The sequence below is a fragment of the Leptonotus elevatus genome, chromosome 6 (genome assembly GCF_054856555.1).
Source record: "Leptonotus elevatus isolate MCC_2025b chromosome 6, RoL_Lele_1.0, whole genome shotgun sequence".
Lineage (NCBI taxonomy): Eukaryota > Metazoa > Chordata > Actinopteri > Syngnathiformes > Syngnathidae > Leptonotus > Leptonotus elevatus.
The window spans coordinates 9935895-10077915 of record NC_141244.1 but is presented as its reverse complement, the minus strand read 5'-3'; the positions used below and the strand labels follow the sequence as shown (position 1 = coordinate 10077915).

The 142021-nt window shown below is 39.0% G+C and overlaps 7 protein-coding genes across 10 annotated transcripts in view; 4 read left to right on the top strand and 3 right to left on the bottom strand.

The window, feature by feature from the left end:
- Positions 1-25131: 25131 nt before the first annotated feature.
- lyplal1 (lysophospholipase like 1) lies at positions 25132-36131 on the top strand. Its single transcript, XM_086078731.1, has 7 exons — positions 25132-25222; positions 25611-25710; positions 25938-25947; positions 27047-27206; positions 32175-32290; positions 33631-33890; positions 35808-36131. Exons 1-6 carry the CDS (start codon positions 25138-25140, stop codon positions 33865-33867), a joined length of 708 nt encoding a protein of 235 aa, XP_085934857.1. The 5' UTR covers positions 25132-25137; the 3' UTR covers positions 33868-33890; positions 35808-36131.
- A 21400-nt stretch (positions 36132-57531) lies between these two features.
- preb (prolactin regulatory element binding) lies at positions 57532-63983 on the bottom strand. Its single transcript, XM_086079480.1, has 10 exons — positions 63819-63983; positions 62286-62475; positions 62016-62211; positions 61637-61881; positions 61482-61562; positions 61262-61389; positions 60996-61169; positions 58653-58725; positions 58412-58571; positions 57532-58306 (listed from the first exon to the last, which is right to left on the bottom strand). The coding sequence occupies exons 2-10, from the start codon at positions 62418-62420 to the stop codon at positions 58212-58214; spliced, it is 1287 nt and encodes a 428-aa protein (XP_085935606.1). The 5' UTR covers positions 62421-62475; positions 63819-63983; the 3' UTR covers positions 57532-58211.
- A 3580-nt stretch (positions 63984-67563) lies between these two features.
- adcy3a (adenylate cyclase 3a) lies at positions 67564-98820 on the top strand. Of its 2 annotated transcripts, none has more exons than XM_086078352.1 (21): positions 67564-67762; positions 68344-69506; positions 74845-74994; positions 76889-77019; positions 78420-78531; positions 79630-79757; positions 80025-80183; positions 81963-82128; positions 82411-82530; positions 83140-83282; positions 85836-85997; positions 86121-86208; positions 88914-89030; positions 89144-89427; positions 89554-89635; positions 90913-91071; positions 91203-91349; positions 91458-91571; positions 91672-91795; positions 93757-93881; positions 95474-98820. In XM_086078352.1, exons 2-21 carry the CDS (start codon positions 68829-68831, stop codon positions 95651-95653), a joined length of 3369 nt encoding a protein of 1122 aa, XP_085934478.1. In that variant the 5' UTR covers positions 67564-67762; positions 68344-68828; the 3' UTR covers positions 95654-98820. The 2 variants fall into 2 exon arrangements, with proteins under 2 accessions (XP_085934478.1, XP_085934477.1); XM_086078351.1 differs by having other exon boundaries at positions 91669-91795.
- Positions 98821-101222: 2402 nt separating this feature from the next.
- On the top strand, positions 101223-116245 carry wdr26a (WD repeat domain 26a). The gene is made up of 14 exons (XM_086078349.1): positions 101223-101910; positions 103980-104079; positions 104158-104214; positions 104729-104865; positions 107393-107490; positions 107738-107894; positions 108660-108798; positions 108886-109026; positions 111299-111418; positions 112566-112711; positions 112809-112887; positions 112967-113096; positions 113854-114048; positions 114116-116245. The coding sequence occupies exons 1-14, from the start codon at positions 101612-101614 to the stop codon at positions 114136-114138; spliced, it is 1821 nt and encodes a 606-aa protein (XP_085934475.1). The 5' UTR covers positions 101223-101611; the 3' UTR covers positions 114139-116245.
- Positions 116246-116306: 61 nt separating this feature from the next.
- On the bottom strand, positions 116307-118293 carry cnih4 (cornichon family member 4). Its single transcript, XM_086078350.1, has 5 exons — positions 118164-118293; positions 117709-117777; positions 117493-117605; positions 117207-117347; positions 116307-117115 (listed from the first exon to the last, which is right to left on the bottom strand). Exons 1-5 carry the CDS (start codon positions 118230-118232, stop codon positions 117088-117090), a joined length of 420 nt encoding a protein of 139 aa, XP_085934476.1. The 5' UTR covers positions 118233-118293; the 3' UTR covers positions 116307-117087.
- Positions 118294-121289: 2996 nt separating this feature from the next.
- Positions 121290-132784, top strand: gprc6a (G protein-coupled receptor, class C, group 6, member A). Its single transcript, XM_086079253.1, has 6 exons — positions 121290-121557; positions 123448-123742; positions 125867-126652; positions 127527-127742; positions 127844-127967; positions 129384-132784. The coding sequence occupies exons 1-6, from the start codon at positions 121358-121360 to the stop codon at positions 130460-130462; spliced, it is 2700 nt and encodes an 899-aa protein (XP_085935379.1). The 5' UTR covers positions 121290-121357; the 3' UTR covers positions 130463-132784.
- Positions 132785-139601: 6817 nt separating this feature from the next.
- Positions 139602-142021, bottom strand: part of kpna5 (karyopherin alpha 5 (importin alpha 6)) — a 12945-nt gene continuing 10525 nt past the window's right edge. For all 3 annotated transcript variants that reach the window (XM_086079574.1, XM_086079573.1, XM_086079575.1), the window contains exon 14: positions 139602-141480. In XM_086079574.1, coding sequence (XP_085935700.1) covers positions 141293-141480 — 188 coding nt within the window. In that variant the 3' untranslated portion in view covers positions 139602-141292. The remainder of the gene's footprint in view (positions 141481-142021) is intronic.

Here is a 142021-nt window from a genome sequence, read left to right as displayed (position 1 = left end):
AAAAGTCCCAATCAAAATATGTGGTTGTACAACTTATTTTTAATGAATACAGCGAAGTGCAAAGAATTCAATTCAATACAATAGGGCTTCAAGTAATTTAGTACTATCTACCATGTTAAGAATTCCTCAAGCTGTTTAGTGTGTGACGTTTAATTAGATCTTGTTTTGAAATCCATGCTTTTAATTTGGAAGGCTGCTCTGTATTTTCGTTTCCTGTTTCGTCATTCATATCTTTTAGTATACATAAAACCCAAAGGGAAACAAAAAAGCCACATTACAAATATAATGTAGTATGTATAAGAGCTATAATTAGCGTCTGCGATGGCTGCAAACGACACCGTTCTACAGGCAATTAAATATAAACATTATATGACACACATTGAACCACAGATATAGGTGATATTACTCACAACAGGAGTACTTACTTATTCTCAGTAACGCACGCCGAAATGGCGCTGCCGGAAGTAATGAAATGAACAAGTCTTACCTCATAAGGAGACACACGGGAAACGAACGATTGGTCACGTTTCCCATAACAAGGTAGTGACGTGCATATTTTGTATCGTGACAAGAGCCAATTTAAGTACCGAGAATATTTAGACATCCATAATTATCTTTTTTTTCCTCAACGTCACATTTTGTCACTGCACCTACAAATACAAGTTAAAACACTACTATGCATAGCAAAAAAAACATATATCAACATATTTCAAATTGTTTTTATGGACACAAACACATATATCCACACACAAGTACACACACACCAATTTGAGGGGGAAAAATGTGCTTAGGAAAACAAAATTCCCGTTGTACTCTTCCAACTGGTTGTAAATGGTTGACTCATATTGGGTTCCAACGCATGGTTAAAAAAGTAGCATTACAAAGAAGTTCACTGGGTGATAATTATCAACAAAGCAGCGGTTGGTACGTTTTTCGGCCTGATAGGCTGAGGCTATTTTGCTTCGTTGTCAAACTAAACACTACGCAAACCAGACAAACAAGACAAAGATGGAAAGTATTTATCCCTTAAGTCCTTGTTCTACCGCAAATGAAATGCAAAGCAAATAATATAAATGTGTTTTGAGCATTCCAAAGGCTTGGCAGGCATTAACCCAAGTGAGAATTATATTCTTGACCATGTAATGATAAATGTAATGACATGCTGCCACAGACAATTGAGAAATAGAGAGAACAGAAAACCGCTCGAACTTTAGCTTATCATGGGCCCGTCAATTCACTGCCACTGCCTACCGTTTAAGGAAACTAACGATAATATTTAAGCGCACGGCCTCAAAATTCAAAATTATAAAACATAATTCTGAACAGAACTACTGTAGTTGCAAACGACCGGGCATGACTTAAAAACCTTAACAATATGCCTTTACTTGTTCTCTTCCCATCTTGTTAAATGTTAGCTCAGCTTCTATTAGCATGTTAGCATTCTAAATATCTCAGGATTTCCACTGAGGCTCCAGGAATGACACAATGAGTCTACGCCGGGTGTTAGAATTCTTGCTAAGGTTAAAATTGATCTTACCAGACCAACTCCAGATACATCTTTCACAAATGCAGGGTGATCATTTAAAATGTTCACAGGAATGTTTGTAGTTAGCTTACTGTGTTTACTTATTGTGTTATGCTTTACCACCATACATATAGAGTCAATGTTGTCCATTAGTTCACTATTGTTCTTTTTATCCAGTCCGTCTCTATCTCTCCTATACCCTGCTTTCCTCCAGCCCTTCCGTTCTTTCTTTATCCCGCTTTTGCTGATAAACAGGCAAAACAGCGGAAAGCTTACAGGTCAGGAAACCATTGTGGCTCAGCGAGGGGACCTTTTCCTACTTGAGGCAGGAAATTCTTGTTAATGTAAGTGTCTTTATGAGCATTTTAAGAGTAAGACAATAATATACATTGTTGTCTTGTTTTGACCCCTGGCAACTCTTAAAGGGGGACCTGAAAAAAAATGTTTTTAAGAGCATGCAACTCAAATTCCAGTTTAGAACGACCACCATAATCCATCCAGCTCTCAGGTCAGGTGTATCAGCTGAAGATGATTATTAGACACACAACGGGGGATTAACGTTACATGTTGGTCATATCCATGAATCCATTCATCATCAATAATATACATGCCCAATGCTTCTCTGTTGGAAAGCAGCGTGCAACCTAATGATTTGCTTAATGCAGCAGTGACCAATTAGTTGGGAATGTTCTTGATGGTTGCCTGCGAAGGGAACTCAAATCATTTGTACAAGGCTGGCCTGCTGCCAAAATACTAGGGAGCATTCAGGAGGAAGTCCATAAAGAAGCCACTGTTTGCTCGAGTTGATTGAGCTTTTCCTGCCGACAGCTCCTTCAGTTCACCCTTCAGGTGTTTGCATAGGATCATTTCAATTAATTTGGAATTTCTTGCTCTCAAGTGGGCAATGACAGAACATCGGGGCACGCAGCCTTTACATACGACAACCGTTTTTGCCATCTTCATTCTGTCAAACCTGGAGGTGGACTGCCTTTGACTTTCTCCTGAGGATAAATGTTGGACACATTTTGGGCGGGTTGGAAGTCTTTGAAATATGTTTTGGTCTGGAAGAGGCAGGACTACCTCGTAGAAATGAAAGGCTTTAAAGAGAGAGAGAGAGAGAGATTGAGTTGAACCTAGTGTTGTTATCTGAGACCAAGACTTGCCCAAGACCAGAACTCATCAAGACCAAGGCAAAACCAAGAATGCTGGGAGTCGAGACAGGGCCATGACCATAAAAAAAAGTTGGGCATTACGTCAGTACTGACGGACTGTCTGTCAGTCACCAGTGTCGGGAACGTTACTCTAAAAAAATATATATAGTTAGTTATAGTTACTCATTACTTACTTTTAAAAAGTAACTGAGTTCGTAATTGAATTACTTCATGATAAAAGTAACTCGTTACCAGGCAAAGTAACTATTTTCACTACTTAATTTTTTTTTTTATAGTAAAACACTTTTTTCATTATTATTATTATTATTATTATTATTATTATTATTATTATTATTATTATTATGTACAGAAACGTATTGCATTCACGTGAAAAAAAACCCTTGTTTTTCTGATCAATTTTTCGGGGGAGCTTTGGTTTTTTGAGGGGTGGGGGGGGGGTCTGAATATTGTTTTCTGTTTGACTGAATATTTTTTTTCTGTCAAAAAAATATTCCGAAAAACAGGCTGAAAAAAATTATTCAGAAAAACAGGGAAAAAATTATTCCATAAAACAGAAAAGAGATTGTTCCAAAAAACAGGAAAATAAAATTTCCCGAAAAACAGAGCTGGTGTTGTTTTTCAGAGTAATTTTTTTTTAACGTCTGAACTCCAAGTGACTTGTTGAAGGCTTGCTAATAGCGGAAGCAGACACTTTCTCGCATACCTCCATATGCAATGAGATGGTCATGTTTACTTACTGGCTCTCAATAAAGGAATGAATGTGTATACTGTATTGTGGTTTGTTCTCTGATATCTGAAGGGAAACCCCTTTGGAAAAAAAAATCAGAAAAACTGAAAAAGTATTATTCTATAAAACAGGGAAAAATGACTCCGAAAAACAGAAAAAAAAAATCTGGAAAACAGAGGAATATATATATATTTTTTTTAAACGGGGGAAAAAAACCCTCAAAAAAACAAAGCTCCCCCCCAAAATTAGTCAGAAAAACAGGACTTTTTTTTTTCAAGTGAATGCAATACGCTTCCGTAATTATGGATTTTTTTCCCCCAGCATCTTGATATGCCACACCTGTGAGGCAGATAGAGTATATTGGCTCATTAACACAGATACATACAGATTTGTGTACAATATTTGAGAGAAATGGGCCTTTTGGGCACACATAAAAAGTCCTAAATCTTTAGCTCATGAAAAATGGGAGCAAAGAGTAGTCTTAACTCTGTTTATATTGTCAGTAAATACCTTTAAGCTGCACCCCATCACACTAGCACTATATCAACTTTCTTGTAAATGTATATTCATGTGCCTTCCTCTGTCAGGTTGCAGCTCTCAGCTACAGCTAAGCTTGTCACACTGATGGACAAGGACAGTTGGGTTTCCTGGCAGCAAATCAAAGCCGTCTTGAGGGACAATGCTCCATTCAATAAGGGGGGGTTCAGCCTTCAGGTCACGTAGCCTTGCCCAAACAAACCACAATCGAATAGCAAGTCAACAAACATTTGGCAGCGCTACAAAGATAATTGGATCACAAATCATCTTGCTAAATTAGATGAGGATTCTTGAAGGAAACACAGTAAATATGCTGGGTTGAGATATTATGCCATGCATGTGCTCAATTCCGGGGGTTTATTTTGACAGCGCAATTGTCTGCTTTCATGCATGCGTAATTTCGGCGCTACTGTCATATAACACCAATATGACATCAAACTTTCAACTTCCAAAAACGTTTCACGCAGAGATTGTTGCATGGATTGAAATGAACAAAAATAGACAAAGGATTGTCGCAGCAGTTAAAAATAAAAAAAAAGGGGCAAAAAGCAGCACAGAAGGCTTTTACTAATGAGAAGGGTGTTTTAAATCGTACATGAGCCCCCCAAGCAAAAGACACTGGCAGCTTGTCTTGGCTGGCAGTACATAGTTGACTCTTTCTCCTTCTTTCAATAGACAGAACCTCGGGGTCATATCTAGAACATCCTTTAAATTGAGATCTGGGGGCATAAGTGTAGGGATTTTTTCTCTCTCACTCAGACATAGCCAAAATGTCGATATTCATGTGTAATGTACAAAAAAAAACACAGGTAGAGTATAGATATGTGATTATTAATTAAACGTTTGCCGCTGTGGTTAAACTCTATAGTGAAAATCAACTTTTTTTGTGCCATGCACCACATTCACATAAATACAATTTTTGACAAATCAACATACGAACAAATAATAACAAATACAACTTATTATGCTGAACGCTTTTGTAATTAATGCTGACCCTGCGCTTGTTTCTCTTCAATGGCCGTGTTATTATATCCATACTCAGTCTTGGCCTGGTAGCTGTCATTGCATAAAACTTTACTTTTCGCAATGATATGTTGGCAATAGAAACAAGTAATGAATTGTTTTTGGGCAATCACTGTGTAACTTGCCTTGAATCGAATCCAGAACACAACTCCATGCGCCAAAGCACTTTTGAAGGCTTCATTGCATCATTTGAGAGCCTGTTCCAAAATATGACACTGAGCAGGCTTGGTGCATGATAATCATAGAATACAGTAGAATAATGCCATTTATTGTCACTATACACACGTACAATGAGAATGAAGCAGCTTCTTGTGCAACTATGTATGAAAAATAAAACAAACAAACAAACAAAAACACATTTACAGCAGAAGATACATAATGTAAGAAGTACTACACATTTTAGTCCAAGATTCACTTTTGTTTAGAAAGAAACGGGGGAAAGATGAGGCTCTAAAATGATGATTTGGATAATGGCACAAACCACCAGTAATGAGACAGGACCCTTACATAGTCTTACATAGATGGCATCGTTCACAACTCTCTCAAACGAAGGCATCAAAGTTCACGAGGCGGAATTTGCATTTTACACCTCATCAAAACACAATGAATAGCAAAACTGAGAATCAACCAGCAAGAGGGTCCCAAAAAAGTTTGCTGGGCTCATGTCAACAACGAGAAGATACTCGGAGGTCGAGGGAAGTTCGGTGCTACTTACGCCGCAGCAGCTAGCTAGCAACGAGCTTCGGTTGCCTACTAGAGTGCGCCTAAGCAGGTTGCGGACTCACTCCGAAGTCAGGAATCATCGCCTCCATGGCGGGGAATAAATTTCATTCATAAATTTCATTCTCACAAAAAGATGATGAAAAAAAGTCATAGAAGCCATACTAATTGCTAAGCTAAACTAAGATTGACACGGCTAGTGCATTTAACACCGAAATGAAGTGCTTGGGTGATCGAGTTCGCTTGACTTTTCGCAGATGTCTGGCTGGAACAGTGTTGAAGGTAAATTAATAAAAAGTGTCTCGACTCTGGAGAGAAAATCATAAACTGAATCGGAAGCAGGAGTGAATTAACGTCCATAACAATATACGTCAGCCAGGAGTGACCTATAAGGTTAAAAGTGTAATATCGGTAATTTATAAGTTATTTGTTTACTTAAATTCAATCCTGAGTTTTTGACTTCTACGCAATAAATGTTTTCAAAATTATATTACCGTAGAATGTATCTTCTTTTTTCTTTTTTTTATCAAATACATTTATCTTTGCTTCTAGACAAGAAAATCCAATTTGCTGCTATACACAATGTCAAGGTTAAACGTCGATTTAAAAGCCTTTAAAAATTATTTCATTCATGTTACATTCCATTTCCCATTGAAAAATATCTGCCCTGTGACCTGAATAAAACGAAGACGGTTTCCTACCACAGAACGTCAATAAGGTACGACGAGAGGAGTTAGTTGTGCGTGTGTTCGAAACATTCTGGTGGAAAGTTGAAGGATTGTGGTCAGAGTGGTGGATAGATTTACTGCTAAATGTAGACGACCATCTACAATTCCAACTCAAATAAGATTTGACTTCACCTACATCAGCCAAACGGTCTTAAGTGTCGTCTGATACTGTCAGTTGCGACCAAAAGTGGCATACAAGTTACTGCCTGTGGGAAATGACAGTACTAACACACAAAACATTGATTAAAATCAAAAAGTCACACATTTGAGAAGAAGAAAAAAAAAGCGATAGAGTGCGAATTAAAACAGATGGGGAAAACATTCACAATGATAACGCAGGCTTGGGCAGTAAACCAACACAGAGGCACAAAAACAGAACAAATCTCACAAAGTACTATACGTTCTTTGGTATTGAGAAACAGCCAATGAGAGGAAAGGCAGGAACAGGACACATCACATGACACCATCGAGGGGTCTTGCACAGGCCATTCAAGCTAGCAGCACCGCTGGTTGTCCCTGATGTGTCTATTGATATTATTTTGTATTTTGTTCACGTAAGGTTGCCCCTATAAGTTGCCTTGTTGAGTTGAGAACATTGCATCACCTAGTAGTATACAAAAAACATGACGGATTGTCACCAAAATGTATTTGCATTATAAATATCTTAATCATAGTCTGAAAATATTACAACTCTACTCACAATATTTGGGATTATGTTAACATTGTAAGCGTCAATATGCATATGAATGTGGCAACGACAACCAAATTAAAGTTTGAGTAGCAGCATATTATTGTGCCATTTCGAGGTACTATTGTGAATGCAACACATAAATTCCACTCTCTGTCATTAGCCACGGTGGGATTTCTGTTCCTTCCAATTTTGCTCTTACTCCTCCACGTTGAGTCCTCTCAGTTGAGGTGGCTCGGGCATCTGGTTCGGATGCCTCCAGGACGCCTCCCTGGAGAGGTGTTCCGGGCATGTCTCACCAGCGGGAAACCCCGGGGACGACGCAGGACACACTGGAGAGACTATGTCTCTCGGCTGACCTGGGGATCCCGCTGGAGGAGCTGGTTGAAGTGACTGGGGAGAGGGAAGCCGGCGCTTCCCTGCTAAAGCTTGTGCCCCGACCCCGGATAAGCGGTAGATGATGGATGGATGGATGGATGTTTTTGTAATAAATCTCCTTTTGAGTCCTTGTTTTGTGTCTACGTTTTTTATAGGGTTGGGAATCTTTGAATGTCTCACGATTCGATCTGATTCCGATTTTTGGGCCTGTGATTCGATTCAGAATCGATTTTCGATTAGGGGCGATTTTTAATGAAAAATGATTCGATTGCCAATGATTTTTGCTTCAATCTATAGATGTGCAAGAAATTGTAATGATCTACTCCAGTCTGACTCGCTAATGCTAATTAGCGCGCTACTCACGGCACTTTTATCACGCAAAAGAACGGCTCCACGCTGCATAAAAACTACTTTTATTGGAATAACTTGATCGGGACTTTTTCCTTCTACTCTCTAATGTAGCTACAACTTAACAGTGTATTAGACCGCGTGGAAACACACTGCCCCTAAGTGGCCAAATCGGGTACAACATGAACAGCGCTCCAAATAAAGGCACACACAGACAAAGGCAAGACAGTATAAAATAATTTAAATAAAATCGATTTGGGGACATTTAAAATCGATTCTAAATCGTACTAAATGAGAATCGCGATTCTTATGAGCATCGATTTTTTGACACCCCCCTAGTTTTTTGTGACCCTCTTACTCCCAGTACACAACAAATATAGCAGCCAATTACTATTCACAAGTTGAACTCAATTCTACTTACTTGCTCAAAGTGCATTCAAATGATTACTTGTTCTTTCTAGAACTATAAATTGCTCTGCCTGCTCAGTTCAAAATCAGCTTTTTAGCAATAGATGTGTGGGCCAGCATACCATGATGTCAATACCAGATCTTTGTCAAATGTTATGAGCCCCCCATGCAGAGCATAATCCTCCTCAACATTATTCCAAGCTCTCCACACACCTCAGGGCACCAATGACGATCTCCAGCTCTGTTTTAGCCCAGATTTCCTCCTAATTACTGTCCGTTATTATCTTTAGTGAGATTTTAAACACACAGAGCTGAGGTTGCACAGGGTCAGCAACCCTACGTAGAATGGTGGTTACTTAATCTCCATGTTCTCATCCCTGAACTCTTGCACATGTAGTTTATAGTCGATTTAGCCTGCGGTTGAAGCACTGCCCCATGGCCCACCCACACCACTTCCACACGGTACTCCATGTTACACATTGGCTCGGTAGGAAAATAGAAATATAAACTGTAAAGCAGAATCTACTCTGCACTGTACTTCCCACGCTTCAAAAATAAAAGGCAGCTGTCGATACTCAAGGGTGTTTGACTTTCTTTCATTTCTAGGAATTTCTACAAATAGCCCCGTTGACTAATATTAAGCCTAATAATACGGTGTGCCGAATGGTCCAAAAAATATGGTGGTTTAAAAACACGTGATTGGTTTGGGCTGAGTACAGCCATGGACGGGCGGTACTGGATAGCCAAGCAGGGAGAAAAGAATCGGTTGAATGTCCACATTGCTTTTTTAAAAGACAACAACAACAACAACCGCGGTACACAACCACTCAGGTCCACGGCAAATTGGCACAACAAAACAAAGCGGCGCCACCATGTGGCGCGGTGCCATACTACGGATTGTTACAAGTTGTGGTGTATCGTGTCATGGTGGTAGTCACAAACGACATCCTGAAGCGCTAGTCGAATTGCAACACTAAAAGCAGCATTTTCCCATTTAATTATGAATTTACTTTTACAGAAACGAGAGCCAATGGTGTCCTTCACTCCCCAAAATCCTCCCAGATATTATTAAAGTCCCAGCTGTTTCACTCTAATCTTGTTTTACATTACAAGCCCCTAGTTCACTAAAGCTGAGGTCAATGTAATGAGAGAGTGGAAAAAGTGACTTGTATCTCTTTCCCTCATTCTTTCTCTCATTTTGACTGTGATGAACATAACATGTTGAAAACCATGAAATCCAACCGAACATGGAAAGCCTGCCCACAGCTCACCAGACTTTCCAGGTTTTTTAACTCACTTTAGTAATTTTCCCATAGTGTTTGATAGGCAACCATGGGTGATAAGTCCCGTTTCATTTGATTCTGCAACCCGATAACCGTGGCCACTCTACTATGCTTCTGAAATGTCCATTTCCTGTCAAAATCAGCCTCGTTTCCCACCAATAATGAAAGTATATTCCCCAATCTGGAGCTGTCAAGCACTTTCCCATATTGTGGTGATTATAAGCATCCATTTTCAGTCATAGTAAATCAAGACACCACAACACGTGAGCTTGTTGCTTATGTACGGTGTGATGGAAATTCGCTCGGTTTGTTGGCATTAATGCGATCCATTTCTGTTTCCAACTAAGGAAAAGTTGATGGTTGTTTGACAGCTAATGTTCTTAGTAATTACAGGTGCTCCCAGTCTAATACTGTAATATATTGTATGCTACTGTAAAAAACTCATAAAATAATCTGTTTATTAATTTGACAAATTGCTGCTCTTGCTCTTTGCTCTTTTTTAAAAACCGTTTGCAAAGAATACATTGCAAAAATACTGACATTCATCAAGAAATTGTAATATTTAAAATAAAATGATTAAATACAGAGGATAAAGGGTTGAGGTTAAAATACCTGTAGCGGCTTAAAGATTCACCCGCAGTAAAAACGTTTTGTTTTCATTTCATTATGATAGTAAGAGTACAGATACTTGAATATAATGTTAGTCAAATACAAGTAGCTGAGTACTGTCCACTTTTGGTTATAGGTTTAGGTCATCTTGTAAAACATTCAATAGGGTTCTGTAGCTCTATAGTAATTTTCACATCTAAGCACAAAGCAGCAGTTTATGAGTTTTTTATTTTATTAATTTTTTTACAGGTACAAGCTATTGATCGTATGTTTACACTGGTAGGCTTCAAATCTTGAAATAAAAATCGTGACTTCAATGTGTTCAGTTTTCGTGACAATTAACAACATGAGATGAGCTAGCTAGCACCGGATTACAAGCTATGATCGTACAATAAATCTTACCTTCATACTAAAACTTCTTTCTTTCTGCCCACTTTGAGTGCTCTGCACGTCAACCAACGTTTAAGCTGTTCCACACGGTGTTTGTATATTGAACCGCGTTGAAATTTTCCCGCCTGGGACGTCCTCTTCTTCCAAAATGACGCGTAAACTGGTGTGGCTACTCTGTTTGTATGGAATTTCGGATTTGTGCATATTAATGATAAAAACGTGGCGTCATTTGAGTTCAACTCAACCAATGAGGTTGAGTTTTAGCCCGCCCAAATCCTCCAGAGCCCGCCCTCTTCTTCTACGAGTACAAATCACGGTGCTCTACAAGTACGAATCAGTTTTGCACCATTTGTAGCGAGATATTTGGTGCAAAACTCACGTGACTGGACAGCAGCAGAAAAAACACTTGTGACTCCTAGTGGCGACTTCTTTGACTACAAGTTGTCATTTCTACAGGTAGCAATCACAACTTTTACAGATACAAATTTACACTTTTTTGTACAGGTACAAATTTGTTTTTACAGATACAATTTTTTTTTACACATACAAAAAAATAATTGACAGGTACACATTTTTTTTACAGGTACAAATCACGACTTTTACAGATACAAATCACGACTTTTTTCTAAAGGTACAATTTTTTTTTACAAGTTAATTTTGCACCATATTTACCTCCATAGACAAGGTATTTGTGTTGTTTTATTTCTTTTATTGTGATTTTTAATGGCGTGAATTACTTCACAATATAATCCGTGGTTGGAACCATAGCATTATAAATCCAAAATGTTTCTATAGTCAGGAACCCGGCTGCTGCCAGCGGGATCGAGCGGATTCGCCTCCGATGGGCACTAGGGGTTGATATTCGGATTCACGGCATGCCAGTGGGTTAATTCTGTGGGTGCTGTCCCCCCCTGGCTGGGCGTGGGCGGGTCTGCTCCTCTGTTGGCTGCTGGGCGGCCAAAAATATATATATATTTTTTTTTTTGTGTGTGTGGGTGAGTATGTGTATGTGCGTGCGTGCGTGCGTGCGTGCGTGCGTGCGTGCGTGTATTTGTTAGCTCACCAGAAAACCTATTAGAAAAAATCTCATACCGTTCACCTAAACCGAACACCAGGAGACCCGAGGGGACCGAAGAAAACCAAGGAAGGTGAAATCCAGCACCGATCAGACACCCCCCACCAGAACTCCTCCCCAGCCCAAGAAACATCCAGACCCCAACAAATCCAAAAAACATAAAATCAGGGAGGCCTCAAGAGACCAAAGGAGAGACCGAGAAAAGGAAGGAAGGACAGACGAAGCCACGTGAGATCCGCAGACACCAGCCTCCACCGATTCAATAACCTGAGGAGGAAACAGATTGTGTCTGAGTTTCGGTAGATGCTGGTGTGGTGGATCTGGCATGCATGAAAATCTCCACCAAAGAGGGGAGCCGTCGACCCCCGCCGGAACAGAGCAAGCGCAACACCTCAGGGCCCCCCAGGCCGCGGCAGCGCCAAAGGACGACCCCCGGGCCCCGCCAGGGCCACCGGCCGGAGAGCAAACCCAGGAGCAGGAGCGCCCCCCGCCCCAACACGGCCCGCGCCCCCGGCCCAACGCAGCAGGACGGGGCACTGCAGGCCCACCAGGCACCCCACCGGCCCCCAACCCCTGCCCCCCACCACCCCCCGCCCCCCATCCACCCCCGCCACCCACCCCAACCCAGCCCCAGCCGCCCCCAATCCCCCAGACACCCCCCACCCCCAGCACCCCCCCACCCCGCAACCCCCACCACCGCCCCCCCCCCAACAAAGCCGCCCCCCCCCCCCGACCCCACCCCGACCAACCGGCAGCCCCCCAACCCCCAGCCCCCGGGGACCACCCGCACCCAGGCACCGGCGCCGAAGAGGGGCCGGACAGCGGAGCGGAGAGGGCAGCCGCGCCCACCCCACCCCCCGCCGTGTGGAAGGACGGAACACCAGGGGCAGAAGGGGGAGATGGGGGCACCGGAGGGCGGCCGACACCCCCGAACCCCAGGCCCAGCGGGGGAAGGCCCCGGTCGTCACCCCAGCGTTCTTTGTGAAAATTAACCCCTCTTACTGAGTCCGCCAGCTCGCGGACTGGCGAACTCTACCCCTAAACCGTGAATGTGACCCCACCCAGTGTATATACAAGTGTGTGTGTGTGGTGCATTAAAATTAGGAGCAGGTGAACCGGAGCCGATGGAAATGATATTCCCACGCTCCGATCCACCCGCCACCCAAGCATGTTGCTGAGTGTATGTGGTGCATTAAAAAAAATAGATAGGGCGGGGGGGGGGGGGGGTGGCGACACGGACAGGGGACCGCAGCACTGCTCTATACTGCGGCCCCCAACCGATGGCACCCCCACAAGCCCCCCCCCCCCCACAAGTTGTGTGGTGTATTAAAATTGGAGGGGAGTTGTAGGGTGAAGACGGTGTTTCCACCCTACCCCACCCCCCAAAGTGTGTTATGTGCCCTATATGTCTATAAAAGTGTATTGTGCAAACCTAGTGTAGTGAGTTAAGAGGAGTGACCAGCGGGGCCCTCCCCAACCGGGCGGGGACAGGAGGCGCACCGGCCCACCAAGCCCCCACCCACCCCACCAGGACCCCGGCGGGCATATGGGACCCGTCCGGCGGGGCGATAGGGCTCGCCCCCCGGATACTGGGTCCCGCCCGAGGTGTCAGGACGCCCACCGGAGCGGGGCGGGCACGACACCAAACCCCAGCCACCCCCGCCGGCCCCCATAGCACCGAGACCCGGGCCATGGATGGAGCCCCCGGCCCAGGGGAGGGGAAGGAAGGCGTACCGGGGAAGGGGAAGGGAGGAGGGAAGGGGACGACAAGAAGGGCAGGGGGCAGCGGCAGGGACGCAAGGAGAGGGGGAGAGGAGGAGGAAGGGTGACGAGGGAGAGGGGACAGGGAGGCGGAGGACGGGCGGGGAGAGGCGAGGAGGGAGAGGCAGCAAGGGGGAGGAAGGGGGAGGGGAGAGGGAACCACCGGGCACCCCGGCGGCCCACAGGCCCCGAACCGCGTCGCCGGGCCCAGAGCGACGGACCGCGCCGGAACGGCGCCGCCCCCGACACCAGGGAAAGCCCCGCAACGCAGCACCCCCCAAGAGACCCAGGGAACGGCCAAGACGCAGCCGCCACCCAGCAGCCAACAGAGGGGCAGACCCGCCCACTCCCCGCCAGGGGGGGACAGCACCCACAGAATTAACCCACTGGCATGCTGTGAATCCGAATATCAACCCCTGGTGCCCATCGGAGGTGAATCCGCTCGATCCCGCTGGCAGCAGCCGGGTTCCTGACTATAAAAACACACAACCATTAGTTACAAATTGCCAAATACAGAAACATCAATGCAAGTTATAACGCTGCTGTGGCTCTCGCTAACAGGCAGAATTAAAATCCAAGTTTAGGTTAAAAAATTCTATATACGTAGACCATGTTTCTTTAAATTTTGACATTTGGTTTTTATTTGAGGCAGATATTTTTTCCATTAAAATATGATTTATGAGGAGGTTAGACCATTGGTCGATATTCAAAGTTTGTTTATTTTTCCAGTTAACAAGAATTTTTTTTTTTGCGATAGTAAGGGCTACAAGTATAGATTGAAATTGTTTATGTGGTAAGTCAATTGTTGTTAAGTCACCTAGCAAACACAAGTTTGGAGAGAACGGTATCCTACAGTCCAAGACAGCGGAAAGTTTTTCTAAGACTTTAGTTCAGAAACACATAACCGGAGTACATAACCATAAAGCATGAAAATAAGTGTCTGTAGTGTTTTGTAAACACTGGAGACAAATGTCGGAGTCTGAGAGTCCCATTTTCTTCATCATATATTGAGTAATGTATGTTCTGTGAATAATTTTATATTGGATAAGTTGTAAATTTGTGTGTTTTGTCATTTTAAAAACATTTTCACAAACTTGAATCCAAAAGACAGATTCCGGAGCTATAGACAAGTCTGTTTCCCATTTTGAGATGGGTAAAGACGTTTTATCAGTATATGAAAGTAACTTATATATTTTTGAGAGTTTTTTTGTTGTTGTCGGAGAAAGCTTGGTAATATCTTTAGCTAAAAAAAAAACAAAAAAAAAAAACATCCTGTATCTACGCAGACTCAAATTTTAATACTTTCATGTGGTGAAGACTTGAACTTAGTTAGTGGTCATAGTTGAAATGCCCTCCTTCCTGGTATTGACACTCCAAATTTGATGTTGGAAGACCAAAGCAATCGCATAAAGTGGAGGCTTGTTGATAAACAGAGAGAGGGCTGCTATGTTGGTCAGGTGCACACAAACATGCCAGTCAGCCACGAGAGTACCACCTATTTAATTACGCATTATACCGTCTGTTTAGGAATGTGTGGATGATGTCAATGAATAAATCAATTATATTAACTCTGAGAGTGGCTGGAAAAATAAACTCATCGCCAGCACTGTGTGTTGTTTCTGGATTTCTACTTGTGTCAATGAAAATAAAGAAGTTAAATGAATTGTGTTGAAACATTTTGAGAAGCTGCATAGTCTTGGCTATCACAAAAAAACAAACATGAAATCAATTGAATAACAATTAATTAGGATGATTGGAAAATAACACGTTTGTTATTGCTAAAGCATGCTTGTGGTCCAAGAACATTTGTGATTTAAGGATAAGATCTTTTTTAACAGACAAGGACATCATGACATCAGTGTTCCCGTTTGCACAGTTCAACCTATCTATCTATCTATCTATCTATCTATCTATCTATCTATCTATCTATCTATCTATCTATCTATCTATCTATCTATCTATCTATCTATCTATCTATCTATCTATCTATCTATCTATCTATCTATCTATCTATCTATCTATCTATCTATCTATCTATCTATCTATCTAAAAGAAAAGTACCGTAGGTGGTTTTCACATTTGTGACGAATATAAAGAACTCCTTGAACACTGATGCATTATTCCAATTTTGACACAGTTTTGTTTCGGTTTTTGTACTGCCAATTTACGTTGATAACCGTTAAAAACGGGTATTTTAGGTCACCATCTCTCATCACATTTGCAATTTTCCCTGATGTGTTATGCTCTCACTTATTTTCATTGATTGCTTGTTTTCTTTGTTATTATTTTTGTGCACTGTCCTTGAGTGTCATGAGCCATGTTTTCGTAAATTTTGTTTCATTTTTTGTCATGTCTTGTTTTCATGTGTCCCGATCATGTCTTTCTAATCCCCTTATATTGTTTTTATCCCCAGCTGTTGTGGTTCTCTTACTGAATATGTCCTTAAACTGACCCTACGGTGACAAAGTGAAGCAGCATTCTGCTTCGATGCTCCTCAAATGAGAGTAAATCTGACCTGAAAAAATTGTTGTTAGACAAACACAATATATCGCCCACAGACATCCTACGTGTCATGTTGGTACCATTTACCAATAGTAATATTCTGTAAAACCAAGGTTGGTGGTATGACACTAATTTCCACTTTTTCCAAGGATAAAGGAAGGTAACTATAACTATAACATATCTGGGTTACGTCATGCAATATAACAATATTTAGTTTTATTCTGGCCATTATGTTCTACATCCCTGGGCCAGTTCACATTTTATAGACTGAACGTTCTTCAGGAACAACATGTGGTAGGAAGTGATCTAATGGCTGAATGGCAGAAATGAGAGGACAACCAGTTATAGAGAGTTACATCACAATGCTATTCAAAAGATGTTTTTGTCAGTAAAAAAAAAAAAAAGATCATGTTTCTCAATACAAAAAAAAAAATCCTAAGAGTTTGACTACTGTATGTCATAACGCTCACAAATCTCTGTGCACAAAGCAAAACAAAATGTCTGATAACCTCCATAAATCCAGTATGTGGATACAGTTCAGCTTGACCTTCACAAATGCTGATAAAACCTACCGTGGATATAAATAGTCTACACGCCGCTGTTCAAATATTCTCGTTTGCGAACAACAATGAAAATGGCAGCATGTTCGATCACTGACTTGTTGAGGAAGGACAATAGCATGGCAGTACGTTGAGTAAAGCTGCTCCCCCTACTGACACTGGTTGCTGATTGGTCGTTGGCAAAGATTCACGAGGGAGTGACAGACTCTGAAAATCCATTTCTGCTTCCAGCCGACAATTGTAACCAGTGAATATTCTGCCAGGTGGTAGATGTACTCTTGTCCTAGAAGAGTGCCCATTCATACAGTTTTTACTCTCTCTTTTTTCCCATCGACATAAATAGGCTAAGACAGAGTCTTAGCACTAAAATTTACAACTGTATCAATCATTCTTACATCACTTTAGCCTTAAATCATGTTTTGGCAACATACTTTTGGTAATTGAGCCCTTTGGTCATGGTGCTTGTGTGAAAATGTTCGGACAGAGCAAACATCATTTTCTCCAACAGGTCTCAGGAAGTGCCATGCAAGTCATTTAAATTTATAGCACAATGGGCAGAAACCAGAGGCAATTACGCATTCACCAGCTGCCTCAAACCCGGAAAACTCGTCACGGTGCTCCTTGAAAATGTGATTTCACTTTTAACAGGTGCTGTCGGAGGGTGGAAAGAGTTGTAAATAGTTTGCCTCCTGACTCGAAGGCTTAATAGTTATTCTACTTTTCAAGTTGTAAGACATAGCAGTGGTCACTCTGTTGTAGCAATCTAGTATGAGAGGTTCATTTCTGACATCCGCACAAGATGATCAATCACCTCATTATGCCTTTTGCTGACACAATCAAGTATTGCTGAAATCGACCATCCTCTCAGAAACAGGACGGAAAAGGTGTCGTTACTTTTTGAGAATTTTTATAATACAGTATTATGTATAGCAAAAGAATTATAGAATGAATAAAGCAAAAGCAACAACACGCTGTCAAATGTAGGCTAACAACTGTACAATCAGTTCAAAAGAAAATCTTTTCTTACGTCAGGACAACATTCATGCTTCACCAGCCATAATTATCAAAAAGCAAAATAAGTAATTTTTTTAATATACATTAAAAAAAAAACATAAAATATTTATTCTTTATTATTATTTAGTATCGTCTATAATTTTACTATTACCTAGAATTTAGGACGTAACATTTATCATGGAAAGCTTTCTACAATGGTTGTATCATATATATATATATATATATATATATATATATATATATATATATATATATATATATATATATATATATATATATATATATATATATATTAGGGGTGTTAGAAAAAATCGATTCGGCACTATATTGCGATATTACAGCGCGCAATTCTCGAATCGATTCAATATGCGGCCAAATCGATTTTCAAACATCCATTTTTTATGGAAATATTCAACAAAACGTCTTACTTGGGGTTAGGATTCACACATTAAGCATGGAAAAATTTTCTATTAATGGAACATTGTGCCTTAATATTTTATTTCAGCGCTGTTCAAACATTAAACATACTGCAACCTGTTTGCTAAATGCAGTGGCTCATTTATGAGTCAGAATTTTCAGATAAATAAATAAATAAATGTTCATACAAATCTTACAGTGTACATGAACAAGTTTACTGATTAGTATTTTCTAAATTTGAGTTTAAAAAAAATAGCAATAATCAATTTATAGATTCGTATCGGGATTAATCGATTTATGAATCGTGATACGAATCGAATCTCCAGGTACTAGGCAATTCACACCCCTAATATATATATATATATATATATATAAAATCACTTGCTAAAATCTGCTAGCTGCTCCAAATGTGTTCTTGACGATGATACAAACTGTATTGTATTTCAAAATAAAAATTCCAAATATTTTTTTTTCTTTTTGGTCGCATAATAATTCATAAAAGGGCCATCATCGGACAAACTTATACCTCAAATGACCCATAGAATGTGGGTTATAGTCCGAATTGTTTGACCTCTGTATGATTCGAATTCAGTCACCCTGCATCACTCATGCTGTTATTGACTGCTTAATATGTGCCTTAAATGTCTGACCTATCGCACTGTTTATTGAGTGTACCAAAAAATGGAGTCTCCTCCGAAGCCGTCTAATAGGCATCGGGCCCACAGATCCCCCTCCCAAGCCCCTCCAAGGATCATGTTCAAGCTTATATGACTCTGGAATTGAACCAGTGTCTGTTTATTCACTTACCACACACATTTTCCACGGAGCTGGAATGTCTTCAAAACATTTTCAGATGGAAAATAGTAAAGGATTCATCGGACTGCCGTGTTCACACCAGATTATTCATGACCTTGTTTTTCTTTCTGTGCCAAATCTGATTCTCCCCTGGGAGTGTTATGAGAGTGGGATGCGTGACTGTCGGCCTTATGGTGTCCATTAATCAGCATGTCCACCTATGCCAATGCTATCTTTCCTCTGTCTTTTCCCTTGATAAAATGGTCAACTCCCACACATTCCCGACGGTTAGAACCTTCCCTCTGTGATTCTCACCTGGACATGGGACATTAACATAAGATGAATTTGTCTTGCAATGTAAACACACTACATCTAAACACCGCTTGCGTCCACACACTGGAGTCTCCTTTAAGGACAGCCTTTTTGCTCAGAACAATAGTCCTTGAAATCAGGGCAAGGGTCACAGATTGTTGAACAGTCTATTTGAATCATTGAAGCAGCCCCTGAATCATTCGTGCTGTGTTAACAGAAACAAAACACGAGACACTAATACTAATAATAAATCATAAAAACGGTCAATTCTATCCACATGCATCCTTATTTATTCTGCCTTTAGAAGCAAGAAAAAAATAATCTGGTCATTGCTGCGACTTTGGCAAAGAACTCATCATCTGTCATAAAGAGCACATATAATCGTATAAAATAAAACGTACAATCCTTCATCATGCCTCCCCTCAAATGTTTCTCAGTCTCATATTTCTCCATCACACAACCATTGGCTCTCTTTGAAATGTATCCCTTCCCTTGAAGATCTCAGTCCTAATCCAGTCCTATTGGAACCTGGCAAGGGGGACTTGTCTGCTTCCTTTAACGAGGTCCGCTGCTGCCCAGTGGTGAAAATGAGAAACAGTCTACCTCGGAAACAGTAGTAAACCCTATGCTCTACTCAACTCATCTTCATTTATACAGCACTTTGACAAAAACCACAACTGTGGGTACCCGGCGAATCTTCTCCGGTGGTTTGCCGTAACACAAGTTTGATGGATGTCTGTGCAGCTTTTTGTCCACAAAATGAAAGAGGAGGATATGTACAACATTTAGGTGGTCTTTTCAAATTAAGATTTTCAGACGAAAGTTTCTGTGTTCTTCACATTCTCACAACAACATTTTCAAAACGTTGCTCTTGGAGCCACAAACTCAACGGGAGCTTATGATCATTTACAGAAGGAAACAAAAGCTGTTGTAGCAAATGTCTCACTGCTACTTTGGTGTCTTCTTGTCAGAGTGATTTTTTTTTATTATTTTGTTTTACAATAATATGCTCTATGCAGCCCCACAAAGTCTGAATATGGCATTCTGGTTAATATTACGTTAGTGGAATATGAGTTAAGAAGCAAAATCCAGCCGTTTTTATCCATTTCAGGGGGCAGCCATTTTGCCACTTGCTGTCCACTGAAGATGACATCAATGTTGCTCAAGTCTCAGGTAACAACCAATCACAACGCAGCTTCAGAAACAGGTGAGCTGTGATTGGTCGTTGGCTGAGCCCTGAGCCAGATTGATGTCATCGTCAGTTGACAGCAAGTGGCAAAATGGCCGTCCCCAGTGATGGATACAAACAGCTGGATTTTGCTTCGTGACTCTTATTCCACAAATGCAATATTAATCAGAATGTCATGTTTAGACTACTGAGGTCACATATAACATATTATTGTCAAAAAAAATTAAGGTTGACTTCCACTTTAAAGTGAAAGTCAACCCATAATATTTTCTTTACAAAAACATGTTCTATGCAACCCCACTAATCAAAATACAGTAATATTGCACAAACGCAATATTAGAGTTAAGCAGCTTCAGAAAACAGGTGAGCCGTGATTGATCGTTACCTGATACTGAGCAACTGTAATGTCATTTTCAGTCAACAGCAACATGGCCACCCCCTGAGATGGATCAAAACGAGTGGATTTTGCTGCTTAACTCATATTACACAAATGTAATATTCATCCGAATGCGTGATTAGACTAATGGAGGCCCATACAACATATCATTGTAAATAACAACTTTGGGTTGACTTCTCTTCTAATTGAAATTTGCCACCACTTACTTTTTAGTTTGGAAAACAATGACCAAACCAGTGACTGAATCAGAAAGCACTGCTCTCAAGTTTAAAATCGCATCTGCCTGTGAATGCTCAGTTCAAACATCAGAGGAGCAGCAATGTACAGTATTGATGTTTTTACTGACACCCAGTGGTCTGAATTTCACCTCAGGGTGAAATTCAGACCACTGGGTGTCAGATTGTACCTTGGCATCACTCCTGTATGTCAATAAAAACTCAAAGTGAAAACTGTAGGGGGAAAAAAAGCTTTTTTGAAAGCAGATCAAGCATACGTCGTTATCAATTAGGCATTTGGGAGGGACTAAACAGTTTTGTGGGGCCAACCAAATTGTGTTGTATCATGTTGTTCCTGTTGACCTTTGTACTGACATGCACACTATGCTTTTCATTTTCCAGAAAGTATAAGTCCGTCCACATCAAAGTAAGGCCTGAGAATAAAAAGATACTGCTGGAAAATACTTTGGCCTCCAATAAGCATTCCTCTAAATCCAAAACTTCTGCTCCTGTCCTGGTGGTTTTAAAAAAAATAGCTGATTTCAAACAAAAAGAGAGAAGATGAAAGTAAAGCAACATAGAAAATCAAATCAAAACGCAATAAAAAGCCGACTTAAAGCTTACTGTGTCGATTCAAATTGACCTTGATAGAAGTGCCGGTACTGTCTCTGCAACACCCGCTGACCAACTACCAAGTTATCTACTACATTAAAGGTTCTGCATGTTTACTTTTTTCCTCTCCATAAAAAATTTACACTCAAGAGTACTTTCATGTTGGTTGAGTTATGTGGCGCTCTCTGGCAAGGCAGCAGGAGGGGGGCTTTCATGTGAAGCCATAAAGCTGGAAAAAGCTGCTAAGGCTGCGTACTTCATTTGGACTGAGGCAGGAGGTCAATAGTGCTTACATTAGGTAGGGAGGGGGGTTAGACAGGTAACCATGGCGCCAAATTGTACATTGTAGGGCAGCAGAGGAACACTGATTACCATTCAAAATAGACCAAGCCCTAAGTCCCAACCCAACAAGTATAGTATGACTCACTTGATCGGATTAACTGATGAGTCCTGTAGGTGGTGATGAAACACATTTCAGTGACAAAAAAAATTGACATATTTTTCCACATCTAGTGTATATGGCCCCAATGCAAGCAGACAGTAACAATGAAAAAAAGTCAGTTACCATTTAATATTTTGATCAAATAGGACTTTTCATTTGTTGGACTATGAAAAGTACAATAAATAACCGATTCAAGATGATTTGAGATTCGCTCATTAACTCATTCACTGCCATTGACGGCTATAGACGTCAAAAATTAATTTGAACTATTAGTTTCACATTTTTTTCCCACTTTTGTTAACAAGAGTATGAAAACCTAGAAAAAATGTATTGTACATTTAGAACAGACATAAAATGTGTGATTAATCTTGAGTTAGTAAAGTAATGTGATTGATTACAATTAAAAATGTTAATCGCCTAATGCCCCTAATTTAAAAAAAGGAAAGATTATAAAAAATGTGTTTTTTAATTGTAACTAATCGATTAATCACAAATTATATGTTATGAATGCACAATAAAAAAAAATCTAGGTTTTCATACTCTTGTTAACAAAAGTGGGGGGGGGGGGAATGTGAAACTAATATAGTTCAAATTAATTTTTGACGTCTATAGCCATCAATGGCAGTGAATGAGTTAAAGATCATGAGAATAGCTAGTGCTGATTTTGGAAGCAAGTCCAGGCACTAATAATTTCTGTCAACATAGGAAACTTGTACAAATACAATAAAATGTGATAGATTTTTTTTTTAAACATGGTAATACTGTAATTTGCTCCGTTCTAGGCTTGTGTGAGTAGTTATCTGCCTCTATTTATCATTTTTTGAGTTGGACTAGTGCTCTGTCCAGGGTGTACCACACACAGCATCGCATACAGAAAACCAAGTCTGCCTAGATCCCTGCTAAACTTCATCTCTTCCCATAGACTTCCTCAAAATTACCCAGAATTAAGAATATCAATTATTAGGAATTTGTCGGTTTATCAAATAACCTCTTCCTCTGGATGATTTGTGACCCGAACAGCATTACTTATCAAGAATCCTCTCTGTTTTGGCTCATTTGTGGTCAAATGAACTCTCGGTGAAGTTCAAAGTTGATTTCTGAGCGCTCTGATGGTGTTAGTGCCGTGGTACATGCTGCTACCTTTCATTCATTTGGTGTTAAATTCCAATGTCTTAATTGCCAGCCATGGATGGTCCCTAGCCGCCGGGATTAAAACAAATAAATAAATAAAATGGAGGGATTTTTCAGAAAGGGCAACAAAACATAACATGAGAGTGACTCGTAGTTGGGCCTTCTTCTGTCTACAATCCATAGGGTCACACGAGCATTATGACACCGTCAAATCTCAATTCAATGAGTACAAGCGGTAACTACGATATATGTTTTCTTTAGGCCCATTAAAGCAATACTTTCCCCCCAGCTCATTGTATTTTTTAGAGGGGGTTCAGGGCAAGGACACACTTTGTGTGGTCCAATGAGCGCATGGCTTAGGAAAATGACCAGAATTCAAGCTAACGAGACCAAGGTTTATACAAGATAAGATGCTCAAATGTGTTTAAACTGATATGCAGATCCAGACATTCCATTAGGTCACCACACAGTATGACACAGTGCTGGAAAACATGTTGTATTTATCAAGATAACAGCAGCAGCGATGTGGAAATCGTGACTTTGCATGCTTAAACCACGGCAGACCGATCTGTTTCATTTAGATATTTCATGATATTCAGTTCATAGCATATTGCACTGCTGGGATTTGATGTCTTGACTGGGGAGGACTGTAATGGCAAAGTTAAGGTGAATCCCTTGAAGAAGCTAAGCCGAATCCTCAATTCCACTCTCAGCTTTGTGGAGACTGGCTGATCATAGCTCAGCTTGCAAGTCATGCTAGAAGTGGCGCCGCACAACCTCTGACCGCCTACGGACAATAAACACTGCTCAGAAGAATTTGGGGGACAGCCTCCCCACAACTACAGACATCTTCACCAGCAGATGCAGAAAGAGGGCTCTGTGCATCATCACATTTCCTCTTGCATCCTCTTCTTTCTGCAAGCTGTTAGACCAGGGGTGGGCAATCCTGGTCCTTGAGGGTCGGAATCCTGCATGTTTTCGACGTTTACCTCCTCCAACACACATGTATCAAATGATCAGCTCATCAAGCAAGCTTTGAAGAAGCTTAATTATGATTCTGATCATTTGATACAAATTTTAAGTATTTCTATGATTATTTTTTTTTTGCCAATAGGCATTTTTGCCCCTTTTATTTTATTTTTGAACATTATTATTATTATTTTTTTTAAACAGTCAGTGAAGGCACTGTCAAATGTAATATGTATTTCATTGTATTACGCTTGTCAAAATTGTATAGTAAAATGTGTTCATTTGTCTAGTAAGTAGTTTACATCAAAAGTTATGTCACCCTTTACTGTTTATCCTAGAGTATTTGGATTTTCCAGGTTGGGTTGGATGCAGTTTGAAGCCTTTCAGTCATTATTTCAAATTGTAACCTTGCAGATTCTGAAAATAGAAATGTCCATCCATCCATCCATCCATCCATTTTCTGTACCGCTTGTCCTCACAAGGGTCGCGGGGGTTGCTGGAGCCTATCCCAGCTGGCTTCAGACAGTAGGCGGGGTACACCCTGAACTGGTTGCCAGCCAATCGCAGGGCACACAGAGACGAACAACCATACTCACAATCACACCTATGGACAATTTGGAGTGTCCAATTCACCTGCCATGCATGTTTTTGGAATGTGGGAGGAAACCGGAGTACCCGGAGAAAACCCACGCAAGCACGGGGAGAACATGCAAACTCCCCCCAGGAAGGCCGAAGCCCGGACTTGATCTCACAACCTTTGCACTGGGAGGCGGACGTGCTAACCAGTCAGCCACCGTGCCGCCCAAAATAGAAATGTATAAAAAAATTAAAAAAAATGATATACAGTATTATGACAACTTGTTCAACCATTTTGCATCTAAGGGTTTATTGTATAGACTAATGTGAAAATGTTGTGGGGTGTGAGACAATTCAACAGAGACCCATTACAATACATGGCAGGCAATTGATAATGTCGGATACCCCAAGTAATTTGTATAACTATGTGAATACATTTTTTTATTTTTTTATTTACGTGATTTCATTTTGACAATGCCAAAAAGTGTGTTTGTTTGTATGTATTTTTTACAGTTGTTCAACAATAACAATAATAATAATGGAGGAATCAAAATAAATACAGTACATACTGCATTCGATTATTCAATCCCATTCTGCATCACGCACACTCTCGCGAGATTACGTCGCCGCTGTCATGGCTGCTATGCAGAAGCTTCGGAAGTGTGTTGTGTCTCCCACCGGCAAGCACTCCGCTTCGGTTATCTTTCTGCACGGTTCAGGTGCGTTGCTTCGTAAACTCTCACGTATGCAACAACAAGTGTTACCGTTTGTTTGTGTTTTTAACAGACGTACGGTTCAAGCTCGTCAAGAGTGACTTGTTTACGGATACTGTTAGAATGACTTTTTACACGTTTTTGGCTCAGAGATTAAGAACTCTGTTAGCTCCTGGTTCTCATTAGATGTATAAATAAAGTAGCAGCTGTTGGGAAATAAGTGGCCCTTTAAACAGCTGTATGAAATGTTCATGGAGCATGCGTTCTAAAGCTAATCTTACCGTGTAAAATGATAGTAGCGTGTTGAAAATATGACATACAGGATACAGTGTCAACATATAACTCCCAAGATGATGCCCATAGCCAGCATAATGCTCTTCGTTTTCATGACTAGGTGACACAGGGCAAGGATTAAGAGCTTGGGTTCGAGATGTGATGATGCCTGGTCTGACCTTTGCCCACATCAGAGTCATTTACCCCACAGCTCCAGCAAGGTATGGTTTGTAATTGTGTTTGTTTGTTTTCAATTGACCATAAATATCTGAAACACGCCACAGTATTCTTTGAAATAGTCGTCTAGGAGGTGTTTGGACCAGTGCAAATGTCTGAATCAGTCAGACAGGTTCAAAGTGGATATTAAACAGTCGTGCCAGCTTCCTAGTACAAAGTCTGTGTAAGATCCGATTGAGTCCATGTGTGAACTGAATAGGTCATTGTCGAGAGAATTCACAGTGAGTGAGTGGGCGTGCTGTTTTGATGTTTTGATCATGTGCCTGGAGCAAAACCAGGAACTTTGGCGGGCGCGGATGTGGAAATCCTTTGCTACTTACTACTTGGTTGTTGATGACAATATTATGACCTAGCCATGTAACATTGTACTTTTTAAAACACATTTAGAGCAGAATATTGTCTATTTACAATTTTCTTGATTTATATGCAATAACTACAGGGACAGTTTTCAACTGATCTTAAAAATGACATGGAATTCGGAGTCTTGAAGCGATCACTGGTTTCTTTATTTTTTTTAAGATCATTCAATCAACCATTTATTTCATTCATTTGTAAAAGAAAAAAAGACCATTAAAAGCAATATTTAATTCAAAGTAAATAAAATAATTGAAAGGGGACAGAAAGAAGTAAAACTTGAAACTTTCTTAGATACCAAACAGTTTTCATTTTAGACAAAGCACAATACAGTGGAAGCAAAAAAAAAAAAACGGTCCAAAATTAATGTTATTCAAAAGTGTTACTATCTTGCAAGTTGTCACACAGGAGCAAATTTATGCGCAATAGAAATAAACCAGCAATACAAAAATGACCAAATGATAATTATACATACCAAAATGACCAAAAGTGTAATCATGATTATAGAACCAGAAACTGGACTTTTCTTATTCTAAAGAAAGCAGTAAGGTGTTTATGCTGAAAAACTCAACTGTTTACATCTGAGTGCCAAGGAACTATGTTGAAGTGAGTTGAGGAGCTTCATGCAGTGCCTTTCCGCCCTCTTGTGGCATCTATTGAAATTTAAATCCATTTGTCAGTTGCTCATATCAGTGAGTGACTTCATTATTTGCGGCAGGGCTTGTTCTCTATTCCCATAAATAGTGATGGAACACCATATGTCTATTGTCAAGTCATCAGCAAAGTCTACAGATTCTAAAAAAAAAAATGTGTCAACAGCTAGCATTCCAGAAGCAATTGTGGTCTCCCATTAAAGTTCTGTAATTGCAAATATTTTGGTGAACAATTATATACTGCAGGTGGTAGAGCACTGACAACTTACTGTCATTTGATCTGACCTTTGACCCTTTTCTTTATTCCAATCAGACCATGCACGGATCTCTGTCCACTGTTTGGTTCGACCGTCATAAGATCTCATACGACAGCCCAGAGCACCCACAATCCATAGATGCCATGTGCAGCACCTTAGGGTCTATCATTCAGGACGAAGTCAGTGCTGGGATCCCCAAACATCGGATCATCATCGGTATGACTTTGCTATCATCTGATCACTGTCAATATTGGTACATAATCCCTGTATTGCGTTTTCTTTTTTATCGGTATGTTGCCTGTCATTGCAGTGATTTGCATTTGACGCACAAGATTGATGCATTCATGTTGACCAGTGGAATAGGATGTCCAGGTTTACCTAGCAACTGAGTGGCAGAAATCAATACACAAATTAGATTGTAGTTGCAACAAGTATTATTCCCCCAGTTTCTCCTGCAGGTGCTTCACTTTTTCCAAATTTGCTTTGTTACAGAATTTATTCCAAGGTGGGTTAAATTAAAATTTCCCTCAAAAGTCTACACAAAACACCCCATGGTAACATGAAAAACGTTTTTAGCATGTTTTTTTTTTTTTCCCAAAAAAAAACTGCAACAACTACTTTGTAAGAAATCATAATTATCACATGTACATAAGTATTCACAGGCTTTGCCATAAAACTCTACACTGAGTTCAGGTACCTTCTACTTTCAATGGTCATCCTTTAAATGTTTTTACAGCTTAATTGGACTCAAACTGTGGTAAACTCGGTTGATTGGACGTAATTTGCAGAGGCACACAAGTGGCCATTTAAGGTTCCTAAGTTTACAGTGCATGTCAGAGCACAAACCAAACATAAAGTCAAAGGATTTGTCTGTTGACCTCTGAGACGGGATTTTCTCAAGGAACGGATGTGGAAAATGTGGAAATGTTTGCTGCTTCAAAGTTCCCAATGAAAACAGTAACCTCCATCATAAATGGAAGACGTCTGGAAAAACTGCAAAAATAAAATAAAAATACTGAAAACAAGTAACCTTTCTTCAAAATCGGTGAGATTTTCTCATTTTAAACAAAATTTACTTAGCTAGAATTCTTAAAACTAGCTTGTGAACGCCCAAATTAGCAGTGATCTTAAACGTTACCAATTGGTGTTAAAATTTCAGAGCATTATACTTTGAATTAGGGGTGTGAATTGCCTAGTACCTGGTGATTCGATTCGTATCACGATTCATAGGTCACGATTCGATTTGATACCGATTCATCCCGATACGAATCTATAAATTGATTATTGCGAATTGTTTTTTACTCAAATTTAGAAAATACTAATCAGTAAACTTGTACATGTACACTGTAAGATTGGTATGAAAATGTATTTATTTATCTGAAAACTCAGGTTGCAGTCTGTTTCATGTTTGAACAGCACTGAAATAAAATATTAAAGCTTAATGTTCCATTAATATAACATTCTTCCATGCTTAATGTATAAATGCTAACCCTAAGTAAGACGTTTTGTTGAATATTCCCATAAAAAATTGATGTTTAAAAATCGATTCGGCCGCATATCGAATCGATTCGAGAATTGCGCGCTGTAATATCGCGATATATTGCAGAATAGATTTTTTTCTAACACCCCTCGTTAAGCATTCGCTCTTTGAAGTGTTGGGTACGGTCAGTGACAAAGATGCCTCGCTTTGCGAAGGTCCACACCCCGAGGATCAAGCATTTATGTTAATTTGTTAAAATTGACTTATACATTTATGTTTCCAGAACTATTATTTACACATTAATACATTTTAAAAAATTAAATTAAATTTTTGTACAAGTATCTAAGTTGATGTGTCGAATCTGCCGCTCCCCGTCATTCACTTGCATTTACCTAAAGTATGTTCGATTCTGATTGGTTAGTGTTAATCAGCTGATGGGGGATCAGGAAGTGTTGTCGTTCTAGCCGCTGTGTATGGCGAGTAAAGTTTAAATTAAGAATGAATCAGTCTCGATTCTGCCTTTTCATTTTATAAATTAACCACCAACGAATCCTCACGTTAGACTATTGTAACGCTGCATGTATTTGTCGTAAGTTTCAGAGGGTTTTTTTGCTCGCAAATTTGACACTTTATGAACATTTTATAAACTCGCAAATTTGAGAGTTTTTTTCTCATAATACATATATATATTTATATGTGGCCCTAATACGCCATCGTCACACTCTCGCCTATGTCAGCTTTTTTTTTTTTAGGCAGGAGAGTGGCGATGTAATCTGTCAAGTCCCCACAACGACCACTCTGTCCTGTTCACTCACTCCCTTTCTCACAGTATCTATTTCCCTCTAATTCCACTCCCCTTCACATACACAAACTCGCACAGTCACAAACCTTACTTATTCCCTGCCTCCCTCCGTCATGATATAAAATAAAGAATGCAACTCCTCAACTTACTTAGGCCTTTTATATTCTGCCAGCATGTGTATAAAACGTTTGTTAAGATATTTCTCTCCCCTAAAAAGCTTTTTGCTTCAAATATTCCTCTTATCAAGCCCATCTAAATCACTGTGAAATACAATGAGTCGGATGAAGCACTATAAATATTATGACTGGAGTAAGGTAAGAGTTCCCACAGGAAACGCATGGGAGGCCATCAAGTGTTTTAATTTCACCGAAGGCCGGTCGGTCGCCCATGAAAGGAGAAACTACCGAGAGCAGTGGAGAAAGGGTTAGCCTTCAAGTGGTGAAAGCATGAAGGTAGTGCTGCTCGGGAGGGAGGGGCGGGGGGGGGGGGGGGCATAACTGTGTGAAAGACGTAGTGTTAAGGGCCAGGAAAGCTCCCAATCTTGATTCCAAAGTACGGTAAATGAAAAAACACACGCTCATTGGGAAAGTGCTGAAATACTTTCTTACTAAATCATAACATTTTGTCATTAACTATAAATACTCCGTGCATTCACTTGGCTGCTCTGTTGAAATTCCGCCTTGTGTACCCAAAGTGCACTTCCCTGGCTGACATAGACAAGCGCTAGCACTTTCTATGGAAGCCGTTATTGAGCGGGTCGGCTGCCGTTTCAGTCAAACACTACACACACGTTTGGTCATGTGAGTATCACAGTATGGCACTTTTTGCTCCTCGGTATCGCTTGTTCTTTGTATTTAATTGTTTACCCTTTTTAGTGGACTAAGTAGTTTTGATAGATTTTTCAAATATACATTTTTTTTTTAATTATTATTTTTTTGCTTGATTAGACGTTCCTGCAGAACCTAGCGAAACAGAATATTGTCACAGGTGTGTGAGTTCACACAGTGGCATGACCTCCACAGTCAAATAACTTTATTTGTGTGTCAGTGCCAGCAGGGGTAGCAGAAGTGGTGCCAGGTGTTACACTGCACACTCAATTCTGGGATTGTGCAATACTCTCCGAAGGTAGAAAACCACTGGTTCGACTTAGTCACCCCATTGTGGGTCAGTCCCGTTCATACAGAACAGTAACACTGACTTTGCAGTGCAAACAGAGTCGCACTTAAAGATCACAATTGTATTTATATGCATTTATTGGTTATATGATATTTAACAAAATAATATTTACATAGAAAAAGGTCAATTTTAGGGATGAACATTCACCTGTTTCCTTCATTATAGTGATTAGGGATGTTCGATACCACTTTTTTTTTTAGACAGATACTGATACCGATACTCACATTTTCAGTACTCACCGATACCAAGTGCCGATAGCATTAGTACTTATAATACATAAAATAAAAAACAGTGACAGATAAAAAAAAATTTACTACAGCAAATTTCCTTAAAATTGAATGAAATTAATGGCAATTATATTTTTTCAATTTGCTCATAAAAGTTATTTTGCATAAAGCACACAATAAAATGATTTTTTTTTTTATCGATAAATAGGGTGAAACAAATAATCCAGTGGCCAGAAAAAAAAGGTCCCAATCAAAATATGTAAGATGCAAATAATTCAGATCAATACAATTGGGCTTCAAGTATTTTAGTAATATCTGCCATGTTAGGAATTCCTCATGCTGATTAGTGTGATGTTTAATTATATCTTATTTTGAAATCCATGCTTTCCATTTGGAAGGCTGCTCTGTATTTCCGTTTCCTGTTTCACGTTCTCCGTTCATTATAAATATTATAGTATGTATAAGAGCTATAATCTACGAGGGCCGTAAACGGCACCGTTCTATTTTTAGCACCGCAGCTCGACGACGTTAATGAGGCACGTAAACGAGCCAATTAAACACGGTGATGTTACGTGAGCTACAAATGTATATAACACACATTGAACCACAGTTATAGGTACGCACAACAAGAGTACTTAATTATTCTCAGTAACACACACCAAAATGGCGCTTCCGGAAGTAATGAAATGAACAAGTGTTACCTCATAAGGAGACAGACAGGAAATGAACGAGACCTGTATGGTGCTTCTAAAGTGGAGCGGGGGGGGGGGGGGGGGGGGTGAAATATGTTTCTCATTGGAGAAACTTTCTTGTTCTATTGAGAACGTTTTCTCGTTTGAATGAGAAACGTTCTCCTTAAGACTTCAGATGTTTTAAATGTCTCTGGAGGAGCTATAGCACCCCCTAGCGCCACAAGGCTCCGCCCATAATTGTAAAGAATTTGGTGTGGGAGAACTTGACTGACCTCACAAAGTTATGAAGTGGACTGTATTTTGGATACAAAATTTGATCAATTCACTTTCCATTTGAATGGTAAGGATGGAGGTTAAAGAAAGGTGGGAGGGTTTTTTTTTTTTCTGCTTAGAGATGTCTGCAGTCTTCATTTTGTTATTGCTATTAGCACACTTACTAGTATGCACCATTGCATCCAATTATCTCTTTAATTTGAACTGGTCATTTTACACAGAAGTCCTTATTTGCACTCTCTTCATTTCTCTCTTTTTTTTACTCTCTGATATGATTTCGGGTACTTGCACACGTTCCCAGATGTGCACAGATGCGGAAGATTAAGGACGGTCTTAAACGACTTATTACAAGACCAAAAAGATGATGATGTCGAACTTTTAACTTAGGATTCAACTTTTAGTTTTAAATCACTCGTACTTGGTTTGAAAAACGTAGTATAGGTCCAGCCCTGGTTCTGATGTGTGGGAAGTAGTCGCAGAACTTCAGCTGTTTTTGTTAACTGTTATTTTTCTCTTTGTCTCCCCGAATAAAAGGGGGATTCTCCATGGGTGGCGCGATGGCCCTCCACTTGGTGTGTCGGTACCACCCAGATGTCGCAGGGGTTTACGCACTCTCCAGTTTCCTGAACAAAGACTCTGTTGCTTTTCAGGTATTGCATCAATATACACAATGCCATTGGCTGTTTTTTTTTCTAGTTAAAGTTGTGATCAAAGTATTTAATTTATGATTTATAATTTTTTATGATGCATGAACAAACAGGTATCCCTGAGAAACTGAACGGAGGGGTTTTGCATAAACATTATGTTTCATGATGAAATAACAAATTACAATGATTATCCAGTTGCCAGATTAGTCGCTGCCATGTTTTCAACAAATTAAATAAATGGTTGCCAGAGAGCATAGAATCTTAATCGGATCCTTGAATAGTTTACCCTGACTTTGTTTTCCCCCTCCTCTCACCCACAACCTCCCTGATCCAGTGGGTGTAAATTGGTGGGAGGAAGTACTTCCATTTTGAAAGGAAAAGCTATCGTGCAATTAGAGAAGTGGGCACTGGTCGTCCTCGTAAGCCAGAAAAAAAATTCCATTTGTCTGAGCCGCATATAAATTCTAGTCATATTTGTTCCATTGTGCTCCTTCTGATGTACGTTGGCCACTAAGGGGCAGTATTAAAAAAAATACATTCATAATAAAGAGTTTCACAACTGACTCAGCAAGCTGCAATAATAGTAGTCATTTTTCACAGAGGATAAATAATATATGCCTGTAAGTATTGTTGTATTGTCTTTCAACGTGTTTCTGTGCCATTTTTGTTTCAAATGTTTGTTTAAAGGTTCGTTCACCGCCACAACCATGCTAGTATTTGTAGCCCGTCTATGACGTTTTTCATTGTGTGTTAGCATTAAGCTAGCAGACTTTCTTGTGTTTTGGTTAAATACACGTCATTCCCTTTGGTTTATGTTTAGTTTTTCAAGCTACTTGGAGTGACCAAACAAAAAAACAATTGTGACACTTTTGACTGCAAATATTACTGGGCCCGTGTTCATTACTTATAGTTTGAGTCAAAATCTTCTGTGAGGGAATTTCTTTACATTGACTCATCACTAATATAGCCACCTTCATCGCAATGCCAATTTCAGGCTTCAGTTCTGAAAGACGCATTTTGCAGGGGCCCCGTGGGGGAGGGGGTTGCTCGAGAGAACACCTGGAAGCACTCTGGTCCGAGGATGCATTGGGCTTAGTATTGGTGGCGCCAGTAAATCTATACTTCCGTAGGTTGGTCGCCATCTGGATGTTATTCCTGAGCATCTTTGGTGTTAGAGTCATAAGGTCAGACTTTTTGCTGATTGTCGTGGAATATACAACTAGAAGAGGGAATTATAAAAATGCCTAAAAGGGAGCCCCATGTACGTAAAACACAGTCTTTGAGATTACTTTTGAACAATCACACCAGATTGGCCCTCATTTGTGTATTTCTGTGTAATGAAGGCAGCGGAGGAGCGGGTAAGAACAGGACATTCCCTCCCGGAGTTGCTCCAGTGCCATGGGACAAGTGATGATCTGGTGCTTCATAAGTGGGGAGAGGACACATCAGCGTTGCTACAGAAGGCTGGGATGAAAACCACTTTCCACTCGCTACCTGGGCTCTACCACCAACTCTCGCTGCCTGAGATGGAGCTGCTGAAAGCCTGGATTCTACAAAAACTTCCACCTAACTCATCCTGACCACCGTCATCTCCTCTTTGGGTGTAATTTTAGTAATAAATGTTTATATTTTGTTCCATGTTTGTTGCTGCCATTCTTTTTAACACAACCACAAAACTTTGTTTTTTGGACATGCTATACCTGCATTCAATTCGAAGTCAAATGTATTTACAGTATGAATTTTGAAATCAAATTCCCTTAAAAGGAACCCCGACTGTCATGACAAGTTTGCTCTATATTATTTATTTGGTTGTTACTAACATAACTATGAGATGAATTTTTGAAAAATCATTTCCCGTTTAATACATTTTGTAGAAATTTTATTTGGACATTGGCGGCTCGCTCTCTGCCGAGCAATGTGAAACACCGATAAAGAAAGCAAGGTAAGCCTCCGTTACGTTCCAAAAGGGACGATCAAAACTCTTGAATGTGTCTGGTGACTGACGAGAGCACGGCGTGGGGGAGGGTGACTCTCCCGATCGCGTGTTGTTTCTTTAGAAACACTACGATAATAATAATATAGAGCAAACTTGTCCTGACAGTCGGGGTTCCTGTTTAAGGTTATACAATTAAGAATTCAATCAGGGATTGGTAACGTTAACTCATCAGTTTGTCACCAGCGCTACCAATGGTCCACTTAGGACTGGGCACTTCCTAACCAGATCTGAGACAAACATGCCATTTTAAATAAAACCAATTATGTTCATATATATGTTCTTGCATTGAACCAATCAATGTATAGTAAGTATATCACAGTATTCAAATATTCACTCTTCATTGACAAAATGTGTGACGCAAACAGGATTTATTTTTGTTCCCAGTTAAAAGGGCTCATGCATATATATGTACATTCAAATTTGGCACAAACTGCTTAACAGCAACCAACATTATAGAGTGACATTGTAGAATTTAGTGCCATTAGTGGTGAACTAATAAAATGCAATGACCTAAATTTGAAGTGCATGCATTTTGAAGCACACGCACTACAGTGCCTCAGAGAGACCACACTTCGCAAACCTACCACCAATAACTGCGTTCGCTAAGTTTGGCTCCTTTAGGTGTCCGTAGCAGAAAGATGGCGGTGAAACATGTCAGCCTCCTATAAGGCACAACATGACCTATGTAATATAATTAGCAATTACTAGACCTGTGTGAGACTAGACTCAGTATTACATGCTACACAGGATTGTCTTTATTCAAGCATGTAGAATGAGATTTAAAAAAACAAATCATATTAACTTATTCACTGACATAACAAAAAAAAAAAGAAAAAGATTATTAAAAATTAGGGGCAAGAGGCGAATACAATTTTAATTGTATTTAATCGCATGACTTCACTAGTTAACTCACGATAAAAATAAATAAAAATAAAATATAAAAAATTAGGGGCGTCAGGTGATTACATTTTTTAATTGTAATTAATCGCATGACTTGACTAGTTAACTCACGATTAATAACACATTTTATATATATGTTCTAAATGTGCAATAAAAAAATTCTAGGTTTTCATACTCTTGTTAACAAAAGTGGGGAAAAATGTTAAACTAAAATAAATAGTTAAAATGAATTTTTGACGTTTATAGCCGTCAATGTCAGTGAATGAATAAAAAAAAAAAAGATAAAAAATTCAGGGCGTCAGGCAATTAAAGTTTTTAATCGTAATTAATCGTATGACTTCACTAGTTAACTCGTGATTAATCACAAATTTAATATCTGTTCTAAATGTGCAATAAAAAAATTCTAGGTTTTCATACTTTTGTTAACAAAAGTGGGGAAAAAAAATTTAAACTAAAAGAAATAGTTCAAATGAATTTTTGACGTTTATAGCCGTTAATGGCAGTGAATGAGTTAAAATGGACTTTGTCTGGCATGAGGTCTTTTACATCTGTCTCATTAATTAGATCCTCATCGTAATAAGAAAATTGCCACTTTTCTTTGTTGTCTCCATTTGACTTACACAGGAGGAAATCACCTGGATCACTTTTGATCCAGCAACTAAGGGGATTTGGAGTGGACGAATGGATGAGGGAGATGCATGAAGGCAGTAGAAGGAGAAAGTCGGCTTCTTGCGGCTACATGAGCAAATAGGGCTTTTGCATGTGAAGGTGAGTACTTAGTAAGTTGGAATATAGGGGAGGGAGATGCAGCCAAAACAAACACAAGGAGCTCATATTTTCACTCTGGCCCCAGTCGCTGATTACTTCCAGCAAGTGTGAAAGAATGCTACTGTTGAGAAGCCAGCAGTACCCCCAACCCCCCATCCCCTACCCCCCCTCCAGTGAACTTACTATCGAGAGAGAGAGAGAGAGAGAGAGAGAGAGAGAGAGAGACACACACACATTGCTTCCCCGTCTTGAAAATAGTTGAAGCTAACAAGCTTTTGTCGACAGCTTATTAAAATATCTCTTTGTTTTCCAGGGGAAAAAAGGACAAAAGTTCCTCTTTCTTTCACTTATCATTTCTTATATTAGTTCTCTCCGCACTTTCCAAGTTTGTCAGCTTCTTTTTGCATCACTCACACCACCTCCCTTAGCCAAAAGTGCATCCCCTCTTGGTCAAATTATGGTGTTCTCCCTTGTTTTTGCGTCACAAGGAAGGAATGCAAATCTAGACATCTTGTGGACTGCAGTTGTTGTTTTTTTGGGGTTGCCAGTTTCCACTGCTCAGTACTTTCCACGTGGAAGCGCTCCAAAGTGGCCGGGGATAAAGAAGGAATTCCCGACCGAGGGAGTTAAGGTGTTGACAGATTCCAGATTGCTCATCTGAACGCAATTGATGCGATGATCATAGTTCTATGCATTATACTGGCCTTACGGTAACTGCTTGTCATGCACAATGTGACATGTTTTGTTAGTAATATTGGGTCTAAAGTAAAAACCTAATATCTTCTTTTTTTTTTTAAACAGTAATTGAAAACCACAATGTACAGTAGTCCCCATAATAAATGTTAGCAGCTGTAGATATTTATAAGAACGGTAGATGGCTCAAGGCAGAGTCGGCAGTGTCGTCACTGGTCGGCCATCTTAACGCATTCACTGCCATTGACGGCTATAAACGTCAAAAATTCATTTGAACTATTTCTATTAGTTTAACATTTTTTTCCACTTTTGTTAACAAGAGTATGAAAACCTAGACATTTTTTTTAAATCATCTTTTTTTTTAAGGAAAAGATTATTAAAACCTAGACATTTTTTTTAAATCATCTTTTTTTTTAAGAAAAGATGATTGAAAATTAGGGGAGTCGGGCGATTAAAATTTGTAATTGTAATTAATCGTATGACTCAATAGTTAACTCACGATTAATCACAAATTTTATATCTGTTCTAAATGTACAATAATTGTCTTCTAGGTTTTCATACTCTTGTTAACAAAAGTGAAGAAAAAAGGTTAAACTAATAGAAATAGTTCAAATGATTTTTTTACGTCTATAGCCGTCAATGGCAGTGAATGAGTTAAGGACAGAGGACTGCTCTGGCGCACTGTGCTGTTTTGCTGAATTCTTGACAGATTTACAGAACAGATTTCCAATTTTGAAAAACGCGGCATAGTTGTTTGTGTCATCTCTTGTGTCATATCTAGCATAAAAAATGGAAATCGGTTGAGCAATTTACAGCTATTTCAAAGTCCGTGCTCCATTGTGTTATTAGTGATCGAGCAGCCCCGTCTCAAGATGGCCGCCCTGCAACGACGTTACATCACATTGGCTCACAGCGCGACACAAGCCATCTAATGTCCTTATAGATATATATGCTGGCAATAGTGATAATTGGAGAAGAAGAAAAAAAAAAAGCTAATATGACGTTTTTCAGCCAATGCCACAATCAAAAGCAGTTGACACACCAACAAACCGTAAATTCTGAAGATGAATTCCAGTTGGGGTACACCCTGAACTAGTCGCCAGACAACCGATTTACAATTTCCGTGTCCCCTAGCTTTTCCATCAGACATTGTTTAACTCATTCGCTGCCATTGACGGCTATAGATGTCAAAAATTCATGAGAACAATTTCTATTTAACATTTTTTTTCAATTTTTGTTAACAAGAGTATGAAAACCTAAAAAAAAATTACATTTAGAACAGATGTAAAATGTGTGATTAATTGTGAGTTAACTAGTGAAGTCATGCGATTAATTACGATTACAAATTTTAATCGCCTGATGCCCTTAATTTACAGAAAAAAAATTATAAAAATTTTTTTAAGAAAAGATTGTTTAAAAAAAATCGGAAATCGTAATTAATCGCATAACTTCACTATTTAACTCACGATAATTTTTTTAAATATCTGTTCTAAGACAATTAAAAAAATTCTAGGTTTTCAAACTCTTGTTAAAAAAAAGTGGGGGGAAATGTTTTACGAATAAAAATAGTTAAAATGAATTTTTGACGTCTATAGCCGTCAATGGCATTGAATGAGTTAAGATCAATATTGTCCTCGTTAGCTAATTCATCCCTGACATGTAGAGTGTAGGCCTACCTTTTAATTTGCTGGATGCAAGCGACATGGCCAAATGGGACTGAACTGTCACACCATGTTTTTGTGTAAAAAAAAAAGAAAAAAAAAGAAGAAGCAATATAGTATACGATATGTGGTGCTTCAAAACATTGTTTCTACTGCAGCGAGTAGGTACAATATGTGTGTGGTGTTCACTCGCCAGGTGTGTGGGTGCGAGTTGCCGACTGTAGTTTGTTTTGTGCTCCCCCGTTTGCTTTTGGAGACATTGGCTCATGACACTTTAGGTGTAAATCGTACACAGTATTGACTAAAACAGGTGAGAATTCAAGGTGTTACCGAACCTCTCCATACAGTGTCTATCGTGTAGCATGCTCTGGTTTCCTCCCACATCCCTAAAACATACATGTTCGACTATTCGAAGGCTCCAAATTGTCCACTGGTGTGATCTCCAGCACCAGCACACCCGTGACAAGCGCTATAGCAAATGGAGGGCTTGACTTTTTCATTGCTTGTATACAAATAATTGGGTCTGAAGGGCATGGGCCACTGTTCCACCTCGCGCACATGATGTCAGATCAAATTTGACTCCGAACCATGTTAATGCTTTCCCTTGGTTAGGTTCAGAGGAACTGAAAATTAAACCCAGCATTTGGAGATATGTTTAAAAGGAACATCTTTTTTTTTTTTCCCCCTCGGAATATTTTTGTTTTCCTTCACTTGTCTCCGATTCTCTTGTCAGCTCGCTGTTTCTGACTCTGGAGAAATTCTTCATAATAAGTTGGCAGATGCAGGGAGCCAGACAACAGTTAGCGTAATGACTACGAGACCACCCTGATGTTCAAAGAAAGCTTCTTGTTTTTCCGTTTTTTTTTTTTTTTTCAAAACGCATCAGATGAAGAACTTCGGTACGACTACATGAAAACATTTGAGCTGATTGACCCTGAAGCGGCACCATCAGGAGCCTCAGTCCTGGCTGTCTTCCAGCTCTACGCCCCTTTCCTAAAATTATACCTCATCAACCCCCCCACCACCCCCCCTCACCCCTGCAGTCTCTGGGGCAATCGTGCCATATTCAAATCATGAAAGCACTGTTTTAGCTTAGCTCATCACAACTGAAGTAATTAAATTGAACCTTTTCCTCTTGCCAGAGGATACGCATTTATGGACATCAACGCAATGTTAACAAGGCTTTAAAAATGTTCTCTGTTTATTTGATTTAAGCTACATTGAATAAACATACTGAATGTGTTTAGCATTGTTTGTATTTTAGATTTATATTTGTTCTCCAGTTTGTTTGTTTGTGCCCTGGATTGGCTGGCAACCAGTTCAGGGTGTACCCCACCTACTGGCCCAAGCCAGCAGGGATAGGCTCCAGCACCCCGCGACCCGGAATAAGCGGTTAAGAAAACGAATGGATGGATGGATTTGTTCTCCAGTGCAGAACAGCTTTTAACTCATTCACTGCCATTGACGACTGTAAACGTAATTTTTTTTAATGTGAACTATTTCTATTAGTTTAACATCCTTTCATTTAATTTTAATTTTTATGAAAACCTAGAAAATATTTTTAATTGTTCATTTATAACGTCTAAAATTTGTGATTAATCGTGACTATTGAAGTCATGCGATTAATTACGATTAAAAATTGTAATCATCTGGCGCCCCTTATTTTTATTTTTATTTTTTTATAGGGGCGTCAGGCGATAATTTTAAATTGTAATTAATCACATGACTTCACTAGTTAACTAACGATTAATCAAACATTTTATATCTGTTCTAAATTTACAGTAAAAATAATTCAAGGTTTTCATACTCTTGTTAGCAAAAGCAGAACAAAATGTTAAACTAATAGAAATAGTAAAAATGACTTTTTGACGTCTATAGCCGTCAATGGCAGTGAATGAGTTAATGAAAATCCAGCTTTATAAAGAGGAACCTCACAATTTGAACCCTCCAAAGGCTGTACGACGAAATATGGCTCAAATGTCACACAAAATCTTGGAAGTCCAAACTAGTGCTAGCTACTAGCATGAAGCAAACAGGCCAGCTGCTTTATTGTTATGGAAGTGAACACTTTAGTTTGTTATTGCACCGTCATTTAACATATTTTTTCAAATTTGTATAATCATGGTCATTATCAATGTTACTTTAGAAATTGTTTAAGACGTTATGATTGTGATTGTTTGACCACGGAATTGATACATTTGGTTTTCATTCTTTTCTATAGGAACAAATTCCAACATCTCGGTCCCAGAAAGGAATGTGTTCAATGTTTAAGGCAACACTGTACTACCGTATACATACTGTATAACTTATCTCTAAGGGTATACTTCCTGATTTTTGCTCAGGAAACGGCAAACTGTTTCATGTTACTATTCAGACTTCATAAAGATTGCATGTGTGCGCAGTTGTAATAAATAGTTCTATTTTCGGGCTGGGGCGGTCATGCTGCATCTGGTTCAGGTTGACTCAACATCATGGATGGAACTGAATTAGGAAATTTACCGGAAAATTGTACCGGAAAATGTTAAGGAAATGCATCAGTTTAATGGAGAAAGTGGATCATGCAGTAAGACAAGAACTCTAAACGTGCACGTTATTCCATTGTGGGACAGTCAAACCATAACAAATGCAATGTTTTGAAATGGCCAAGTCAAAGTCCTAAGACAATGGAAGGATTTAGCAGCAGTGCTTTAAGTTAGTTGCTTTGAAAAAAATTGACTGTGGGCTAAAATATAATGAGTTGGTGCTGTTTCTGCATACAGTAGTTTAGTAATTCTCACCTGACTTTAGTGCAGGCAGTCTGCGTTCGTTTAAGGCGATGCGACAGTCGGTCATATTGGCCAACGTCTGATTGGTGCATAGAGGCCTTAAAGGACACAGTGTATATTATTTACTGCCATCTAGTGGTAAACTACTAGAATGCAACAATGTTGAAACAAGTACCTCAGAGGGACCACACTTAGCAAGCCTACCACCAACTACCAATTATTATTTGGAGCGAGTGAGTGAACAAGAGTGGCTAGCTAGAACTAAATGGAGCGGCTAACTGGAGCGGCTAACAAGAGCGGCTAGCTAGAGCAAAGCAGAGGGAGAGTAAATATTATATATATATATTTCCAGAGGGGGGTAATATTCAGAGAAAACACATAAAGTGGCAAATTTGCGGGGGAAAAAACCTCTGAACCTTACGACTAATACACGTAGCGTAGCTATAGTCTAATGTGAGCATTCGATGGTGGTTAATGAGAAATTGTTTATAAAATGAAAAGGCAGGATGGAGACGGATTCATTCTTAATTTATACTTTACTCGTCATATACACGGCAGCTAGAGCCACAACACTTCCTGATCAGCTGACTAACACTAACCAATCAGAAGCCAGCATACTTTAGGCGAATGCGAATGACGGAGAGCAGCAGATTCGACACATCGACCGACACCTGTACAAAAAAATACCAAAATGTATGAATATGCAAATAATAATTCTGGAAACATAAATGTACAAGTAAATATACATTTTAACAAATTAACTTAAATGCTTGATCCTTAGGGTGTGGACCTTCGCTGTCAGTACCCAACGCTTCAAAGTGCGAATGCTTAACATGAAGTTTTTTTCTCGCATTTGCGACTTTCTAAAGTGGCAAATTTGTGAGTTTTTTTCTCGGAATATTACTTCCCCCAAAAAAAACATATATATATGTGCGGCCCTAATACGCCGTGTAGTCTCTTTTGCGTTACGCACCACTCAACGACTCATATGCTCATCAAAACTCCATTTGCTTCAATGCATTCTGTTTTATCACGTGCTAATCTATGACACACAACAATAGTAGCTATTGTTTGGACTGTGGTGTGTTTGTGTGTTTGCTGCTGCGTTACCACAATCGTCCACTGATAAGATTTCCCTGTGATTGGGAAAGCAGCTGCTAGCATTCACTGACTCCTGGACCTGCGGGGGCCGCCATGTTTTTCTATGCTGTTTTGGGGGCTTGGCTGCTAAAGTACTCAGGGTGACAGAAACCCTCTCAAATTCTCGAACCGTGCGAGTCTTTATTTGAGAGGGTTTGCGTCACTGTTGCCAGACAAAACCTTCACGAAGCAGTGAGCAGAGACCCATTGAAGGATAAACACTAACCCCTCCAATCACAATACGCCCCTCCCCAAGAGGGATCACATTGAAATGTTGTCCTATTAACTCATTCACTGCCATTGACGGTTATAGACGTCAAAAGTTCATTTAAACTATTTCTATTAGTTTAAAAAAAAAATCCACTTTTGTTAACAAGAGTATGAGTATTAATTGTATATTTAGAAGATATAAAATCGTGAGTTAACTAGTGGAGTCATGGGAATAATTATGATGACGAATTTTAATTGCATTATTTTTTAGTAATCTTTTCTTTTTTTAAGAAGAAAAGATTATTAAAAAATGAGGGTGTCAGGTGATTACATTTTTTAATTGTAATTAATCGCATGACTTTACTAGTTAACTCACGATAAAAAAAAAAGAAAATATAAAAAATTAGGGGCAACAGGTGATTAAAAATTTTAATTGTAATTAATCGCATGACTTCACTCGTTAACTCACGATTAATCACAAATTTTATATCTGTTCTAAGACACACAAAAAAATTATAGGTTTTCATACTCTTGTTAACAAAAGCGGAAAAAAATGTTAAACTAATAGAAATAGTTCAAATGAATTTTTGACGTCTATAGCCGTCAATGGCAGTGAATGAGTTAACATGATTAAATCATGAAGTACCGCAAGCACTTTTTTCCGCTCCTCCTCTTTTCCAATTCACAAATGGCTGCTGCCCTGGAAGCAAAAGTGTGGAACCTGATCACTGGAGAAAATTTAATTTGATGTATCTTATTGTTTCCAATCTCTCCCCTCGACTTATCACGCTGATTCAATTTAAGCCTTTCGGAGCGGTTTTGACATCACAGTGACACTGCAACTTATTTGAAGTTCTAACCACTACCTTCAGTAGACCCCATGAGTGGGCCCACATCCAACATATATATTATTCTAACTTTCTCTAGCCATGAGACAGTGGCTCCTCTGTGCTTCGAGAGTCCCAAGATGGAGCTCCTACTCATTTACACCCGCCATCATTTTCACTCTTATCCCAGTTCGCCGATAAAAAGGGCTCTTTACTTTGTGCCTATTATGCATTATGCTGCACTAGGGGGGGGATTGTTTGACCTTCCTCAAGATGAAACGTACAAAAACACTTAATGCATGTAGTGAAATATTTTTTTTAAGTCTGTGGGTTTGCAGTGTCATTTCATGCCCTCAATATGATGATTTGTTGATGTGATAAAAAGGGATTTGGATCAACTGTTGACTTGACACTATTGGTTCTTCGGTGGAAGATTTCTTGCCTGCCATGCATGAAACCCTTAGACTAGGGATAGACTGATTCTCGGCTGGGCCGATTATTTTGACGAAAATCGGCATCGGCCATTTTGAAGTATCATACGGCCGATAATAGATCCATTTAAAAAAGTGTTCCGGGGGAAAAAACTGCAGGGAACTAATTATTAAATTTCATAGATGCTGCTGACCCTGGGAACTCTGTGCACCTTGTGTTTTTGTTTGAAGTTAAAATTAAGATTAGTAAAATGTTAATACTTCAGATATTTAGAACTTTATTTACTGTACAACACAATAGGGTGCTATTAAGTTTTTATTTAACTTTTGAAGACATGCTACTGCCCTGGGAGATCCCTGAACTTTTTGTTAGATTTAAATTCCAATATTTTACGAACCTTAAAAGTTGTTCAACAAACATATGCTTCAAAATTAAAAAAAATTAAAAAACAATAAGAGCTGGAGTTTGTATTTTTTCAAATTTTGATGCCAATATTGTCCCTTTTAGTAAAAATGAACATCGGCTCCCAATATGGGTTTTTGGCTCTACTATAGACCCAATTCCCTTTATTTTTTATTTTTATTTTTTTTAGAGAAAGCTCAGTATTGTTCATTCGGTAATCTTACCGATTTGACATGTCATCATCATTGCTCTCTCTTTTTTTTCTCTTTTTCTTTTTTTTGTATGTGCGTGAGGATGTGCATGTGCAGGGGTGTGTGTGCATGAGTGCGTGCGTGTGTGCATGTGTGCGTGCGTGTGTGAGTGTGTACTCATTAATTCACCTCAAACCTATTAAAAATCCCATACTGTTCACCCAAACCAAATACTTCAGAATCCAGCAAGAGTCGTGAGGTTGTCAGGAGACCCGAGGAAGGATCAAAGAAAAGAAAGGAAAGTGAAATCCAGCACCGACCAGACCCAATTACCGATTAAAATAATTTATTTTGGAGTCACACCCACAGCTGTAATACTTTTAAGCAAGGCACACAAACACTTTAAAAAAACAACCTGGTTGTCCTCTTCAGTATTTGCTTGTCATGTTCACCACTGTGATGCATCCAATGCTGATCACAACGTATACTGTATGTACAAAGTGTAAAATTCATGACAATAAAAAAAAAAAAATCTCATATTTTTGCCTCAAGCAGGATTAAATGTTGATAATATGTAGTTTCGATTCGGTTATACGTCTTTCCAGATTTTCCACAAAACACACGGCCGGCAGTTTTTTCGACAGTGAATGGACAAGTTCACATGGCTCACTCATATTAAGGAGGAAGGCATGCTTTGTAATATAATATGCCTCTGCATTTTGTGCTAGGATTTACATAGATTGACCCACCCATATTCTGTGGGCCTTGCAAAATCAGTCAAAATCCAGTAAAACAGCCGGGAGTGAAGGGGATTGCTTCTGTGAAAATGGCTGGGAGTGTATTAAATAAATATTACAATAATGCCTTTTTATATGTTGATGGTACTTGACCATTTGGTGTCGGACCGATTCAGTTTTCCATACAAATCGGAACAAGATTTTCAGGGTAAACCATGAAAAGCCTGTGAGAAATCCATGCACTGATGTCAGTCATGGGAACTTTTGTCTCATTGTATCCATGAGTTTGAAAGATTTCAGGCTGCTAAAAATTGACCATGACTACACATGAGTTTTCCACAACCGCACTTCATTCAAGTTATATTTAAGTACGTTAAAAGGTCAAAGCTTCTTAACCAGATTAGTAATAAGGGCAAATTAAGTTTTTAAGAGAACATGATGTGGAAAGTGCACACAAAAAAAATGTCAGTGGCAGCCAATGATTAAAAATGATGATTCTGCAATTAGGGGTGGGGGGACATTGCAATTACTATTCATCGTTCGCCGCTGGGGTAAGGGAGTGCTCATGGTAACAATATTCCATTCTGCCAGTTTTTTTTTAAACACTTTTTTTTAAGTGTGCTGATAAATTAATAATTAGGTCTACTATATCAATTTTAAATGGACATAATACATTTAGTTTAACCTTTATACTCACCTAGTATTACTGTAGGCCTATATCTAAATATTCTTATCTGTAATATGAATTTGTAAAATGCATGTTTCTTTTGGCGTAAACTAAATGTACCAAAGAACCTACTGACAAAAAGTGTTATTCTAACACTGCTATGATGTAATTTTAAATGTATCCCAATGTTGTTGTTTTTGTTTTACACTTTATCTGTTACAGTAATTTGTGAATTCTCCACAAAAAATGTGATCTAACATTTTCTTACTGTCAAATCAACACTTGTGTTTGGTTCAGAGTTTTTGCAACATATTAATGTACTTTACACAATGTTTCATTGTTTTTATATTTACAGATTTTCACGATTTTATAGAAATGCACTGTTAATTCTACAGACATTTTTTACAGTGGGCCCTGTTTTCATGCCCAGCGCAAGTCTACCGATAACGCAGACACGTATTGCGGCGCTGTGGGATGGAATGCAGCCGACTCCTGGACAATTGAAGTGGCTCCCCTCATTCCCATTATAATCAGGGCGGTACTAGCTGGGGTCCGTGCAAGAGATTGGCGCGCGCAAAGTATATTTATACAGGCTCTCTGTTCGTCTGCCTGTTGCCATTCATAGAGTAGAATGAGCTTTGTACATTTGTGAGTAAATTAAGACATCATTATTTCACTATACACATATACGGGGTTTTTTGCACTCTAAAAACAGTCGGGTCAAAAATAATCCAACTATGGGTCAATGAACCGCTCCTCTACTTGGGTCGATTTGACACATTTTGGAGTCAAGAAATTGGTCTTTCAGCATTAAACAACTCCTAAATATTGGTCAGATCCTTGGGTCATTTTGTATAAAACCCAGAGAGTTGGGTCAAATTGACCCATGAAGTGGATCGGTCCATTTTTGATCCATAATTGGGTTACTTTTGACCCAACTGTTTTTAGAGTGTGGTGTGCCGTGAAATTTATGTAATAGAAAATCCGTGCCGTGGCTCAATAAAGTTTGGGAAACATTGCTCTTACCATGACGTTCTGTCTCCCCCCCAAAAAAGTCCCTTCTGTTTATTTTAATCGAAACCCACATTTAATTTCTTTATGAGACAGAATGTCAAGAGCAGGTCAGTGAGCAATTCTTCCATTGTGATGAAAATGATACACACGTACACGCCCTGCCTTTATAGTGGGCATGTTTAAACATTTCTCAAGACAAACATGGAAATGCACGTCACTTCATTTTAAGAGATGTTTTTGTTTTTTGAACAAAGTGGTAATGGGACAAAGAAAATGACAGGGTGGGTGGCTTGACCCACGATAGTCTGTTTGTCTGACTCTGTGGGACTGCCAATGACTCTCCAACCACTGAGTGGTGAGTTAGTCCCACCGAGGTCTGCTTTGACCGAATAATAGGATCATTTCATACCGCATGTGCCACTGGAAAGCATGTCGAAGTCTCTACTCTATCTTCATTTGTCAACATTTAAAGAGAGCTGTGTGACAGCATCGCGGTTGCTTCTGCTGTTTGCCACAAACCATGACTTACTGTCTGTCCAGATATTCACACTGATGATAGACTGGTGTGGTATTACTACAGTGTGTCACACACAAAAACACAAATATAAACCCTGTGGTCACATTATACACTTCTGAGGACATGTAGTCACTACATTTAGTCTAATTAGTGAACCTTTTAAAAGTTTCCAAATATTGAGCAGCAGATGTGTAGCCACAGTAGTTTGTCAGTCTAATTCTAGCAAAATCCTCTTCAGCGCTCACACACAGGGAATTTATTTAAAGCAGCAATATGCAGTTAGTCATTTCACTTGAAAAAGGTTTCAAAATAGTTCTGGCGAGACAGTAGTCAGGTTTTTATCCAATTGTTTAATTTTTTTTAAGAAAATCTACTGGAAATGCGCAAAACGGTCATGCGACTTATGCCCCTTTCCATCTGTTCTTCTTTTGCAAATATTAACTCATTCACTGCCATTGACGGCTATAGGCGTCAAAAATTCATTTGAACTATTTCTATTAGTTTAACCTTTTTTCCCCACTTTTGTTGACGAGAGTATGAAAACCTAGACTTTTTTTATTGTATATTTAGAACAGATATAAAATCATGAGTTAACTAGTGAAGTCATGCGACAAATTTTAATCGCCTGACGCCCCTAATTTTTAATATATTTTTATTTTTAAAAGAAGAAAATATTATCAAAAATTAAGGGTGTCAGGTGATTTTTTTATTGTAATTAATTGCATGACTTCACTAGTTAACTCACGATTAATAAAATAAATAATCTGTTCTAAATGAGCAATGACATTTTTTTCTAGGTTTTCATACTCTTGTTAACAAAAGTGGAAAAAAAATTTTTACTAATAGAAATAGTTCAAATTAATTTTTGACGTCCATAGGCGTCAATGGCAGTGAATGAGTTAAGATCTCTATAATGTATACCGCCACCTACAGCGGCAGTATACATTATAGAGATGTGATCCACCAGGTAATTTAAAAGAAAACCAGGAAGCAACTGCGCCGTGCGATGACATCATGTGAGTTTGCTTTTGTAATCCTTGATAAACTAGCGTTTCTTTGCTGTTTGCCATCTAAAATTGAATTAATATTCTTTTCTTTAATTAATTCCGAAAAGATTTGTTTCGTCGAACCCCCCAAACATACCTTACTTTGTCGTTCGACATTGCTTTGGGACTACAAATGTACGTGTGAGGTCATATCCGGTCAAAACGTGCGCGGTTATTCGCAAAACCTGTTTCCATAGCGAAAATTTGCAATTTCCTTTTTTTTTGATAAGCTTCAAAATCCACCTCTTCAAAGCGTAAAAACGTTTTTGCGAATTTTGCTCCCTTTTTTGTATTTTTTGCGTTTCCGTTCAGTTTTATTTTCGCATTTCTTAAAAATTTGAATAAAAATGGGCGGATGGAAACCCAACTAGTGGCTTGTAATGAGGCGAATATAACTCATTCATTGCCACAGTGAATAAAGATGGGCTACTTCAGCAATCTTCAACAGGCAACTCAAGGCACTTTTATTTATTTGGAGCACTTCATACCTGACTGAAGTGGAGAACTGAAAACAAAAACAATCTTTTTTAAATGATCCGTTTATTTTCTGGACTGATTAACTCATTCACTATCATTGACGGCTATAGACGTCAAAAATTATTTTGAACTATTTCTATTAGTTTAACATTTTTTCTACTTTTGTTAACAAGAGTATGAAAACCTATATTTTTTATTGTACATTTAGAACAGATATTTAAATTTGTTTTAGTAATTGTGAGTTAACTAGTGAAGTCATGCAATTAATTCCGATAAAAAAAATAATTGCCTGATAATAATTGTTTTTAACTCTTTGACCGCCATAAACATTATAAAACGTTTAGCATAAACCTAGGGAAGGGCGCCGAGGACGTTAAAAGACGTCCCCTATGTTTTTTTGTTTTTTTTTTGAAAACGGGTGCAGGAAAGCCTTGGGCAGCTGTGCTGAAAGTATCAGGCAGATCTGATTAGTAAAAGACTCGTTTTGGCCCCTAGAGGGCAGCGATGACTCTCTTTGCACAAGGTTGGATGGGCCGCCCACCGTGGGCGTCAGTAGAAGACGTGAGGCGGAGTTAGAGTGTTGAGGAGACAATGGCTGATGAAGCCCACAATGGCTGACCAATCAACCGGTTGCAAGCAGCTCACGCTTGAGCATTTTTTTCAAAGACGGAAAGCATCAATCAATACTAAAAAGCGCATTGATGTCGACGATGATGATGACTCCGAGCTTGACGCCAAAGTTGGAAGCCTTGACGCGACTGTTATGATCACGTAGTAAGCCTCACCGGCTAAGCGCGGCTAGCGCGGCTAGCGCGTCTAGCGCGGCTAGCGCTGCTAAGGCCGGAAAACGCGCACAATAGCCGGCCGGGTACTTCTACACAATCGGACATTCGATCGGGCGATGGAGAGTTGGCATCGACCAATGCAGATTGATGATGATGATGATGATGACTCCGAGCTTGACGCCAAAGTTGGAAGCCTTGACGCGACTGTTATGATCACGTAGTAAGCCTCACCGGCTAAGCGCGGCTAGCGCGGCTAGCGCTGCTAAGGCCAGAAAACGCGCACAATAGCCGGCCGGGTACTTCTACACAATCGGACATTCGATCGGGCGATGGAGAGTTGGCATCGACCAATGCAGATTGATGATGATGATGATGATGACTCCGAGCTTGACGCCAAAGTTGGAAGCCTTGACGCGACTGTTATGATCACGTAGTAAGCCTCACCGGCTAAGCGCGGCTACCACTGCTAACGCCGGAGCTTTCACATGCGGACATTTTGTCGGACAATGAAGAGTACCCCGAGTCCAATGCATATTCATCGGAGGAGCGGGTACAGTCTGATCACGGAGAAGACACTGTTTCTGGACTACGATGCCACCATGAATGGAGTGGATAAAATGGATCAAAACATCTCTTACAACCCGGTGTAGCAACTGAAGGACACGAGGAAGCGAGACGTAACGAAACCGTAGCATGATCCTGATATTAGACTTGATGGCAACACACACTGCAGTATATACTTGCTATTCCCCGGAAAAAACGGCCTGCAAGAAAGTGGAGCACGCGAAGAGGCAATCTGTTGTGCAAATGCTGTTGCGTCTTCTTGCACGCAGGAGAGTGTTACAAAAAGAAAAACTGTCGTTGAAACATCCACATATTTGTAAATAGCACCACAGTTGCACACATTTGTAAATAGTTTGCCAAATTGTTGTCAAATTGTTACACTGTTGAATGTAAATAAACGTATTTTGCTATCAAAAAACACTTTTTCATTCTTGGTGGTAGTGTTTTATAGAAGTAAAGCACTATTTAGGTGTTTGTGGCATCATTCATGGACAAAAAGAAGTGTAAAATTCACTAGAATGCATGAAATAATATCGTTTCACTAAAAGCTTGATTTCTCCGTATTTTGGTCCAAAACAGGCGAAATTGGGTCAAACTAACCATTTTCTATTGTTGATTACTAAAGAACGGAATAAGGTAGAAACAAACTTTTTTTTCTGATGAAAGATGAAAGTCCAATCTTTCATTTGGTAGTACGTGTTTCCATAGTCCAAACAGAACATTTTCTGTGGACCTTGAAAGATCAGTCAAAATGCTTAAATCGGCTGGCACTGACGGCATCCCTTTTCTGAAAACGTCTGGCAGTCAAAGAGTTAATTGTAATTAATCACATGACTTTAAAAGTTAACTCACGATTAATCAGACATTTTATATCTGTATTTCTTAAAAAAAAATCTAGGTTTTCATACTCTTGTTAACAAAAGTGGAGAAAAAAATGTTAAACTAATAGAAATAGTTCAAATGAACTTTTGACGTCTATAGCCGTCAATGGCAGTGAATGAGTTAATATGTCCCAGCTGTCTGGGTGAAAGTCAAAGGCAGTCTAACAGACTGACTGAAATGTCTCCCGTCCCTCAGGCCATCTGCACTCATATGCGTATAGTTGGTCATACTTACCATGCATGACGTAGATAAACCTTTAACGTTATCATTTTTAAACTCCACAATGCAGCTTTAAGGCCTTTACCAAGATGTTGACAAAGTACTGAATGTCCATCCGAGTTTCTTTGACACAGTGATTTATGTAAAAAAAAATATCAACTTAAAAAAATGAATTTTCTTGAGTAAGACACTCAAAATGTTAACACAAACTGTAGATATTGCCAATGCAATTTAAGATCATGTTTACAGTCAACACTGGGGATTTATTTATTTTTAACTGCGAGCAGCTGCAATAGGGCCCTAAAAATCTAAATAATTCTTAAAGGGGTCTAAACATTCACAGATTTCTCTGTTATTAAGAATTATTTTTAATACAACTAAACCCCCACAAACAAGTACACACATAAAAACGATTACTGCAAAAAAGCATTTCTTAGCACCGTTCATAACTTTTTTAACAGAGCGAGAACTAAAACTTCTGGTCAGAACGTGATGGAATTTTAGGAGCGCCTCATGAACCTGTTTGTTCTCTGTCGTTGGTTCTATAAGGCACTTATACCGAGGATCCTCCTCGGTTGTTGGCACTATAAGGCCCGTACTCACTATATCCTCCACAGTCTCTGTAAGGACCACATCAACAGGTTTGTCCTCAGTTGCTGTCTCTATAAGGCCCATTTCAACAGGACCCTCCTCAGTCTCTTTGAGGCCCATTTCAACAGGAACCGCCTCAGTTTCTACAAACGCCATATTAACAGGAACATTCTCAGTTGCTTTCCTTTTAATGCCCTCATTGGGAGGATACTCTACAGTTTTTGGCACCAGAAAGCCCTCATCAACAAGATCACCTCGAGTTCTTGGCACTAAAAGGTCCTTATTTACAAGATCACCCTCAGTTTTTGGCCATAGAAGGCCTTCGTCAAGAGGATCACCCTTAGTTCTTGGCTGCAGAAGGACTGCCTCAACAGAATCCTCCTTAGTTTCTGTCTCTAGAAAGCCCTCATCAACTGGATCCTCAGTTTGTGCCTCTAGAAGACCCTGTTCATCAGTTTCTGTCTCGGCAAGACCCTCATCAACAGGATCCTCCTCAGGTTCTGTCTCTAGTAGGATCTCATCAACATGATCCTCCTCTGTTATTGACTCCAGAAGGACCCCATCTGCAGAACCCTCCCTGGTTTCTTTCTTTGGAGGAAACCCATCAGCAGGATCCTCCTCGGCGTCTGTCTCTAGATGGCCCTCCTCAACAGGATCGCCCGTAGTTCTTGTGTCTGAAAGGCCCGCAACAACAGGTTCCTCCTCAGTTCTTGGCTCTAGGATGACTCCATTAAAATAATCCTGCTTGATTTCTGTCTTTACAAGGCCCTCGTCAACAGAATCCTCCTCAATGTCTTTCTTCAGAAGGCCCTCATCAACAGAATCTTCCGCGGCTTCTGTCTCTAGAGAGCCCTCTTCAAAAGGATCACCCTTAGTTCTTGGGTCTAGAAAGACCACATCAACAGAATCCTCCTCAGTTTCTGTCTCTAGAAGGCCCTCATCAACAGAATCCTCTTCAGTTCTTGGCTCTCCAATGAGCCAGTTAAAAGGATCCTCTGCTGTCCTTCCCCAAATTGCAGCAAATGATTTTTTATTGATTATTTGCCCAAGCTGTTCTTCAAGATCAATATTAGTTTGTCTCAACCTGATCATGAGCTTTTTCATTTCTGTGATCGCGTATTGATAAAGTTGTTCCTCTTTTTTCTCATCTTCGCAATAGTGTTGATATTGTTCTTCGTCAGTGGGGATCTTAAGGTCTATAATTGCAATTTTCAGATTGGACAACTGTTGCTCTCGAAGAGTTGTACATTCTTTCAGCTCCTCCCGAACAATTTTGTTGTGTTCCTGAAGCCTATGTAATTTATTTCTGAACCTTTCGTTCTCTGTCCGCTCTTTTTCCACGAAAGACCCACTGTGATCTGTACAACTTGTTAAGTCTTGAATTTCTTGGGGTGCAGAATTGGGCGTTTGCACTTCTGTTGAGAGACGATACGTCTCCGAACTGTCCTTGAGGGTCCGTGTCGTTTCATTCTGTCTGACTTGTGCTCTCAATTCTGCCTCAATCGTCACATAATGATGTTTTCCAATCTTCTTTTCCTGATATGTCTTCAGGTCTTCGTCATCTGTCTCATTCTTCAGACAATCCAGACAGTTTTCATTCATTTGTGCCCTCAAGTCTTTCTTCATCTTGGCTTCCAACAGTCCTTTGTCGACAGTTTCCCCTTGGTGTGTTTTCGTCAACAGACAGAATTCTTCTTGAACGTTTTTTCTCAATGTAATAATGTGAGCGTTAATCTCACCAGCTATTTCCCTCTCTTGCTTTTTTAAGATGTCATCTGTACTCCTTGTTATGTCATGTTGATCTTTCGTTTCAGAGTCAAGGGTCTGCGTGTCTGTTCTCATACGATACACCTCGCTTTGATTGGTCTCCCTCTGAGATTCAGCATGTGACAAGTCGGCAAGCCAAGTCCCCCGCTTCTCCTTGGCAATGTTGTCGTTCTTTCTGGTGTCTTCTTGTGCTACCGATGTCTCGTTTTGTTTGTCTATCCTTACACTGTACGTTTCAACATCGGCCAGCACATCTGGGAATGTATTCTTATCATCAAGAGTGCACTTACGTTCGAGAACTTCAACTTGTGTCCTCAATTCCTCCTCCTTTATTTCCATCTTCTCACACCGGCGTTTGAGCAACGCCACTTCATCTGTCAGGGCTTTAACCTTATCCGTTGTTCGGCTGTTTATTGTTCCTTCAAGAACTTTAACATGTGCCTTCACGTCTTCTTCGATGCCATGTTGGGGATCCTCAGTATTCAGTTCCAGTTCAAGTACAGCATGATCAATAGATTCCCCGATAGGAGCTTTCTTCAAGAGAGACTCGTTACATTTTTCCATAACAAATAACTTTTCCATCTGCTCCATTTGACTCTGAAGATCACGTATTATTTGTCTCAAACTGATATTGTTGGTATTAAGGTCCTCTGTGACTTCTTGTTGATAATCGAGCTCCCTTTTTTGCTTTTCTATCATATCGTTTTTACTGTAGAGGAGAAACTGAACTTGCTCACCGGAGAGCTCACGATCTTTTAAAGCTGTCCTTAACTGTGCGATCTGTTGACTTTGTTGATTTTTAACTGATTTGTTTTTTTCCAGCTCATCTCTTATCATCTCATTCTCCTTTTTTAAAAAGGTGTTATCTTCGTCAAGGTTATTCACTTTGTTGCTCAAATTTTTATTCTCCACAAATCCATTCTTGATGACAGTTTCGGATTCGTCAATCCGCCTTATTAAGTCGTCCTGATCTTGAAGCATGGACCGAACTGTCTGCAACTCTCTTCTCAGTCGAAGAATCTCAGTTAGATTTTTGTCATTCTGAGCTTCAATTTGATATAAATCAGAAATTAGATTCTCTGTACTTTCATTTATGATGATGACATTTTTTTTCAGAACTTTTCCTACCGTATAAAGTTTTTCAGTTTGTTTCCTAATCGTCACACTCTGACTTTGCACACGTGCCAGTGCTTGATGTAGAAATTTGTTATCCTGGCTGTCCTCATTTTCTTGTAAATACTTCAAGTGCTCCTTCAACTGTCCATTCTCTGTATCCATCTTCAATTTATGACATTCCAGCAGTGCTTCTTTGAGAAACCTGTTTTGTTCATCGAGAACGGTCTTGATTTCTTCCAAAACTTGAAATTGGGCCCTCAAGTCGTTTTTCTCTCTTTCAATCTTCATGCCATGTAGTTCAAAACCGGGTAGCTCTTTACTGAGAAACCAATTCCCAGTAGTTGATATGGCCCCGTCGCCTTGACCTTTCACGTGTTTTCCCACGGCTGTCTCCATTGTGGTTCAGTCTCGATGCCCTTGCTTAAATCCAAGATCTATAACGTGCATTCGATTGTTCTGTTCCCCATCTTGAAACTGTCTGAGATCCAAACAGCACAGCACACAATTCTGAACAAATGATATTACTGCAGAGCATTTTGAATAGATGTGACAAGGTATAAAGGTGGTGCATTTTGTCTTTATGACATCATCAGAGAGAAATGTGTGACTTTGGTCAATGGTGTCATCAAACTGACAAGTGCCCTACTGTTGCTTCATGGTAAGTGGTATTATATTTGAATTGCGCTTTTCTACTTTCGAGGAATTGCTCTTTTCTACATTCGAGGTACTCAAAGCGCAGGTTTACCAGGGTATATCAATACGAATTAGAATTTTACTTTATACTCAGAACCAGGTTGTTATGTGATATATTTAATTGTGGGTCTCAATTTAAGACATAGCCATAGAGAATTCCATTAAAACATGGATAGCAAAACCAGATTTTGCACATACAGTATATGAGCCTTAACTGTAACAAAAACACTTACAACTACAATTGTAAATATGCTATTCTCAATTATTACTTCTCGGATAGAGTAGTGTCAATAAGACCAGGTCCTCAAACTTTAATTGTGTGCCTCATTACCCAATCAATTGATTTGAGTACTTTGTCATTTGGCATTCCATATGCATGGAAATTCTCCAAAGTCTGCTTCCATGTAGGCTGGCAAAAGTTTTCTTGAAGTCCACGGAATTGATGTACAGTGCCTTTGCTACTTAATATTCATCAGTGTAAAAATCTAGCCTTGGCATTCTATCCATTCTGGATTCTGCTTGTTCTTTTCTTATCTTAAGTTCTAAAAGCATCTAAAATGTGTCTAATCAATTATACTTTTGCTAGTATTTAACTAACCTGGCAATAGCCAGATTGATATTGTCATCCCTTGTCATTTACTTGGGAAAGGCGGGACATTCTGTACGATATTTCGAGCTGATTGGACGATTTAGCATCTTGTGCACGTCTACCTAACTTTGGTTTGACCAATCACGGCAACGGATGAAAACGTCTTCGTTCTCGTCGATTGGGGGGCGGTTGAGCAAGAACATCTTTACCAGGTAAAAAAGCGCCTCTCACTGCTCATTATCAACATGGAAACGGAGAGTAATTCTGCCTGAACATAATTAATTGCAGCTTCCATTCATCCACGTTAGATTTGTTTGCTCTCCACGGCGTCTGCGTTTCCTTGTTCGTCATAGCTGTATATTCCGCCCCCAAACACAATACCGCTTTGTGATTGGTCCGAACCACCAGTTGTTTGGATCAGTGAAAATCAGCGGAGTTTGTGAACTCACAAATACCGCAAGGTTAGTATTTTACATGGTACAAACAAAAGGTAATCCGGCTCCAATGGCGAATTTACCATTTTAAATGATATTGACTCAATGTATTCACAGGGTTGGGGGCTCCGGGTCCAGAAAGTAAAAACTCTGAAACAGTTTGGCTTTAGCCACAGGTGCTTCAACTCAACAGGAGGATACAAGCTCGTTTACCTGCCAGTTGAATAGCGCCTGTGGTTAAAGCCAATTTGTGACAGGATTTTTACTTTCTGGACCTAAGTTCCCTAACTCTGTTGATTACACAAGCTCGTGACTCTGAACCAACTACCAGTGTCGAAGGTTTGTAGTAGGTTGCTGTTCATCTCAAATCTATTTTGCCACAAATAAATTAAAAACCTTTTAAGGTTGTACAGAGTTTTTCTTATTCAACATAATGCATAACACTGGCGTCAGGCCAAAACCTCCTAAATCACAATTTGATTTTCAAAAATCTACACCGTCAGTCCACAGATGGTATTTTTACAAATGATTGACCAAAGACAGGTGGTGCTGAGAAAATTATATTTTTTAGAATAGCAGATAAAATGTTGGAGGGGCTTAACTGTGTCTACACAGATTTCAGACAGGGATATAACTGCGATGTTGCGCCATTCCTGCTTAACAGTGTTGATATTTGACTTGATTTTAATCCCGCTTCAAAGCATGAAATGGAACATTTGTGGCGATAGCAATAATTCTGCCATGCAGATGATGCATGTTGCACACATCAATGACATCTCCATCAAATGACACTGAAGAGTTATCGTCTGTTACCCAAAACATTCCAACTTCCTCCCACCTTGCACCTTTGCCAATCTCCTCCATCCTCAATGGGATTTCTCAAAAGGTGCTAGCATATGAACAGAGGGGTGAGTACGTAGGAATGTGCAATTAAGGAATGAGATGAGCCCTTAGACACTGACAAAACTTCAATCACAACAATTTGTAACAATAATAGGCCCAATGTTTTAAATTTTAGCTTCCATCAAATCCCAAGTGCATACTTAAAACTTAAGTTTTCTATACTGTATTGTATTACGAGGGCCAGCACAAAAATGCATACTTTCTGTCAGTTGTGTACATAATTTTTTCTGCTGCTAGTAAAAGTATCATCTCAATAAGTTTCATTTGCCATCATTTAAAATTTTATTCACATTTTTACATCTGCAGTTGGAATGTTTGATATTCTTTTCAACATGGTGGGTTTAGTAATTCTGGCAACACCAAACATTTTAAATTAGTTTTAAAATATCAAATATTGTTCAATTGATAACAATGTAACAGAGCAAATGTGTGGCAATGTTCGACTTTGTGTAACCATGAATACTGGTGAATAAAAAATACTTTTGTATTTTTATTTTTTTTATATAATTCACCAATATGTTGAGGAAAAGGACACATCTCAATACATTAGCAACCAGCTGTGCACTGCCCTGGTCTATGCTGCCCACTAGTGTACAGAAAGTAAATTGCGGTCCTTTGACACACACATAGGCTATATAGTATTATGTAATTACTATAAGCATAACACATAAATTATTTAAATAATATTTAATTGAGGGGGTTCCCATACTTTGAATATTCAATGTAGCCTTCCCAACATAATTCCCAAGAGATGTGATCAATGATATAAATCAAAACAATTAAAATTCCATTTTGGGTATCTGTGTTATGTTAACATGTCTGAGATGAACAACCCTGAGTAGGCGTATAGGGAGATGCCGGCACCATATAATCAGTTTAATGTCAATGGTGCAGCACTGGTGGGCTCCTCAATGGATGACGTGCGAGAACGCAGAAACTCAAAAAAAGCCTGGGAAGAGATACTGGAGAAGCAGGACAATGCCCACCAACACGAGGCCACAGAAGAAAACCACCACCCACAAGGGAAATGTTCCTGAAGACAACAACAACAAAATAAATCAGTGAATGAGGGAACGCCTGGCTGTCTTATTTGGTATACTGTAACAATACGATAAATTGATGATGGCGCAGGACGTACTTTGGTTGCGGACAGCGTGTAGCTGACAGCGGCTGTCTACAGCCACGCTAAACATGACCGTTTCATTGTGTCCTTTGATATTTTGGCCTTTGAATGTGTCTGGTAGGAAGGCCAAGTCTGTTACAACAATGCCATGGGACTCCTTCACGTAATACAACCTCTACACAGAGACAGAAAGACAAAGTTATCATCAGAGAGTCGGGCAGTTCCAATGATTGAAGTCTTTCAAAAATGCGACTACCTGAAGGGAGAACGCAATGTAGATAGCTACTGATCCGGTTACAGTTCCCAGTCCAAGAAATGTTCCAGAGTCACTGTTGGGAGACAAAAAAAAATATGATTACAAAAACATTCCATTTATTCCTTTACTGCATGTACCATGTATTAAACAAGGTGTATGCTATTGTACATACAGGTGCTAAGCGAGACTAGTTTCCTCATCCAAGCATGTGTCATTTTCAATCAGTCAGTTTGAGGAGAAAATATATTCCCACCTAAATGGTCTTAAAAACATGCCTATGGTGTACTTTAATTTCTATATGGCGGATTTCACTGACTATGTGAGGGCTGGTCGAGAATAGGGGTGGGAATCTTACAATGTCTCACGATTCAATTCCGATTTGATTCAGAATCGATTAAGAACAATTTTGGATTGAAAATGATTTAATTGACAATGATTTTTGCTTCAATCTATAGATGAGCAAGGAATTGTAATGATCTACTCTAGTCCGACTCGCTAATGCTAACTCAAATCACTCAAAAGAATGGCTCCACGCTGAAAAAAACCCCCAAACTTTTATTGGAATGACTTGATCGTGACTTTTTTCTTCTACTCTTCAATGTGGCTACAACTTAACAGTGTATTAGATCGCATGGAACCACACTGCCCCTCAGTGGCTAAACCAGGTACAACATGAACAGCGCTCCAAATAAAGGCACACACAGACAAAGACAAGACAGTATAAAATAATTTTAATAAAATAGATTTTGGGAATCTATATTTTGATTTAACTATTAAAAAACATAATAAATTACAGTTTCTATGAGTTTTTATGAAAACAAGACTATCAGCATGTTCTGAAGGCCCTGATATACACAATTGTGGTGTTTGAGTCTGAAAAACGAAGAAAAAAGTAGGGTTGTGTGTAGGGGTGTTCCATATCATACCTTCTACGATATTACCGGTGTATTTTTTGGGGTGATAACAATTTGAAATATCGCAAAATTGACGTGATGACGTCATCTGTAACATCATTCGTCTTCATGTCCATTCGGACATACACGCGTTGAAGACGAGGACGAGACGCGAGGAAACAGCTCGTTTTGTTCGACGTAAAAGTGAACAAAAATCATTGCTGGAGCACTCGTGATTAGACGCACTCCTTATGAAAAAAAAAGAAAAGAAAAGAAAAGACGGTTGGATAATACTGAAGCGTCGCGTATTGTTTAGCCAAGATAAACGATCCGCGGTGGTTATTTTACCGTGACCGCTAACTCGCCACCCAGTTGACGTGACTTTGTGATGCTAACCGGCCACGAAGATAACATGGTCTCGACGAGACGCCGTGCAAGTAGCTATCGCACAGTGGTCTAAACGTGCACATTTGTTGTTATTCATACATGGCATTTTCTCACGCCTCTGATTGACCAATCATAGACATTCACGGCAAAATAACGCTTGCAGGAGGGTTGCCGGTTACGGCGAAATAACCACTGCCTAAACAATCGCAGGGGAAAAACAATTTTCAACAATACACTTGCCTGCGATGTACAAAGCATAACGCCACAAACTAGCCAAACCGTATCATTGGTGAATTTTTTCTTTGCCTCTACAACACGATGGACTTTCTTGACTCATAAAATTTGCCACTGACTTCTGAAGGTTTGTGTTTTCTTTGTATTTGTTAAGTGAATGTGCTTTATGTGCTTTATGTAGTTGTGTTGCAATTAGACCTCGCAGGGGCATTCCATTACGGTTGCCATGTTTGATATTTGTTTACATTTCAATTGTGGAAAAAAAGGTGGCTTAAATATTAAATTAAATATTGTGCTGCAATAAAAGTGCTATTATTTTGAAGCACCAATCATAAATCTATTGTTCAGTAATTATTATCAATATCGTCACCTGCAAATTTCTTTGAAATATTGTGATATCATTTTTAGGCCATATCAGCCACCACTACTTGAGTGGACACACAAACACGTTTGTTTTACTTTGTGGGGCCATCTCATTGACATAATGCATTTCCTAGCCACTCCCCCTAACCCCTAACCATCAAAAATTATTGCCTACCCCTATTCCTTACCCTAACCTCAACCATAACCCAATTCAAACCTAAACTCTCTAAAATCAAGTCTTGACCCTCAAAAAGAGGTCTAAATTTGGAGAAAAAAATGGCCCCACATGGACAGGTGGGCCCCACAACTCTGTGAAATCCCGAAATGTTGGCCCCACTATGTAACAAAAACAAGACCACACACACACAAAAGCAGATACTGTACAGTACATGAATTCCATGTTGTTAGCCTTGTGTTTGCAATACCACACACCAAATGAACTTTGGGCGTAATTGAATCTCCTTACCTGACAGCAAAGCTTGAGATGACCTCCGCCCCGCAGGGAGCTGTCATCATGGGCAGGAAGCTCTTGCCCTCCCACTTGGTGAGGTAACACGGTGGAGGTTTTCGGTCTCGTTTATGGGGGATCTGAACCGTGTAAAGCCTCAGTGCATCTTTTTGGTCTTCTACCTTTCCGAACCTGAAATACACGACGCGATCCTGTTAACACGTCATTGTCGTCCTTGTGGCGGTCATAAACAGGTGCGCTGAATTTTGGTTTTGTTCTTTTACCTGCAAGCCATATACCGATACATCTTTTCATCCATCTGAGGCATGGTTTCATGCCATTTAAGACCCATAACTTGCAGGTTGTTGCGCCATACACTGCAAGCAAAGTCCCTGCCAACAGTTACCAGGTGCTGCATGGAAACAATAGGTTATGTAACGAAGACGTAAATTACATGTTTTTTTTATTTTAGTACAGTATGGCAAAGAAGTGCTAGTGCGCAACCTCGTTTGCTGGGCTCAGATCCAAGTCTTCTATCTCTCCTTCATGTGCTTTGAAGTCAAATTTTTTCTTCAAGGACGGAAACTGGAAGGAAAATTCATGTAGGATTTAACTGTTTGATATATTGCCATCAACGACATCATATTTTGACTGCTTACCTCCCAGACTCTGATGTGTCCGTCTGTGCCTCCAGTCAGGAGCAGGCTCAGGTCCTGACTAAATCGGACCACCTTTTGGAGCGGGTCCACAGGGTTCAGATCTGACTGCAGATCAGCCAGTCCTGTCACCGACATGTGTGCAGTCTCATCCTTCGTATCAGACCCAGAGACAGCGGCATCATCCTTTCCACCTTTGTTTCTCTTGCCACCTCGTTGCCTGGCATTACCTTTTTGCACATTGTTTTCTACAGAGAAGACAGATTTCGCAGGATGTGCACATTATTCACAAAAACGTAACATATTTTAGACAAGGACATCGCAAAAGATTAGTATTAGACTTTGTAAGAATTCTAAGATGGGACAGCAGTTTAGTGCATACCTTCATTAGCAGCCTTGCTCCCACTTTTCCGTGTGCAGTCATCAAATTTCATCAGCGAGCATGTGCCATCTTGACCTGCAGCAATCACCCCCTCGCCTAACGCCAAATTCATGGTGGCACGCGAGTCGGTGTCATGGGAGTGAAGCAGGCTGGCACTGTATTGGTTTTCTCCCACCAACTGCAGCTCCAGAAAGTGCTGTAATGCAGTCATGAATCGCTCATTAAATATCAGTTCATAGACATTCAGAAATCACTTTTGCACTTGCTTACCACGGCATTCTTGATGCCAGTCTTGGAAGCCCCTCCTCCCCCTGCTACGACCACTAGTCCTGCTTTAGGGTCGACTTTTATGGAGTACAAGGGGAAGGGGGCTCTGTAGAGATCTGGCACCTTCCGTTTGCCCATAGCTGGTCCACAATGCACTCACGGTTCTTCATAAAAGTGTCGCATTCAAGCCCACCTGTAACAAAAACTAATGAGCATTCTGCTAGCAGAGCCTTGAGGGCGCCACCTACTGGAGGGCTGCTTTACAAGTTCTAAAAAACAACTAACATTAAAATAAAAACGAAGTAAATAGTAGTATAATTTACTACGCCAACCTGCGTCCTCTTTGTGCTATAACAACCCCATTTTGTTTGTCATGATTTTAAATGTATTGACAGCATCTGCACAGAAGAAGAAGTAATATGTTTTTATTTGTAACCGACTAACCTCAACTGACTATTTCATAAAGTAGAATGACACAACAGACTTAGTATGTATGTATGTATTAAACGGGGTTAATACAATCTTAATCTTAACAGATTCAATCGGAAAATTCTGTAACTGTATATTGCGGTAACCTTTAATCATGCTGTCTGCCACATAAAAAAATATAATAATATTGCAATTTGCAGAGCTTTGAGGATTTTCTAAATATTTACACAAACAGATTTTTACTAGTGTTAACCTATACGGTTATTTCAATGTGATTTTGTATGGGTTTGGTGTGTTTAATTAAGAATTAAACAGTTATGGTCTGATATATGGTTGATGTTCAATGTTGGGTGGTCAGGGCTGTGTTTTAAGTTCCCATGCTCACATTTATTTGTTGCCGGTATTTTTTTTAGGGCAAACAAAAGTGCTAAATCTACAAATTAAGTGCTAAATTGGTGGCAATTATTGAGAATGTGTCTTTTGCCTAATCAGCAAAAATGGTTGTCTTCTCTTAAAGCGACAGCGCACAATAAACAGTCTCACCGGTGACGCTACCATTATTAACAATAGTTGTAGTTGTTTGTTTTATTAATGTTTTTTTGGCAGGAAAAAGAATTACATCAGTCAATGTTGACACCAATATGCAACCCATTCTAAAGAGCCCAGCTCTACATGTTAGCCAAGAGGTTGCACATAAACAATCTGTCACTGCACCTCTGTGACTGTGCATGACTTTTAGTCGCGATTACAGTATGTACTTGATAAATACGTAACTGCATTTTCCCCACTAATGTATGCCAATATCACACACAAAAGCAGTCCATATGAGTGACTTCGTAGTAAATGTCAGTTTTCTCCAGATTACTAAATTCCTGAACGTAAGCATTTAAGTCTTTCAGATCAAATATCGTAATCTACTCATCTCGGCAGACATCAACGTTGTTTATGCGTCAATGTATTTGCCAACAAGTCGGACAATTTAAATTTAGAAATCTGTAAAGAGTGAGTGAAATGTTACAGGACACTCGTTGGACAGCTAGAGGCTAGTTAGCACGACTTCCCGCAAGTGTAGCATTTTATTCGATTATTAAATTTGAGGGCGCCTACCTGTGCAAATGGTTCCGTACCCCTCATGTAGTCTTTTAATCGTCTCTACGTGAGCTAGGGCTGATTATTTCATTATGACTAGTTTCGATCAAAGTCTTATGATGTGTAAAATGGCCGACGCGTCCATGATGCAACGCGAAGTGACGACATGTTCACGGAGCTCACATGATCACATCTACTTCCCGAACACGTCAGCAGCAACAGTAGACGTAAACTGCGCCATGACGTGCCCATAAAATGCCTACATCGTTAACTACATACGTATATAACTTAATTTGAATACGGCATAATTTGCATTGCATTAAAAAAAAAAGAAGAAAAATATAGATGTGATTCTTTCATAAATTGAATTAGTTCCATGAATGAAATGCATGTTTGTTTACCTTGGATGTGTGCGAGTCATGGTTATATATATATATATATATATATATATATATATTTGCTTCAACAACCAACATTTCAAGTCTTACAGGGAGGTCAACCCAAACCAAAGTGTTCTTTACAATATGTTCTATACACCCTCACTAGTCTAAGCACGACATTATGATTAATAATGCGTTTGCGGAATATAAATAAAAGAGCAAAATTCACTCGTTTTTTTACCCACCTCAGGGAGAAGCCATTTGACCACTTGCTGTCGACAGAAAATGACATCACATGGGTTTCTGAGTTTGATCATGTGACATTCACAAGCTGAGCCATAATAGGTTCCTTTTTTCTTCTTCTCTTTTTTCAGTCAACAGTAACTGGCAAAATGGCCACCCCCTGACATAGATAAAAATGAGTAAATTTTGCTGCTTCATTCATAATCTACAAAAGCAATCTTAACCAGAATACTGTGTTTATACTAGTGGGGATGCATAGAACATATTGTTAAGATTTCAGGGTGGTTGACTTCCCCTTTGATGGCCTGAAATTGTCTAAATAAATAACCTTGTTGTCAGATTATACTCAGCGGAAAGTAGATGGCAACTTGTGCATTGATGATGGAGAGCACAGGGTTTCAGTGGAAAAATCAATAGGCACAGGCCTTCTAGCAGTGTATGGTAATTGCCAGAAAGGTTCAAACTGAATCGTGAATGTGCATTTGATTAGTTAGAATTAAGTGGGGAATTCTCCCAGACAGTAGCCTATATGCTTAGTTTATAATTTCAGTCCTATTCTTGAATATTGTTACCCGTATCATTCGTGACGTGAGGCCATCAGCATTTGACAGCTTAGAATTTGCCCCTTTTTGTAAGCATATCGTTCCCTTGCCCATGGCTCACTAATTGATTTTGAGGCAGCCTTGCAAAATTGTAGCTTGGCAAGAAGTATTTCTGTCCCTGAATGGAGTTCTGTGCAAGTTTGAGAATTTTTGTGGCCATCACACTCACCATCAATCTATGCTACAATCTACGCTATGCAATGACAAAATATGCATTTTTGTTATGAATCTGACAATTTAAGTTTTTAACAAATAAATAGAACATGCTGGGAGCAATACATGTCACTACTTGTCATTTTCAAATGTTAGCATTAGAACGACAGTATATCAGATGTTTCGAAACTAGATCAACAGAAGATACATGAAGAATGATTGCAATGGATTAAGCTCGGAAGTTATAAATGTACATTCATGTTTCTATTTGAACCTTTCTGACAGCGACTCTACATTGCTATTAGGCATGTGCCACTGCCTATATTGATTTTTCCACTGAAAACATGTGCTTACCATCATCAATGCACTAGTTGTTGGCCATCTACCGTCATTTTTGATGAATATAATCTGACAGCAATGTTTTTCATGCCAACAGCGCTTTTAAGACTTGACTATATATCTGGGGAATGTTGCTGAAACAAACGCTGCACACGATGTGTAGTCTACATGTACAGAGAATGCCATGTATTTTAATGCATTATCAGTGTGTTTGATGCATGGCTATTTTCTGCGTAAAATGAATTTGCCACAGAGAAAAACGTATTACCATTAATTAACTGTATACTTTATCGCAAGGAGGTTGGGCAGATTACAAGTATATGATTTCTTAAAATACACTTCATTCAATATAATACAGAAAAGTTCAACCTATGTTTGTCATTGTAAATCGTTTTCTATTGTTAGGATAGAACAAGATTTTTATTGCACACATCCAATGTAGCTGTAGAATGATAATCAAAATGCATTTCCATTCAGGAGTCTACTGCAATTCAGTTTTCAAATGAATCACATTTTGTTTTGTTTTATTATGCTTTCACATTCATTTTATGTATGTGCTGGAATCTTAGGTTGATCATTTTTCTGTTTGTTTGTATTCATTGACTGAAGTTGAAAAGTAACTGGTTGAAGAACATGATCAAGAAGCTGACTTTGTAGATCATATATTAGATGAAAAAGATCATGTAGTAAATTAAAAACTGTACAGTTTTAACAAGGTGATACCGTAAATGTTCACAAATATACTCCAAATTACTTGATATATAAATTGCATCTTTCATTTTCAAAATACATAAACTTTGTAATAATGCATTGATTAATAACTTGCAGGAGGTCGTCAGTTATACATCAATGCTTGTACTGGATTAAGTATTGTTGTGTGCATTTGTTTGTAAATATCGTCATTTCTGACCACTGTTTTTCCTGTGTATTCCCTGTGACAGGCCATAGTGGTGAGCAGGTCTGCCTCACAGTTCTGAGGTTCTGGGTTTGAATCTGGGCTCTGGCCTCCTGTGTGGAAGTCTCATGTTCGCCATGTGCTTGCGTGAATTTTCAAGGAAGAATTTGCAATGCATTGTAGAAAATGGGTGGAATCGATGTGGTATACTTGTGATACTGACTCTTCTGTACTCTATACACAGGTATTATATTCTGTATGCAGGCCCTGGATCGGAGACACCACGACAGCAGGCTTGTTGGCAAACAAATTGCCACCAAATTTAATCTTCTCAGTGATGTTTTGGTTTGTGAACAATCCCGTTAGTGATTTGTTGTTTTTGTATTTGCTGAAAAGTGGAGGTTTAGCCCTATTTATGTTTTTTTTTTTAAGAAAAAATAATGGTAGGCTATATTTCACTTTTCTGTAATGGGTGGGAATTTTAGATCTGTATCATCCTTCATCCACACTCTCATTCACTTCCACATGAATTTGCAGAAAACAAATAATGTGTATCATGATATAAGGAATATTGTGCCCACATCCCTAAATATATCCACACATTGTCTTGCAGCATCCCCCCAAAATAAAAACAAAAAATACAAATAAAATAGATACAGCACAGTACTTGTTCAGCAATGTGTTTAAGTGGGCGGGGATACTAAAAGAGAAAATGTGGAGATTTGTGTGTAAAGTTCGCAAGAAACTGTCAGAACTATTACGGAAGTAAAGTGTTTCTTCCTTCAAAACAAGAGCTCTACGTAATCCAAACTTTGTTTAAATAATATCATATTGGCAAACATTTCAATTTGGTTTCGTTAAAATATTCAAAGTGATCAATCCTGAAATTAATTTTGAATATAAATTAATTTGTTTCATGGCGTTGGCTTTGATTCTGGTTACTTTTCCTTTCAACTGTAACTCTAAAACAGCTGACCAGTATGATCACTATCACTTTTCACACTTTTGCACACATTTGTCATAATTACTGAACTACTTTTTGTAATGTGTCTTAAATTTCTTGCTTAATTTTATTTAGAACAAATTTTATTTGAACATGAAGGACCGGAAATTATGTTCGTGATGTTTGCAGTTAGTGACGAAGCTGTATCTTCTGCGGAAAACACCCAACGAGAGAGGAAAAAAAAAACACTCACGCACACGCCAAATTTATGCCGAGGCTACTTTCTTGACTCTCCTTGTTTATTCTCTGTAGACTGGGGCTAAAAGGGGATATTAAATAGGGATATTGTGATTCTTGGCGATGACACCCACGTCTACGATAGCACCCGAAATCTGGCTCCACGGAAGGTAGGTAAATGCATCAGTGAAGAATTTCACGACATCTGGAAGAATGGTCACAAAATATCAGCTTTCAGCGTAGCAAGGGAATTAAAATGAGCTTAATGAAATACTAACTCTGGGCGGCAAAGCACCACGTACAATAAACATCCCATATAAATAGTTTATACATTCTTAAACTCCCATGAGAGGAAATATGATTTCTAGACGGCAAAGCTAGATGCCATCCTTTGTAAAACACGAGTAAGGTCAAATGGACGCAGATTAGTGCTGATGCTCAACGTTTGAAGAAAGTGGAAGTGTATTTACGAACTGCCCGAATGGCTCCGCGCAACATGTAGTCAGTCAGTCAGTCAGGTAGGCCCACAGCACAGGGCCTGGACCTTGAATGATGACAAAAACGACCAATGTTTTATTGCTGTTTTGTCCTCAGTACATAGCCCAAAATGTTCACTATCAGTTGTATTGATACATATCCAGGAACAGAACCTCTTTAACAATATCATACTTTTAGACCATCTATCCTGATTGTGATGAGTTAGAGTGTTTGATTGTGAAAATCCTCTCTTCATGTCTTCTTATTTATTCAGGACATGTGAGGTGTGACTATGGAAGGTCATCATGCAAAATACTGTCCATGCCAGTGGAATGATGGTCGCGGGAGCTCATGCAAACATCTGCCCAGGGGATGTCAACTTCAATTCAACCACTCAGACTGGGTGCATTACTGTGGAGAGCCACTATGGAAATGAGGCCAGTCACGTTGCTGATGTTGAATGAGGGGGGGAAAAAGACAATCTCTGGATCATGTTGCTGAAGAGGCGTGCCCAATTTGTGGATATGACACAGGACTGAGCCAAACAGCAGCATTCGATGGAGTGGGCACAAATGCAGCAAGGTAAGCTGATGTCTTTAGCGTCAGTCCTATAAGACAATCATCATACGGAAAGGATTTCGTACACGTGCGGACTCAAAGAGGATGTAGTGGCGAGCTGATGAAGCATCCAAGAATTTGATTAGCGGCTGTGTGAAAACCATCAGTAGAGCAAACAGGAAGCTCCAACACTTAACCTCCATGATGCCTCGGAACCGAGCCTTCTCAGAGCCTGAGTACTCTGCCGAGTATTCCGCGGACTGTTCGGTGACTCTGCCGTCCGACCCCGGGCAGGCAGTCGGCCGAACACACGAAATCACGGTGAGGAGCTCAGGATGCTGCCTTTGCCTGCCCCGTTTCATGCGCCTCACCTTTGCGCCAGAGTCCCTGGAGAACCTTTACCAGACCTACTTCAGGCGTCAAAGACACGAAACCTTACTGGTGCTGGTTGTGTTTGCGGCTCTCTTCGACAGCTACATCATTGTCATGTGTGCGGTTGTCTACACCAGTGACAAGCTGGCGTCTGTCCTCGTGGCGTCCGTCGGGCTGCTAGCAGACATCATCCTCTACCTGCTTTGCCGCTTCGGGCTGCTGCCAGACCGCATCTCGAGGCGGGTGGTACCCTACGCCCTGTGGGTGCTCATAGCAGCCCAAATATTTTGCTACCTGGGTTTGAATTATGCCCACTTTCACCAGGCAAGTGACACAGTGGGTTGGCAGGCTTTCTTCAGCTTCTCCTTTTTCCTGACTCTGCCTTTGAGGTTGACTCCCATCGTGCTTATCACGGCTGTCACCTGCGGGGTTCACACCCTAGTTTTGGGTGTCACCATCGCCCAGCAGCTACAGGAGGACATCCAGGGGGCAGCACTTGGCAGGCAGGTGAGACTTGGCAAGGGATGAACATTGTCAGTAATGCACAATGGAGAATCAAAAATGATGTTATTGAAGTGTAAACTTTCACATGCTTCAAAAAATATGGCACAATTGGCACAGGTACATTGTCCAAATACCTACAGTGCTATATTTACAATTTTATTTATATCAGGGACAGTACAATAGTACATATTAGTAAACATTTCAGTAAATATGCCAGAATTAGCCAGAAGGCTATTTTAGGTCATAAGTGTCAACCTACAACAATAGCAACACATTCACTAAATTATTATTCAAGCTGCTCTCTGTAACAATTTGCCACAAAATGTCTTTACAAAAGCCTTTTTATTTGACCATTTATGACATCTTCTAATGAGTAGATTAATACCTGCAATAACTGCAAGCTTTTGGCCAATAGTTTTCAGACGAGTTTCGGGTTCAAATTTCCCGCCCTCTGTCTGCGGATGTGACGTCAAATGCGCATTGTGTATGTGAAGAAGGGTGTGTGCAGTTTCATTGTTCGTCAACAGGTGGCAGTAGCGATTCAAAATTGATTTATTTTTTGCGTTCAGTAGCTTTAAGCTAAAATTACATGTTTACATCACTTTCTCAGCTTCTTTTTTACAAGAGGCTAATAACAAACAAACAAACAAAAACATTCTGATGTATCTACAGTACAGTGGAATCTCAAGTTATGAACTTAATTGGTTCTGTGAGCCCGTAACCTGAAACGTTCATAAATCGAGACAATGTTTCCTATTGAAAAGAATGGAAACGCAATTACCGGTAATCTGTTCTAGCCCCCAAGATACGTTTTTTTTTTTTTTTTTTTACTGGTCAGGTTAAAAATAAAAATAACACTATTAAATCATACATGATTCTATTATTGCTCATTAACTTTTATTTAGGAAATGAAAAGGGGAGGAACTAGAGCTCCTCCATTAAAAGTCTTCTTCTTACTGTTTTTTTTTTTTAATTATGTCTGTTTATTTGGTAATTACAGAAATTGTTTCATTTTGGCATACAGGGATAATTGTATTTTTATGTTAAAACAATTTAAAACAAAAAATGGGACGTCACATTGTCATTTAAAGTGGAAGTCAACCAAAAAAAAAAATCCTTCACAATAATATGTTCTATGCAGCCCAACTAATCGACACAATATTCAGTATTTACTCAGCTATGTTAACTTTATATTGTCATCATTGAGCGAGCCAGCTGAGAAAAATAACTTGTCACTCATTTCATTATTGTTTGTATTATTATATTTGTTGAAAATATAAACTAAAATATTATATTTCCAACTTAAATACTTAGATTTTAAAACCGAAGCCAAAGTCTCTAAGCGTCTCAGCAAAAGAAAAATTTAAAACAATTTTGCTTTTTGAGGACATTTATATAAGGTAGAGCAACAGATAATATATAACAAACAAATATGGTCGAACAAAGTTCCCCGGCCATGATCAAACAAACTGTACTTGGTTAAGTAAATGTCATAATCAACATTTTATCCCTTACAGCATCAGTAAAAAGTAAAACCACCCTGTGCCTTTTTTTCTTCTTCCTTTTTTCATATGCTTTAAAAAAAAGTCATAGCACAATAGCGCTCTTCCCGTCATGGAACCGTTGGTTTTATTGCACAAACTGTGGGCATAAGAAAATGAAAACCAGTCTGAGCTGATCATGCAAATAATGACACGCTAAACAAATGTTGTAGATGTATTTTTAGTCCTGTTTTACTGCTGTTGTGACTCAACGTGTACAACCTTTTGAAACATAGCTTTTTCATAGTAAATAATAGGGATTTTTTTTTTTTTTGGGCCGCTGCCGATATTAGGGAGAGAAAAAAAATCTACTGATTCATGTTAAAAACGACATAATAAAACGAATAACTTTTTGGAGCGGGCCTTCAAGTTTAAAAGAATCACAGGCAGAACTTTTTGACAACTTTACAATACTTTGTTATTTTGCGTTTGTTTAACTTTAGAACAGAGAAGGATTCTGAAGTGCAAAACATGCAAACTGGCATTAATTGATGAATTTGTCTTAAAAATGTGTGATTGCGATTTAAGATGCGATCATTTTTTATTTTCTCATATATTTTTTTAAACAACACAATCAATAAATGAATACCATAAACAAATTACAATTCATAAATGTTTTGGTCTTAAAGGTTAAGCTGACGCTAAAATAAAAGCAAATGAACCATGAATGAATATGAAAGACAATTTATCTACTTCAGTTCGAGTTGTTAACGTACCAAACACTTGACAACTTCACAAAATTTCGCCAAACGAGTGTGGCGTAAACATAAGTCGGTCATAAATCAGATTACACCAATTATATGAACAGCTCTATGGTCACTTCCTTTACCTTTTCATGTTTCATTCACAAATTGCAGCCTTTGAAAATTGCATTCTACTACAAGCCCTATTATTGTTTTGTTCCAATGCCTTTCACTTGCTTGAATGTAGTTCCAGCCAGACTTCTGACAAGTGTACTGTGCAACCTAAGCACTCTTTCACATTAGCTTAGCAATATCTCCCCTTGCACATAATTTGCTGCTCCTTGTCCGCCTTTAGCGATAACGATGATTATTAGATGAATATTTGCTGCCACGGCTGTTTAGTTCGAAGTTGTAGGGAAATCTGAATTTGGAAATTCCAAATGATTTTATTATTGTTTGAAACACTCTTCGTGACCCTGATATAGCATCGCTGTTATGTCCACCAAAGTCATGTCCTCATTGAGCATTGATGTCCCTGGATTGTTTATTGCTCTCTCACTGGCAGATGTTGTGTAGGGCCCGACCGATTAATCGACCTCCGATTATAATCGGCTGATTATTTCCCTTCAAACATTAGCCAAAACAACTAATCGGCCATTTGGCTCAAAGGGCCGATTCGTTTCCGACGCTGTGGAAGTACCCTGAATGCACCATTTTGCTTGCGTAGCATTAGCAACTAGCAAGTGTGTAGCATGTGTTTTTCTGGTTATTCTTTTGTCTCCAAGCATCCTTTAAGCTGTTTAATGACACCCCAGTTAGAGTTAACTGTAAAACTAAACACACGACAACAAGAATTACATCCACTGTATAGGAGGATCCTGTGTGACGTATTGTTTATGTTTCGCATATGTGTGGCAAGAAACAACGTGTTTTACATGGAGTTCAATGGTTTTGCACATTTGGAGGAGGATAAAGAGAAGCAGATGGTTCATTCTTGTTGTGCCATCAATTGTACGGCCCGTCGGGGGCCTGATAAAAAAAATTTTTTTTAATCGCATTCCCACCGAAAGGGGCCGCGAAAAATGAAAGAAATGGCTGCGAGCCGGGAGGGTATAACTTGATGATCAAAGCCTGGACTGATGCGGAGGCTCACTTTATTGCCGGTAAGTACTTGTGACTATATTTGTTATTTAGAAAGTATTTAAAGAAATTATACATCGAGTTTGTGCATTATAAAATCCGCTGGGTCATATTGTTTTGCGATCTTATTCAGGTGTTACAAAGTGCGATCGACAACCACCCTGACTTGTTCCTCGTCTTGAAGTGGGCTATCCTGGATCGGTAAATGAGAAGGCTAAAGAAAAAGCCGTCCAGCGTTACGAACGGAGGATCAAAAGGCAACGAGTATCAGAATTGTGTTATGGATTCCTATAAACGAGACAAAATATATTTTTGTGCCTAGTTTTTCACATGAGTGTCCACATATTGTTTATCTTATCCGAATAAATATTGCATTCTGCATCTCTGTTTTGATACCTGCCGACCGCACTTGTGTACGCAGTAGCTAGAGTTGTTAAGTCCTATCCTGACAGCTGTATTAAATGTGCTACAATGCTAGTATGCTAATGCTACGTAACATGACTGCATGTTTGTCCAAGACTGGATTTGAAAAGAAGAATTGTGATATTTAATTGTTAACTAGAGACCAGATGCCATTGAAATTCTCACATCACAAGACAAGTGTCACTGTACTAAAGTCACTGCATTTCCAAAAATAAATAAAGAATAAGGTGTGCTGCTTGTTGACATAATTCCCCCATGGAACTCATGATTGTTGAGTGTGTTGGGGGGGATGGTTTTGGAGTGACGTTCTTCCACAAACTTAACTGTAATGCAATACATTGGCACCACAAAGAACACTTAAATGAAGAATAATTACCCAGCTTTGCACAGGACTTTGTATTAAATAAGAGTAAATGTCCCCAAAGCAGATGTGTGGCCAGGAAACCGGTACATTAAGCTTCTCCGTAAACCTCCTCCGCCCTTCGGCCGTTTAAGTGCTTAACTAGTGGCGATTTCGCCCGCTAACTTTCTTTGTATACGCTGTGTCTATACAGCCAGCCATGTTTTCTGCCACTCAACCATCGCGCATGCGCAAAAAATGTAAACAAATGATCCTCCTGTAGTTAAATACAAAACATGTTTGTTTTTGAAAACATTGCTAGCCTAGTGCTAATGCTAAAAGCGAAGGGAGGATCCCATTCAAATGCTAACACGAAGTTAGCATCAACTGTTTTTCCTTCAAATAACGAATATTCACACACAAATGCTGTGTATTTTTTTCTGCCCAAAAAATCGGCATCTGCATCGGCCTAAAAAAATGCATATCGGTCGGGCCCTAATGTTGTGTTTTGGTGTGTTTTGGAAACGTTTGAGAAAACGTACCCATTTCAAAACGAGTGAATGCGTGTGTGTTAAAAAAAAAAAAAAAAAGACATTCGGAATGGTGTTGAGGTGCCAGGGCGATTAATCGATTTTATCTGTTTATTAATTTGTTTAGACAATTTGCTCATATAAATTGATTTATTTTCATTTGCTTCTGTATTTAAAAGCCCCCGTTGTGTACAGCTTTCCTTGCACTGATAACATGGCTGCAGGCATAAAAGTAGTCAGTGATCCCAATTCAGCAATTTGGTTACTATATTTTTAACAATTTTTCCGACCCCACTGGCAACTATTTTTCCCCACAACAACTAGCGTTTTTAATTCCTGCTAAGTAACAAACATCATGAGTAGAATCATTTTCACATTGTTTTGCATACGGGAGTCTGGTCGAAGGCAATCATGGAGTCAATCGCACTAAATGTTGTCAACGATATGGTGCCCATTTATATTTACATGTTAGGAACATTTGACCTTATGGACTTTTAGAACATAATCATATATATATATATATATATAAAGGCAAATACATAAAAACTGTCAATTAAATATACAGTGTTATATACCATACTGGAGGAAAAAAAGCTGCAGGTTTGGTGACCTGTCAATGCAATTTTGTCAGAGGTGGCTTACAGAACATTCACAGAACTGTGCTCCTGTTGTTTTTTTTCCCAGCTCCTGGCCAACATTGTGATCTATATTTGTGCTATCACCGTGGGCATCATGTCATATTACATGGCAGACCGGAAGCACAGAAAGGCTTTTCTTGAGGCAAGACAATCTCTTGAAGTCAAACTCAACCTGGAGGAGCAAAGCCAACAACAGGTCGGAGGGCAGATAATACAATATGTCTGTTTAAATAACATTTTATTACATTAACTACTTTATAGGGGAAGTGAACCCCAAAATATGCATATTTACAATAATATGTTGTATGTGCCTTCATTAGTCTGAATATGGCATTCTGATTAATACTGTGCTTATGGAATATTAATTAAGCAGCAAAATCCACCTGTTTTTATTCATCTGAGGGGGGCAGCCATTTTGCCACTTGCTGTCGACTGAAAATGACATCACAGTTGCTCAGTGCTCAGGTAATGATCAATCACGGCTCAGCTGGGAAGGTCACATGACCAAACTCATAAAACAGGTGAGCCGTGATTGGTCGTCGCCTGAGTCCCGAGCAACTGTGTTGTCATTTTCAGCCGACAGCAAGTGACAAAATGGCCGCCCACTGAAATGGATAAAAATGGGTGGATTTTTAAAAAAACAGAATGCTGTGTTTAGACTAGTGGGGCGCATAGAACATATTGTTGTTGTGAATGTATTTATTTATTTTGCCTAATGAACATTTCAAAAGGCATTTCAATCCAATTGTCATCTCTTGACTTGATTTGAGGAACTTTTAGATGTTTCGCATTGTTACTTGTATTTTGCTCTGATTGCAAAAAAAAAATACAAAATTAAGGAAAATAGAGAGCATGGGATTACTGAGGTTTTGTGCTACAGTGTTTCATAAATAAATATGCTATCTAGCTAACCAACATCCTCAATCTCATTTGGATGTGTTTGTAACGTTTGCTATGTCTGTCAGAATAATTTGCCCGACGACGTAAACCTAAAAATGAGCTTGACTGAGACTCGAGTCGTTTAGAGGGATGCGGTAGTTCTGTCAACTTGTATCAGACTTAATTACAGTACATCATCTTCACAATGGGATGCTGAGGCTGCTGGCAGATGAGGGCCACCAACCAATCAAGGAGTGGAGAGTCTTGTTACCATGACAATTGGCCTCCTGAGATGATATACATGTAATCACAAAGTCAACCTGATCAGTTAATTGTTTCTTATCTGCCACACGAAAAAGTGATTCAAACCGGGCTTTTAGATTGGATCGTCTTAAATTACTTTCCACTGAATGCAGACTTCAACCAACATGCAATGTTTATATAACTTCTTCATCTAAGCAACCTACACTTGTCGAAATTAGGATTCACATTTTTATCATTACGATTGTTGCTTGATAAATTGATTCATTAATTCCCAAATCATTAAGGAAATATAGATGTGATGCACCAACATTATTTATTTCAAATTAACTCATTTACTGCCATTGACAGCTATAGACATAAAAAATAATTTGAACTATTTCTATTAGTTAAAATGTTTTTCTACTTTTGTTAACAAGAGTATGAAAACTTAGATTTTTTTTAAATGTATTAGAACAGATATAAAATTTTTGATTAATCGTGAGTTAACTAGTGAAGTCGTGCGATTAATTACAATTAAAAATTGTAATTGCCGGACGCCCCTAATTTTTTAATAATCTTTTCTTTAAAAGAAAAAAAATATTATATAAAAATTAAATAATTAAAAAAATATATATATATATATATATATATATATATATAAAAAAGATAGGATTATTAAAAATTAAGGGCATCAGGCGATTACAATTTGCAATCGTAATTAATCGCATGACTTCACTAGTTAACTCACGATTAATCACAAATTTTATATCTGTTCTAAATGTACAAAAAAAATTCTAGGTGTTCATACTCTTGTTAAAATGTTAAAAAATGGAAAAAAAAGTTAAACTAATAGAAATAGTTCAAATGAATTTTTGACGTCTATAGCTGTCAATGGCATTAAATGAGTTAATCAATATTGATGATGCAGCCTCTGAAGGTGAGTTAATTGCTTGTTTATTCTTGCGTAGGAACGCCTGCTGCTATCCATCCTCCCCAAACACATAGCTGATGAGATGCTGCAGGACATGAAGAAGGAGCCCAGTCAAAAAGAGATGCAACAGTTTAACACCATGTACATGTACAGACATGAAAATGTCAGGTAACCAAGCAACTTTTAAAGGTTCTATTCTAAATCTAATTCAAGACTTTACTTTTACTTACTTTACTTTTTACTATTTGCAAGGCCCACAGAATATTATGTTCTATTGTTTTAAAAACATGGAACCTACCAAAAGAGTAAAGTCTCTTCTTTCATCAGGAAAAAAAAATATATTTCCATTTGTTTCCGTTTTGCAGCAATTAGCATGAAAACATAGCCAAGTTCCATCATTATTCACAAATCTATTTAGAATTGTGAGTAATTTAGTTTTTTTTTTTTTCAACATGGCCCTGGTTCATCTCCTTTGCTCTGTTGCCACCTGCTGGCCGTTTGTGTAATAACTACAATTTCCTCAACTGTTCTCTGCAGTTGAGAAGCTGCATCAAAGCCTTCTGTATGTTCCAGCATTTAAAAAAAAAAGTATAAATATGTCTTTGGGACATTTAAAATAGAACACATTTATACGTTTTTGGGAGCAAGTGAGGTAAGTACCGGTACTGAGCACTATCATTCCATCTGTCACATCTGTATGTTCAGTTGAAATGTCGTAAATCAATCTTTCAGAAGTCTGCAAAAAAAATAAAAAATGTTTTGACAATGATATGTTCTATGCAGCCCTACTAGTCTTAATATGGTTTTCTGGTTTATATTGAATTAGTGGAATATGAGTTATGCAGCAAAATCCAGTCGTTTTTATCCATCTCAGTGGGCGGCCATTTTGCCACTTGCTGTGGACTGAAGATGACATTACGTTTGGCAACAACCAATCACAGCTCACCTGTTGTCTGAAGCTGAGCTCTGATTGGTTGTTGCCTGAGCTCTGAGCAACATTGATGTCATCTTCAGCTGACAGCAAGTGGCAAAATGGCCGCCCCCTGAGATGGACAAAAAACGGCTGGATTTTGCTTCATAACTCATATTCCCAAAAATGTAATATTAATCAGAATGTCATGTTTAGACTAGTGAGGTCACATATAACATTATTGTCAAGAAATGTTTAAGGTTGACTTCCACTTTAAAATGGTAACACATGATAGTTGGATTTTATGATTGTAAGTACTGTCAAATGTAAAAATAAATGAATATTCTTTATTTATTTTGAACAAAGACTAAAAGTGAGGGAGTTGTGAGTTTTTTTTCTCTCTGTACTTTTATTTATTTATTACAAATGAATCCTAAATTCAGGGTTTGTTGTTTGGGTATATTTTGGACCTCAATTCTCTATTTCAGAGTGACTATTCTGCCTTTTGTTAGAAGTAACTAAAAGGTCTTTAAAATGATCTGTCATTGATTTAATAGACACTATACACTATGAGGTCTACAGTAATTGATCACCCTACAAATTAATGTGTAGCTATACTAATGCAATGTTTTTTCTCGATCTCTCGTTGTGTGTGCAGTATTTTGTTTGCAGACATTGTGGGCTTTACGCAGCTGTCATCATCATGCAGCGCGCAGGAGCTGGTCAAACTGCTCAATGAACTCTTCGCTCGTTTTGACAAACTAGCTGCAGTGAGTCTCACTATTAATCATTACGGATGTACACGTGCATTTGTTTTTGTTGTTTTTTGACAACAAGGTTATAATCAGGGGTGTTGGCGTGGCCCTCAAATGGTTTGGTTTTAATTTTTTTCCAGACCCGCCGACTTCATGGATGAACTTAAAACTTACGATACAAGTAGGCAAGGTTTATCGTTAATATATAATTTTAATATGGGTTTTTTCAAGTTTTAATTTCCTAATTACAACAACATTATACCAGGGCTACACAATGGCAGCTTATTAAAACAATATATTTTGCACCACGGACTGCTTCCCCATAAAGATATTTTTTTACAGACTGTTGATAACCGTCTCGCCGGCGGCCCTCCTGCGACTCGTTTGTCTACAGTCTCATGGTGGATGTTAGCATTAGCTGTTAGCGTAGTTAAGCCAAGCACCACAACAGTTCTTCATAGGCTACTATGCAATGCGTGGCAAGGGTCAATTTAAAAATAAAAGCAGGGCAAGTACTATTTTAGATGGATATTATTGCCTTGCTTAACTTTTATTTTGAAGTTGGCCATCGGACGCAATCGTTGTGGTGGCTAACATCACTTCAAATCGAGGCTAGCTTGACTGCAGTCAAGCTAACCGATTGCGATGCATTATTCTGGTGCGTAAAAGCGCAGTGACAGACTTCATCTGGAACCGTTGAAACGCAATATTCAATTTGTTTGTCTAGCGCACCGGCGCACCACTTATGTGCACCCCTGGTTATAATTTATGTATAATTTGTTACATGTATAAAAAAATATATTTTTACAATATTTTGTTCTCACTTTTACTATATTCTCTGTTTTTTTTAAAGCTGCAAACATTCTCATAAATTATATCAAAGCTAGGCCCGTGATTTTTATTTCCTTATAATTGCGTCGCTCATACAAAAAGTCCTGTGTTTTTAAAAGGTGGATTTTAATTGAGCATTTGCTTTCCCCTCTTTAAATTGGCACAATTGTTTGCGATTAGTCAAAGTAGTCGTCAGAGTAAAACTGAATAGTTATCAATAGGCAAATCACATGCAGCATAAAGTGTGTCATTCACTGTCTAAAACCCCAATCAACTTGTCAGAAATATCACCAGCTGAGGATCAAGATCCTCGGAGACTGTTACTACTGCATTTGTGGCCTGCCAGACTACAGGGAGGACCATGCCGCCTGCTCCATCATGATGGGCCTCGCCATGGTTGAGGCCATCTCGTGAGTATGCACTAGAACTATATTTAAAATTCCCAGAAGTCAATCACCCCATTTGCATGTGTGTCATGGTGGTCTGTCACATGCTCAGTGGGAAATTGATCACTCAGACAGACGAATATCGATTTTTGTGTAGCCATGAAAGATAGTGTGTTTGTTTTAGGGATCACTTCTTGTGTGTGTGATGATTTGCTTTTATTATTGCCCCGTGATGCTGGTGTGGTGACAGTATTTAACATGTAATTGCATGTATGTGTTAACAAACGCTAGGTACGTACGTGAGAAAACCCAAACAGACGTTGACATGCGAGTTGGAGTGCACAGCGGTACAGTCTTGGGGGGAGTGCTTGGTCAGAAACGTTGGCAATATGACGTGTGGTCCACTGATGTCACTGTAGCCAACAAGATGGAGGCTGGAGGGATACCAGGGTAAGAACACACTCTGGTGGATTTCATTCATTTGCATTAGGGGCGTGCCAAAAAATCGATTCTCATAAAAATCGCCATTCTCATTTAGGTCATGTACACACGTAGCAGGGTATTTTTTTAAACGGATATTTCCCTCTTCTGGGTGTCGACACCACCACGTTTGTAGAAAAGAAAACATCCACAATTAACCGCATTAATGTGTTTTTAAGTACGTTCATAACAATGGCAATAGTTCCCCAAATCCTATCCAATCAGAGTACGTCTGGCGACACCACTTCCACAAATTGGGCCAACAATGAGATGCATGCCAAGCCTCTAGGTGGCAGTACTTAGCCAAATACTGCTCGTCTCTTGACGTCACTTCACCATACGTCACACAAGTACGGACTGTCAGCCGCTGATCTGTATATATGCCGATCAGTGCCGTCAGGGCACACAATACTTTTTTTTTTATTAATTTAAAAAAAATACTTGTCAACAGTCAATGAGTACATCATAAACGGAGCATAGAGGAAAACAAAGAGGATAAATACAAAATCTTAAAAAGCTTCCCTTTTTTTAATCAACCCTTTTTTTCTCACTCACCACACACATATATACAAACATGGTCTCCCCTTTGGGGAAGCGAATCCACGCCGCCTTTTTCCTTTTTCTTTTTTAACAACTTGAGGACAGACGCGACCGCGGAGCCGGAGAAATACGCAAATCTTCACTTTGGCTGGAGTTTTTAGAAACCTTCGTTTGGAATGAAAAAAATCCCCGCAGACGTGTGGATGACAGGGCAAGCCGCAGAAAATTGTATCCCGTTTGCAAAAAACCCGGCTAAGTGTATAAATGGCCTTAGTATGATTCAGAATCGATTTTAAATGTCACAAAATCGATTTTCTTTAAATTATTTTTTACTGTCTTACTCTTGCCCTTGTTTTTGTGTGCCTTTTATTGGGAGCGCTGTTCATGTTGTACATAATTTGGCCACTTAGGGGCAGTGTAGTTCTGCATGTTCTGATACATTGTTAAGTTGTACCCACATTAGAGAGTAGAAAGAAAAAGTCACGAGCAAGTTATCCCAATAAAAGTTGGGTTTTTTGCAGCATAGGAAGAGCGTATGCCGGTGAGTAATGTTAAGATGTTTTTATTTTATTATGAACAGATATAACATTTGTGATTAATCGTGAGTTAGCTATTGAAGTCAAGCGATTAATTATTATTCAAAATTTTAATCACCTGATGCGATTTAACAAAAGAAAAGAAAAAATTATAAAAAATTAGGGGCATCAGGCGATTAAAAGTTGATATTGTAATAATCGCATGACTTTAGTAGTTAACTCACGATTAATCACAAATGTTATATCTGTTTTAAATGTATAATAAAAAATTCTAGGTTTTCATACACGAGTTGACAAAAGTGGGAATTTTTTTTAAACTAATAGAAATAGTTCAAATGAATTTTTGACGTCTATAGCCGTCATTGGCAGTGAATGAGTTAATGCTTGAAATGCTATTCCGGCAAATGTAGTATATTAGGTGTGTGTCTAAGTTCTCTACAAAGAAGTGTGGTAAAATATGTGTCATAGTTCAGGATAGCAAATACTATATGTAAGCTCAGGGCGAGCCATTAAAAACCTGACTGGTGGCTTGTTATGATTACGGAGTGTGTGCATGATGTGTCGTTTTAAAAAAGAATTGTCTACCTAGTTACTTTTCACAGTGGCTCATAAGTGAAGCAGTGTCTGACCTCTGACCCTATTCTCTCCATATATCCCTTTTCATGTGGACTAGCCGTGTCCACATCTCACAAACCACCATGGAGTGTCTTCATGGGGAGTTTGAAGTTGAGCCAGGTGATGGAGGTGAGCGCTGTGACTACTTGAGGGAGAGAGGGATCGAGACCTACCTAGTTGTCGTTTCCAAAGGACCGGGTGGAAAAAACGGCATCAACAGTGTAGTGAGTGGAACCTACACACGCATACATGATATTGACTCATATTCAGACCTCAAATTGCAAGCAATGTATTTGCATCTCAATATTAAGTTAGGTAGGAGATGCCGATTTCAATACCTGGAAACAAAGCTGAAATGTTGATGTTCCTCACGGTTCCAATACTTCTGCAAAGGAAGTGTATTGATGCATTACAGTGGTTCAAAAAATAGATTTAGATTAGAATTTTACACAAATCTGACTGGCAATTAAAAGTTGTCTTTTTTTTTCTTTCCTGTTTCCCATTAGAAATTATCTGTAACTTCGTCCAATGGAAACTCTCCTGTGCTGGTCAACACCACGGAGTGTAACGGTAGTGTGAACACAGCCTGCACGACACCAGAGGAACCTGAAGAACTGGACACAAGGGTAAACACTTGTAATCTTACAGATGAGACCGTTTAAAAAAAACAAAAAAACACGAGTCCTCCGGTGCTAATCCCATCCTTTATTGAATAATAATAATAATAATAATAATAATAATAATAAAAGACAACTGTAGAACAACATGCTTTAATTTTAGAAATTCACTAAAATGTGACAAAACAATTATGTACAGTTGTTGTAAAAATCAAATATGGAGTCATTTAAAAACATGTACCGGTAATATGAGCCATATGTCATTCTGCATAATTCACTCTGCTAAAGTTGGTGACATGATATCAGATGTTGTCTCGAACTTATACAGTACAGTCCCAAAATTTGGACACACTTTCTTATTCAATGCATTTGCTTTATTCTTATAACGAGTTACTTTGTAGATTCTCACTGAGGGCATCAAAACTATGTATGAACTGATGTGGAATTACGTACTTAACAAAAAAAACCATCTACAATGTACATAGTCATGGAAATAAAGCAAATGCATTGAATGAGAAGGTGTGTCCAAACTTTTGTCCTGTACTGTATGTTTCCTCGTCTTTCTTGAGTGATGTGTTTGAAAGCAGCATGACATGACTTTGATTTATGAAACCGCAGGTGGTAAACCCTTCTTTCCCAAATCCTCGCCGAAGGCTACGCCTGCGGGACCTGGCGGAAAGGGTGATTGATGCCCAAGAGAACGAGCAGGAGCTCAACAAACTGCTGAATGAGGCTCTGTTGGAGCGAGAGACGGTCCAAGCGTGAGTGGACATTTTTCAAAAGTTATTTCTTAGCTTGTCCAGAGAGCCTAGTTAGAAATGCGATGTGACCAATAAAAGGTTTTAGAACAAAGAACAATGTTGGAAGAAAATGTAAAATAGCAGCAGTCCTGACTAGTGAACTACAGCTGACTCTGGTCAAAATGCATTTTATATTTAGTGCAGAATAAATTGTGAAATGAAGTGTGTTTCCGTCAGACTGACTCTGTCATGTCCAGGGGCACTGCAATGTGACTCGGCATGACGATGTCAGTGTTTTCATTGTGTCAACCCAGAAAGTTGGGTCAAATTGACACACAAAGTGGATCGGTCCAGTTTTGATCCATAATTGGGTTACTTTTGACTCAACTGTTTTTAGAGCATATAGTGCATATATCCCTTTTAAACTTAACCTTTAAATAACATACTCAATGTCTATTTGAGTCCTCTTGTATTCGTAAAATTAAAACCTAATTGAAATTATTCAGGCTGTGTATCGATTCTAACTTGCTCGTTTAGAGTTCAGTTCGATTCTATTTCAATTTACCCCGATTCGATTCACTTCAGTTCAATCCAATATTCTTCTGTCAAGGACATGATAAAAACTCCACAAATATTAAGTTCCAAAGTCAATTTTGCGGAGCAGTAACTGGTCAAAGGATTTATTTTACTAACATTCACTGCCAGCCATTTTAGAAAATGTCAACATTTTCAATACCCACACGATATTATTATGTTGAATAATTATAAATAAATTGAATCTGCCAAATGACAGCATAGACTCTCTCCTTTCTGCCTTGTCCCGTTCTTTTATAATCGACAGTAGAAAAATGTAGGTTGCACAAAATGCAGCCATTACTCCAATGGACTCTCAAACTGTGTTTATTTTGTAAAAAAAAATGGGGCAATGATGTCATCTACTGGTGGTTTTGCATCAGTAAACTTGTTGAATGGAGCATAATCAGATTCTCCCTCATCTAGCCCCATTGAAAAAAATTGGAATTGACAAGTATACTTGTCAAAGCAGTGAATGGGTTAATGAAAGTAACATTTGTTATAATCAGTTAAGTGTTACACAAACATTGACATCAGCAAGGATAAAATGAAAGTCCATCCATCCATTTTCTTAACCGCTTAGTCCTCACAAGGGTCGCGGGGGACGCTGGAGCCCATCCCAACTGGCTTCGGGCAGTAGGCTGGGTACACCCCAAATTGGTTGCCAGACAATCACAGGCCACACAGAGACAAACAACCATCCACACTCACAAACACACCTATGGACAATTAAGAGTGTTTAATTAACCGGCCATGCATGTCTTTGGAATGTGGGAGGAAACCGGAGCACCCTTAGAAAACCCACGCAGGTACGGGGAGAACATGCAAAATCCACCTAGGAAGGCCAAAGATCGGACTCGATCTCACGTCCTCAGCACTACAATATTTTAAGGTTATATTTACAATTATTAAACTGGAATTATGATGAAAATATTTTCCTAATTCTAATTTAATAATTGTAAATATAACCTTAAAATATTCTGAATTGTCTTAAAGTGCAATAATCAGGTCTTTCATAAATTTAAGAAAATACTTTTAAATTCATGTGAACAGTAAATTTCAAGAAAACGGTAAGGTATATAAAAAAATCAGCCTTTAAAATTCTATTTTCTTAAGAATTTATGGGAAAGATGAGATATTTAAATACTCGATTCATGGTTTTATGAATCAATATTGAGCTCAAAAAGGAAAATCGATTTGATCTTGTTTATTTATTTATTTTTTAACCCAGCCCAAGAAATGATCCGTCGGCAGCAAACCAAAACTGACATCTGCTTCAGTTTTGTCACCATTTTATCATACGTGTAGTCAGCTGCCAACTTGAATTTAAAAGGACTATTTCACTTAATTAAAAATGTCAATATATATATTTTTAAAGTAATTGCCCATTAAAAGATTTATTTGAGATGTTTTATGTGACTTTTGATCCTGAATCGCAACGTCGGCACATCAGGCCTGTAGACGTAACCTTCATCTTCACACACCGTAAGCTGTCATCTGTGAGGCGATGTGAGCCATATTTGATTTTAATATTATACAACATGTAGCATTAAAAGTTCTATTTTATTCAGAAACTTTTCTTTTCTTGGATTTAACGTGGTTTATCTACCAGGGATCACATTTCTCATATTTCAAGGGACCGTTACAGTAGAACCATAATCTTTCCATTTATAGTCCACGTTTGAAAATCATGCCAACTAAAATAAAAACTGATGATTTATTTTCCAAAGACACAGAGAGCCACAACAGAAGGATGAAAGAGTCGCAGGTTGCCTACCCCTGTTCAATGGGATCATTTAGAGCAATATGAAATCACAACAAAAATAATCATGAAAATTCTGTGAAACTGCATCCCTCCATCTGAAAGCAATTTTGAAGATTTATAATTAAACGGCCTAGTACATTGCTGCTTGATGCTATCTACAGTTAGTATACCAAATAATGAATAAATGACATGCTGAAATGTTGGATGTGACTATTGAGGTTTTCTTGCCTCGTCAGTCTGAAAGGGAAGCACACAAACCGTCTCTCCCTGAGGTTTGTTGACCCCGACTTGGAGTTGCGCTACTCGGTGGAGAAGGAGAAGCAGAGTGGAGCTGCTTTCTGCTGCTCCTGCGTGGTGCTGCTCCTCACTGCTGCCATGGAGGCCCTCATCGATCCCAGGTTAGTTCTTCAGTATGTACTATTTAAGGGTTTAATAAATGAACTTCATTTGAACTATTTGCTGAGTATCTTCTTGCTCGTTGACTCGTTACTATTATAACAAGATTTGTCTTTTTGTAACAGCTTGATTGCAAACTACATCACTTTTGCTGTGGGGGAAGTCCTACTCCTAATTCTGACAATCTGTTCATTGGCCGCCATCTTCCCCAGGGTGAGATTAAACACTTTTATGCTTTGCTTTTTCCCATACGGACCGTACCCGTTGCTCGAACTATCTAATCATGTAGCCCCTGCTACACAGTCTGATGAAGTCAGGATTTATTCACCTTTTTTCCTTGTTGCTTCTGCATAAATGGACAGGACACGGAACGGGAGGGCCGAATCATTCTAGCATTATTTTGCTTTTGGAGGTAGTATTAGAGTGGTGTGTGAGGTTTCACATTGGATACTCGCGTCTCACACCTTTTGCGTTGCAAGCAATATTGCTATCTAACATTTTATATGTCACACCAGGTGCTGGCACCACAGACACTAATACCTGGATTCGGGGTCGCTGCAGAAAAAATCGACTTAGATGCATATAATGTCTTTTTTGTTTGTGGAATTTATTTGGAACACAAACACACACCAAAAAAATACAATGCTTAAAAAACTATCAACAGTAGTTTGTGAAAAAATTAAGCCTTTGAAAATATCAGCAAATACAAAAAAAAAGAAGATAATTTACACATTCCAATGTTTCCTCTACTACACAGGGCCCCTGCATATGCTCAGTTCGGCATCAATGGATTCACCCAATTGTGGATTTTTTCCCCGATATTATTTTTGCATTACAGTATTTTTAATAACTTTTTTTTAGAGATAGACCTAAATGCTTTTTTCAGAGCCGATGCCGATTATCGGTAGTCAGAGAGGCCGATAACCGATATTTGAAGCCGATATACATTTGCAGAAGTTGGTGTAAAAAAAAATTAAAATAAATAATGCCTTCAAGGACATGTTTACTAAATAGCTTTTGTGATTTGCAACATGTTAAAAGTTTTTTGTTTGCCATTAGTTTTTGCACCAACTATAAGGTGGCTTCCGCACACTAACTCCCAAATAGCTGCTAATTTGTGGACTGTTAGCTCGCAGGCTAAACATTCACCCACACGCGGGATAAAAAAAAAACGGCTATTAGGTTAGCCTGTGAGCTAACCCAATAGCCATTAATTTGCGAGCCCGGTTAGCTCATGGGCTAATAGCCGCTAATTGCTGCTTATTGGCTACTTTTTTTTTTCTCCCCCAGTGCATTTGAATAGGCATCAATTATATGCAGATTTTCGCTATTTTCAGGCTGGCACATCTTTTTTCCATATATTTAAAATAGCATTTTTGTCATAAATCTGGTTATAAAGTGCATGCTCCTAAGTGCTTCCCCCAATCTAACGGTGATGAAAAATTGTGGCCCCCTCCAGCTTTTCCATCCCTGATTGATCCATAAAATAAAATATAATACTATACCCTGCCTTTGCTGTGTTCTGTGTGAAACAACACTCCCAGCCATTTTCACGGAAGCAATGCCCTTCGCTACGGGCTGTTTTACTGGATTTTGACAGATTTTGCAAGGCCCACAGAATATTGTTCTATTGCTATAAAAACATGGAACCTGCCAAAAGAAAGATTAGAGTCTCTTCTAAAAAGTACATTTGTGTCTGTTTCAGTTTTTTCAGCAATTAGAATTATAGAATTAAAATATAGTTAAGTTTTATCATTATTCACAAGTCTGTTGAAAACACTGGCAAAAAGAGCTTGTTGCAACATGGCCTTGGCTCTCTTATACTCTGCTGCCACCTGCTGGCTGTTTTTTTGTAATAACTACCCTTGCTTACCTCTTCATGTCAGAAGCTGTATCAAACCCTTCTGTATGCTCCTGCATAAACAAGACATTAAAACGTATAAATACGTTTTTGGGCGTGAAAGACAAATTATTAAAACAAAAATTACGTTTTGGGGTTTGAATGAGTTAATTCGCATATGAAAGGCAAATACAGTGTATACAATGTTGACATGCCAACAGTATCATGAGTTATTTTCCTTTGCTCTTTGAGAAATTGTCACGTAAGCAAAAACATTTTTTATATAGAAATGTGTTTGATGACATGACAAGAGATAGTAAAGTGTGGCCTTCAGTCATTGTTATCATTTTTACCATTTAGGGATAGGGATGTGCCTATTGATTGTTGGAAAACAGGACTCCAAGCTGGGATCGATTCCACTGTAAAGATTTATTTTTGCAAAAAGGCCTGTTGACTTTTTGGTACACTTCTATGAACTATAAAGACAGATTGTAATTTTGTTCAGACTTGGGTCTGTGTCGCATTGCATGGACCCCATCAGAGTGTTCTCAATGGTAATAAAAGGTCTCTTGCTTGTTTGCATTAGTTATGGCTTTCACAAGTTTGATTAAGCAAAGGTTTGGCCATTTGCCCAAACTGTAAATATTTCATAAAGTTACTATTTTTGATTAAATATATGCTTAACTGAAAGCTTCCATGTGGCAGCACGCTCACCGGAGATGTCGATGTGTTATTTGGCTGAGAGGTTTACTTTTGATTCGAACCACCTCACCATGGAAATTCAAATGCATTTGATATCCAGCAGAATTGATCGCCTGACCTCTCGGGCAATTCACAGCACAGTCACTAAATGGGTGTGCTGAGTTGAGTGCAAAGATGAGTCACTGTTAATAGTGTTCCAGATTCTTCTGTCAGAATCAGAATTACAGTACATCCAATTACAATGTCATTAGCCAAAAGTGTCTTTCAGGAGTTACACAACGCAGCGCATGTGCTGTAATGTGCTTGTATCTCCACAATTTATTGTTCTTACAGTATTTGTAATATCCTGTTTTGTTGTTATTGTTGTTATTTTTAGGTTTTTCCTAAGAAGCTTGTTGGTTTCTCAACTTGGATTGACCACACTCGCTGGGCTCGAAACACCTGGGCCATGGCAGCCATCTTCATACTTACCATGGCTGACATTGTTGACATGGTAAGATTTGTACTACATCCCAAAAAGCCAAATCTGAGCGGAAAGCTGTATCATGAGCTGCACGCTAATCATAGAGTTACTGATCTCAATACTGCTTACTGTACATCTTCCAGCTGAGCTGTCTGCCTCAAGGTCCAATGTCAGTCAGCACCTCTGTGGCGTCCCCTTCCTCCTCTTCCTCCACCTGGTCTAGCTCTGAAGGCTGTCTGAACAACCCCAAATATTATAGCTACATTGCTGTACTAGCACTTATGGCCACCACCATGCTGGTTCAAGTTAGTCACATGGTCAAGCTCACACTGATGCTGCTAATCACTGTGGCTACTGGTGTTGTTAATATATACAGCTGGAGGGACATCTTTGACCGCTATGACATGGCGCGTTTTAAGGATTACAGGTGAGAAAATGAAAATGTTATACCGTACATATATTATATTATATATTGGATTTCTTTGTTCATCAAAGTCCAAACTTGTAACTTTTGTAACTTTGAATACTTGGATATCATTTTTCTTCTTTATAGGTCATATTTAGTGCCATCCAAGTTGACAATGACAATTATGATCTTCACTATGATGGTCAGCTTTTATTATTTCTCCCGACATGTAAGTTGACATTACTTATCTATCCATCTATCTATCTATCTATCTATCTATCTATCCATCTATCCATCCATCTATCCATCTAGCTGGATAGCTGATAGCTAGCTAAATGGATAGCTAGCTGGATTGATAGCCTAGTCAGATAGCTAACTAGATAGATAAATAGAATCTATCTATCTAGCTTACTAGCTACTTAGCTAGCTAGATAGATAGAACCCTATCTATCTATCTAACTAGCTAGCTAGATAGATAGATAGAACCCTATCTATCTATCTAACTAGCTAGCTAGATAGATAGAATCTATCTGTCTGTCTATCTATCCATCTATCCATCCATCCATTTGTCAATACCCATCTACAAATATCTGTTCATCTAGCTAGCTATCTGTCTGTGTGTGTTTTCATGTGTGTGTGCGCTTATAGGACGTTTGGTCACCCAGACCACTTTTTTACATCCTGTCTCGGCGTTCGGGGCGTTTATAAATTCATAAAAATGTCCAGTTGACATTGCGTGACTCATAGGAGGTGTGGAGTGCACCGTGTTACCGTGACTGGTACCACAATTTCGAGGCCGGGCCGAGTGTCCTCTTTTTTTGGAACTGAAAATATGTTCACCCTAAACGCTTATGAAAATACACACACACAAATAAAGTCTATAACTCCATACAGAAAGATTAAAACAGAACCATGGACAGCTCATACATGCTAAATTGTAACTTTTATCTTATTTAAGGATTCCTCCCTAATAGAAGCCTTTCGTCCAAAACATTGTCTAGTATTCTCAGCAGTTCAGTAATTTGGTATGTAATTGGCAATTCCGCACATCCGGACATTTCTGATATTTCCACAATGCAAATGCTTCCTTTACATGGTGAAAACAAACGCCGTATTGTATCGCTTTTGTCTGTGACTAGCTTACAAACCAGACAGATTGTTATCGTAGTCAAATGACATTTCATCACATTTTGAAATCAAAGTAATCCTCACAAATCAAATTACAACAATCCAAAGTCCAATACTTTTCAATGAGCGGCGAGCTTCCTTTCACCGAGTTGACTGCCATTTTGATTTGTGACGTATACTCGGAATTGTCAATAAGAAGGTTTAAGAAGTTATTTCTCATATTCATCCACTAAGGAATGACAGTGATATTTTTAAAGGAATGTATTCCAAGACAGTAAACTGAACAAAAGTTTTACTCATTTCATGGAAACTCTGTGTTGCTAATTTAGACATTGACAGTTGTCAACGCTTGTAATGAGTTGTTGTTGTTACCTGAAGGTGGAGAAGCTTGCTCGCACGTTATTCCTGTGGAAGCTTGAGGTTCATGAGCAAAAGGAGAAGGTGTATGAGATGAGGCGATGGAATGAAGCATTGGTGACCAACATGCTTCCTGAACACGTTGCTCGACACTTCCTGGGCTCTAAGAAGAGAGATGAGGTGAGGGCCTGAAGTCGACAGAATACCGGTCTGTTATTCAACCCAAATGGTCCTTCACTCTGCTAGTATACGATACATTGGGTCCTGCAGATTACAAAAATTCTCAATCTCGTGTTATTGCTGTGTGCCAGGAGTTGTACAGTCAGTCCTACGATGAGATCGGAGTCATGTTTGCGTCCATCCCAAACTTCTCTGACTTCTACACAGAGGAGAGCATCAATAATGGAGGCATTGAATGTTTACGCTTCCTCAACGAGATAATCTCAGACTTTGACAGTGTAAGTTGGTTTACCAAAAAAAAAAAAGGCTTCAAAAACCCTTTGGGTCATAGGATTCAGTTAAATTATTGTTTGACGTAGCTAATCATTTGACGTGCATATGTACAGTTGCTGGACGAGCCTCAGTTTCGCTGCATCACAAAAATCAAGACCATCGGAAGCACCTACATGGCCGCATCAGGTGTTACTCCTGATGTCAACAATGGGTACACCTGTATGAAGGTCAGTATGGTCCCTTGATAATAGTGTTGTTTCAGCCTGTGGAACTGATCAGATTATCACAAAAAATATGTGTACCTATTTGGGCCTTGTTCATCAGAAGGAGGAGCAGTCAGACAAAGAGCGCTGGCAACACCTGGCAGACCTGGCGGACTTTGCGCTAGCCATGAAGGTTACGCTCATGAACATAAACTACCAGTCATTCAATAACTTCATGCTACGAATCGGTACGTCTTTACACTTTACATGCTTTCATATGGATTTGTATTTTTAATATACAGTGGTGGACACCCGCGAATTTGCATATTTGTGGATTTTTTTTTGATGGATTTGTTTCCAAAATTTACGACGCCGCAATAGGGCTACGTATATGTATATATATATATATATATATATATATATATATATATATATATATATTTATTGATTGATTTTATTTTATTTTTTAGAGGGTTGGGGGCAATATTCTAAAAAAACTCGCAAATGTACACGTTTTTTCTCGCAAATTTGCCACTCTATAAAGTCGCAAATTTGCGGGTTTATAAAGTGGCAAAATTGCCACTTTATAAAATAGATTTGTGAGAAAAAATTTCAAAAACTTACAAGAAACACACGTTTTTGCCAGTACTTTTCGGTCGGGTTTCCAAATAAGGAGATAGTAATTGCTTTAGCAGAGATTAACCATATGATGTTAAGCCTTTGCTCTTTGAAGCGTTGGGTACGGCCGGCGACAAAGATGCCTCGCTTTGCGAAGGTCCACACCCGAACGATCAAGCCACTTGATAAAGTGGATAATTTGCGAGGAAAAACTCGTAAATTTGCAAGCTTAAAAAGTGGCAAATTTTCGAGTTTAAAAAAATATATTTATACATGACCCTAATACGCCGTTGTACCAATTTTTAGGTGGTGTATTTTTTATTTAATTTTTTGGGGGGAGGGGGGATTTGACTACCCCATTTTCCTTGCATGTTCATTGAATCTTTATCAGTGTTTTTTGAAGAATTTATTTGGGTTAATCCCCCACACACCCCTAAGCATTTCAATGGCCGTCAATTATATGCTGATTTATTTTCCTTCCCCCGCAAGTAGCGGAGGTCCACTGTAAAATTATATATAAGGTAAATATAATATTTGTAGGAGTAACACTGCCAGGATGTGATAGTGTGATGATAATCACAATTTCCTCTATCCAGGCTTTCAGCATATGATATCATATTTAGATCATTAGAAAAAAAAAAGAAGCCAACATTCATCCGGGGTTATACTAGTTTTGGAATTTTCATTTTAGTTAGTTTTGATTATGTTTTGAGTTTTGTTTTTGAAATTTAGTTTTAATTAGTTTCCAGGGCGGCTCTGTTAGTTTTTATTAGTTTTATTTAAAAAAAAAAAATGCTTAGTTTGGTTGGTTAGTTTCATTATTAGTTTTTGTTTTAAAAAAAAGGTGTATTATTTGTGTGAAATATTAAAAAAATACCATGGTAAAAATAGAAAAGTAACGCATTTCTTACCTAATGTTAAATGGAAAAAGCAGTGCCAAAGGTGATGTATTAAATTAATTACCAAAGACTAAAACGAAGGAAAATTTGCTACAATTATAGTTAGTTTTGTAAACATAAAATGCAGTTTCAATTAGTTTCCTTTTTTTTTTTTAAGCATTTTCATTTTTATTTTATTTTGTTAACGAAATTGTCTTTTCAATTTTAGTTTTTGTTTTTTGTCTGCTATCGTTGACTAAAATAACCTTGCATTCATCTGTTTTTAACCTGTAATGACTTCATGGAAAGTGATATTTCCTAAATCGATTTGTGGAATTAACTTTTGGGGTAAAATAAACCATCTGGTCAACCAGCCTTTTAGGCGTTCTTCAGGAATTCTAGAGTGATACAGGACTTGAATGTTATACTTAAATTTAGCACTTATTAATTCTACATGGATATTTCATATAGGGTTGATTTGTCTCACTCCCAAGTCTATTCTTGAAAAGTACTACCATATCTATCGAGTCCACTGATTAAATAATGCCATGAACAAAAATACATGAAAGGCTGTCTGATATTCCGAATACAAACTCGGTACATGAACCCTCAATGGGTTCAATTTACTTCCAGATCTGAACAGATGAAGGAAAATATTGACATTTAACAGTACCTCTTCTTTTTTTTGCTTCTTTATTAATGCTCTCCATCAGGTCTGAATAAGGGAGGAGTTTTAGCAGGTGTGATTGGTGCACGTAAACCTCACTACGACATCTGGGGAAACACAGTCAATGTTGCCAGTCGTATGGAGTCCACGGGGGTCATGGGAAACATTCAGGTATGGCAACAGTTTCTACCTTTTTGTTAAGATCACCTATTCTTTCACACGTTACTGAATTTAGCTTTAAAGGGACAGCAATGTGAAAAAAATCAACTTTTTGGTGCTTTTAGCCATGTTAAAATGCTAATTCCTCACCAAAAACATCACCAAAGTGGTGTTTTCTTCTATGAGAAATTCTAGGTCATTCTGCTCTCCAAGCACCAGCCCCTCCCAACCTGAGAAAACGAGCTGTTGGAACTTTTTGACGTCGTGAGGTGCGGCCCCACCCCCGCACCGCCTCTGCGGACTAAACGCACACGCCCACTTCCTCTGAGATCTCCATGGGATAGTGACAAAAGTAGCCTTTATCAGTAAACATTCTGTCCAAATAAATTCAAAGCAATCAATTATCCTTCACATTTGCAATGCCAAAGTGCAATGACAATTGGCCGTCTTAAAATCCTAGAAAAGGTTCTGGCTTACACTTGTGTAAACTACAAGTACAACTTTTTTGCACTGGTGAACCTAACTGAACGAATGGTGCAGTGCATGGGTGCTCAAGTTCGGTCCTCGAGAGCCCCTATCCAGCCTGTTTTCCATGTTTCCCTCCTGCAGCACAGCTGAATCTAATGATCAGCTAATCAGCAAGCTTTGCAGAAGCCTGATAACGATTCCGATCATGAATCAGGTGTGTTAGTGGAAAGAAACATGGAAAACAAGCTGGATAGGGGTTCTCGAGGGCCGAACTTGAGCACCCCTGGTGTAGTGGTTAGCCTAAGCAGCAGGTCTCAGGTTTGCGACCCACTCAGGGTTGTCTTTTTTTCCTTCTTTCTTTTCTCTTCTCCCCTCCTCCTCCACTACGATTTCTTGCGGCAAGGAGCCGTTTTGTTCATTGAAGAATTGACCATCCATCCAATTTCCACATGTAAAGAAGACGCACGGCTGGCCGATCTTGCGTTGCCACACAGCGCACGGGGAGAGACGGGGTTTTACTGAACCGGGCATTTTACTTCCGCATTAGAAAAATAGCCAGCAAAATAACTAATATTTCATTACAAATTACATCACAGTGGTGTCAAAGGTAAGATTTAATCAGTATATGCCTATAGTTAAAATTCCATGATGTAAGGTGGTATCTCACTGAGCAAAGACTTGCAAGGATGTGCGCAAGTCGAGAGTGTTTTTTTTTTCAGGGTTCGTTCAAGGTTGCAAAGACACTCACAAACCATTTTTATGCTCGCAGAAATGTAGCAATGTACATTTAGGTCAGCGGTGAAAGCAATGTTGTCATATTCCAGCCAAGATGAGAAAGGACTGACTTGAGGAGTCTGCCAGTGTCCCGGCCAGAGTTCGGACTTGACGGAACATTTCTAGAGGGATCTCAAATTGGCTGTCATCCAACTTCCTCATTCCAGTCTGATGCAGATTGACAAGAGCTACAAAAGCAAATGGAAGAAAATGGCTGTGAAGAAGACCTGAAGGGGGGGCACTTTTTTCTTCGTGTTGGAAAAGATTAATGTAGTCAATTTTGTGATGAGCTAAATATGGGACAACGGAATTGTGCAAATAATAGATTACATCATTCTGTTGTGTGTGTGTGTGTGTCCCAGGTGGTGGAGGATTGCTACAACATCCTCAAAGAGTATGGCTTCCGCTTTGTGAGGAGGGGGCCAATCTTTGTGAAGGGAAAAGGGGAACTGCTCACTTATTTCCTGAAGGGAAGGGACAAACAAGGTTCCTTTCTAAACGGCTCTTCTGTCACCCTTCCACATCAAGTCGTAGACAGTTAAACCCAAACACAAAAAGTCATAACAGCAGCTGTATGCTAAATTCAAAGAGGTTGCGGAAAGAGCTTTTTGAATGCAAAGTCATTTGCCTTGAAACCATGAAATGCCCTCGTACCCTCGACACTGCCTACACGTCTCTGCGGAATCACGTCTTTTTGCAGGCTGCGCTGGACACTCACGACTGAAGCTGTCCCTCTTTTAATGCCAGTAGAGAATGTACTTGTAATTCCGTGTCACGGTCAACTAGAATCGTTTGTTATAGGAGGGGGGATACTGCTCGATTGGGATTTGGGATTTATTTCTGTGTGAAAATGTACATATTAATGTGTACCAGTAGTATGAACATTTGGCACTTCGTATAAAGGGACTAAAGTAATTAAGGTCATGGTGATGATTTTGAAAGCGCAGACTGGAATCACACTGTGACTTTACTGTTATGCTCCTTTAACAAACAAACACAAATGACCTGAAGAGGGGACGTTCATAGGCGTGTGTGATAGTTCGTCCGCGTTGCTCGATTTTCTCAACGTATTGCTTCTCCATGCTCCTGGCCGGGGGAATAGGTTCGCTCAGTCAGTCCTCTCCTCTCCTCTCCTCTTCTGTCTGTTCATGGATCTCCAAAGCACACTTTCGTACAATGCTGGCCTGGGCCATCAAAATCAATCAGAGGGAAAACTGTGTTCGGACGGAGACAAAGGTGAAGCCACACAGAAGATAGCGTTTGTTTTACTCATTGTTGGTAGATAGAAGTGCCTATCACAGATGTGATCACCAAATTTTACGTGAAGGATTCCACTATCTCAAGTCGGCTATGTCCATTGACTGCAGTTTGTTATGACGGCGTTGTTATTTTTGTTTTTTTTAGACATTTGATGATAATATCAAATGTTTTGAATTTCACACTAAAATGGAACCCCGAGTGACACTCTCAGTCTCAGAAGTAGACGATCAAACTAAAATCTATTATTACAATGACTTTAGTTTACTTTAGGTCCATTTCATGAAAAAGCATTATATTTTTAGAGCGAGCTGGAAGGACCAGTTTCTCAAATTGATTTTAAATATTGCTTAAAGTAGAAGTCAACATTAAACATGTCTTGACAATAATATGTTATATGTGACCTCACTAGTCTAAACATGACATTCTGATTAATATTGTGGAATATGAGTTATGAAGCAAAATCCAGCCCTTTTTTATCCATCACATGGGGCGGCCATTTTGCCACTTGTCGACTGAAGATGACATCAATGTTGCTCAGGGCTCAGGCAACAACCAATCAGAGCTCACCTGTTTTTTTGAAGCTGCGCCTGAGACCTGAGCAACATTGATGTCATCTTCAGTCGACAAAATGGCCGCCCCCTGAGATGGATAAAAACAGCTGTATTTTGCTGCTTACACAATACAATAACACAATAATAATCAGAATACCATATTTAGACTAGTGGGGCTGCATAAAAAATATTATTGTCCAAAACTTTTTTTGTGTTGACTTCCTAAAATGGCAAATATGGTTAGAAAATAAACCAAATACAGTAATTAACGTAAACAATCAAAGTTACGGATATTCAAATATTTTAATGAAAATCTATAAATAAATATTCCAAAAGCAAAAGCACTGGAGGAAAGCCTTTTAATATTAAAACGTTTTCTTGTTTTTCAGCATAACATGTTCACCCAGTTATCTTCACCATTTTCCTACCTCACTGAAAAAACACTTGCAGCACTCGCAAACCTGCTCCCATTAAGCAATTTGATTGGCTGAGTTGTCCAATTGGAGAAGTTATTTATTGCGCACACAAAATGTGCATTTCAAGTGTGCGTGTGAAATTCATCAAAGTATTGGTCCAAATTTGTCTCCATATAGACACCTGGGTTCGGATCGGGACTGCAGCCTGTCTATTGATCACCGATCATCAAATGTATTTTTATTATTATTCGAAATAGCTGGCTACCCTCAGCTTCCTTTTGGTTTTGACCAATCAGGAAAATGATTTCCATGTGCCAAATCTTCAACCGCTGGCAAACAAACAAACAAACAAACAAACCCGTGTTGGAAAGTAATGGAATTATACTAACACAAGGGTACAATTTTGAGGTACCTGCACTTTACTTGAGTATTGAAATTAATTCGTGCCATTAATCTACTTTAGATTTTCAACGTAAATTTTGACAGCTTTAGTTACTTCTCAGGTCAAAATTGTACACAAAAACATGATTTGTACACACAATAACATGTTTTTGTTTAAATGTTCTTCTTTGTGACCTCTAGTTTCTGTCATGTTTAATTTATTAAGATGTCCTGTAATAACGTTTTATTTGTTCTTTGGTGATGAGGAATTTCACACTAAAATGGAACCCAAGGTTTGACAAACACTAAGTTGGGTGTCATACATAATACACTACTGTACTTCAAATGATCTCTCTCTTGTTTGGGAAGCTGAGAACATCCTTCTCCATAAAGTCGCCATTTTAGATGTACAAGTTGGTAGCCAGGACACACAGCAGAATTAGTCAATAAATGGAAGTTTTGAGTCCGTGTGTTTCGGAAGCCGCAGCTGTAGAATGGGATCAAAGTGCAATAGTTTCTTCGGCAAACTTTGACATTCCGTCCCCTTTAATTCATATTTTTATAATATAATGTAAAATTGTGCTCCATTTAAAAAAACGTGTTGTACATAAGAGTCAAAACGGTATTTATGGGTCAGATGAATTTATTGCAAACTGCGACATTTTTTACACTCATGTGAAAGTGCCAATTACCATGATATGACTGGATGTTTAAGCCAAAATATAGATTTGGGATTGTTTCCTTACTTGTAGTATCGAATAATCTTGGGAACAAGATAGCACTTTAAATAATGTGTTGATTGCCAATTTTACGTTGCTATGTATGTAACTCCAGCGAATAGCACCAAAAGACGACATCGATTTCCCCAAGTGGTTCTAGTCACCCTCAACATCCCAATTTCCTCTAATTGATTCATGACTTGATGGTAATGAGCCCCTTGCTGTTTCCTAATTGATTTATGTTGTAGACATCTACTGTATCATTTGATCCCGAGAATGCTTTTTTATTTTTATTTTTATTAATTTCAAGTACATATAAGTAGATGTTTCCTTGTTCATTGAGTTGTCATAATAAAGTGAGTTGTTTTTTTCTAAATGAAAATTTGTCACTTTTCATTATTTATTTAACAACAACAAAATAGGCCTATCATTTATTTTCCAAACGTAGTTCAGTGTCTGGATGCATCGACAGTGGGGATTTAGTATGATTTAGGATTCCAACTTCAAGTTGTAAAAAAGTTTGCTCAAGAAAAGCATACCCCCCCTCCCAAAAACAACAACAATGACAGATAATTTTAAGGAGACATCCCAATATAGCATTTGTCCTTCAAATTTAATGAAATTAATGGCACTTTTATGTTCTTCTAATTTCTAGTTAGTAGCAAAATGGCCACAAGAAAATTGGTTCTCAATTAGAAATGTAAAACGTCCAGAATTATTTTTATTTTTTGGAGGAAGTCATAGGTCCCCAGAATTTTTGTGTTGCCAAAATAAATAAACAATTTTGGCCTTTTTTTGTTGTTGTTGCTGTTTTTATGTAGTTTGGGTCTGGGTTACTGGAAGGCACGAAAACATTTATTTTCAGTAACAGTCTTTCTTGCATACTGTATTACTAAAAATAAAAAATAATCAACTTTAACTAAAGGTGAATCAAGTATCTTGGGATTTCAAATGCTGACATACATCTTAAAAGTAAAAAGGTGTCCTTCCTATGCCGCCCATTGATTGGATGCGAGTCTCAAGTGCCTTTTACAGATGTTTATTGCACAGCAAAACACCATAGAATTAAAATTTCAGACATACAAAAAAGACAAACATATTGCATTTACTATAAACATTGCATTGTTTAACATCTAAACTAACGATAAATAATTCAAAACACTACTGACCACTTTGGCCTGCTATCAATCAACGGCAGTCTTCTTCAATGGGCAATCATACAGGCAAGCCCGCAACTTCTGGTTTGAAATGTCAAAATAAAAGCGTCGTATTTCAAAAGGAAATAAAGATGGCAGCAATTACACTTCCTTTTAGCGAAGTTTTTTTTAAAGTGCATTATAAAATTGTTTCTTGTGCTTACCCATGATCCAGGCCACTTTGACTGAGCACTCCATTGTCTTTTGCTTTTCTGTCATTCACGAGGTCATTTTTGTGCGAGAAGCCTCATATGACTTTTTCAGCTTTTTTATTTGATCTGTTCGGAGTTCTGATTTTGGGAGGCAATCTCACGGTGGCGCTTCTCATGGCGTTGTGTTTTCACTTTTTTAACAGCGCCACCTTGCTTCTGCACAAAAAAACACATTTGCTTTGTGCGCGAAAAAGGTAAGATAAACATTTTTGCCAGTCCATTCATAATTAATTAAATCGCCGATTATCAACGTCCATCTTTCTCCGATTTGGCGCTTTGATGTCGGATATAGCAATTCTGCTGCTGCAAATACGTTACACTACCACCGCTTGCGCCGTCAAAGTGACTTCCGGTTGCGTAGTGTTCAGCCAATTAGCGCATCGTTGTCATTGAAACGACAGCCCATAATGCTCGACAAGTCTAACTTCCCGTCAGTTCATAAATAGTGGCGTGCTTTTTTAATTTTATTTTTTAAACCGATCTTTTCCACCAATATCGTCAACCTCCTTAAAGGTCTGAAAAAGTCAGCCACTGTCTTCTTCTGCTGAGATGGTTTTCTCGTTGTTAAATTTTATTTGCGAGAAATACTTTATGTGCAGTTAAAACAAACCGTTTCTATTATTTTACAGATATTTTTCAATGTTTTCAAATAAAATAAGATTGGAACACTGAAAGTGTATGCTTTGTTATGGGGGAAAAATCGGCATCGGCAGGTCAGACTTTTTAGAAGATAGGTGATAGGCCGGAAAATTGTGATCGGTGCACCCCTAATATTCAACTATTTACTTTTATAAATTTCTGCCAGTGTTCACATTTTCAAACTATCAATCTTACAACATTCCTAGAAAATAACAATGTCAAGCTATTTATAACAGGCCCGTGGGCTACCAATAAGGTCCTTGGGGGGCCAACGGGTACCCGTTGGTCACCCCTGCACTGGATGTTAACTAGTACAATTTTATGTCACGAATAATGCTATTGCTATTACTACCATCACAGATTTGTCAACTAGTAGTTTTGCCTCACTATTAAGACGTTGCCCTCTAGTATGCCAAAGTTTTCCAATTGCTGAACTGCAATGTCATCCAAGGTAATAGTGTAAAAAACAACAACTATTAAGTACTACATTGTGACACAGTAGTGTGCTAATTATTTAATACCCCATAGTGTTAGTAGCGACTAAAACGCAAAAATCAGCAGCGGTAACCTGCTATTGTTTTTCTATTGGTTGTGTCTCCCCTTGAACTGCCCTCTAGTTGCACACGCGCCCAGGTTGATGCTGGAATTGGTGCGGATAACAAATAGAAGTAGAGGGATCAGGCACGTGTGCGCCCCTAGCGGTGACGCCGCACGTACAAAAAGACATGAAGGAATTTCCGCTGACGTCACTGCGTAAGTCCATAACAGGGCTGCAGCTGTCTGGGAGCAACAATAACAAGCTTTAATAACCAGTAACTTTAACGCGACCGAAGCGCTATATGACAGCGCCAAATACTACGAAATTCCGCAAAATGTGGCGCTAGAAACCATTGTCGCCTTCGTATCTTCGTCCTCCGAGTCGAATTGTTCGTTTTTTGTTTTGTCGCAGCAACCGCCGCGAATCAAGCAGCAGACTCGGCCGCAAGGGAACAAGACAGTTTGGGGCTGCATCTGGGTCAGTGGGCCTGTCGGCTGCTTTGCCGGTGGTTTCGTTACCCCCCGCGTTGTCCCATCGGGTCTGTTGTTCTTTTTCGGTTTATACTCGACGTACGAACTGAGAGCTAACATGCAGGCTAACGGGGCAGCGCAGGACCGAGACCCTGAACTGTCCTGCCGAAACGGTACCCAGAACGGTGAGTCGTCCGACGCTGGGGCAGCTCACTCAAATGGACTTGTGTCAGCCAGCAACAATGGAACCCCGGCGAGTAACAACAACGGAGTGTCAGCCCAGCCTGCGTCCAACAACATCAACAACAACAGCTCGGGCGACATCAACTGTGGCGTCAAGAAAAAGAAGCGCTTGTCTCAGTCTGAGGAAGACGTCATCAGGCTCATCGGACAACATTTACACGATTTGGGTCTCAAGTAAGTGAGCTGGAGTGGACTTCACATTTTATCAACAAGACGGGACACAACGCTTATGTGATGACAAAAGCACATTTTTCGAACTCTTCTGGGCAGAAAATACAGTTACGGTTCTGTCTTCTATGACGACAAAGCGCTCACTAACGTCAGTTCGTGGATGGCTGCGCCGAAAGATACCAGTGCGCCTTCGAAATACATTTTTTGTTAAGCCCGTATTCCACTTTGAGGCGATCGTTTGCAATGCTAGCGAATATTGAATTGACGTCAGGGTTCTCTCAAGGTCGCAACGTTTCGTAAACATTCTCTCACGAAATACGTGGACCACACTGTTGAAACCACCTTAATAACCACTGACTGCCTTCACACACTACAATATAATCAAATGAGTTATTATAACACATTCACACCATTCCACATACACGTGATAGCCAAAGAGAATCGATTCAATAGTTCTCTATTCAGTATTTGCTTTTATAAAAATATAACTCTTATTAATACATAAGGCTCTAAAGTTGAACGCTTCACTTTACAGTCGACCAAAATTTACTGTAAAAATGACATTATAATAAAACACTACCTGGAGCTCAGACTGTCATCTAAAAGATTAATGGCACATTTTGTATTCTGTTGTAGCTTGTTTGACAGATATCTGACTGTCTGTTGCTTATTAATACCTACAATAGCTATCAAATGAGTCGCTATCATTCTTGGGATAACTATAAACTTAATTGTGTTTTTATTACAGACCATTTCACCATGAAGTCATGTACTTCTCAGGTAGCAAAACAAAACGGAATATCATATTGCACCATTAGTAAACAAACCCTAACATGACATTTGACCAAGGCAGAGCGCTTGAGAAAACTAGGTATTAGGTAAATGGATTGAATAATTTTAGCCTTCTTCGCTAACGTTGTTCATAATACGTTTTATTTCAGTTTGGCTTTTGTTTTTAGTTTTTTAATTCAGTTATTTTAACTAGTTTGTTACAGTATAATTTTTTTGAAAATGTTTCTGTTTTAACTCATTCACTGCCATTGACGTCAAAAATTCATTTGAACTATTTCTATTAGTTTTAACCCCCACTTTTGTTAACAAGAGTATGAAAACCTAGACATTTTTGTTTTATTGTACATTTAGAACAGATATAACATTTGTGATTAATCGTGAGTTAACTAGTGAAGTCATGCGATTAATTACGATTACAAATTTTAATTACCTGACGGCCCTAATTTGTAATAATCTTTTCTTTTTTTTAAATAATAAAAATAACTAGTGAAGTCAAGCGATTAATTACAATTACAATTTGTAATTGGCTGATGCCCCTAATTTATATTAATCTTTTTTTTTTGTTAAAAAAAGAAAAGATTAAAAAAATTAATTAACAAAAGTGGATTTTTTTTTTAAACTAAAATAAATAGTTAAAATAATTTTTTGACGTCTATAGCCGTCAATGGCAGTGAATTAGTTAATTAAGTTTTAGTATTCGTTTTGGATTTTTTTTTTTAAAGATATGGAGTATTTGTTGAATTGTAATTGTGTAACAAATTAAAGAAAACTAAAATGATCAAACAACTGTTTGACAATGACTTCCTTCTTACGTTTGGCTGTACACTAATACCAAAATAAAAACATTTTAAATCAACCCCGGATAGCTAATGTTTAAAATGAGTTGACAAAGATGAAAACAATGGATGCGCTATTTATAGTTTTTTTTTTTTTTTATCGTATAAACTGATTGATAGCGGAGGTATTTTCAGTTTCAAGTCAGCCGCAATCACCTCAAGTACCCTCGCGCCTATCGTTTACAAACCTATTCTAAAAAGCTCTATAGGGGTTGTCGTTTGCTTTAGTGTAACAGCTGCATGATTCTGGATGGTTTGAAATAATTGAAGGTACCAAGAAATGGCAGGAGACCACAAAAAAAAAAAAAAAACAACACAAGCAAGCCTCACTCTTCCTCAGGATCAACTTGTCCAAACACAAAGTCACATGTTACGAGATGAGACGTACTCTCGGGGTCATTGATGTGAATTGATTTTCTACTCTGTGACGTTTGTTGTACACAGTCAGACGGTGGACCTCCTCATGCAAGAATCTGGCTGCAGGCTGGAGCATCCCTCTGCCACCAAGTTTCGCAATCACGTCATGGAAGGAGAGTGGGACAAGGTTGGCCCCAGTTATTTGCTGCGCGAGTACAATAATGCAGTACAGCATATGATTTTATTTGTGTTTTGACTCATTTAGGCAGAGAGTGACCTGAATGAGCTGAAGGCGCTGATGCATTCTCCGACTGCTGTAGTGGTGAGTATCCCCAAACCGCCACTCACTATATACTAACTTTTTCTTTTTTTTTTAATATGAATGAGGGGAGGATATGACATCATTGAGTATGTAGTGTTTGAACTCCATAATCGGTCAATCAGATAAGCACCAGATTAGCACAATTGGTTGTATGCACACCATGAACCCGCTAATCCCGAAGTTCCTGACAACACAAAGTATCTGACTGTAGATTTTAACGATGCGTTGGGCTTTTTTCCATTGAGCTACACAAAGCAATCATCATGCCCTTTTTTATTAGCACATCAATTATCACGCAATTTATCATAATTACCATGGTGGGTCAAAAAAAAAGTGCAGATTATGATCAGGCTGTTCCATTTGGAAATAAATCCAAGCCTTCAATTTCCTTAGCCGTATTTTTAACAGATGTTTTGTATGGAGGGTTTCATTGTCATTGCTTGGTTCTACTGTATAATGTGCGATACAAATCACGTGAAAGCCACATGAGCTTTTCTGCCTCATAACTGCACAGCGCATGAAGTTCCTCCTGCTGCAGCAAAAGTATTTGGAGTATCTCGAGGACGGGAAAGTCTTGGAGGCTCTGCAGGTTCTCAGAGCCGAGCTCACTCCTCTCAAGTACAACACTGAGCGCATTCACATTTTGAGCGGGTCAGTACAACAATCCTTATCAGTATTAACTTGTTAAAAATATTGGGTGTTGCCTTTCTGTTTTTTTCTGTACCATGTTTTGGGTCCAAGAGTGTTACTGTGGTTGTTGTTGTTTTTTCTTTTCTTAAATGGATATGCAGTTGTGCTTAGAAGTTTACATTACCCGCCTAGGGCACGGGTCAGCAAACTTTACTGTCAAAACCTTTGAACATTATGATGACCCAAACAGTGTGTCTAATGTACTGAGGGTCCAAGAGCTAACCATAATAGAAAAATATGCAGATTAATTTTCTTCTACCTCGTCTTCCGTTTTTGGGATTTTTGTGTGTGTGTGTAATTGTTCACTTAGTTTTTCATGCATTTTTTGACTTTTCTGCCTTTCTGCCAAATGTATGACATATTTGGCAATTGTATGATTATGGTTATTTTCTGCCTCTCTTCTTCCTTTTTTGGACATTTGGACGTGGTTATTTCTTGACATATGTTTCTGCTTTTTTGCTATCAATTTTCGGACCTTTTTTGGTGGCAATTTTGTGTACATCGTATGGTAATTTTTGGGATTTCTTCTTTTGTTTTTGGACAGTTACTTTTGGACTGGTAAATGGACAGTTTTTTATAGAGCACTTTTTTCATCTACACCATATGCTGCCCAAAGCACTTTACACTTTACAATGCCTCCCTTTTATTCACTTTTTTTTTGGGGGGGGGGGGGTCAGTCTCAGACATTTTATGGTAAATTTTTGCCTTTCTTCTTTTGTTTTGGGACATTTTATTGGGACTTTTAAAATGTTTTTTAAAAATAAATGTTCTCACTTTTTGAGCAATTTTTTGTACATTATTTGGTAATTTTCTGCTTTTCCTCTTCCCTTTTGGACATTTTATGGTCACTTTTTGGACATGTTTAGGTATTTACAAAAAACTTTCACATACCTTTTGTCTTTTTCTCACAACTTAAAAATTTGGACTCAGATTTAAAATATATATATATAATTATTAATTTTTAAAAATCTAAATCATTAATTCATTTAAATAATATTTTGCTCAAAAATAATATTAATATCTACTCACTACACACAGGAGAGGGACTAAAGAGCCACATGTGGCTCCAGTGCTGCAGGTTGCAAACTCTTGCCCAAGGGATATGTAAACGTATGAGCACAACTGCATGCCTGCTAACTAGTACTGAATAGTGACCTATCCCTAGAGTATGCACCTCTGCAAATATGTCCCCCTTCTCAGTTGTTTAGCACAGTTTACAGTTACATTGATGACTTGCTTCTGACCGTTTACTTTCAACAGGCATTGCTAACCAGTTTTAGATTTCTTTTTTTTTTTCTTTTTTTCTAAGTTTTAGATTTCTATGCCTTAGCAGCATGATGTTGTGGATCATTTTTAGAGATGAAACCTACTCAATTTGTTTCTACATTGGCCTAATCTTAGCCACATGTTTATTAGACAATATATTTTAATTTCATCTTCATTTAATCAGGTTGAAAAACTCATTGAGATTTTACAATATCTTTAGCAAGAGCAAACAATTACGTATAACTATTAGATCTTTATCTTGCAATATATTTACTCGGTTTTTCCTTTTCATATTTAAAATTACAATAATGAAATTATTTTGCTTGGGAGTGCTATAGCCGCTGTCGGAAATCGGTATCACTTGTATTGGGTTTAGCTATTTTCTTGAGTGTTCTTTGGCAAAATTCACTTGGGGTGTATTCAGACCAGAAAAGTCCTTTAGTCCGCTTGTTTGGTCCGGACCAAAAGCGGACTTTATTTATTTTTTTCGTTTGGTGCGGTTCATATTCACATATATTGCAAGTGGACTATATTGCGTAATCACATCGACCCGCATGACGATCTGTGCTCCCATTGGACAAAAATAACGATGGCTGAAGGCATAACCAAACCCGGAAATAGAGGAAAACATGAAATTCCGACATGCTGCATTGTTGCTCTGCATATTTGTGCCGTTATTAGATGCAAGATATTTGCGAGCATCAAGAGTAGCTCATTCAACGGAAGTTCCGCGACGCTGTTTCTAATTTTGGAACGCGTCGTCGATTGCACGCAGTAACCTGGAGGAGCAGTTGCGCTCCGCGTTCCCCCCCCCCCCCCCCCCCCCCACCGCAACATGCTGACAGAAGCATGGCTAAACAGAATACGGATGATTATGTATGAATTTAGCACAATGTTCACTACCGGACAATGTTTGCTTGGGCTACGGTGGCTTGTTAAGCCCAAAAAGGCGCATATGTCCTGCAGTTGGAGCCGATCAGCCGTGGTTTGTATTCAGACTGCAAAGCGAACCGCACCGAGTACGTTTGGAAGCCGACCGAGACCGCCTCAAAAAGTGGGTCTCGGTCCGCACCAGGATTCGTTTGTGTGTATTCAGACCTGCACAAAAGGTCCGGATCGGCGTGGGAAACGAACTCTGGTCCGTTTAAAGTCTGAATAGACCCTTAGGTTCTTTTACTGTGTATATACAGTATATCATCATGGTTGATTGTGTGGTTTGAAGGTACCTGATGTGCAGTCACGCAGAGGACCTGCGTGCCAAAGCGGACTGGGAAGGCAAAGGCACTGTATCCCGAACAAAGCTGCTGGACAAACTCCAGAGTGAGTGCAGTCTGACTCATACACACCAACTTTACACACTGTATTGTACTGATCACTTATCAGACCTCTACTGACATCCTGCAGCTGCTTTTATACATTCAAAATCTATTGAATTCATGTTTAGTCCGTTTCACTTTAACCACTTGCCTTGTGATTGTTGCTCGGCAGAAGTAAACAAAAGTATATTGACAATACAGTAAGTTTTTTAGCAAAAGCTGTTCATATTGAGCGTGATCTTTGCGTGCAGCCTACTTGCCTCCGTCGGTGATGCTGCCTCCTCGCAGACTGCAGACTCTGCTAAAACAGGCGGTGGAACTACAGCGGGAGCGCTGCCTCTACCACAACACGAAGCTGGACAGCGGGCTGGACTCCGTGTCCTTGCTGCTGGACCACGGCTGCAGCCGGTAACCCACACAGTGAACTTCTAGAACCTCTTCCTGATCTGTTTTTATCAACAACAAAAAATCCTGATAGTTTTTGGCATTGTGTTGTTGAGGAGATAGAAAAGTATCGTATTACTTACTTTGACGGCAAACTAGTCATAAATTGTGAAGTAATAATGTATCATTAACTCATTCACTGCCATAAATTCATTAAAAAATATATATATTAAAAATTAGGGGTGACAGGCAATTACAATTTTTAATCGTAATTAATCGCATGACTTCAATAGTCAACTCACGGCTTAATAACAAATTTTATGTCTGTTCTAAATGTATAATAAAAAATTCTAGGTTTTTATACTCTTGTTAACAAAAGTGGAAACAAATGTTGAACTAATAGAAATAGTTCAAATGAATTTTTGACGTTTATAGCCGTCAATGACAGTGAATGAATAAAAAAAAATAAAAAAAACGATTATTAAAAATTCGGGGCATCAGGCGATTACATTTTTTAATCGTGATTAATTGCATGACTTCACGAGTTAACTCACGATTAATCACAAATTGTTTATCTGTTGTAAATGTACAATAATAAAAATCTAGGTTTTCATACTCTTAACAAAAATGGGAAAAAAAAGCTAAACTAATAGAAATAGTTCAAATAAATTTTTGACGTTTATAGCCGTCAATGGCAGTGAATGAGTTAAAATATTACATTTTATTTGCAAATACTTTATAAATTTTCATTGAAAATGTTTTCTGCAAAATGTATGTTACTATTTATAGGAAACAGTTCCCCTGCTACACTCAGCAAATACTCACTGAACACTGCAATGAGGTCTGGTTCTGCAAGTTCTCCAACGATGGCACAAAACTGGCAACTGGCTCTAAAGACACTACAGTCATTATATGGCATGTCGACACGGTAATGTATTAACTTGCTATCGTGCTACCGGTTGTCATCAATTAGGGGTCCACTTGAGCGCTGGAACCTGTGTGTATTTTTTTAAAGGAAACGCGGCAGGTGAAGTTACTGAAGACTCTGGAGGGCCATGCGTATGGAGTTTCTTACTTGGCGTGGAGCCCCGATGATTGCTATCTGATAGCATGCGGTCCTGATGATTGCTCGGAGTTGTGGCTGTGGAACGTACAGGTAAGATCAAATCAGCCCGGTTGTGACCAAGCCGTGCTTGCAAGACAGGTATCGCGTACTATATAATATTATGGTCATGGGTGCACGTAAAAAAAAAAATCTCGTCGTTTTTGTGAAGTCATCATAAATATAACGTACGCGCTGCTTTTATTCTGATGTGCATGTGTGTTGGTAGTGCGAGCGAGCAAGAGCAACAACTTGTCTTCAGTGTTGCCAATGTAGGAAGCGTCACTGTAAGCTGTTTAGCAATTTTACTGACCATTCAAGCACCGTTTGCGCTCATGATGTCAGCAGTTTAAAAAATACAGAAAAAAACAACACTGTAGCATGTTGATTAAATAGTGATGTTAATATATTATGTGCACAGTGGACCCACTTTATTTGTGGGGATTAGCAACTGTGCTGTCCTGCAAATAGTGAAAATCCTCGTGTAATTGATGCCTATTGAAATGTATTTTTAAACAAAAAAAAAAATAAATGCTGAAAAACCTCCAATATGCATCCTTCATGAAAAAAAATGGGAGTTGCAACCTAAAAAAAATATTGCAAGAAAAAAATGTGAATCTGTGAATCCATGGGTGCTGAACCACAAATATGTGGGGGTTCACTGTAGATATAGCATTTAAATGTAACTTATTTTTAATTGTACTTTTTTTTTACTTTAAATTTAACTTTTATTTATTTTTAAACTTTTATATTTTTTTATTTTACTTTTATTTATTTTTAAAATTTTGCTTTTTTAATTTGACTCTTAATTTTAACAAGATCTACCATACATACACAAGTAACTAGAATGTATTGCTTTATAAAAAGCCATTCAATTCATCCATCCATCCATCCATTTTCTGTACCGCTTGTCCTCACAAGGGTCGCGGGGGTTGCTGGAGCCTATCCCAGCTGGCTTCAGGCAGTAGGCAGGGTACACCCTGAACTGGTTGCCAGCCAATCGCAGGGCCCATTGAATTCATATTTAACCCAATTGAGTTGAACATAATTGGCGTGGCCCTTGACAAATTCAGTTTCTCACATGGCCCCATTGCACAATTAACTACACACTCTTGACTTAATGTATGGGACTGCGCAATCAGCTGATTTGGCGCATTGCTCAAGATCAGTGATCCACAATTTTTTACATTTTTTTTGCTGAATGGGCCGCTTCACGTGAACACATACTTTGACGAACCATCACAGCTGAGACAATTACCCATGGAGCCTGCCGCCGCCCCCGCATTCCCCCTCCACCGCACTGAGTGTCGCCATTTGTGGGGGAGTTTTTCGTGTGCCACCCACATGCTGGCTGGCGACTTTGCTTAACTCGAGAGAAAGGAACTGTAACCTGATAGATTGGGATTTCTTATGTGCAGACACATATTTGTGGTGTAAAGAGAAGTTGCTAATAGTTTCGGCTGTCATCGCTCACGCCCACAGAATTGAATAGGTAGAAATGACACCCGCTCATTTGAGCTGGGTGCCTGTGGCGAGGCATGAAAACACGCCGTCGTCACAGAAATCATGTTAATCTGACAGGAAGTAATAATAAATACAAATGTGATGGAAAATAAAACCAATTAACTCATTCTGCCGTTGACGGCTGTAGACGTCAAAAATTCATCTGAACTATTTCTATTAGTTTAACATTTTTTCCCATTTTTGTTAACAAGAGTATGAAAACCTAAACATTTTTTATTGCACATTTCGAACAGATATAAAATTTGTGATTAATCAAGAGTTAACTAGTGAAGTCATGCAATTCATTATGATTAAAAAATGTAATCGCCTGATGGCCCTAATTTTTTAATAATCTTTTCTTTTTTTTAAAAAAAGAAAAGATTATTTTAAAAAATTGAGGGCGTAATTTGTCCCCGCAATTTATCGCATGATTTTACTAGTTAACCCACAATTAATCACAAATTTTATATATCTGTTCTAAATGTACAATATATTTTTTTCTAGCTTTTCATACTAAAAATGCTAAACTAATTGAAATTAAAATGAATTTTTGACATCTATAGCCATCAATGGCAGTGAATGAGTTAAAGTCAGACATTTTGATTTCGGGGGTTGCATGTTATTTACGGTGATTTTTTACTTTAGTCCGATTCAGTCACGAGACATTTCTGCATTAAGAGAAAGGTACCAACAAATTGTTATTTCCATAAATGCAACAGGCTCACTCGCTATATTATAAGATACTGTAGGCGGGTCACGTGACATCAAGCTGCCCTGAAGGAACTTGAAGTGAGTGCAGCGTGTTCCCTCTCGGCTTGTTTAGACGGGGGAGTTACGGACAAAGATGAGTCAATCTCATGAAGATAGTCTCACCAGCGTGGCGTGGAATCCAGATGGCAAACGCTTCATCACCGGTGGGCAGAGAGGCCAGTTCTACCAATGTGTGAGTAGCTTTCAGCACACACGCGCGCTTACACGTTTGCAGCTCACTCCAACAATGCAACAGTTCATCACTGAGGTTGGTCAAGCTGATGGTTTTGCTAATGAAGCTGCCCACAAAGGTCATACTAACGCATATTTGAAAGAGGAACAAAATCGGGCAAGAAGAGCCTAATAAGGAGGGCGTGATTTTCAGCGGTAAGAACTGGGAGACGAGTCAGGCTTGAGGGGGAAATGAATGCGGCGATGTTTGTTGACATCTAAGATGAAAACCTGCTCACACCTCAGAATGGGTTGTTTTGCAAAAAAAAGCAATTTCAAAAATTTTCGTTTTGGTTGTCAAAAGGATTAACACATTATCAGAACAGTTGGGTCAACAATAACCCAATTTAGGTCAGAAATTGACCAACCCAACTGCTTGGGTTCATCTTTGAAACCAAAATGTTGGGTTAAATAAATAACCCCAAAACAACCCCCCAAAAATTTGGTTTTGGTTGGCAAAATGATTTACACATTCTAAAAATAGTTGAGTAAACAATAACCCAATTTGGGTCAAAACTGGACTGATCCACTACCCATTTTTGGGGGGGTTGTTTTGTATAAAACTGGATACATTTAATGATTTTCTTTGGGGGGGGGGGGGGTTTATATATATATATATATATATATATATATAGAAGGACCTCTTCTTTTTTTGCTTGTTACGCAACCCAAAAAATTGGGTCGTGAGTGACCTGCTGCATTTTCGACCCAACTGTTTTTAGAGTGCACACAAAACCCCATCATTTGGGTTATGGGTTATTCATTTGATCCAGCTTTTTGGTTGAAATGAATAACCCCCCCAAAATATTGGGTCGGCCCCCTTTTGGCCAGATTTAGGTTATTTCTGAGCCAGCTGTTTTTAGAGCGTAAGCACACTGCCAAGTCTGAGGAGGAGCGGCTTCAGGACAACACAGTGAAATGAAATGTCATCTTATTCCAGTTGTTTAAGAGACGAATGCCTCATTCTGAAACGTTGTTATTATTGTGGTTTATTCGATTCGATTGATTGGTCCCCGCAGGGAAATCAATGACGGTTTAAAGAGAGGATGTCATTACATTTTGTGGATCATTTTTCATCATGTGTGTTGTGTCCTCCTGGTCCGGGACAGGATTTGGATGGAAACCTTCTGGACTCGTGGGAAGGCATTCGTGTGCAGTGCTTGTGGTGTCTGGGTGATGGCCGGACCGTCCTTGCTTCGGACACCCACCAGCGCATTCGCGGCTACAACTTCGAGGACCTGACGGACAGAAACATGTAAGTTTGCCACTGAGGTTCGACTGTGACAGATTTACAAACCTGCGTTCAGGAGCCATTTAAATGGAGTGTGATTTTGCTTGATGGTTTCTTCCAGAGTCCAGGAGGACCATCCCATCATGTCCTTCACCGTCTCCAAGAATGGACGATTAGCTCTGCTCAATGTTGCCACCCAGGTCGGCGGTGAAATTCCAGCAATCGGCTCCCTCTTCGGTCCTTTCTTACTGTCTAATGTTAAATGGACTATGTCGGCAGGGAGTGCACCTTTGGGACCTGCAGGATCGGGTGCTGGTGAGGAAGTACCAAGGGGTGACGCAGGGCTTCTACACCATTCACTCCTGCTTTGGAGGCCACAACGAAGACTTCATTGCAAGCGGCAGTGAAGGCAAGATGTCAAACTTTAGCCAAACATTTGTCAAATGTCTTTTTGTGTTTCATCGTCAGGATGGTGCAGAGTATGGAGGACCAAAAATGGCTAAATAAATCAATAAAAGTGAAAATTAAAAATATCGTTCAAAAATGTCATTAAAAAAATATATATAAATGGAAATAAAAACAAAAATATATATATATACCTGTATATATCTACATAAATAAATAAATTAATGCTGTCGAAGTTATAGGTTTAAAGTTCAAACCTTAACTTTGACAGCACTCAAATAAATACAGAAATCAAAAATGAGACTCAAAAAAATTAAATAAATGTGTCAATGAATACAAAAATAAATATATGAATAGATTTAAATATCAATAAATAAAACTGCTCTGCTCTCCTATTTACACTTAGGACCGCCCCCTCATTTGAATAACATTTCATGCTGCCAGCGTCTGCAGCATGAAATAAATAAATATGAGAGCAGAGACTTTTTATTTATTGATTGACAATTAATTTTATGTATATAATTTTGTATTTATTTCCACATTTATTTTTTATATTTTAATCTTGTTTTTTTTTAATTATTTTTTTTACTTAATTTAATTTGTTGTTTTTATTCCATTTATATTTATTTTTTTGTATATCAGTTTATATTTTCACATGTATTTATTGATTGTCATTTTTGGTCCTTCATCAGAACTCCTGCTAGCATTCCTGTCTCGCATGTTCTAACTGCCGACTGCCATGTGCTGTCGTCCCTTGACAGACCACAAAGTTTACATCTGGCACAGGCGCAGCGAATTGCCCATCGCAGAGCTGACCGGACACACGCGCACCGTCAACTGTGTGAGCTGGAACCCGGTGCTGCCCGGCCTGCTGGCAAGCGCCTCCGATGACGGAACCATCCGAATCTGGGGACCCGCCCCTTTCCTGGACGTCCAGGACGCAGAGGGACTCAACGGTAAGAAACATATTGCATGTATAGAGAGAAGTTGTTGAGGCGAACGTGTCCTTTTGCGTCGTGCCAGATTGTTGCAGTATGGACAGCTGATGATCGGCGACGGCTGCCGATGTCGCCGTGAACTCGACGAGCACTAAGACTCTGGTGACACTTGACCGCATGGAGCAAGGAGCGTTTTGCTGACTGAGCAGCCGCATCCGGAGGCCGGAGCGGCGCTCGCTAGGTGTCCACGAGGTCCCATCGATTTCTTGAGACCGCACCTGGAAGTCCGTCGATCTGACACGCCATCTCCCGACTGGATCCACCCACACCTCCTCTTATTTATTATCAGAGACGTAATTTATTGTTTAAGTGACAAAACAGCTGAAGGTAGAGGGCGTGTGCGTGTCGTTTGCTTTCTTTCTTCACCGCCACATCTTCTCGAGATTTTACCTGCAGGAACACAACGGATGTAACGTCCGCCCATTTAACCGGTCTTTTTAAAAGAATTCTCCTACGCTGTGTTGTCATTTTAAAGTACACAAGAGATTTAATGGCTTTGTTTTCCTTCCACTTTGTTGCTTCCGTGCATAGACAGAAGAAGAGTATTTACTGAGCATGTTGCACAAGATTGCACAAAATGTGTTTGATGGTCCACTCGCGCTCAGCAGTTTGTCGTCCATCTCGTAAGACTTTGAGTAGCTGACTTGTGTCTGACAAGATGTTGGATTGTCAGTGTAGATTGCTTCATGCCTTTGTTGTGGATGTCCTTTTGTTATTGCGGCTTCACTAGTTGCTCTTATAAATGAATCCTTGTTTGATTGTAGCCTGTCGACATTTCACCCTGCAGACTGCAATTCACTTGTATTTTTTTTTTTTGTTTAGTCACAACGTTCAAAGTTTTATTCTTGACTTATTTTTTTCTTATTACAAATGGCGTTGAACATTTGAAGTCAGACTCCCTGCTTTTACTTTTTTTTTTTACCAGAGGTGGCAAATCCAGGCCCAGAAAGTAAAAATCTTTGCCACAGTTTGGCTTTAGCCCCTCGCGCTAGCTAGCTAGCTCCCTAGCAAGTAAACAAGCACCCGGGGACCGGCTAAAGCTTTTTACTTTCTGGACCTGGATTTACCGCCTCTGTTATTTACTTTAACCTAAATAAGGATTTGGATGTCAAAACAAACATGTCTGTGTCTTGAAAATCTCTGACAAAAACCTAAAATGTCAGTAAATTTCTAATTCATCCAAAAATAATAATCACAAATATTACACAGTGATTTAAAGTAAAGCTGCAATAATCCCCTAGAACAGCTGAACATTGGCGTTCTTAAACCTCTTTCATGCAGCTGTTGTAAACTATTTTCATCGCCAGGATTTCTGGAGTGATGGATTTCTATCGCCACCCATTGCACCAGTCACATTTTTTTTTTCATGTCAGTCCAAAAGGGGGTTTGGATTCAGGTCTGCACGTGATGTGTTGATAGTAAACGTATATTCCATATCACGTGACCGGCCATTTAAGTTTGTACACATTGTTGCTAATGTAACAATTTAATGTTTTATAATGACCTACTCACTTCCCACGTAGTGTAAAAAAAAAAAATAATGTACAAAGTGTTTCCTTTCAATAGACTCAAGTGAACAATCTGGTTTCTGATGTATGTGCTGTATATTTGTGTTATGGCATGTTTGATGAGGTTGTGTTGAAAGACGAGATACAAAATATGTTCACAGGGTTCCTTTTGTTTTTAGTTGACGTTTTTTTTTTCCTTGTCTAAAATTTTTTTCCATGAGTACTCACAAGACTGTCTTGTAATATTTACATCTGACTGCACTGAAAACTCAATCCAAACCAAATCAGCAATTTGGTATGTGCAATGCACTACAGTGCAGTTGTATTCAGCCATAATAGAGTGACATTTTGAAACCGCTTTTACACATGCCGACACATTTGGAGTATGGGAACCCTGTTTGTCGAAACATCGTCATAATCAATTAACACAAACGCCAGTCAGTCACAGCTGTGGTCTTCATGTCTCTGCTTTTACTCATTTCTTTTGATTCTGTGGTTCAGGCTTCTCTTGCTGTAAGATGACAAAAAGTAGGGACTTCCTTTGCTTGCAGGTAGTTTCTGCCAGATGCGTGTTATTACAAAAAGTGATTGTACTGTTCTGTATTGTTCTGTATACAAATTTTAAATAAAGTCAGGGTTTTAAAATCCCTTGTCCAGTTTGAGAAGTTAAAAGATTTCAAAGTCCCAACGTACGCAGATGGAGACACATTTGTTTGCATTTTGTTTTATTTATGAAACTCAAAATCTCAAGAAAAAAAACAACACTGCTACAGAGACTTTGAGAAGCAGGCATCAAGCTGACCAGCAGTCATGTCAGTTAACACACTGACGACAACATTATCTGCACACGTGCCTCTCATTGGAAAACATACTGCAGCCTTTTAAAATGGAGGTGACTGCACAAGTGCAGCATTCTGATGAGAAACAAACAACACGGGAAGATACAGTAAACCTTTGAATGGAGGAATGTAAGAATGAGAGTTCACAAGGTCGGGACAAGCCATTTGTTCATTTGGCGTAATGACTCCACTGTTGAAAGCAAACAGGATGTTTGATGATTTGCATGTTTGACTATGAGCCGGGCAATGGAAAATGTTTGGTGAATGACAGCAACGACAGATTCAGTGCTTGAATATTTAGACTTTATAATAGAATAAAGTCAAAATATTCTATATAGTCTATACTGTACCTCTGCATCAAGATAAGGACAGTTGATCTTGTTGAGTTATTTTATGAACATTTTTCCCCCCTTGCACCAGTTTGACAAGATTTTTGTAGTCATTTGACTATTTTTCATTTTTTTGTAAGGCTCTGATACCTTTGTATCAGATGCAAATGATTTCTTTTATGAAAGTATGCCATCAGCACACATGATTGAACTTATCAAGAGAGCATTTTGGAAAGATTTGACGTGTTCAGCGCAGGCACAGGATGGGAGGAGGAAACGTTCAATCCGGTAGTGTGACGACCCATGGCGGGTCCCGCAACCTCAGTCGTTGATCAGAGCTAGAATCATGCTGCCGAGACAGAAACCGACGATGCGGGTTCATGTTCAAGCTCTCGTAGCATTTTCAACATGCGATTGTGTTGCGTGTGCCGCTCATCTACCTGTACAAATAAATGAAGAAGCAAAGTAGGTGATAGCCGAGTTTGATCATGGCCTCCTTCATGTGGGACTTGAGCTGCCCCCGGTTGTGGATCTCCGTGGGGTCGAACACGCCCATGTTGCCCAGCGGGACCTTCACGTATCTACACACGCAACAGTGCTGCCAACATCAAGACACACGCCAACACAATGTTTTGATGCTATCTAATGCATCGTTCTCGCCGCAATTCAGTAAATAATCACGGTGCGTATTGTGTTCTCTTACAGCTAAACGGGAAGTCGGTTTACCTATAAATGTCCCAAGCTGCTACAGGAAGGTTGAGTAAGAAGACGAACCAGTGTGTGGAGACCAACATCAGCACCGTGGACAGACACTGGCCAACCATCTCTGGTATTACCCACTGAACATACAATAAACAATTGAGAGGTACTGCTACTGCACATGCGCATGTATAATGTCACTTGTTCAGGAAGTTTGTCCCAAAAGAAACCATGCAGACTTACTTTGTTGAGTTTCGAGCAACATGCTCTGGCGTTGATGTAGTCACATTCCAAATCAGACAAGGTGATAATCTGACCTTTGAGTCAAGGTGACGTAAAACAATATAAATAACCAGTTAAGAAGAGCAACAGACTACAAGTACTACTAAGTCGACAGACATGTTCAATTGAAATTAAATCAACGTAAATATGCATTGGCTCGATCGTTGTCCAAGCGAAACAAATTACTTTCCAACAATAACTAACTTTGTTTTTCTGTTGCAGCGACTTGTTATGCCGCCGACCTTCTTCAAACTCTACTCGGAAACAGCAAGGTGGCTAAAGTGTTAGCACGGTAGCTCGTCTTTCCGCCCATTTGCCGATTTAGGAAGACGAAACTCACACACATTTTGGACTCGGTACAAACTTACAAGACTGGCTCCTCGTGCGTACAAGGAAACACACACAGCAAAGGATACAAAATAGACCGCTAGAAAAATCAGTGCACAACAGTCGATCAGCGACAGAATAAACACAGCGGCGTCCATCTTTGTGTTACGACCAGACCGGGACAAAATACGCACTGCCACCTTGCGGCCGGGGGTGGCAACGCAGCATTTACGAGCATCATTGGAAAACTCGTCTGAACACGACAGCAACGATTACAGACTCAAAGCCAGGGGCGGGAAGTGACGAAGTAAAAATACTTAGTTACTGCATTCAAGTAGGTTTGCCAGATTTTTTTAGCTGTTCAAAACATTTGCAAACTTTAACTAAGGCACATATTTACATTGGAAACATTCACGATTTACCAAACATAAATGCCACTGTATAGTGAAACACCGCTGGTCTCAATTTACCTACAAATTAGCTGATACTGACTCCGGCACCCGGCTATGCAGTATCAGCTGATGCCGATGCCAATACTGTACTATCGCACCAAATGAAAAAAACAAAATAGAAGTGCATTTTGTAATTCTAAAGAACTGACTCGGCTGCCTTCTTGTGGTTGTTTTACAATCAGGAACTAGAAATGATAAGAACAGAAAATTGTCATTAATTTCATGCATTTTTACAGAAAAATGCTAAATTTGAATATAATGGCCTTAAAATTGTAAGTAAAAAATGTAGTGGTATCGGTACTTGGAATTGGTATCGGTGACTACTCAAGAGTTTAGTACTCGTAGTTATATCAATCTGAAACCAAGTGCTATTGAACATCGCTAATCTAAACAATGTAAAATCGTGTAATTAATTGGTTTTGGCATCTTTAATAAATTAAAGATTGCTAAAGTGGCCCTTGCGTCCTTCAATTTTTCGGCATTGTGTAACAATCCACAGTGTGGCACCGCGCCACAGGGTGGCGCCTCTTTGTTTTTGCTGTGCATGTGCAGCGCTTTTTCGTTTTGGTCGTCAATGTTTTTGACTTCATGGAAGCTTACGATTATTGTGACGCGTGGTGGTGCAGAGCCAACTGTTTTTTGGTTTCTTTTAAAGGTGGGGTCTTAAGTTTTGACCGTTTCTGTTCAAAACAGACTCCTCCCATGGCTCAACCCCCCCAGCGACACGCCCCCCTGCTCTGTGACTGGCTGGAGGGGTAAACATTGACTTTCCGCCCAGAAACGTCCCTCTTATGGCAAAACACAACAAAATGGCAAAAAAACAAATTGGGGGATGGAGGGAGGGGGGTTCTGTTGATGACAAATCACTACCACGCATTAATAGAAGCCCAGAGGTGTTGATTGAGAAAGATTTCATTGTGTGTACATCCAGTGTTTATTTCTGAGTGAAAACTTAAGACCGCACCTTTAATAAAGTGAACCTGTGGCCTTTCAGTTCTTTTGTTGCTCTCCCGTTTTTACTGTCCCGCTGCGCTGTCCATGGCCGATCAGCCACCACACGTTACAATTGCAGAACATTTTCGAGACATCTCGATGAGCCGCTTTAAATTGCAACACTGTGTGTGATGTATAGAATCAAAGTTGGATAACTTGGAGAATTCACAAACCTAACTTTTGGTGGATAATTGAATCCAATTTTTCATTATTAAATACAATTTACATATATTTCAACATAAGCAACTAAAATTAATTTAGGCTTTTGTATTAAAAAAAAAACCATTTTGACAAAGAAGGATGGCAAAAGGGCATGTGAGGGATTCTTATTGCTGCTGGCATTAACTTGTCTTTGTAACAGCAAATGTTGTGGCAGCATTGGATCTGTTTAGCTTCGGTGGCCAATAAACAGAGGTGGGCAGAGTAGTCCAAACTTGTATTTAAAAGTACAGTACTGTTACTTTAGAATAATTGGACCCAAGTACAAAGTCTTAATTAACTTGAGCGGTTCAGAAAATGGATGGCCAGATGGATGTAACTAAAACAAACAAGGTCTTTATAATAATAATAATAATAATAATAATAATAATAAACCAGTGGAATTTGTTATTTTTGCACTCTGCATAGGAGACGTCCATCATATTAACTAGAAGACAAGAACAGATTTTGTGTTCCTTTATTCACCGAAATAACCGAACGAAGGAGCTTCTTGTTGTTTATTTATACATTTCAGGCTTTTTAGTCGTTCTATTTTATGGTACCTAAAATGTGTGCGTTTGTGTCTACATAACATCAAATTGTTAGCAGCCAAAACAAGAAAACAAAGAGCAGAAATATGATCTACAATTTGCTGCAACTTTCTCATGTTTAGACGTTGAGCTTTTGTAGGCGGAAAGTTTCATATTTGGACAGACAACTTGTCGTACACTTAAATGCAAACAACATGGACTTCATGTGAGGCCAGGCCAGGATTGTTTTGCTTATTGGAACTGATGTGTGTGTGTGTGTGTGTGTGTGTGTGTGTGTGTGTGTGTGTGTGTGTGTGTGTGTGTGTGTGTGTGTGTGTGTGTGTGTGTGTGTGTGTGTGTGTGTGTGTGTGTGTGTGTGTGTGTGTGTGTGTGTGCGTGTGACGAGATGGTGCACCTGCACTTCTTTTCTGTCAGATTGGTGGCATGGAGCCAAACGTCACCAACAATCATGTTTGAATGGTGAACAGCACCGAAACAGGAAAGCAGGCAATAAAAAGATAAAAATAAATTCATTCACACGCAGATTCACTCCTACTGTACGGACAATTTAGAAACTCCAAATAGCCTAACAAGTGTCTTTGGAATGTGGGAAAACCCAAGCAAGCACTGAGCAAACACGCTAACTCCGCATATGCAGACCTGCTAACCACTCGTTGACCACACTGCCCCAAAGTAGTTCTAAATATTATGTCACGCATACATTGATATAATTATCCTTTTTTTGTTTAATGCAAAAAAAACTGTCATTCATTTGAGTTTCAGATGCGCCGCACCCATGTTTTTACACAGTATTGAGTTGTTGAAGTATGACTGAAATGTTAATGGTCTACTTTCAATTATAAGGTTGGCCGCTATGCCCTCTAATCATCGGAAGAAACTACCGGCATGTTAATGCCCAACAAGAAATATGTTGCTGAAACATTGAGTCACATAAGAGTGGGCGGGGCCTCCCGAGAAGAAACGAGAACAGAGGAGTGGTTTTCTTGGCCGCCACAATGATGCTTAAAAAGAAATGCAATCACGCTGCCTGAGGTAAAGAGGTGCAAGTGAGTCGGTGAGAGAACGGGAGGGAAGGAGAGGACACAAAGTATGGCACAGGTTTCGTCTGGAATGTATTTGTTTGTCATCCTTTGTTGTATTCTTTTGGGGAACGGGGCCTCGGAATATGATGTGAAAGCACCAGGAGTGACAGCCAGAGGACATTTCATCATAGGAGGAATTTTCCCCATCCATACAGGTGTTGAAAAAAATGAAAGTTCCTTTGAACCCCAGCCTCACACGTGTTTTGGGTGAGTTCAGTAGAAATTTCATGTTTAACTACATTTCTCACAATGAATCGCCCTGAACTTTAACTTTTGATTCATTCTGATATCCGTTTTAGTTCATTTGTTGAATTTGTTTTTACAAAGATAATTATGTTAACAGTTTGCTGTTAATAATGCTTTTGACTTGCTCATGTAACTAATTGAGATCATCAAAATATACATCGCTCAATAGTTGTAGACCTCTGCTACCTAAAACTACAGTTATGAACATATCGTTAACTTAACGCCTCAATGACTCAAACAAACTGAACTTTAAAACAAATCAATCTTTCTAAATGTAGAATATTTGATGCAACCTTCAACATTTTTACATCCACCGGTGTCATTACAATGTTTATGTGGTAATGTTGTGACTATCAAAATACAAACGCAGTATATACCAATTAGATTAAATCAACAACAACAACCTGTTTATGAGTCAACTCGTATTCAACGATCGCACGTGAAAATATGTAAGTCTTGTGAGCGCTCAATGAAAGATTAGGCAAGGTAGAATTTGTGTTCGGTTTAGAAACTGGGTTGAAACGAAAAGTTCAATTGTCTCAAATGTTTTCATTGCTAACTCTACTGACATTAGGTAGAAAAATAGTTTGACAGTGATATTTTTTATGAGCTGCCCCTGTTCACACCGCCACAATACTGTAGATTAGAAGTATGGCATTGAAGTACAAACTCATCTAAAATGTAAGAAATTTCACAAAAATGTAATTTATTATTGAGGTATTACGTCCACCTTTTATGCAGACTACCGCTATATTCAACTGACATCATTCTAAATATACTTGAGATTTTTACTATTTGGCTGAAAATAATGTTGTGAATTATTTTCTATTTTTTCTCTTCTTTTTTTTCTAGAGAAAGCTCAGCATCATTGCTCTCTCTCTTTTTTTCTCTTTTTCTTTTTTTGTATGTGCGTGAGTATTTGCATGTGCGGTCGTGTGTGTGCGTGTGCATGTGAGTGTGTACTCATGAATTCACCTAAAACCTATTAAAAATCCCATACCGTTCACCTAAACCGCATACTTCAGAATCCAGCTAGAGTCGTGAGGTTGTCAGTAGACCCGAGGAAGGATCAAAGAAAACAAAGTGAAATCCAGCACGTATCCTCATCAGCTGTAGATACTTTGCCAGGCCTTCGAAATGCAACCATCTTAACCTAAATGTTTGTTTGTGTCTTCTCGCCTACACTTTGTGTCCAGTTGTACAACATTTAACTCATTTGCCTTGAAAAGTCTGAATTTGTTTCTCACAGTAACTAACTAAAGTGGGTGATGTGGAGTATATCACTTGATAGTTTTTAAAACTTGTTATAGCATCAACTGAAGGTAACAGAGATACTTTAATAAATATAAATAATAGAGCCTTGACAATAAGGTGCAAACTACTGGTAACGTTCAACAACAGGAAAGCCAGACTTGTCTTTGGCAGAAAGCATCTAAAAAGGCCTGCCATGTTCTGGAATCTTGAATTTTGTAGGACAGATGAAAACAGAGATAACTTGACTCAAAATGACGGGAATCGAAAAATATGGTGACAAAAATTGTAAAACAAAACTTTTGATGGCCAAGTCAGTGAAGTCCTGGCAAAAAATATCCATGGAAAAAAATGCAGTAGGGGCTCCACGCAAACATTAACGGCTATTTCAAATACTGTATAAATATACAGTATTCACAATTATGTCAACTGTACTAATATTAAACCCCTGGAAAGTGTTCTATGCATAAAATGGCAGCAGTTCAGTCACATTGGGATTGTTTTGCAGTATTTCAAATTCTAGTAAATGACCATGATAAGTCAGTCAATGTATTTTTGCACCATCAGTGCATTTATTAATAAATGTTCTTCTTCACACAGGTTATCCGTTCGAGCCGTGGCGCTGTTGCTAGCTATGATCAACGCGATTGATGTTATGAATGAATCTCCTTTACTGATGGATCTTAACATCACTCTGGGCTACCGGATCCAAGACTCCTGCAGTGATGTCAGCACTGGTCTGAGATCCACAGCTGACTTCCTGGAACAGGCAAAGTGTGGAGCGGAACACGCCTCCTCCACATGTGATCAACCAGTTGTCGCCATCTTGGGTTCTGCATTTTCTGAAATGTCTATTGTTGTGGCCAGGCAACTAGCCATCGCTATGATTCCACAAGTAAGTTTGGAGTTTTTACAAAAAAAAATATGTACCTTTTATTTAACTTGTTTATTTTGTAAACAATCCACTCATTTTACTAACTGCTGTACACTGAAAATATTTGGTTTGATCAACAGTTTTTTTTAATCTGTGTTCATATGTGCATCTGATCGACAAAACAAAACACCAAATTATTTAGCGGACAAAAAATATTGGAACAAAGAGACTTAAAATAGTTATGAATTGAACTTACCTCAATGAGGAAGACTATTACTACTATTGGTTTGCGGTGCTTTTCCAGATTTTTTTTTAAAGTTGCACAGTAAATTCTGTAGCGTAAATTTGACTCTATTTAGAGTGTAACCAAATAGACTCAGTTTTAGAGTAGGCTAATATTTACACTTGGAAGAGAGTAAAATTAAGAATTGAAAAAAAGAAGTCACTCAAGTTTTGAGGAACATCATTTTTCCTCTCTTGGTGTTAGGAAGATACCAGCTGACACGAGCGATATACACATAGCAGGAGATGCATGGCTTGGGGAGTAGATCGGCTGTCTCCCAAGCTAAAGGTCGTGAGTTCGTTCCTCAACCCTTGAGTGCCTTTTATTTTTTCAATTCTTTATTTTATTCTCTTACCAGTGTAAATATGACTCTAAAATGGACTCTATTTGGTCCCACTCTAAATAGAGTCAAATTTACTGTGCCCTTTAGTTTTGGTAGGTGCTCTATGGGGTTTAAGTCTCAAGAATAAATTGGACAGTCTAATACCTTCGGTTTTCCCCCCGCTGATAATTTTGTAACGCTCTAGGAGCTCCAAATGGGTGCATTAGTGTTAATTTCATCAACGAAAAATTAACAAAAATAATTTCGTCAACACACATTTTTCACCGGACTAAAACTAGACTAGACTAGACCAAAATCCTTATTAATAAACAATAACTGGGACTAAATCAATATGCATTTTCGTCGACTAATGAAGACGAGTCGAAAATGTACTTTTCTTAATAAAAATTGGACTAAAATCTGTGGACATTTTAGTTCATGAAAAGAGACGGAAATATATGATTTTGTAAAATCTCTGCTAATGTGTCACCGTGACACTGTCATTTGATACACAGCGACACACACCCTTTTAAATCTGCAGCTAGGAAGTGCAACATGCACAAACACATGGGACAGACAGGAGCTGGATTTACGGTGAAAGGTTCAAATTTTTTTTTATATTTTTAACGCAACATTAATTCAACGGCTATAACGTTCCGACACTAATGTTAATCCGACCGCTAACTAATGCTGGCTAACTTACTATCTTATTATAGCATGGAGCCATAGTCCCCACTTGTTGACATCCTGTAATTGTAAGCGAAGTTGTTTTTCATCAAAAAGATGAGGGACATTTTTTATGTTAAATAGTTTTAGATCCAAAATGTTCAACATACCTGCAGACAACAAAATACAGGCGTAAAAGATTGTCCTGACTAAAACTAGACTACAACGTTGACAGTTTTTGTTGATGAAAACTCGATGAATAAAATTATATTTTCTTGTACTAAAATACAGATTAAAATGCTAGATTTACAGTCAACAAAAAATGGACTAAATAAAAACGGGATGAGGTTGGCTAACTGAGCAAAACAAGCGTGATTGAAACTGGACTCAAACTGAGACTAAATTTAAAAATGGCTGATAAAATTAACACTACAGTGCATCAGGCAGTACAAACAATCCAATCTTCTATCTTGGGCTATGCGCCATTTCTCTACAACACTTGTTGCGTAATACTTCTAACAATATCATTCCTGCTACTTTACAATGCCAAAATGAAGAAAATGTAACTGCATTGTATATTGTATTGATATTCTAAAACAAATGTGAGTGTTTCTGAAGACCCTTCAGTGTGACAGTGCAGTTGAAAAATCACTCCACACTATAACAACAATAATAAACATATTTTAAAACGAATATTTATAAAGGGAGCTGTTTGTATTGATAATTTGACCTTTATGGATCTACAGTTATACTTTAAATTGAGCTTGAGTGCAGCAATTTTTGTTGAGAATCGCAGATGATAATATTTTTTTCATGCACATGTTCAACCTGTTCACTTCCTGATGATAACAAACGCTGCACTTTGTGTCTGTAGATCAGCTATTCATCAACAGCTGTGCTTCTGAGTGACAAGCGCCGCTTCCCCAGCTTCCTGAGGACGGTCCCTAATGATGAGTACCAGACAGCTGCCATGGCCAAACTCATCAACCTCCAAGGCTGGAACTGGGTGGGAATGGTCATCTCGGACGGTGATTATGGCCGTTCAGCACTTGAGCAGTTTGCAGCTCAAGCAGCTGAAAATGGAATCTGTATAGCATTCAGATCCATCATTCCGAAAACCGCCACGGGCGAGATGTTGCGCACTGCTATCAGGCAGACCGTCCAAACTATCTTTCAAAATCCAAAGGCACATGTGATTGTGTCCTTTGCAAAGGGGGTTCACATGAAAGACCTTTACGAGGAGATGAGGAATGAAACTCTGAGAAAAGGGAAAACTATAGACGACATGAAAAGAGTGTGGTTAGCCAGTGACAGTTGGTCCACCTCAGAGTCTATGCAAGATGCCCAAATCATCAAAGACATGGGACAGGTTGTGGGCTTCAACTTCAAAACTGGAAACACATCATCTTTCAACAAGTATCTCGACAGGCTGGAGGCGACGGGATATAACGACACATGGAATAACACCTTCCTGGAAGAATTGATGAACGACAGCGACGTTTCTGGCGCGGCATCTGAAGTTGTGAAGGTCATCAGAGAAAGCATGAACCCGGCCACAATCTTGAGCGTCGAATTGGCCGTGGCCGCCACTGCTCAAGCGATAGCAACTCTCTGCAGGAGCAGAGATTGCACAACCCCTGGCAACCTGCAGCCCTGGGAGGTACGGTATTGTCAATGAATCTGTATTACGCCTACACCTCTGACCTGACTGCCAAAATAGAAAAAAAAAAAGTATTGGTAGATAACAGCTGCCAGGAAAAATCGCATTGTTAACTCATTCCCTGCCATTGACGGCTATAGATGTCAAAATTCATTTGAACTATTTCTATTAGTTTGCCATTTTTTTCCACTTTTGTTAACAAGAGTATGAAAACCTAGAAAAAAAGATTAATGTACATTTTGAACAGATATAAAATGTGTGATTAATCGTGAGTTAACTAGTGAAGTCCTGCGATTAATTACAATTAAAAAAAAAATGTCATCGCCTGAAAAAAGAAAAAGAAAAGATTATTAAAAATTAGGGGCGTCAGGCGATTAAAATTGTTAATTGTAATTAATCGTAAGACTTCACTAGTTAACTCACGATTAATCACAAATATTATATTTCATACTCTTGTTAACAAAAGTGGGGGGAAAAAAGTTAAACTAATAGAAATACTTCAAATTAATTTTTGACGCCTATAGCCGTCAATGGCAGTGAATGAGTTAATAAGGAAATGTGATGAAATGCGTTATGAATAGTTGGGATTATGGTAAACAAAACATGTCAGTATGTATTTATTCTCTATTTCCTGGTTCCAAATCGACATCTGTTTTAAATAAACAATCTGTCAAGTTGAAGACACGCAAGGAATTTGATTTGGGACGTGTAAATGGCTCACACACTCACACACACACACACACGCACGCACACACACACACACACACACACAAAGAACTTGACAACAACCGTAAATTGCCATCGTATTGCAAGCATATATGCTCCTGTTTTTATTACCGTCTTATGAATTTTTAAAGTTTTCATTCCTCTGCAGGTATTGGAAGCTCTTCGGATGCATGAATTTGTTAGTAATGGCGAGACGCACGTGTTTGACAAACAAGGCGACATCAACCAAGGTTATGATGTGGCCTTTTGGAAGGCACGCGATGGGAAAATTGACGTCCACGACATTGTGGCTGAGTACAATCCACAAAGCAACAGCTTCACCCCAACAAAAAACAACAACACAGATTTTTTTAAAGACTTGGAGGTGGGCCCTCGTATACGCAAGCACACAGTGTATGCGGCATACTGAATATAGTATTGGTATATGTTGGCATAAGTGCTTATATGGTTTCTCCTTGCTTCCAGCGCATAATCTCAAAATGTTCCAAGAGCTGCATGCCTGGAGAGGTCAAGAAAACATCGGAGGGTCAACACACTTGTTGTTATGACTGCTTGAACTGTCCGGAGAATTACTACTCCAACGACACAGGCAAGTAATTAGCCGCACGCACAGGACATCTTTCCACTTAAATCTGCCAACACACCACAAAATTGATTAAAGTGAGACGCGCGCGCACATAGTGAGAAGTTACTTTTTTTTTTTAGATGCGTTTTTGTTTATGAGACATGTCACAGTAGTGTGCTGCAATATGCAGTTCAACTCTATTGTATCAGATCTGAATAGAACAGGACATACGGTACATTTAAGGTACTATTTTTGTTAGGAGCTTTAAATCTAGATTCTTAAACAAGGGTAACCAAATATTCTGTCTCCAGACACATGAAAGTTTGTTTGTTAGCATTCCTCTGATTTTGATTTTGGTGAAATTTGCTGTACTTGTTGATAGTAACGCTAATCTCAAACTTGAGGTCAACCAGAGCAGTGCTTCGGGAGCTACGGCCTGACAAATTTGAATCGTTTCGGCAAAAAGGGGCCCGAATTGAATATTCAACTTTTAATGAATATTCTGAATATTCGACATTCAATGAATATGTAATAAATATTTGACTTTAGAGAACAATCAGAGATTACATTTCATGATTTAAAAAAAAATAATTGCCACTTGATCCAAAAGGTCAATTTAAAAGTCAACTCAGTTATTAAATATGCACCAATCTTCTAAATGATTGTATTTTTAGAGTCTTTGTTGAATTCCCTCTCCAACAATAACTGTTTTGTGAAGATTGACCCAGTAGTTCCTGAAATACAAGGGTTCAAAGGAGGCAGCCGCACCCCCTTTTGTCGGAAATACTCAAATTTGAAAAAATACTCAGTGTTGCGCCATCACTACCGACACGTACAGAAAGTTTCATGAAAATCAAAATCTGCTTGGTTTAAACTGTCAGATTTTGGGCGTGTTTTGGTTTGATTTTAGTTCGTTCGTTGACAATATATTTAACAAATGAAGTGCAATAAACACACATTATATATTATTATATGCATTGAACAGATTATGACTTCTTAGTGCATTTATTCTCCTCTTCCATTCTGGCACTGAGACAATTAAACTAGCCTTGCTATACTAGAGCTGTTGACGCTAACATTAGCTGAAGTGCTCACTGCTACCTGTTTTGCACTTTGGTGAGGTGGTTTTGAACTGAATGATTTTTATGAAAGCAGCTTGGTTACATTCGCACGCAATCATGCTTTTCGATTTCGTGTTTTACGTTCCTGCTCCAGACACCCAACCCTATTAAGTCGTGCGAGTGAGCTCTGTCTGCGACTCCAAGCTGAAGTCAGGGTTAGAGTTTGTCAGGTTGAAGGTGATAATTAGTGCTCTTTGAAAAGCAGTTGCACGGTAGCTCGAAGGTAACGCTAGAACATATTTTCACATTGTTGCTTTCTGTTTTAAATGAACTACCTGACTTCATTCTGTATTCTTGTGTGTCCCCTTCCTTCTTCCAGATATGGACCAATGCTTGAGCTGTGATAAAAACACAGAGTGGTCTCCTCAGGGAAGCTCTGTATGTTTGCCCAAAACCCCCCTCTACTTCAAGTGGCATAGCCCTTTGGCCATTGCCCTTCTGGTGTTCTCCGCTCTGGGCATCCTGCTGGTTCTGATGATGTCAGCGTTGTTCATCCATAAGCGAGACACTCCTGTGGTGCGAGCGGCCGGAGGACCCCTGAGCCAGGTCATCCTGTACTCTTTAGTTGTCAGTTTCATCAGTGCCGTGCTGTTTGTCGGCGAGCCTAGCCCCTTCCAGTGTAAAGCACGACAAATTCTCTTTGGCATCAGCTTCACCGTATGCGTGTCCTGCATCCTGGTCAAATCCTTGAAGATCCTTCTGGCATTCCAGTTGAACATAGAAATGCAGGGAGCGCTCAGGAAAGTCTACCAGTCCTACTTGATTGTGGTTGCGTGTGTCGCTGTGCAGGTTGTCATTTGCATCTGCTGGCTGGTCCTCAAAAGCCCTTTTAAGCATATTATTTTGCAGCCCAAAACGATGCTGGAAAACTGTCACGAAGGATCCAATTTGGCCTTTGGTGTGATGCTGGGGTATATCGCACTTTTGGCTTTTGTTTGCTTCGTCTGTGCCTTCGTGGGGCGTAAATTACCACAGCGGTACAATGAGGCGAAATTCATTACCTTCAGCATGTTGCTTTATCTTATCTCCTGGGCAATTTTTGTCCCCATCTACATCACAACAACTGGAGAGTATCTTGCAGCTGTGGAAATGGTGGTCATTCTCATCTCCAACTACGGCATCCTAGGCTGTCATTTCTTCCCAAAGTGCTACATGATCCTCTTTAAGAAAGCCCAAAACACCAGCAGTGCTTTCAGGGAGAAGCTGTATCAGTATAATGTCAAATGTACAGATTCGTTTTCTGTGTCCGGAATTTCAGCGTCAGAAAAACAGCAAAATGCCATACATTCGCCCAACAACGACTACGTCAAGCCCGAAGACAGTTTCAAAATTTCATACACAGGCAATGAAAAATTAATTAATCGATTCAGTTCCCACAGAAGAAGCATCAGCTTTTAGATACTCCCTGACAAAAGACTGTCCAACCATGAGCTATCTCATGAGGGTGTCACCAAGTAACGTGAACATGCAAATATCTCCGAATGTTTTTGGTCAAAAGTACAGTGCTTTTTGATCCACCTGTTCTTATTCCGAGAAGAAATTCGAAACACATTGTTCATTGTTTTGGACTTTGGGATGAAACTTTACAGCACATTCTCGCTCACATTCTCACTGTTGCTGAGTGGGAAGTCAGCTCAGGCGGTGAGACAAGCTTTCATTCTTTCCTTTATTTAACCAGGTAAGAAACTCATTGAGATTAAAAAATCTATTTTTTTCAAGAGTGACCTGGCCACAGGGGCGCAACAAAAACACACAATCGTTACAACAATTTAAGACAAACAACAATATATATGTATACACAAAATCCTCATCATACTATCAATAAAGTCAACAAATTTGCTAAAACTTTAAAAACAGTCACATTGCCCAATAGCATTTGTTGCGCGTTCCTTTACAATAGCCTTGAACTCTCCAAGCGTAATACGTAGCGTAGTGGAAAGATTGCGCCATCAGGGACGCATACTCATTTCCCCAATTCATTAAAATGACACCCACACATGGGTTTTCTCCAGGTCCTCCGGCTCTACATTGCATAAACATACTTGGTGACCTAATTCTGGGGTTACAAACCTTTTTGAGAAAGAGAGCTACTTTTAGGGGACTGAACAATGCAAATGAAGGGCTACCAGTTTGCTGCATACTCCCAAAACAACATCTTTGTGAAGACACTGATCATGCTCATGACTTCTGACAATAATTCTCACAATAATTTAACATGTAGGAACCATACATATCATTATGCTACACTTTGTTTCTGTATATCTCTGCAGATATTAACATTTTCCAACGATCACTTCCCACAGGCAGCAAGTTGGTGACCCCTGCTCTAAATTGTCCATAGGTGTGAGTGAGAGCCGTTGTTTGCCTCCACCGTGTCCTGAGATTGACTTACGATAATAGAAAATAGATGGATACATTTCCAAGGCGCAGTATGAAAACGCTAGAAGATGGGTCATGAATTATTAGGGTTAAGACACTGCAGCCCTGAATGTCTTCACAGCAATGTTGACGTTGATTGGCATTTAGGAATGTGGACAAACTAAACTCTTCATCAGAAACAATTGTCACTGGATCCCGTTTGCACGGAGTGGCATAGTTGCCTGATTGACACGCTGGCACAACTTTGAAAAAACTAGGCGATGCAAAGGAGAACTTTATAATACCCAAATATTTTTGCTATGCACAACAACAATGGAGTTCAGCGCCCCAAAAAATGATAGCCCTTCTTACTAATGTTTTGTTTCTGATGATGGCACAAGTAAAGGGCAGCTCTTCTGTAATGTATCAAGTGTAAACATGCTTGCATCCACTGCTCTATTTAACCTTAGGCTCTTTAATTAATTTTAAGTGTTACTTTAGAGTTAAGTGTCTATTTCTGGAAGAATGTAGAAGTGGGGCATGAGCCAATAGTATACGCAGTATATAGAACCCATAAACTAGATAAAGGTACACATCTGTTTATTTTATGTTGTTTTTTTTCTTTGTGAATAGTTAATTGCATAATTAAGGCCAATGCAAGAGGCGTATGCCTATAAATGTGTAAAATGTTGGTGCTGATCCAAATTAGGCTCACTCGTCTGCGCTGAGTGTCATTTTAGATAATTTTCCCATGAGTTCATTCAAAAGCATACGAGCGTTGCAGGGTAAAATTAGGGTTAGCATTAAACAGTAAATAGTATTAGTTTCAACTCATGAAGAACAAATCTTGCTACATAGCCATGTGGAAGGAGTAAAAGAACAGTATTGCGCAATATATTTACTGTGCCGGCCCATGAATAGCGAAAATCCACATAAAATTGGCACCCACTGAAATGCATGCTTGAAATACTAGTCTCGGGTGATATATAAATGATGAGGTATTTATCTAATATTTGTGCACATGTGTGTGTTAGTTTGAGGGACATCTTTTTGGGTCACTATAAAAACAAAAGTATTGTCAACACGTGAGGCATTCCGTGTTTGAACGTTTCAGGTGTGTGCAAGGGATTTATTCATCTTTTAACCTACTTGTGTCCATCATGTTATCTTGATGACATGAAGACATAAATTAAGTGTTTTTTTTCCCACACATAGGAAATAAGATTGAAAACAATGAATTAATTCAAAAGGACGGCTGGTGTCAGAGCAAGAACGTAAACAGCCAGGTGCGGCATGTCGTCAAGTTTCACGCACACCGAAAAGCCCCAACTGCAAACTTGTCAGTCTGGTTGTGTGACAATGACAAAGCACATGGGGGTGGGGGAGGGGGGGGGGGTTGTTGGGTTAATAAACTGTTTTCTAGTTACGCCTCCATAAATTCCATTAAATCCCTTCCATTTATTGTCCTTTAATTTGTGGTTCTGGAAGAGACATATGAGGAAGTAGTGCTTTTGCAACAAACCCATGTAATTAATCTGAAATGAGATAACAGAGCCAAGAATGGTTTGTCTCTGTTGGGGATTTCCCGTGCTTGTTTTTACTTTCTGTTGGAATAAGAATTATTTGTAAAAATTATGTAATGATTGGGGTTTTGATATACAATTCTTAAAATATAATGTTTAGTGCTTATGATGACATTTAGGTACCGTATTATACCGTACGAGAATAAAGTGTAATTGCACATTCACTACAGTAGGTGGCAGTGGTGTTATCATTGTCAGAGAGTGCTAAAGGAGTGTTACTTACAACAATTTTATGGATAAATGATGTTATTTATAGTCGCGGCGGAGAGTTGGGGGGCACGAAATATTTTCTTCTTCTGGCAAACAAAAAATAATTAAGTACTGACTTAAGGGGAAGTCAAGTAAAATAAAATCTCTTCAAGAATATGTTCTATGCAGCACTAGTAGTCTAAACTATGGTTTTCTGATAAATATTGCATTTGTTGAATATGAATTAAGCAGAAAATTTCACCTGTTTAAATCCATCTCAGGAGGCGTCCATTTTGCCACTTGATGTTGACTGAAAATGACGTCACATTTGCTCAGGGCTCAGGTAACGAACGACCAATCATGGTTCAGCTTGGGAACGTCACATGACCAAACTCAGAAAAAAGGTGATTGCTCGTTACCTGAGCAACTGTGATACCATTTTCAGTTGACAGAAAGTGGCAAAATGGCCCTCCGAGATTAATTAAAACCTGTGGATTTTTCTTTCTAATTCCTATTCCACAAACACAATATTACCGGTAATCAGGATATTGTGTTTAGACTAGTGGGGGCACACATTATTGTAAAGACATTTTTTTACTTGACTTCCCCTTTAAGCCCGTATCACACTGAGAAAATTGAATTGTGACCCAAAAAAAAAGGATCTATTTTATGGTGCGATTAGCTTCAGCAGCACAATTTGCTGCAGCCAAACCATCACGCTTGATGCTAATTATGCAATGTTCAGTATGTCTTCACTTATAAGTGCAATATTCAGTGATGTGCAGCTTTTTCTTTGACATACAGTGAACCCCAGCATATTCGTGGTTTGGCATTCACAAATTTACCTGTTTGTGGATTTCTGAAGGTAACCTAAGCTGCATTATTCGCTGAAAAACGTCCCTATTCCATTTTTATTGTGGCCGGGCAAAAGCAATGAAAGTATTACTTGTCCAGTGTTGTTAGCTGTCCTTGAATGCACCGCGTGTGAGGGAACAGACAAAGTCAACGATTCTTTTTGCTTCTCATGTTGCAGCTATTAGTCCCTATAGTCCACTTTGACTGGCCTGTTCCCACTTGAATGTACTCTCTAACATTTATTATCGTGTGTAAATGCCATAAATGCTGTTTTTGTGCATATTTGTTGGCCCATGTGGGCTGTCACCTCAATTTGTGCTACTGAGTTGTTTCTCAACTCTGAATTACTGTATATCAGCGATGCTGCTTTTACTTTTGATTTAATTCACATGAAGAGTGTTCATTCTACAAAGTTTATGCAAGAAAAGTGTCTTGTTATGAACAGTCCTAACTCGGGTTTTTTCTCTCTCTGATAAAATGCAAAAAAAAAGTGTAACATGATTGAAAATAACTATTCTGTAGAGATGTTGTTGTATCTAAGTTTTGGGTATGTCAATAAATGATGTCAATTAAAAAGCTTAGAGTTGTCTTCCATCCATTCCGTTTCTTTACCGTGTGTCCTCATTGTGGCTGCGTGTGAGCTGGAGCCAATCCGAGATGATTTAGTGCAGGAGATGTTTGTATACTCTTGAGTGGTCGCTAATCAATTGCAGGGAATTTGGGACAAACAATATGCAAGCAAAAGCCAAATTGTGAAATGTCTAAAGAGCAGGGACGGACGGGAAGCCGGGAAGGACTACAAAAATGTTCTGTTGTTGTAATGTATAGACGCTTTTAAATGGGACAAAGGTTTGGGACAACCAGGACAATCGGTGCAGTGCCTTGGTGCGAGACAATTAAGTAATTCCACTCACTTTAGTGGTTTTTAGTTTGTTTACATGAAGACAGCGATTCCAAAGTGTGGTACAGCTCCTGCTAGTGCTAAGTAAAAGATTAAGTGATGCTGTTACCTTTGGCCTCTGCTACTGTTTGCTGTCACTTTTTTCCTGTTACAATGCAGGATATCTACTTTATTCCACTTCATTGTCATGTCAAGGAACGGTCAAGACGAGCTTTTCCGTCAATAAGAAACTAGCATACAGCTGTTGTGTTAGTTGTGATGGAATGAGGTATAGGAGTAAAGGACAAGGGAGTGGTAAATCAAACTAATTAACACATTATTTTCATGTTTGCTTCACAGACTTCCCGCACACTCCTCTGCCCAACCCTGCGGCTTTATCACGGTGAAAACGCCGGGAGCTGTTCCACTTGTTTTGTTTTTTTTAAGAGCTCAGTATTGTTCATTCGGTAATTTTATCGATTTGACATGTCATCATCATTTATTTTGTATTTTATTTTGAATGTGTATGTGCGTGCGTGCGTGTGAGTGTGTGTGTATTCATTAGTTCACCAAAAACCTTTTTAAAAATCCCATACCGTTCACCTAAACCGAACACCGCCGTCAGGAGACCCGAGGAAGGATCAAAGAAAATAAAGGAAAGTGAAATCCAGCACTGACCAGACACCACCCACCGGGCCACCAACCAGAGTTCTTCACCAACCCCAGAAACATCTAAATTCCAACAAATCAGGGAGACCTCAAGAGACCAAAGGAGAGACTGAGGAAAAGAAGGAAGGACAAACAAAGCAGAGTGTGATCCACAGACACCAGCCTCCACCGATTCAATGACCTGAGGAAGAAGCAGATTGTGTCTGAGTTTCGATAGATGCTAGTGTGGTGGATCTGGCATGCATGAAAATCTCCACCAAAGAGGGGAGCCGTCGACCCCTGCCAGGACAGAGAAAGCGCAACACCTCAGGGCCCCCCAGGCCACGGCAGCGCCAAAGGACAACCCCCGGGCCCCGCAGAGGCCACCGGCCGGAGAGCAAACCCAGGAGCAGGAGCGCCCCCCACCCCAACACGGCCCGCGCCCCCAACCCAACGCAGCAAGACGGGGCACTGCAGGCCCGCCAGGCACCCCACCGGTCCACAGCCCCCGCTCCCCCCGCGACTCCCTCCCCCCTCCCCCCGCCCCCCATCCACCCCAACCCAGCCCAGCTGTTCCACTTGTTAACGGAACAAAAAGTGCAATAGGTAGTTTTCGATGACGTAATCAGTATTTGTTTGTCCACCATGTGTTTGGGGACAATCTAATGTACCGGAACATGTAAAAAAAAGATTAATGTCAGTTAATATCAGAAAACCGCTGTGAATCGTCATGAAAATTGACCTGCACATTTCTGCTCATGCCTACTGCAACCTCTGAAAATATTGAAACATTTACCACAGTATTTTGTATTTTATGGGCATTAAGCCTTTTTTTTGCTTTTCATACACGTTTACTACAGAGAAAAAGCTTAAAGTCGCTTAACTCATTCACTGACGCTATTGACGCCTATAAACGTAAAAAAATAATTGTAACTATTTGTATTAGTTTAATATTTTTTTTCCACTTTAGTTAACAAGAGTATGAAAACCTAGACATTTATTTTTATTTTTATTATTATTAAAAATTAGGAGCGTCAGGCGATTACAATTGTTAATTATAATTAATCGCATGACTTCAATAGTAACTCACAATTAATCACAAATGTTATATCTTTTCTAAATGTACAATAATTTTTTCTAGGTTTTCATACTCTTGTTAACAAAAGCTGATTTTTTTTTTAACTAATAGAAATAGTTAAAATGATTTTTTGACGTCTATAGCCGTCAATGGCAGTGAATGAGTTAATGTAAAAAAAATAAAAATAAAAAGTACGGCCAATAATCACCCAAATTCACGTACAGATCTCTACCTTTGCCCACATCAATCGCTTGAATGATCAAAATGATGTCTCAATATTTTTCATTTTATGGACATTAAGCATTTTTCTCATTAAATGACATTAAGCTGTAATGAGCACCAATGGAGAGGAAGATGTTCTGTCCATAAAATCCCAAGTATTTGTGCAATCATTTTCATATTTTCAGAAATGTATGTGGGTATATTGTACAGATGTACACATAGATTTTGGTTAAGATTGATGACAGTTTTAGGCTGTTGTTGTTTTTAGATCAAGATGTTAAGACTTTTTTATGGACTCAATTTGCCTGTTTGTCCTCTCATTACATGAGACGATAGGTACTACGTCACTTGTTCCGCATGACGTAGTCGCCCCCACCACCCACTGGCTTATTCTCGTACACGCCTCCTTAGACGGCTTCTTAGTGAGTTGCTGCTGTCAATCACAGCCAGACCACGCCCAACCCTCTCTCCATTCGCAACCCAACGGTCCTCCAGGCAATACTCCCTTTGAGCGCCAAAGGACAATTTAGAGTGCTTAATTAACCGGCCATGCATGTCTTTGGAATGTGGGAGGAGACCGGAGCACCCGGGGAAAACCCACATAGGCACGGGGAGAACATGCAAAATCCACCCAGGAAGGCCAAAGCCCAGACTCGATCTCACGTCCTTTGCACTGGGAGGCGGACATGCTAACCAATCAGCCACCGTGCCCAACTTGCCGTTCCCAGCTTTCCACATTGGTAAAGTCTGTAACTGTCATAGAACGCGGACTCGCAGTTTCTATGCAAACCAAACGCCGGTTTCGATTCAGTCCGGAAGTAGGGAGCATAATTCACGCAAAGGCTCATGGGGCGTAGGAATAAGGTAGATAAGAAAACAAATCATCTGTGTGATTTTACAGGAATAATTAAGTCAAAATGTTATATGCAAGAATGTGAGAATTTTAGGGATTTTTTTTTTTACCTAAACAGTAGGCTAAATTAAAATTGTATCATAACAAGTTTGAAAAGAAACAGTTCTTAAAGACTAAATGCTAACGTATTGTATAATGTATAAATACAACAGAACAACAGTGATTCTTTAGAATACTACTTCTAGAGGAAGTACCACCAGTGTTACTCAGCACTGTTATAAATTGTATCCTAGATGTGCTGAGATAAATAAGGGCTAAAAGTTGACAGAGCATTGAGAAACTTTGGATACAGTGGCAATAAGACAACACAATCACATAGCGGCTATAAACAAACAACTATATGCTCCTTTCACAATTCAAACATATCTCACAATCTAACTGTGTACAAATTAGTCCAGAGGAAACAAAACCGAGACTGTTTATTGACCCGCAATAGTTACCAATGTAGCTTACTTTAGCTAAAACAGCACCGACTTTGCCTAGAACTTTAGCCTCAAGGTTAGCATGGTGGAAGAATTCTACATTTCTCAAGTGTTTATATATTTTTATATACCGGGTAATAGGCTACTATCGCAAAAATGAACCAATATACAATGCCAGATATATATTTATAAAGTTATTACTAAAGAGTACTGAACAGTAAAAATTTAAAACCGATATATAGCGTGCATGCTACAGTACGTATTTTGTAATGGCTACGTGTTAAATCTTACCTTCAATAAAGCCTTCAGAACAAACTTGGTTGAATGGGTAGTCTATCTGGCCGCAGTGGGATCAGCTCAGCTGTCTTCCTGGCAAATTTTCTGTTTTCTCTCCATGGTTCAAGACTGGCAGTAAAACATTGTGTCGACCTGTATGTATGCACTGTATGTGGATGGACTCAAATTCTGCTTTTTATGTCCAGTGTACAATGCGCCATAATTTTTTTTTGGTTGACGTCATTCCATTTTCTTTTAAGTTGTATGCTCATTATTTGGCTTTTTTTTTCTTTAAAAAAAATAAATACATTTTGGCTAATTTGTGGTATTACTTTTTTAAGGCATGGTGTGAAAAGAGCAGTTTCACATGTACAGAGGCACAAAAGGATATACTAGTTATTAAAGCAAACAATTTGACTGAAAACGTTATGCTTAAAATGACTTGCAGTGTGTGTGTGGGGGGGGGGGGGGGGGGTGCACAGATTCTTTTAAAATAATATTGTACTTGACAAGTATCTGGTGCAAATGGGGATTTATTAAAAAAAAATATATATGAAAGCAGAAAACAGTGTAATGAATGCATTAAAGTGAACTGTGTGTGTAATATTGGGGGGTCTGCACCCTTTGGGGAAAAAGTCTTTATATTTAAACGCATCAATTTGATGCATTTTGAAAAAAATACAATTAAAAGACAGTATCAACGTACTTTTAAAATGTATTCTAATAGTTTCTAGTTACCTGACAATTTTTTTTACTATGGTAGGATTCTGAGTATGTTTGAGTTAAGTCAACAATTATTTTTTTTTACTTTTGGATTAATCCAATTACAAATGTGCTGAGACCGACAGACAGAACATATATAGAGATATTGATAAAACAGTCAGTCTTCTGTCTTAATCTTTCAGACAGTGATAATCAATACAACTTTTTTTTGTGCTCAATTTCTGTGCGGCCCAATTCCAAATGTTCCATAGTCCACTGCCCGGCAGTTGAGCATTGATGTATTACAGGATCACTGAAATGGTTTAGTTAGCAAAAGTGTCAATAACTATTTGTAATGTGTATTTACTGTATCATTTTACCTCATAATGCAAACAAGGAATGTGCATGACGTTTGTTTCCAACGGGCCAATTTATTAGTTCCAGACAATAACAGGGTGTATTTCCAGACAGGCATTGCCAGCAACATAACACAGCTTCACTTCCAGGCGTCGAGTGATTCAATTGTCCAAAATCAAAGTCTCAAAGTCCGACTGCATGATATGTCGCACCTGTACACAGACTATTGGAGGTCTATCAGGATTTCTACTTAGAGCCACAACACAGCAAATAAATTCTCAAACAAGAAATCTACTAACAAAACCTAAAATAAAAAATAAAAAAAATGATACGATTGTACAAACCAGAAATATTAGAAAACTATACACTGTTGAATGTGCTAGATGAAATAACTTCTGCATTACAAATATTTCCATGTAAATATAGATCATTTCTTGTTGTCCACCAATTAACATTGCGGTAATCAATTGTGCATTTATGTGCAAGAAAATATGGTTAATGTGTGGTTGAGGGGAAAAGCATCAAGTAGAAAAAAATAACACTGTGCTTGTTACGCAACTTCAACCACTAAGTCCCAATATGAAGCACAAAAAAAAAAAAGCATAAGAGTTCAGAGTAGGTCAGGGGTAGGGAGCCCTGGTCCTCGAGAGCCGATGTCCTGCCTGTTTTCCATGTCTCCCTCCATCAAGACACCTGATTGATGAACAAGATCGTTATCAGGCTTGCTGATTAGATGATCAGTTGAGTCAGCGGTGTTTGAGGAGTGAGACATGGAAAACAGGCAGGACAGTGGCTCCCGAGGACCAGGGGTCCCTTATCCCTGGAGTAGGTGAACCTCATCCTAATTATTGAGGTATCAAGAGAAGCAGTCATGACTGTAAACACTACACATGAACATCCCACTGGCATTTAAATAGTTGATTTACACTCTTGCACATATGTATGATATACCCTCCAAATCGATCCTGCTTAATCACTTCACATCAATTATGTTGCTAGTTTAGGCTACAATCCTTAAATGAGATCTTTGCTCATGATGCATCATGTCACAGGCAGCAATCTTGCCCTACTACGGGAGGGGGAAACTATCGAGAGAGGAAATACCAGCCTGAACAGATAGCTGGAATAACAGGAGCTACTCAGCTCTCACTCAAGACAAATAAATAAGAACCCACCCAGTTGTTCATCAAGACGAAGGGGGGGATCTGAGGACTTACAGTTGCACTGTATTTACATCCAGCACCTGTTAAGACTTCTGACAGGAACCCCTTGTAGACTTTGAACATATTAGAATATCCTCCCAGATTATTGAGGGATTGTACCTCCCTCCCCATCTGAGGACTAAAGGGGTCAATTCACATTTCAATAGGGATACAAATGTGAATTATGAGACGGGTTATCAATTGTGACATAAGTACTGATGCATTGACAGGTTTCATAATAAAACATATCAAAGGACCCCAAAGATATACTATATCAAAACAGGATTCTTTTATTCCTTAGTGCAGGTACGATTACCCCTTACAGGCTCGCTCGTGTCGGGGAAGCATCAATGGGCCTAATGTTCTCACATTTACCTCAGTATTCACACATCTTGACGCCATTTCAGAGATGTTTTTTTTTTTTTAAGGACGTGGATGGTCTTGGGGGAGCCGGCCCAGGAGAGATTAGGTCAGGACTCGGTTTATCAGATAGCGAGATCCATGACATCAAGAAAATGATGAAGCGGTCAAAGTGAGGCGATGTTAGAGCTGGAATCCCTCCATAGGTCCTTCCTGCTGTTGAAAGATGAACTGGCCCTGACCCTGGTCCACCTGCGGCGCCAGGCTGGCATCTTCCTCATCCACACCGAAGTAGTGCTCGATCAGGTCAAAGGCTTTCTGGTAGATCTCCTGGTTCTCGTGACTCTGCAGGAATTCGATCTTGTCCAAGCCTGATGTGCACATACACACAAGGAGGAAGGATGAAAGGTGATCTAAGCAGGCCATAGTTAGCAGATGTCACTATCATTTTATACCAAAAGCAGCAATAATTTAATATATACGACGGCGTATTAGGGCCACGTATAAATAAATAAAAATTGTGGGTGAGGGCAATATTTCGAGAGAAAAAACTCGGAAATTTGCCACTTTATAAAGTGGCAAATTTGCAAGAAAAAACTTGTAAATTGCGACTTTATGAAGTAGCAAATTTGCGACTTTATAAAGTGGCAGATTTGCGAGAAATACATGTAGCGTTAAGATAGTCTAATGTGAGGATTCGTTTGTGGTTAATGGGACACTGTTTATGAAATAAAAAAAAGGCGATAGAGAGACGGATTTATTCCTAATTTAAATTTTACTCGTCATATGCGGCAGCTAGAACGACAACACTTCCTGATCACCTATCATCTGATTAGCACTAACCAATCAGAATCTAGCATACTTTAGGTAAATGCAAGTGAATGACGGGGAGCGGCAGATTCAACACATCAA

What these genes read in the sequence shown, in the direction of transcription:
- wdr26a (XM_086078349.1), top strand. Translation starts at nt 101,612, where the DNA reads ATGCAGGCTAACGGGGCAGCGCAGGACCGAGACCCTGAACTGTCCTGC. An exon ending in TTACACGATTTGGGTCTCAA is followed by an intron (nt 101,911 to 103,979) that starts GTAAGTGAGCTG and finishes TGTTGTACACAG; the next exon opens with TCAGACGGTGGACCTCCTCA. An exon ending in CATTGCAAGCGGCAGTGAAG is followed by an intron (nt 113,097 to 113,853) that starts GCAAGATGTCAA and finishes GTCCCTTGACAG; the next exon opens with ACCACAAAGTTTACATCTGG.
- lyplal1 (XM_086078731.1), top strand. Translation starts at nt 25,138, where the DNA reads ATGGCTGCTATGCAGAAGCTTCGGAAGTGTGTTGTGTCTCCCACCGGC. An exon ending in TATCTTTCTGCACGGTTCAG is followed by an intron (nt 25,223 to 25,610) that starts GTGCGTTGCTTC and finishes TTTCATGACTAG; the next exon opens with GTGACACAGGGCAAGGATTA. An exon ending in AAGACTCTGTTGCTTTTCAG is followed by an intron (nt 32,291 to 33,630) that starts GTATTGCATCAA and finishes TGTGTAATGAAG; the next exon opens with GCAGCGGAGGAGCGGGTAAG.
- adcy3a (XM_086078351.1), top strand. Translation starts at nt 68,829, where the DNA reads ATGATGCCTCGGAACCGAGCCTTCTCAGAGCCTGAGTACTCTGCCGAG. An exon ending in TACAGACATGAAAATGTCAG is followed by an intron (nt 77,020 to 78,419) that starts GTAACCAAGCAA and finishes TTGTGTGTGCAG; the next exon opens with TATTTTGTTTGCAGACATTG. An exon ending in GCTCTAAGAAGAGAGATGAG is followed by an intron (nt 91,072 to 91,202) that starts GTGAGGGCCTGA and finishes GCTGTGTGCCAG; the next exon opens with GAGTTGTACAGTCAGTCCTA.
- gprc6a (XM_086079253.1), top strand. Translation starts at nt 121,358, where the DNA reads ATGGCACAGGTTTCGTCTGGAATGTATTTGTTTGTCATCCTTTGTTGT. An exon ending in GCAACCTGCAGCCCTGGGAG is followed by an intron (nt 126,653 to 127,526) that starts GTACGGTATTGT and finishes ATTCCTCTGCAG; the next exon opens with GTATTGGAAGCTCTTCGGAT. An exon ending in ATTTTTTTAAAGACTTGGAG is followed by an intron (nt 127,743 to 127,843) that starts GTGGGCCCTCGT and finishes CCTTGCTTCCAG; the next exon opens with CGCATAATCTCAAAATGTTC.
- preb (XM_086079480.1), bottom strand. Translation starts at nt 62,420, where the DNA reads ATGGGCAAACGGAAGGTGCCAGATCTCTACAGAGCCCCCTTCCCCTTG. An exon ending in GAGCAAGGCTGCTAATGAAG is followed by an intron (nt 61,882 to 62,015) that starts GTATGCACTAAA and finishes TCTTCTCTGTAG; the next exon opens with AAAACAATGTGCAAAAAGGT. An exon ending in ACACGCTGTCCGCAACCAAA is followed by an intron (nt 58,307 to 58,411) that starts GTACGTCCTGCG and finishes TGTTGTCTTCAG; the next exon opens with GAACATTTCCCTTGTGGGTG.
- cnih4 (XM_086078350.1), bottom strand. Translation starts at nt 118,232, where the DNA reads ATGGACGCCGCTGTGTTTATTCTGTCGCTGATCGACTGTTGTGCACTG. An exon ending in TTTTTCTAGCGGTCTATTTT is followed by an intron (nt 117,778 to 118,163) that starts GTATCCTTTGCT and finishes CTCAAAGGTCAG; the next exon opens with ATTATCACCTTGTCTGATTT. An exon ending in GCAGCTTGGGACATTTATAG is followed by an intron (nt 117,348 to 117,492) that starts GTAAACCGACTT and finishes TTGCGTGTGTAG; the next exon opens with ATACGTGAAGGTCCCGCTGG.